The sequence below is a fragment of the Betta splendens genome, chromosome 19 (assembly GCF_900634795.4).
Source record: "Betta splendens chromosome 19, fBetSpl5.4, whole genome shotgun sequence".
NCBI lineage: Eukaryota > Metazoa > Chordata > Actinopteri > Anabantiformes > Osphronemidae > Betta > Betta splendens.
In genome coordinates this window covers 9316325-9431985 of record NC_040898.2, presented here as the reverse complement: position 1 = coordinate 9431985, position 115661 = coordinate 9316325, and the positions used below count along the sequence as shown (strand labels likewise).

Below are 115661 nucleotides of genomic sequence, written 5' to 3'. Positions count from 1 at the left end.
CCTAAGGGACTAAAATGGCTCCTGTCCTCCCCCGTGTCCACCAGGGGAAGGTCTGGACAACCGGGGCCTTGTGTTTGTCAGGGAAAGCAGGAATCAGGCTCTTGGTTCAACAACACAGGCACCTGTGAAAATACGGGCAGCGCACCACGTATCAAACCAAATAAACTCACCTTGGCTCAGCACGAGGTCACGCTCTGATGACAGATGCCACTCGGCACCACACCCACGGGCCAATAAAACACCTCGCTGGCGGTGATCGCGGCATCGGTAGTAGATTATAGCCTGAGGTTAGAATCTGGTCGAAGGAGGGACGGCTGCCAAAATAATACTTCTATGAAGTGTTCTGGACAGAAAATGGTAAAGAGGACGTTAAAACACGTCAGTGGCTGAGACTCCAGATATTTATTTTTAATAAAAGCACTTTTGTTTGCGTGTGTGTTCGGTGGCTGGACGAACCCAGAATCCTGACATGGGGCTGTAAAACCAGAGGAAACCACACTTCCTGTCCGCTTCTCCTGCTTCTCCTTCAGCAATGGCTGAAGCCAAGTTATGTCCAGGGGCAACACAACAAGTATCAGAACCCTGCCAAGAAATAAAAAGCCGTCAGATTTACTTTGGCGCCCTGGCCTCGCGAGGGCTGCACATGACGAGCCTACCAGGAATCCAGGAGCAGGCAATAACGTGCTGGCCGGCCCGCGCTTCCTTCACTCCTGACAGCCATATTAAAACGGTTATACCTGGCAAAATGTTAATGGGCTCTGGAGTGTGTGGCAAGTTGGTAAATTGGTGCAAAGTCAAGTGCCTGGAAAAACAATCCGCACCAGCGCCATAGGCCAAGTCCTGAACAAGCTGTAACTGTCGGCAACTTCACTTCCTGTTGGCATCTTTTGTTTTGAAAGGCTGTCTTCCTGTTCCTTGGCTGGTGACTAATCAGCCTCACCTTTGCTGCTAAGCTGCTGTTTTCTAGCGAGTGGGTTCAAGTATCGCTTCATTTTGGTGTTTTCATGCCAGGACTCCTGTGTGTGGGAGACTGACTGTTCTTTGCTCGAGCCCTGAACACGAAGCCGTGAGCTCCAGTAAGTAGTTTTTTCAATGTGCAGAAGCCATGTTTTTCCAATTGATTGCTATTGGTTTTGTTTTGGATTTTCAAACAGACGCTGAGCTCCTGGGTCTGGTTCCACCGCTTCCTGCAGCTGCCAGTGACCCCTTGGCTTCTCCAAGCTCTCACGTGACCAGCAGGTTCTATATAATTTGTTCTCATGCCTACGCTTTGAAAAGTCAACACTGACATATGAAGGCTCAGGTGTTTACATAGCCCACTCACACAAGCAGAGCATTTCGCAGCGAGATGAAGCAGCTTTGTGCTTAATCAAAAACACAACAGTCCTGATTGTAGCATCACAAAGAAGCACTTAACTGCCGAATCCAACTTTATCCTCGGTACTGAAGTGCAAAAAGGCTATAAATGACCATTATCTCCGGGGTCCCGAGCCTGTTGGCGGGGGGTTATGTACGCCAGCGTTCTATGACGTTATTCAATGAAGTTATGTTGTTTAAGGCTGAGGTGAGAGGGTTATTGGGGGGAAGAGGGAGTGAGGAGGCTGTGCCACACAAACAGCATAATAACAACCAGGTGAGAGAGCTTCCCGTGTAACAGGCTCCTCAAGGTCCAATTATGAAAAGGACTAAAAAGTCAGATTGTAAGTGAGGAAGAATTCAAAGTCATCATAAAACAAGCATTTGTTTTGATCAGTCCGATGGTTAAAGACAATATTTGCGTTTTTAAAAAGTCCCTGAAGGCCTGTTGGTTTGTGGTGTGAACACCGACATCAGATTGTTGGGCTGCAGCTACACCTGTACTGTAACAACAGTGAGCTTGACCTCTTGACCTTTGGACAGAGCTCCAAGCTAATTTGTAGCCATTAGTATATGTAATCTACAATACACAAAGCCGATCTAGCAAACAGTGGTAGAACATTTAAAGCGGTTGTGTGACGTGTCATTGAAAGATAAAGAAATTATGAATTATATAAGGAGTCATTATGAAATGACTCCATGAATACTTGCATATTCACATGCCGTCGTCCAGGTCGCTAACTTTACGCTGCATTTCCCAGCGTGATACGCGGGTCCTTTCATTTGCCTCACTCCTTTTTTAACTGCCGCCATCTGGTTTTAATTGAGGGGCCACCTGGATCCCCGCACCTCATACAGGTCCAACCCCCCCCCCACCCCCACCTCCAACAGGCCTAGCTGCACATGTGTACCGACCCATTGTACCTGAGAGGCGTACGCTAGCGGCTGATGAAGGCTGCAGAATGCTACGCTAAGCGCGGGGCTTGTTGTTGTACAGTCGTACGTTCCCAGCTGCTCCTCACGTCCACTCCTTCAGCCTCGCTCCCATTTTCGCCTTTCGGGCCTGTTTGTTTGAGCTCTTCCACCGCGGTGCTAGCTGCCGCGCTGGAGTTGGGCTGCAGATGGCACGGACCTCCACCCATTCTGAGTATTCCACCTCGCAGCCTCCTGCATACCTGTGGCCAAGCCCAGCTGCAGTAGTACAAACATGCAGAAAGCCCACATTCCTGCTGACCCTGTGTCTGCTTGTCTGCTCAATATCAGCCACTGGCTGCTGAGTTATTATTACAATATCGTGGCCATGTTAGCATAATACATGAGGCTGAATATGAAGAGGGCGCATGGGAAAGTGGCATCGCCAATAAATAAACCGACCCCTTATGCAAAATCCTAAAGGTTCATGTCACGGAGGGGGGAACTAGTAGTTCCACAGCAAATTAAACACAAATACTTTTGTTTACAACCTGCTGCAACATGTGTGTCACATGTGACCACAAGCACACTTGCCCATACGTTTTCTGGTCGTAACACAGCTAACGATGTGTTACAGCAAAGTCATATTACGTCAGCTCAGCGAGAAAGCGCGATGACATCATCCCAGCTCTTTTCTCATGATCAAACCAGAGCTGCTAATAAAGAGATCGTTGGCTTTTCAGGTTTTAGAAATGCATACTTTTATATCATCCCACTTATTTTGGGATCCAAAGCTTACAGTATTAAATAAATGCTGCATGTGTTAATAAATTTACATGCTGCTTATAGAAACCCATTATTTTCCTTCAGTAATTTGAGCCCAGTGCCGTATCTCTCACTAACTAAGCCCCTCAAACAGACTAGAACCCATTAACAAATACTGTGTTGGAAACATAAACTGCTTTGCAACTATGGTGACTATGAGTCAGAGTACAAGCATGTCCGGGAGCGTTTCTGGGAGATACTGCTCTGACTCAGCCTGTGATGTACATTCAATTAAGCTGCAACGTCACATTGGATCGATTTTTACAAACAAAACCCGCTGTACTGTAGCATTTAGCGCTTGCTTAAATTAAAAGCATTTAGGGATGGATCTGGTCCAGGTACAATAAAAAGGGCTTTTAGTGGCAACACTGCTAACTTCTGTAATCTCATCTTGTTATTAGGGGGATTTAAACCACCTTTAATACTTTTATGCTGATGAATTTGCTCCATTTGTGTGTGTGCGTGGCTGCGTGCGTGCGTGTAGGTGTGTGTGTGTGTGTGTGTGTGTGTGTGTGTGTGTGTGTGTGTGTGTGTGTGTGCGCGCGTGTGCGCGTGCGTGCGAGCGTGCGTGCGTGTGTATGCATGTGTGTGTGTGTGTGTGTGCGTGTGCGCGTGCGTGCGTGTGTATGCGTGTGTGTGTGTGTGAATGCATCCTTCAGAGGTGGCACACCTGAGCACGCTCGTAAAGCCTCAGCTGCCTTCGCCGCCTGGTACCCGCACCCTCACAGCTACAGTAACTTATCACCTCCTGCTTGTGTGGAATATTCCTCGGCGCAGCGTATTCGACCTCATCCCTGATTTTGCCCCTAGAACTTTAACGCGCCAGCTGCTCCCTGCTTTCGCTACCACACACCTGCACTCTCCTAAGTACCTCTTCCAAACCCATTCACTTTCCCTCTGTAGCTGCTCCTGGTAAATGCATGCTTGTGTACAGCCTGACATTGGGAGCAGCCTGTCCTCATACAAACACACGTCTCTCCTGGAGGTATGCGTCTGTATGGATGTGTAGCCCATCGCCAGGAGGGTGGAAGCTGAGCTTCCCCATTGGGAGCTCTGCCAGTTTTCTTTTAATTACTCTACCTGGAGGCTGAACCCACACTATCACAATAAGCTTTATTTTTACCAACAGGTCCAGATGGAAGCGACATTCCAGGGAATTAGGCTCAGTTTCATTTCAGTGTTTTTAGGGAATACGAGTCTCCCACGACCGGCCCCGTCTTCCACACAGTTACTTTGCATAACTGCTCTCTGAATATGGTGCCTCCGCTGATATTGCAAACTGTTATTTCAAAACACAGAAGGGTAATTGGATTTGTTGGCCTTTCTGAAGGGGGTCATTGCAGCGGTTATTGTGCTGTCAGCTGACACTCGCTCCACTCGTTTTCCCTCATCACGCTCGTTGTCATCAGAACTTGCCAAAGACGTCTTGATAAAAAGGCCCAAGTGCCGTTTGCACGCATTCCGTGTAGCGCTCATACCATCGAGCCCGTTGGTTTCACTGAGGAATGGTGGCAGATGTTTTTTTCGCAGACCCGCACCGCTGTCGCCTGTAAATCAGCTCGGACAGACAGAAAGAAAGCATTTGCTCCATCCATCACTTTGTCAGCGTTTGACACACGTTCAGAAAACTCTACACGCGCTGGAAAAGTGAATCTGAGTGTGACTATAAACAGTCCTGACCTGTGGTTTGCAGGTATATTTGTGGCGAGAGAACAGAATCAGGTGTTTCTGCAGTAAATGTGACGTAAATGTTTTGTTTTTAACCGAATACTTTCTAATTGTAGCCCTGACTGTGTAGCACGTCTGGTATGAGGGAGTCTAAGAGAAACACTGCCATTAGTGGAAGAGGTTAAACCACCGGCTGTGGAAAATATATCTGGGTCAAACCACATATATAAACTCAGCGTCCCGTTCAACGAAACCTTTTCATAACCCCAAATCCTGCAAAATAAATCAAATGTGTTTTGCTAATTCCAATAACATTTGGGCGCTGAAGCTTTACTGTTATCCGCCGTTAACAGCAGAAAACACAGGGTATCCACCTGTTGTGGCTCTGTTTCTAGCGCTGCGGTGAGGAAATAGACTGCTGGTAGTGGTGTGTTAGCCACAGCCTATTAGTGTTTTATCATCCATGCTTTGACGTAGGGGAGTGTGGCTGAGGAGGGGTTTGCCTTGTATATAGAGCCCCCCACCTGTAATTATCTGGGGATTACCCCTTTATATGAGCAAGCTTTATAGTGTCCAAAAGGACTTCCTGCCCACCCCGCCAAAAGAAAAGCTCCCGTAAAAATCCACCTATATAGCATCACAGCCGGACGTGAGTCAATCAGCGTCCCACGTTCCCTAACGAGGCCTCCAGTTCACGTGGATCCATTCGTGTGCTGAAATGACACCATGTCATACTGCAGAGACTCTTATTTTTACATTGCTCTCACGATATTGATTTTTTTTTATGAGCAGTTTCCCCGGAGCTGGAACATTTCTAATATTTCCTTTCTGTTTGGATTGTGTCGCTCGGTTGACACCTGCATTGAACAGGTTACATATATTTGCAAAATGGCCCCGGTGAAGTCACCGGGCACCTTTCGAACGCTTTCCAGCTCGATCCCCACAGTACTAATACACATTCTGTAGAAGGGGAAGCGAGGAAAAGGAAAGAACTGTAAAATCAAGCAGGAATTTTGTTTATGGGGCGCCAGAACACAGCTGGCTGTTGGAGCTGGCGTCCATGTCAAAGGCAAAGCTGCAGGCTGCTGGACCTATAGCAGCACTCACCAGATGGTTAAGCCTTTAAAGTACCAATGCAGGCGCACAGAACCCACTCCACTGAGCTACAGGTGCACCCACTGTCTCAGCAACCCACTCCGCGGGCTGCGTTGCACCAGTTATTGCTCCTGGACTGAACCCCGACGGCCTGCAGCACCGCCGTCGCACGCAATGTGCCGACTGAGAGCTCCCCGAGTCGCAGAGAGCGAGGGGAAGCCAACAGAGGGAGCGCACAAAGCGCTTGGACGTAAGGCGGAGCATGAAGAAAAAAGAGGGGGGGGGCTCCATTAAATGACTGGTCCGGCTCTGCCAAACACAGTCACACCCATCTCAAAGGATCCACTAAGTTCCACCATTTGACCACTGTCAGCTGTTAAAAGTAGATTCTGAACATTTTGTTACTGACAAAACAAAGATAGTGTAGTGACAGTAAGATGTCTCCATTTACAATATTCTGTTCACACACATGGCTGTAGCAGGTGCTGTCCTTCCTTCCTTCCATCCTCATTGTTCCACTTTTAATTGCAGATATAAAAATGGCCAAACTGGGGCCAAGTGCCCTTTGATGGGGAAGGACATTCCTGGCGTCTCTCAGATGTCTGTGCCGTGTTGCCGTAACCCAACTCCGGTTGAAAGCATTTTCTTGGGGAGTAAAAAAAAAAAAAAAGGAGGCAGCTCACAGTCAACAGGGCGCATGGACACCTGCGGCTCTGGCCCAGTTGTAGCTACACATCGGCGCTGGACGTGACCCAACGACTCCGACCCGGTGAGCGCCGTGCAGCTGCTCTCATAGAACCCATCGTCAATTTGTCCCCGTCATTAAAATTGGCTGTAATTGGCCTAATTGTGGTCAATCATGTTTGCCAACGGTGCAGAAAAGCGCAGGGTATCTGTTTACAAGACGGGTGGATGGTGGAGGTAGAGCAGACCGCTCTTAGCGCTAATTGCTAAGTATAGATGACCTATTTGATCAAAAGAGGAACAAATGATGGGCTAATGGGAGAGAGGCTGGAACATCGTGGGGCCGTCTCTCCGCGCTTGACAATGTCTTATTTTTACCCCATAAACCATTTCCATACCACCGGGCTGTTTAAAGTCAATATATCACAGGATCAGTCGCAGCGCCTCATGACAGGATTACATTCTTCGACCTACATGCTGAGGTCTGCTGAGACAAAACAGTTTCAGATACTGTGAAACTAGACTCCTCCAGCGGGGCCATCCACCGTCACTCTCGGCCGCCGGATGATTGACTCCCCGAGCACCTCCCTCTTCAAACACCGCATTTCTTATGCACACAAACACGGACACGTCGGGCGTGAGGAGAATGTGACGGGCGGCCGTGAGTGACAGTTGCGCATGCTGGGAGGTGTGGGTGTGGGAGGGGAGGGGGAGGGGCCGTGGGGGATCCCGGGGCAGCTCAGGTCGACCAGGACACATGACTGCCCCGGGAGGAATTAAATTCATCTCCCCCGAAAATTGCTTCCAGCCTGTGGCCACCGAAACGCAGTTGGATCACAAACGTCTTCGCTCCGTTTTGTTCCATTCGCCTACACACACACGCGCACACACACGCACACACACACCCTCCACTCTTTGCTTACACAAACAGTCAGAATAAGCAGGGGAGGGTGGAGCGGGCTGTCTGGCTGTCTGAGCTGTGGTATGTGTGCGAATAGGTTCGCTGCTGCGCATTGTGTGTGTGTGTGTGTGTGTGTGTGTGTGTGTGTGTGTGTGTGTGTGTGTGTGTGTGCGTACGCGCGTGTCGCTCTACAATGTTTTGGAATAATTTAGGTGCAATTGAAAATATGTCTTGTGATTTCATGCATGCTTGGCAGCAGCAATCAATCTCTTTGAAGTGGTGGTCTGTCTCATTTGGAAACCTAGTAAATGGCCAATTTCACTGAGTTGTTTGACATCACATTAACGTATTGTGGAAAACAGGCCCACAATTTGAACCTCTTGTGTCACTACAACAATTCTTAGTCTTCCACAATAACATCAAGTTCCTCTCCTCATCTTTCACGCAGGTTTTCCAATTGTCTTTGACACTAAGACCACACCCAGAACGTATTTCAGAAATACTTGGAGAAAAGGAAGCCTTTCAGTAAATCTCCAATGAAGGTTGACGTCGCACTGAAGGAAGCGAATCAGAGGAGCTCTCTGCTACGTTCTGGTCCCAGGTCATGACTCTGGGTCCCAGCTGTGAGTGGTTTGATGGTTGGTTGAGTTCAGACAGCAAAAACAAGCTCTCTCCTGCGTCTTAGGCCAAAGGTGTGTGTGTGTGTGAGTGTGTGTGTGTGTGTGTGTGTGTGTGTGTGTGTGTGTGTGTGTGTGTGTGTGTGTGTGTGTGTGTGTGTGTGTGTGTGTGTGTGTGTCTCTCACTCGCTCTCTCCCATTTACTACTGTGGGATGTGGAGATGCTTCGTGAGGTTCCTCTGGGCTGGACCAGGCCTGACTAGGGGCTCAGTTGAGCGGGTGGAGGTCAATTAGAAGCAAATGTCCCTCATCCTGACTGCTCCACTGCAGCGCGTCCTCTGCGGCGTTTCGTTGTGATCCCGCTCGCATCACTCCCAATAACCATCATCGATCTTGAACTCGAGAGAGCAGCCGTCACCTCATTGCTTTGACTAACTCACCATAGTCTCTGTAAAGCAATCCCCTTATTGACTCTGTGCAGAGAATGTCCAGCTCGGCTTCCAAATACCTACGAGCTGTCCCTCGTTGGTCCCTCGACTGGCTGCCAAACTGAAACCACTTTCGAAACCGAACAAACCCTGTTTTTTCTTTGTTTTGCTTCACAGTTGTGGAAACATCCAGCATTACTGTAAACAGGAGTTTAAGGCTTCGGGGGGATGGAATACCTCCGTGAGGTGGACGGGTCAATAAAGCCGTCTCCTTTTCAGTTGTGCGGCTTTTATCGCGCTAAAGCTCTCAACACCGAGCGGCTGTGTCTCTGTCACACTTGGACACAATTATGTTTATAACACACACACACACACACACACCTCAAAGAAAAGATTATCTGCTCCAGACTTGAGTCCCTGGACGGCTTTAAAAACATCCCGTTTGTTTCTCTGACTCCTTGTGGTTCGATGAAACGGCTCACATGCACGCGTGCACTCAGACACTCACAGTCACGCGTCTCCGGAGAAGAGGGATGTTTTTGGCATGACTCCCTCAAAGCGGAGGGGATGTAAGAGGTAAGTGCTACATCCTGCAGCGACACAGTGGAGATGCCCTTGCAGGAACGCATTTCAAAGCTTTCAGAGTGGAGTGGATGACAAGCTCTGAAACAAGTGATGTGTTCAGGTGAAATTAACTGGGGGGGGGGAGAAAGAGCAGCATCAAGATGCTGTAAAGGGATTACAATGTGGAAAAACTGCTGTCAAACAAGCAGAAATGAGTAGAAAGCCTGGAATGATGGGATAGATGAGGAGATGCAATGCAACAGAGGCTTTGGGCAGAGAGAGAGAGAGATGGAGGTGAAGAAGTGAAGTCGGTCTACATGATGGATTAAAACCACGTGTCTGCCCGAGCCGAGGACATGCGAGGACCCGATGCCGTCACCGGCACCCACCAGGCGCTATAATTTCCAGAACGTATTTCTCCTGCCAACGTTGCTGGCGAAAACATTCAACGTTGATCTGATTCAATAACAATAAATAAACATGCTCTTTTGTTTCAAGGTCATCCTCCCTCACCATACCAAACGTTGCCATGACCAGAAGCTCCCTGAAGAAACCAATGCTGACAGGGAAGTCATGGGAAGAGGGCAGTGGGGAAACTGGATGCCCAGGATACCCTGGAGGGCCTGGTAATATCAAAGTTGCTTGTTTATAAAATCTTTTTAAACATACAAATCTTCTTGAATTCAGGTTTATAATTGCCTTTGAATAATATAATCTAATAATAACTATTTCCTGATTAATTTTACATGTGCTGGCTTCCAGGTCCTAAAAGGGTTTTAAATCACTCAGATACAGTGAATTTGTATGTATCATCTTCACTACAATGTATTTAGGACAGTTGGAGGAGCGTGAGGGAGGGAGAGATCAGAGAAAAGGGGTAGCTTAGAGAAAGGGGGCGAGACGGCCATGCTATGGGAAAGCGTTTTGGGGAAACCAAATTAAGGGGAAGAAAGGCTGGGCACAAAGGCCTTTGAGAGCGTCAGACAGTTCCCTTGACATGTGCCTTAAAAGAGATGCTGCCGCCGATGCCAAGAAAGGGGGGAACGGATGGAGGAGAGGAAGAGAATGGAGAGAGGCTGAGGGAAAGGAGGAGAGATCAAGGCGAAGGCTGGTTAAAAACCTAGAAGGAAGAGGAAAGTAAAAACATGTAACAGACACTGTTCGGAAAGGGGAGAGAAGAGTGGAGGATGTAATGAATATACTGTAAATAACGGCATCGGTGCAGGTCTGTGAAGCAGTGGAGATCCCGGCTGGACCTCTCCATGTGTTTCAAATAAATAACAGGGTGCAGAGTTTGGGACTAGTGGAGTAGAAGTTGCCTCAGAGGCCTGACTGGTGATAGATTCTCTCAAATTTGACCATGTGTCTTTATTTTGGTTAAATGAACATTATTGAATTATTTAACTTTATTTTATTGTAGAATACAGATTTGATTTGAGTTTTGCTTTGTTCCGGGTGACTTTTGACCACGATAGTCCGGATGCAGCATGCGCTGAATGATAATAGCGCCTGATAAACGTACGGGATGTTTGGGTTTGAAAGAGTCGGGAAGCAACAAACGCCCACTTTTCGCTGTTGACATCGGCAACGTGCTTTTTTTTTCTCATGCAGATCCAGCGTCTCTGATGCAGGTCGGCCCCTCTCTTCTCCCACGTCTTCTTCTTCTTCTCTCCTTTCGCCATTGTGTGCCACTCAAAATTCACACAGTCCCTCGGGTGCTCGGCTCCTTACGGACACAAAGGCCGACACACATGCACATATTATTCCTTCCTCGGGGCTGTGTCTGACTCCGGCATGAAATCAATTTCGGAGCCTGCACCCTCCCACTACCCTTCTCCGGGCTCCCATTTTCTCCCACCGTGAAGCGAGACCGTTCCTGTGCCAGCCTGAGAAGAAACCCCACCAACCCCAACCTCATGCCCCGGTCCGGATCCCAGAATCCTTCAGTGCTGTGCCTGCTGTCGTCACCCAGTCCTGCTTTCTTCCTTCCAACCACCCACCTTTCACGTGTTTTTTGCCGCACAGGCCAAATATTGATTTTGTGCGTCCTGTAATATGATTGCATGTTTTAAATATGCAAATGGAGACCACACACTGTGAGTCAGTAAAGCGGTGTTTCATTTTCACCCCACGCCTGCTGTTTTACTACCAGCTGTACCGTGTAAGTGGAATACCTGCGATAATTAAATGTACTTTGTGAGAAACTCAGAAAAGACCCTTTTGGATGAACACCAATAAGCCCTCCTTTGATCATCACAATGTTCTAGCAAGGCTAAATGGGAGCCCATTAAATCTTCACGTAAAAAAATCAACTTTAACAACACTTTGGCAACATGACAACAACATGAAACGCTCCCCAGGAATCCCAAAATTGGTATAAAGTGACAAAGAGTGAGTAAGTTGAAAGAAGCACGGACCTGCGGAGGTGCAGCGGCACGGCTTTTATCACTGTTATTCCCTGCGCCGACGCACACTGCTCCTTCCTAATCCGCACTGACAGACTTTTCATCGTCCGAGGAGGTGGGGATGATGGAGACGTGGAGGGAGCTGGAGGAGGCGGGGGACTTTCCTCCGTCCTCTCCCCAGCGGCGGCGCGCGTCCACCGGGCCGCGGCCGCCGCCACCAAGGCCCCTTTTGTGCCAGTTATCACCAAGTGGTGAGTGACGGCGCCGCGGCCTCCCGCTCTCAGCACAGGGGAGGAGGGAGGGGGAGGAGATGAAGAGGAGGAGGAGCAGGAGAGGAGTCGATTGGAATGTTCCCAGAAGAGACAGAGGGTGCGAACGGGAGGAGAAGCGAAGGGGGGGGGGGGGCTGTTTGAATGTGCTCGTCACACAGGTGCACGGAGAGGAAGAATGTGCTGCGCTGCAGTGGCTCCACCGTCAATGGAACAGCAGAGGAAAAAAAAGTGGGTTTCACTCATTATCTTTCTAGTTCATCTCATAGCCCCGTTTTATACAACAGCCTCCAATTTAACAAGCTGATGCCGTGTGAGCTCCGGCGAGTCTCGCCGCGTGTTTCCTGCTATGATTCCGAGTCTTGACTCAATCGGACCTGCTGAGGCGTGTTCACGAGCCCTGGGTGACGGACAAGCGTCTAGACGGTGAGAAGAGAATCGGACCGGCTGCACACGTGTCCTGGGAACTCCCCAGACGGTATCGGGGGTCAAAGGTCAGACCCCTCCTCCCCCCCAGCCGCTGCTCCTCGCTTTGCCCTTTCCCAGCCCGCTCCCACGCTCCCTCCATCCCCAACACACCTGTGCTCAGCAGGCCCCACGTCCCTTTAGCTGCTATCTCTGACACACACACACACACACACACACACACACACACACACACACACACACACACACACACACAGATACCACTGTCACAGACCCCTCTCACACACTTGAATTCCTGGCCTTCCCAGCTGCCCGTGCACCTGTGCTGGCAGCTGTCATCGCCGCGGTAACTGGCACACAGCTGGCTGCATCACTATCACCTGGCTCATCTGCTTTGGGCAGAAACAAAAGTGGGCTATCGAAGATGAACACGGGCAGAAAAGGAGACTGAAGGGGAGCTGACACGTATGAAAAAAAGAAAGAGGGAGGAGAGCTGCTCCAGTCCTGCACCTTATTGTTATAAGAGATTCCACACCTGCCCACCAGGTGGCACTGCTGTGACCCCCATCACCTTTGATTTACCATCAGTCTTTGGAAAAGTCCAGTCACATTCTGCAAGCTTTGCTGTTTGTCCACATACTGTAAGCCATACCAACATCTGGGCAACTTGTGGTGAGTTTAATTATACTCATACTTATACTAATTATTATAACAACTTGCTGTTTTAGTTACTAATCCAATGTATTTGGAACATTCTGACCCAAAGTTTACCCATAAATGCAATTCAGCCTATATTATTGCAACCTATTCCAAAGTGTTGCAAAGAGAAAGCCTTTTAAAAGGTCACGATCGGGGGTGCAGCAGAACAAGGAACCCCCCACAAGGCCGGCTTTAATTAAAGCTGAGGAAGTGGCGAGGCTCAACGTGCGCCGCCGTGCTCGGCTGTTACGTCCCATGACTGAATGAAAGCAGGAACGCAGTTTAATATCTCCTCACGCGCCTGTGTGCGAGCGCGGGGCATGCTAGCGGTGTGTGGCAAAGGCATTACGGGGCATATGGGCAGGCTTCTTAAGCAGAGGACACATCAAAAGGCTGCTAACGCACACACACCTCCCTTCGCTATAAATCCCACCCCAAAAGGAGTCATTTATGGGACAATAAGAGCCGATTTATTGGGCCCCGGAAAATGAAGCAATTCGGAGGTGTGGGCTGAAAGGCAGGATGACAAGAGCTTTCTAGGGGTTCGCAGGCGTTAGATGGTAGCGCTGGGCTTCTCCTCTCTGGCCTGTGTGCTAAGGATCAGAGATGGAGAGAACAGATTGGGAAGTAAGCGTCCGGGGAATTTATAAAAACACCAGTCAGGCTCCGACTCTCTGCGGAGCTGTCAGTCTGTGAGCATTTCATGTTGCACCGTTGGCATCGTGTTCTCACTCAGGCTTTTAGGAGTCACCTTTTTATTTATTGCTGAGTTTGCAGCGGGCCTCTCCTCCTCCTCCTGGAGCTCGGGCGGCGCTTTTAGTTGCATACATACATAAAGACAATGGGATTAGCGGCGTTTTAGACACGAGAGAGGTCGTCTGGATCACATCTGCCTCAGAGTTACTCAGGTGTGGCGAAATCTGGGGAACACTGACACGAGGCGTTTGGGGAAAATCAGAAACGCCTGCGCCATCTCAGCCGTTCAGGCATGGACATGCGTGTGCGTGTGTGTACTGTAGCTGAGAGATGAACTGTAATACTGGGCATTTTGAGTATTTTATCCCTAGTTCACTCAAACCAAATTCCACAGCTTTGTCGCTGCCCAACAATGATTCAAACACCTAATTTATGTCTGGAAACAACTTCTGAACCAATCACTGCTCTCTCTCTCTCTCTCTCTCTCTTTCTCTCTCTCTCTCTCTCTCTCTCTCTCTCTCTCTCTCTCGTCCTACTTTGGTCGTTTAGTTTGATAGTGTGTAATAGTTACCAAGTATCATTAAGGACAACCTCTGCGGCTTGTAACAGCGCTGTAGCCGAGCCAAGCGTTTGTTGTCGGGGGTTTATTGGCTTCCAGGGAGGAGGATTGTTGTTGTTCGGTGTAATCTTGGCACGCCAATAACAGGTTTCAATAAAAGCAGCTGCTTTCTTTTGGTAGTTAAGCCGCTCCTCCCTCCCCTCTTCTGCAAGTGTGTTTAGCAGAATAAACGGAGGGCTACCTTTTGGAGAAGGCTTCGTCTTTACAACTCGCCCGGCTGTTTAGCTCAGTTTTATGTAAATGTTGCTTTTCTCTCCACTTTTCAAGCATCTTAATCTGTTTTACTGGTTTCCTCAGCAGGTTGCTGTGGTTTTTTTGTCTGGCTTGCTGTGACTTATACCAACGCCAGCGGTTTAGCTTGACCACACTGCCCCCTACAGGCCACGGCGGGTGATTGCAGGTCGACAAAGCTGTGAAATGTATGAGCAGAATCGTTTATGAAAAGATCCCATGGTGAATTTCATTAGGATCCATTAGATTCTTTATTCCATTCTCATGTATGAGGTCTCATAGAGCCTCACCTCACTTCAGTTGTGGACTGAAAGTTTGAATCTTGGAGAAACTCTGAATTGCTTTCTTCTATAGGATCTCTCCTTTATCTTGGCAGTAAAGTGTGATTTGCCACCACATTCCTCACTCAAACGGTAAAAGAAGAAATACGTTCCCGTCTCTCATGTCAAATTAAAACGCAGCCAGATAAACATTATTGAGCCTCTACCGGAGCGTGAACGCTCCATGATCTGCGTCTCAGCCTGACACAGGCTCCTTTTCCCTTATTCCCCATCAATCATTCCTGGTTTTCTAAGTGTCTAACAGTTTCTTCAGGGTGCAGATACTGTAGCAGGCTAATCGCACTTGGAACGAAAGGAAACCTGTCTGTCTTATGGAGTATTTTCATATCACGAGGCAACACTGTAACCGTTGTGTGTCCACATTTACACGTTCGCTCTACTCTCAGTCTCCCTTAGTTTGAACCCTCTATCGTCCCCCTGGGAGGTGAGTGACAGGTTTTATGTGCCATAACATGTAACTGATACGAATCAAGATGACTAATCCGGGCATGAAACATCATTTTCCACAAATACATTTCATGGACGTCCCTGTGAGTCAGAAACACTGTTTATTTTTCTTTATTCCAAACAGCTTTTTCGACAAAGTTCCTTTTTATCATCTTTGGACCGTCGTGCTTGTGAGACAAGAGTCACAGTTGACGGAGCCAAATGACTTCACTGGAGTCAGCTACAGTCATGGCCGCTCCATTTTGATTGTTATTTACTAGTCAATCACATTGTCCTGCAGCCGCAGCCCTGATCCTGGTCCTGGAGTCGTCTCAGCGAACAGCTGTGCCATGTAAACGCACCACCCCATCACTTAGGCTGCAGCTCGGCCAACGGGGCTCAGAATCTGTTTTCACAAGCTGTTTCCGCAGGCACTAATGATGGGATTTGCCTGTGACACGCTCAGAAATGCTTCTCATGCTGATGCGTTCGAGTGTGAAACGCCCCCAAATGAAGTTGCCTCTTTGGTTCATATCAAAGCTGGCGCTCGATGCCTTCGGGGGAGCTGTGTGTCTCGAGGCATTGAGGAAATAATATTGGGCAAAATGAGTCATCTGTTATGATCAAAATCCATTTCAGGTGCAATTTTTATTTAAAAAGCTGAAGAAAACATAATTAATCCACCCTTCAGTGCCTTTTTCCAGTTGAAATGTGACTAAATACGCGTATGAAAGATAAACAGTGCGTTTCTGCGGGTACTGGCGGGGGGCATGATTTAAACAGAGCTGTGGGGGTTTCCTAAGTCAAAGATGCTTCATAACCAGTGGTTTATATGACAGTATAATCATCGTCGGGCGGCCGTGACCTCCCAGAGGCACCCAGAGGTTATCCATGATTCACTCAGATAATGAGCCTCATCACTTAAGCTGTCACCCTTTCCCCTCTGAGGACGGGGCTAATATTCGCGGCCGGCCAGCAACGCACCGAGGGGTTACATGAGCAGTGATCCCACACCACGCCGTCCGACCGGGGTGACGTACGACAGCGAGCACGTCCCGCCAGCGATTAGACCTATTATTTATCATAACACTAAAAAATGGAGTGGGAGAGTATGGCCCAAACAATGGCAGTGGATTTAAAAGGCCTATGATCCGATGCGACTAGACGTTACTGTACCTGAGGCCTTGAAGTGTGAACACTGTCTGGTTTGGTGCCGATGCTGGTCCTGAGGCCTAGAGGCAGCCAGGGCACAGGGCCACCTGCCCAGGGAGGTGAGCTCTGCAGGGACACAGTCTGCGCAGCGAGGGAGCCGCGCCTGCGCAGCTGAACAGCAGGGGGTCCAGCTGCAGGCTGCAGCGCCGGCCCCACGGGCTGTAGGCGGGGGAGAGGTGGCTGGCCTCGCGCACCGCGCCGGAGCAGCCGAGCCCGAGCCTGGAAATGCAGGGTGGGTTTTTTTTTTTTAATGGCGGCGCCGCTCGCTCAGGGCGTTCTGGGACGGCGCCCGTCACCTGGTGAATGCGTCGGCGCCGTCGAGGCGGCGGAAGAGGGCGGGCTCGCAGACGAGCGAGGAGCGTCTGCAGGCGCTGGCGCACGATTGGCCCAGCGGGCCCAGGCGCAGGCGCAGGGCGCTCTCGGGCGGCCAGGCGGGGGCGGACGGGCTGCAGAAGTTCTGGCGTGACCCGGGACAAGACAAAGAGCTGGGGGTTAGAATAAAGGCAGGGACACGACCGGCCCGGAAGGGTTCCTCTCTGTACCTGGTGTGTGATGTAAGCGTGAAGTCGCTCCAGCATTCCCTCGCAGGTCAGTTCAAACGGAGTGAAGGGCTTCACCTGCAAAACCAAGCATGCTGGTTTTGCAGTGTTGCTGTAGCTGGTCCATTAAAACCTGTGCCTATGTTCAACAGACGCTACCTCTGTGCTCAGAATGGCTCGGAGCGCCTCCCGCACCTCGGTCCTGTTGCTCATCTCCACAGTCCACACGTGGGGTTTACCAATGAACTCTTCAGCATACGGATGCTGGGAGGAGATCTGTGATCCGAATGCATGAAGTCATTGTGATGGAAGACGTTTATGTTATTATATAGTGACTTTAATGGGTTGGATACTTGTCTTGTGGTGGGCTTTCCCTTGTAGAAGTCGTTGTTTTCTGATGAGTGCGGCGGGTCGAAGCGCGGCTGCAGGAGCACGCAGCCCAAAGCGATGGCCTCGATGGGCGCCGGCCCCTCGTAGGGGAAGCCAAGGCCCACAAACACCTGAGCAGGAAGCGTCGGAGGAGGGGTTACGGCGCCGGGCGGCAGTGAAGCTCATGAATCAGCCCGGCGTCTCGACTGACCTTGGCTCTGCGGAGGAGCTGCAGGAAGCGGTGCTGAGTCAGCAGGCCGTGGTTGGTGACGAAGCCGGGCAAGGTGGAGGCGCGTCCCGGAGGCTGGTAGACCGTGGCGTGAGTCTCCAGCTCCTCGCCTATCGCCGCCACGTACTCGGATTTACCCTGACGTGCACGCAGAGGGGACACGTCTGGACCCCGTGTGCTGTTGCTTTCACCGATTGCCGGGTCCGTGCTTACCTGCCACATGTAGTGCTGTTTGCCGTACACCACCGCCATCCTGTGCTTCCTGTGGGAGTCGGGCCCGGACTCCCCCTCCCTCGCCGCCTCTTCGCTCGCGAAACCCAGGAAGGAGTTATCAGGCGTGTGAGCTGGTGACGCCGGAGCGATTAAAGACAGAAAGAAAGTAAACACAGAGTTGCTGCAACGATTCCACTCAGAAGTGACTGGAAATGAGTAGAAGAAAAAGCTGTTGAATAGGCAGATGCTGAGCCAAGGTGTGAGAGATGAGTATTTACTTTACCAGGAGCGTGTGTGTGTGTGTGTGTGTGTGTGTGTGTGTGTGTGTGTGTGTGTGTGTGTGTGTCTGTGTCTGTGTCTGTGTCTGTGTGTGTGTGATTCCTGTTTAAACGACGTTTGCCAAACCCTCCTCCGTTCCCTGACACCAGCCCAGAATCCAGCCCGGCTCCGTTCCCAGCTCCATTCGTCCCCACTTATCTCTAACACTGGTTTAAGTTCACCATTACACACTCACAAATCAGATTAGCCGACATATTCAATAACACGCTGATATGATCATCCAGATCGCGGGGCCCTAAGGAAGCGCCGACACCCGCCCTCTGGTTTGTCACACATCTTTCTTCACCTCCTCCTCCTTCTTCTTCTTCTTCTTCTTTTTTTTCTGTCCGTTCTCTGCCTAACGACCATCTATCCTCCTCAGCAGGACAAATAAACAGTCCTCCGAGCTGGGGTCTGAGGAGCGGCTCGTCTCCATCTCCCGGCAGGGTGGGAAAAATGACAGGCAGAGGTGTTGGAATGTATGCTGTGTCCAGGCATCAGGTTTATTTAACCTTGGCTATTAATCGTTTCATTGTGAGGACACTTAACTGGGTGTGTGTGTGACGGATCAATGCTGCACTGGACAGATAGGAATATGTGTGTTTACTTTACAGAGTCTCCGTCATACAGAGTCACAGCTGCCTGATATTAAGTCACAGGTGAGAACGTGTCATGTGTGCATCATCTGCACCACACACTTACGGAACATGGTCATGTACTGCAGTGGTTGGAGGCCCCAGCTGCCCCACAGCGTCTGAAACCCGCGACTGTGCGCGTAGCTCCCCAAGTTGAAGGCGGGTTCGGTGCCGAAGGAGTCCAGGATTCTGAAGCGGCACCTGGAGAGTTATTATGAAATGGTGAGTAATGGCAGCAGGGTGGTGGTGGTTCTATTGCTCTGTGACCTGTGGTGACCTGTCCAGTGTGTACGCAGCCTTTCACCTTAGGACACCTCAGACTGGCTCAACAACTCGTCCATTACTCTGGATGCTTTTCCGCTGGGCGAGAGGCAGGGTACGCCCTGGAGAGGCCGCCAATTCATCACAGCTGACACGTAGAAACGGACAAATATGCACACAGAACAGGCACCGGGGGGGGGTTCTGACCCGAGGTCCTTCTAGCTGTGACATGTGTTTGTTATAATCGTTACATGCTCCTCTTAGTTCTATGTTGTGGCCATACTTGTAATACTGGAACGCTAATCCCATGGCTCCTTGAAGGTGGTTGAGGCCGTGGTAGTCAGTATAGATGAGGTCAAAGGTCAGGGGCCTCTGGATTGGACAGCTGCCTCGGCCAGGAGCAGCACCTGTCAACCTGGACCAACAACAACGAGGATAAAGCTGGTGTCGCTTCACAGTCCTTCACCCTCCACAGCTCCGGACGGGTTCATCAACCTGTCATCAAAGGCACTTGTAACCTGTGAAGCTGACGCTGGGAGGTGCTGAAGGTCAGGTCATGGCCCAGGATGGTCAGGCAGGCGCTGAGGTCGGCCCACTGGACCAGCTCCCCCAGAGGACCGCCTTCCTCCACCATGCCCTCAAAATGCTGGCCGACGCTTCCAGCCAGAGCACCGGGATACAGCAGCACCTGAAGGCAAGGGAGATTCAGGTCCGTAGGTTAGTCCAGCGCTGATACTCACTCACTCACACAAATACGACACATCTCACCCTCATCTGAGTCAACGGCGCCGTCCTGTTGCTTTGCCTCATTTTCAGACCAGCCTGAATCCACCTTTCAGACATTCGCTCCACTCTGGACCGGATGAATCTCATTGCAGGACCACTGGTGTTGCGGATGGACTCATACAAGTGACTCAGGCTTGTACGGATCTCAGCCTGTACACAATGTAAAACACATCTAGATCATGCACAATATCCATATCCAATTGTCAATAGAATTAAAATACTCATATCCACCTTCTCTCTGTGAGGCTGAGGCGTCTCGTGCCACGGGAGAGCGGAGTGGTTCCGTCTAGGATGTGGGGGACAGAAGCCTTCTACTTGACTGAGGTAGGTCAATATGGAGCAGGCGGTGCCGTCTACCCCATAAAAGGCATAACAGGGGTCTGAGTGCCAGCGGGTTTGCAGGAACTGCCAGAGAAACAGACGCTCAATCTTGATAAGGACAAACAAGTTGATCTCACCTCCCTGCAGGTTGGTGCAGTTGTGCATCATTTACTTGGCTTTTGCTGCTTTTCAGCTTCTCACCTGCACCTTCTCTGCACACGCCGGATACGCAGCATCCGCCGGCACGTCGCACTCCTCAGCGGGTCCTAGATTTGGAGGAGGAGGCGGCGGCTGTAACCGTGATATACAGGCTCCGAACGGAAGCAGACACAATGAAACGTGCACGTCGGAGGCCCTTTCCAGTTCCCGTAAAGCCCCCCCCCCCAACATCTCCAGCCAATGTCAATCAACTGCAGTGAACACACACGGAGGCTCGCGCACCTGACCCCCACCTGCCCACGAGCGAACGTTCCCTTTTACAATCCCAGCCCTCGCCAAAGCATACAGCATTTAACTGTGTAAAACAACCTCGTGAAAATGTGGAAAAAAAAAAAAAAGACAAGTCAACCTCTGCATAGCTGAGGTGTGAAAGGCAGAAAACAGCGGTGCTGTGTGCGACAGAAAGAGAAAGACGTGGCCCCTCTGCAAAAACAAAGAGTGAAAGGACTCCTGGGTAATTCGGTCATGTTTTATGGGTGTGAGGTCATAGAGGAAACGGGTAAGGGTCCGACACAGGCCGGTGATGGGGGACGTGTGCGTTTGTGTGCCTGCGGGTGGCATGTGTGTGCAGCTCGCACAGCACAGTTGTGTGTTAAGCTTCTATCAGGACTTCATTCCCCACAACCACGTGCACCACGTTTGGCCCGGAGCCTCGCGCCGCCACAGTAACATGCGCAACTGGCCCGTAATTGCAGCTGGCAGCATGCGGCGCGGGGGGATCGTGTTTATTTGGCGTAGGGCAAGATATTAAGGCATGTTTTCACTGGAACAAACCCGTCCAATGCAAGTACCTAATAAAATTAAACTTAGATTTGTTAGTATTTGTAGTCCGAGCAGTCTGAACTTTTCACATGTCTGCGGGATAATTTATTAGCTCTAATGTGACTCAGTCATGCAGGACCAAATGAGTCCCAGTGAGGTCACATCAACTGAAAGCCCCTCTAATGTAATCGCACGATACAAGTCAATAAAGACAAATGTGCATGAGGTAACGTGAGGCGTGAGCCTCACCTGCGTGTGTGTGTGGTCTGTATGTGGAGGGCGCGTGGGGCCGATGGTGATGGTGGTGATGACGGCTGAGCTGATCCAGCCTCTGGGACACTCTCCTCAGCTCTCTCTCCAGCAGCTGGACCAGGTTCTGCCGCTCCTGACTAAAGCTGCAGCGCAGGAAGAGAACCCGTATGAGACCAGTGAGACTGTCACGACAGGCTCAGGAAGCAACAGCTGTGGGACGCAGACGCTGAAACCTCTGCAGTAACACGGTGAGATGATCTGCGGGCCGGTCGGCCTCCCGCTCTCTGCTCAGCTTCTGCACCTGGGAACTCAAAGCCTCCAAGCGAAGCGCCAGCCCGCGAAAATCCACTCCTACGACGCACATATACAACGTTACCCCACACAACGGACTGGAGACTGTGTGTGTGTGTGTGTGTGTGTGTGTGTGTGTGTGTGTGTGTGTGTGTGTGTGTGTGTGTGTGTGTGTGTGTGTGTGTGTGTGTGTGTTAGGTACCCTGGCCTTCGGCTGACCTCCCAGCAGATTCATCGCTGGTCATCTCGAGTGGCATCCACAGGCTCTGAAGCAGCAGTGAGAACACTGACAGGCCCAGACAGAGCAGCAGGCAGCCACTAGAGGGCGCAATACACAGCGTCAAACCTCAGATTTGGTTTTTAGAGAAAAACTAATAATAAAAAGGGACGTTTGATACTTTTTAGAGGTATAGTGAGATAAAGGGAGGAGACCGTCATGTGTCACAAAGTGTTGCCTTGGTTTATGTGGGTTTCCAGTCACAGTTTAACTGGGGCACCAGTTACACCAGTCACCTCCCTCTCACTTCCCTGAAGCCAGAACAGCCAGCGGCCCTCATCCATCCATCGCTACAGTAAGTCACTTACTAATTTACATTTTATAAATTCTACCAAACGATTTGCCAAAGAAATGATGCTGAACTCACCTGCGTGGCCGCAGTGCAACACGCATGGCGATTACAGGCTGATAGGTTTCACTGTCAAAGCAAGGACAGTCCAAACACTAAGTACACCATGCTGAGTAATGAATGTAGGATTAGGTGTTGAGCAAATAGGGACATCATGCACTATTGTCACATATAATTGCACTTTATACTTCATACTAACGTCTGTGTGTGTTATGATCATTAGACTAATAGAAATGCTGAATCACACACACACACACACACACACACACACACACACACACACACACACACACACACACACACACACACACACACACACACACACACACACACACACACACACACACACACACAAGCATCCTCACCTTGTTGGGTCTTCGTCCCAACCCACTTGCAACCACTGGGCTTGTTTGGTAATCACATAAATTTAAAAAAAGGGAATAAAGTTGGGGCTGTGAAGTCTGTTGCCTCCTGCTTTGTCTCGTGTCACTCTCACTTTCCCTCCTTCTCTGACCGTGGCCTTTCTTCGCCTTACGGCCTGTGGGTAGGCATCCTGAGGTTGCCATGGTAACCTGACTCCGCTTTCAAGAAAACAATACCCGGAGTACTGCTCAGGCTTTTCACAGATACAATGGAGCCCACGCTATTGGGTGACACGGTTTCTTTCAGTTTCACTGGCGAGACTCAAGTCTTTAGCAGCGAACTGATACTCAAGCAGGGAGCTCATTTAAATAGTTCAAATGGTGCTATTTTAAGGACAAGGTATTAGTATCACCTCCTTGCCTAATCTAGTTTATTATCTGTTTATTTTAATGGCAAAGAGTTGCCAATCCAGCTCCTATGGTGTCCATTTGTTCTTGTGGGTCAGAATATTTGCTTCAATGCCTGTTTACAGGACAGCTGACAGAGACTGAAGTTGAGAGGGATGGAGTGAATGATTGTGGTTCCTCTGTTCTTCTCTTACATGAAATGAATTTGGTTTTAGAGATCGTGTTTCACCATAAACTCCAGGACTGACTGGAAAACAATGAGGATGTCTTAAAAAGATGTCTGCTGGCTGCAGGACCTCTTCTGCCTGTGCCTCTTTCGTCTGGAATAACCTCAAACATTTTAACTACCGATTACTTTCAGCGAGCGACTCTTGGAAGTACAACATAACTTGTGTCGTCTCAACTGCACTTTACTGAATCTTTCTATGTCCTTTTCTTCTAGGCATATGAGCATTCATACTATCTGCCTCTCTTTTATTCACCGTGTCCTGTTCATTCTTTCCTCTTTGTTTATCCCTTGTGTTGATGTCTACAGTTGATGTGAATAGTGAGCTTGAGTTGTGTCTCTTCTGTCCTCACGGTGAAGAGATCGTGTGCTGTCTGGAAGTTGCTTTACATCTTACATGCTCTTTTTTAAACGTATGCCTATGATGAATTAATGTATTTCTGAGTCCTCAGAGTGTATGTTTGGTCCAAACCAAAAACCTAACCATCGCTTTAGCCTCTGGCAAATCATGAAGTGACCTTTAAGAAGGCATGTATACAACGTCAGTACTGGGTAATGGCAGTTAGTGCTGGAAACTGAAGTACTGTATCTGCAAATAACCGTATAATCACTGCAAATAGTAATAATTTAGTAATAATAAATTGGTGGAGCGTGACCCTGGCATAAAGTAGAGTTAAGTAGTGTTAAACAACCAGCATTTAGGTGCCACTCAGTTTGCAAAACTTTGCTATTATGGCACAAAGAAGGTGACATTAATGGAAATGACAGGAAGGAAAATGAAGAGATAGCTGAACAACATTTTAACCTAAGTTGTTTTGGATATGGACTAGTGGCTCCACAATTTAATTATGGGTAATAACTATCATGCGTTTGGTGGTTGCATTTCGGAGGCTGCTTTAAGGGGGGGAACAAAGCCGGGGTTTGTTAGTTCCTGGTTGGGTCCTTCCTGCCCTAATCACTTATTTAATAGATCAAACCTACAAGTAAACAGGACAAATAAGAAACTGAGACTACAGCTATCTGCTGTCACTTGACTTACAGTAGTTCTTGCAAATGCTATGAAAGGAATATGTTGATTTTGGCATTACAGTAAGTCATTAAGATACTTTAAATTATTTTTTTTCACCGGTCCTTTCACTCTTATTAATTGTTAATCATATTAATTAACCAGAGTGTAACAGTGGCTGTTGAACCAGCCCAGATGAGCGCCTCTCTGCAGCGCTAGGGCTGGACGTACTGCGCATGCTCCAACTTAATACGAACGCTGCTGCTCGTCTCAAGACATCTCCCGTGCAGGTAGGCGTAGGGCAGTTCGTGCGTTAACAGGTGTCCGGCGTTTGCGTACCGGTGCTCGGCGTGGTGCAGTAGGTGCGGTTTGTGTTTTTAAAAAGCCGGTTCTGTGTTAAAGTCACCGCTTTTCCGCCATCGCGCGCTGAAATCTGTCCGCGTCTTACTCCAAGACGGACCGCGCTCCGGATCAATCTGCGGGTCGCTGACGTTAGCTGGTGCAGCGGCGTCTACCGCCGCTTGTTCTGTTGCGGTTCAGTATTCGCATAGCGCGCTATTTGTCCCGTCTGTTGCGTTATCGGGCAGCTAGCTATGCGTGTGTGTGCGCGCGCGCTTAAGACTTCGCTAGCTCCTGACAGGCAGTGAGGGAAGCAGCTTACGGCTAGCTACAGTAAGGTTAGCGCTAGCCATGCTAACTTGGCAAGCGCGCGTGGAAAAGGTCTCAGATTTACTTAAGCTATAGTGTCAAATACCCCGTGATCCTTGAATCCTCTAACCGATGGGCTAGTGTCACATCTGCCCGGCTAACTAGCACATGTTAGTAGATCTTTGTGTTGAATGTGGCCATATGAGCTGTCAGTCCAGTCTGACGGCACAGCTGTACTCGCAGATGTTGTAAGAGGAACTGTGGTGAACAGCAGATTGTGTTTGTAGGGCTCCTGTCTGTGTATACGGTGTAATATTTAACCCGTTGTGTTTTTTCATCTGATGACACAATGTTAAATATTACAGTGATATATAAATAATAAGTAGGATAAGATCTAAATGAGTATGTATGATGAAGTCTGGATTCGTTTGGTCAAGTGGGGCAGACTCATTATAAATGCATTCAATCTGTGTGTGTGTGTGTGTGTGTGTGTGTGTGTGTGTGTGTGTGTTGCCGTGCGTCTCCACGTGACTTTTAAACACTATGAAACGATCTCCTGATTTTATCGCTGCGACTTTCAGTGTAAAGCAAGTGATCTTTGTGACTTCTTAAATGAATGGATAACTGCAACAGTCTTTCTTGTAAATGATCTTTGGACATTCGTCTTTTTTTTGTATGTCTGTAAGCACTAATAGGAATGACATGATGTGACGGATGGACTTAGATTCTGTGCACTTTTACAATTGTAATTTTAAAAAAGTTAGAGATTCTGGTTTCATTTTTCAGTTTTATGACGGTCACATGGTTTCGCTAAAATCATGGCTTGTAAATTAAACAAATCAAATTTATTATATTAAGAATTAACTAAGGACTAGCTTCTACTGATCAGTATAAAAGATGCATAACTGTAGGAGATGGTGGGTTATAACTCACTGCAGACTGAACAAATTGCTAAACAATTGCTGTGATTTTTGTTTCTACCCAATGTTGTTCATGCTTTTTGTCTCTCTGTCCATTTGTTTTACAGTAACCATCATGGACAGTTTAAAAAAAGTGGCCTAGTTGTCCTGCCTGAGGTGGACGCACTGTAAGGTTTCTAAAACCCCGGAACATTTATCGTCTCTTCCCACACAGTCCTGTGAGTTTCCAGCACCATGGCTGAACTAAACTATGGCAGCTTTGTGGACTGGAACCAGATGGGGGACCAGGCCAAAAGCAGCGGGCCCACCAAGGTAGACTGTAAAGACCTGAAAGAGTTCAAACAGATGGCTCGACAGGGTTACTGGGCCAAAAACCACAGTCTACGCGCACAGGTCTACCAGCAGCTCATCAAAGCCATTCCCTGCCGCACAGTCACCCCAGATGCAGAAGTATATCGTGACATTATGGGAAATGCAACCACTAAGAAGCGCTCCTCTCAAATCCCACTGCCCGAGTTTGTTGATGGAAGTCCTGTGCCGCAGTATTGCCTGAAGACGGAGGCGGTAGCTTCAGCCCATCGCATCATCAACTGCCTGGCGGGACAGTTTCCAGACATCTCCTACTGCCCATCGCTTCCAGCACTCACTTCTTTGCTCCTACACTTCAGTGTAGATGAAGCGCAGTGTTTTGAGCACATCAGCCGCATATTGGCCTGCAATGAACCTGGCAAGAGACTGCTGGACCAGACTTTCCTGGCCTACGAGTCTAGCTGCATTACCTTTGGCGACCTGGCCAACAAATACTGCACAGCTGCCCACAAATTGATTGTAGCTACGTCCCAGGATGTGCTGGAAGTCTACGCCGACTGGCAGCGCTGGGTTCTTGGTGACCTGCCCTTCGGCCACGTGGTCCGGGTCCTGGACGTCTACCTGGTGGAGGGCTATAAAATTCTCTACCGCGTGGCTGTAGCGCTGCTGAAGTTCTACCGCAAGCATAAAGCAGCAGCTCAGGGGGGGCAGGACAGCCAGCAGCAGGATTCAGGCAAAGTCAAGGCGGACATTCAGGCTTTCATCAGGGGCATTGGTTCCACCGTCACACCTGACAAGCTGCTAGAGAAAGCCTTCTCCATCCGCTTGTTTAGCCGTAAGGAAATCAACCTGCTGCAGCTCACCAACGAGAAGTCCCTGCACCAGAAGGGAATCACTGTGAAACAGAAGCGGTATAGTTCATAATTGGATTTATATTGATTTGTTTTTTACTAAAATGATGCATGAGTTCTATCAGGGTTGTCACAGGTGTGTAATGTCATTAAGGACATTGAATGCATCACATGTACTTTCTCCTATAGATATACCTGCCTACAGTAAGGAATAGTATGATTTAAAAAGCAATTTGCTTTACCTACCGTACTCATCATTCCTCTATAAATGGACATTTGTGATTCAAGTTGAATGTGACACGGTGTCAGTGGGACGCACAGTAAGGCTAACACGGTACTAGACCTTTTCAGAAACAATTTATCACAAACGTACTCCACAGCTAAGTGATGGATGAACTGCTCAAACTCTTTCGTTTTCCTCACTGGCACAGTCATTTTTCTTAGGCTTTTTGCTCTGGCATGCTGTGGTGTAAGCTCTTCTTTCATCTTGGCCTCACATCATTTCTCTTGCTTTTTTTAAATTTTTTCTTTGTTGCTTAATGGCCGACCTTTCCATGCACCATCTCCTGTCATGTGTGCTCTCCACTGCATTGGTTCTCTTGCAGCTCTAGGTGGGTTCTTGTTCTATCACTATTATGTTATAATTGTTTTGCATCATCTTGCGAGATGATCCTCATCATCATAAGGATTTAATTGTGCTGCTGGTGAATTAAGATCTGCGTCTCACGTGCCTCATTGTCTGTGCACGTCTCCAGGCAGAACGTACAGCTGGCCCTTAACCCTGACACCTTCTCCTCTGAGATAGTTAGTGCCAAGGAGATGCGGGACATCTGGTCGTGGATTCCTGAGCGCTTCGCTCTGTGCCAACCCCAACTCCTCTTCACCACGTCCACCCACGGCTGCAGTCTGAATCGGTCGGTAACAGTTCGTTGCTCGCCTCAATGCACATTGAATGTTATGTCAGTGTGAAGGCTGCGTTTGTGTTTTGATATTAAAACGATCATTCAAAAGTGGAGAAAATTAGTTTTTGTTTGATTCAGTGTGTTTTTTACTTCCAGGTTTTATTCTCATTGTGAAGGCCACGAACCCACTCTACTCCTCATCCGAACCACGGACGGCGACGTATGTTGAAATATTTGGACACGCAGTTTACACAGCAGGCTGAAAACAAAAGAGCTGCAGTCTGTCTCAAACACTTCCCGTTTCAGATGCTTTGCAATATTAGTCAAATGAGGAAACTGGTAGTGAAAGAATTTTGCACAAATGGTCACTTTTTTGCTTTCACTTCAATGCTCCACGGCAGCTTTCTGTGCTTTTTCTTGTCATTTTTTTGTCAATTGGGTTTAAAGGTCATAATTACACAGGTGTATTATAATTGTATTATGGCCAATATATTTTGCCAGGTATGTGGAGCCTTCTTGTCCACAGACTGGGAGGAAAGAAAGAGAAACGGCAACAAACTAAGCTTCTTTGGAACAGGGGAGTGCTTTGTCTTCAGGGTGAGTGTCCTCTTAATAAACTGACTCTCTAGGTTCCTTCAATACAATAGATTTCCTGTCATCAAAGCTGAGGAACTAAAGAAGATTCATTGGGGAAATGTTTTTCAGCACACTTCCTTGCCGTACCCAGCAGAGGGCATCATCCACTCGTGTTTGTTTCATGATGTCCTCCATTAGTATCCCAGGTTCAGACACAAGCTCCTCCTTTGGTTTTGATAGTGCAGCATTGAATTTACATCAATGCACTATCTGCACTAAATGGTTATCGCAAAGGTATGGTGTGATTCACATGAATCCTCATTCAGCTCTGGCAGATTTCACTATGTATTGATAGTAATGTGCGTATAAATAGAAAATGGACTGTGTCTTGAATGCCTTCTGCATGAATTATTCACTTTACTCTGGACTGATGTCAAAGCACCACCATAAACACTGGCGCTTCAGCACACGCAGGTCGGAAATTCCTGTAATCTGATCGTGTAGCATCTAACCAGGCCTGCACCTGACACCACCTGACATGCAGAGGAGACAGTCAGCCGGGCCTGGTGTCTCTCAGATATGCAGTTCAGATTTAAACAGGAAATGGCTGATTTAATGACACTTTAAAATGAGGTCATCATGAATTGCAGTCTTTCCAATTACTGGAACAGTTTGTGTTTGTAAAAGTATAAAATTCATTTTATACTTTTTTAAGGACTCGGGAAGAGGTAAATCCTGGAAAAGTATATCATCAAGTAAAAGACTGAACTTGTGTCTTTTGTCTGATATCCACATTTTAATGCTGACCTTCTATCTTGTGCACAGAAGGGACACGTGTGCTTTCCTGTTACTCTGCTCTGCGTCTGTCTATATATAACCGTGCTTATTTAATGTTCTCTACTCTGATGTGTAATTGAAAATGACACCGGGTCCACCCGCTCGTGTGTTTCCTCGTTAGCTGAAGCCAGAGATGGAGCGCTATGAGTGGGTGGTGATCCGCCACCCTGAGCTCGCGTCCTCCATCAAGACCCAGGATCAGGAGGACAAAACCTCACCTGAGGACAAAGCCCCTGACAACAACAGCGTACTGCAGCTGGACAAAGGTGGCAGCAACCTGTCTCCATTCCTCTCCGCCCACCACTTCAAGCTTAACTCTAAGAATACATCAATGTTCATGGCTGGAAACTTTGATTCCATCATAGTGGGTAAGTGTTGCGACATCTTTATGTCATATATCTGTTCTCTTTTAGGCTCCAAATGTTTTTCTTATCTTCCCTGCTTGCACAATCAAGAATAATTTTTTAACCTGGGATTTGAGCGTTTGTCTATCTTGTGTCTGATCAGGGGGAGGTGATGGCAATGCTCTGTACATTGACTCAGACCTGAACCATGGCCGCACTGGCAGCTGCACCACCTTTGACAACCCACCCTTGTGTGCAGAGACCTTCCAGGTTGGACTGCTGGAAGTGTGGGGCTTCCAGGATATCATGACGTCGTAATAACGTATGCATAAACACATACGATAACACTACACATGTAAATACATAAACACACACACACGCTTCAGCATTACATTTCTTACCTTAAAATTTTAAGTGGACACCCATCATCAGTAAGTCCAGAGAAAAAATTGTAATATGCAAGTAAAAAAACATCCGTCCCACAAAGCGCTTTGTTTTGATTTTTTATTTATTTATGCACTTGTTCCAAATTTTAAGATGTTTTCTGTTTATTTTTATATTAACAATTTTAGGTAATTGCATATTGTTAATGTAGTTTGGTAACAGGAAGGATCTAATGTGTAAATTTAAATCCATATGAGATTCAACGAGAGGGTTTATGTCCACTGTTGCGTGTTAATGCTAAGCTAAAGCGTTTAGATTTCTGAATGTAAATTCAGCACTTTACATGGTTTAGCTCCTGCCAAATTGACTTTACAGCTAGATCTGTAGTCGCTGAACATGTTTAATTTATAATGCCAATGTTGATCAAGTGAAGTTTGTAAGGTGCGTGAAGTCGAGGTCTCCTTCTGTGATAAGTGTTTTTAAATGCTGTAAGTACAAAGTTAGGTTGTAGTGAGGTTCATCGGGTCATCCAGATGTTTGGTGAGGTACCTTTCCTTTGTGCTACATATGTGGAAGTCTGTATGTGATGTTTGTGTTGCCATTTTCACCATATAGGAAGCTTTTGTTTGAATGAGTAGCACTTCTTGTTTTATATAGTGTACAAGTATTAATGTGAATAACAGCACAAACCGTTTTCCAAGAAGAAAACTCAAGGTGTCTTGGTTTACAAGAAATGAGGATACATGTTTTTTCAGGTATTTCATCCATTTTGTGTCTCTGTGTCCATTTTGCCATTATTTGCCTCTTTCCAGTGATTGTAATGAAAAAAAAAGTCCAAAATCAGTCTCGTATTCCTAAAGTATGCTTAGCTTTGTGTGCAGGGTTGAACATGTGCTTCAGTAAAACATGAATAACTGCAAATGTATGTAACTACATGTCAAAATACAGCAATACACTTTGAGCAGCGTGTTTGGTGATTTTACTGCTTACTCGTTTTCTTCCAGATGCATCACATCCCTGTCCCCCCCAAGCAAAGGGTTGTGTCTCTCCAGTGTCACAGAAGTGTGCCACATGCCTTTTAAAGTCAGCTGACTGTTGATCTAACCCCCTATCCTCCTGTGTTCTCCTTCTCACTACTAGTACAGTAGTAGTAGTAGTAGTAGTAGTAGTAGTAGTAGTAGTAGTAGTAGTAGTACAGGTCTGCTTATTTCTTTAAATCACTTATGTAAATCAATAATTACAAAATTCTGAGTGTGAGAGATACATTGTAGTTGACACTTAACACTAGTTTGGTTACATTAAATAACAGTGTTGCAAATCACATATTTACAGTACACATAGGGATGTAAAACAGCTCATTATGAAGTTACTCATAAATCCTTAATGCACAGTGTTTGCTTCAGTGTCTTGTGGATGTCTGTGAGCGCTGACGATGAGCTGCATGACTGGAAAGTTTTTTTTTTACCAAAATGAGTCAGATGCATTCAAAAATATGCCTCTAAAAAGCCTTATACTGGAAATGGCAACAATCGGCACAATGATGTTTCAAGTAGAAATCCTTTAGGACTATACTTCTACAAAAACCAAGATCCTTTGCCTGACATTTTATAAAATATAGATAAAAAGCTTTTAATGTGTATTAGTGTCAATACATTAAAGTATTAGTGTAATGTAGTGTATTAGACGGTGGAGTGATGGAATAATTCCTCCCTTACAGTAAGTGGCATTGAGTGCGTCTTGTCAAGGCTGCTGTTCATTCAGGAATCACACTCCGCTGATCGCACATGCACGTATATATTTAGCTGCTCCTCTGGGTGTTGTTCTGGCACATCTCCTGAAAACTGCGCTCTCCCGTTCAAGAAGCAAGATGCTTGCTGTGTAAACGCGCTGTGTTTACACAACCAATGAGCAACAAGAGGACTGTTTAACCCTACACTGAGACAGGAGTCTCCTTGAGCAGCCCCCACCCCCCCAGATTACAAACGGCTGTGGATGGGATTAAGACACAGACTAAAGAGGTACCAATTTAGTTATTGGGATGTTCCATTTCTGCCTGGATTTATTATCTGTCCTTTAAAAATGAATAGTTTATTTTCATAATCCATTTCGGAAGAATTCATTAACGATTACACCTATTCATTTTCCACAATAAAAGCCCTTTTAGTCATGAAAAAGTAGATTAGTTCTTCACCCCAGTAAGAATGACAGACAGTTGTCTTTGGTCACATGCTGACACCAGCCCACACGGGAAAATAGAAAGAAGTGACTTCCTTTATTGAAAGTCTGGTCAAATCCTAAACAGCGTAAAGCTCTAATCAAATCCTACAATGTCACAACCACTAAAAGCACAGATAGCGGACTGAGGCTGATGACCATAAAAGCAATTTACTTTGATAGCAAATGATTTTTAGCTCAACCTGAACATTTATGTGGTACTTTGATGAAATAGTGTCCCGAGCTGAGAATTTCTCAGTTCCTGGTTCCCCTTCCCTAAACAGAACCACAGCTTGCAGTCATTGTTACAACTCATTGAATGACACTGAATAACGCTGGTCAAGGGCAGGAGCATTCACCCAGCCTGTGTTTTCTTCCGTTCCGTGTTTACGGTGGATGGATACGATGTGTACATAAGTTTCGTGTCGTATTACTGCATGCTGAAAAATGCCTGCTGAGTAAATATCCCAGAGAGGAACATAATAATCCAGCCGGAACAGGACGGCTACATGTCCATTTAGACGAGTCCTGGAAAACCAAGTCAAATCCATCTAATCTAATCTGATTTAGGCCTGACCTTTTTATTATAAATGCACTGCTGCACTGCCTCTAAATAAACTACTTCATTGGCCTATTGTGTCCTTGCATTTGCCAGCCAGCATAAGACGTGGAGCGTTTACTGTAGTGCAGACACAGTAGAAATTGCATCACAAATAAAGGGGCTTTACAGTGAAATGGGGGGAGGGGGGTTTCTCTGAAGCTGACTGGACGAGGCAATGCAGCGGGAGTAAGATAGAGCGATGGAAGGATGGAGGGGAGAGGAGGAGGAGGAGGAGGAGGAGGCACTGCACAGCTCTCTGACTCACACGCTCCATCTCCCCCCATGGTGTCACCGAGCCTGGATCTCTGAGTGGGGGGATTCTGGGCCGCCTCCCACCACCGTGCATGTACGCAACCATACGCGCTCACGGTCTCTGCTGAATATCACAAGGTGCAGTCCACCACCCTCTGAGCAGTCCTGCTGCAGAAATCCTGACACCGAGGGACGTCTGGAGCCGGGGGAGGTCACATGAGCATGACACTGGAACTGAATGAGCCCCTAATTACATCGCATTAACATTCATTTATTTACATCTTTAACATTTACAGAGTTGTCCACCTGGTCTCATCGTCCCATCTTATTGATTTCCCCATCATTTCATCCCTCTGCTTCTGAAGGGTGAATGCATAGATATCAAAGGGAAAGCCTGCAGCGGAGCATACCAAGCTGAGGTCTGATGGGGGAGGTTCAAAATAAAAAAACAAAAAATAAATAAAATATTTTGTTTATATATAGTTGAAAGTCCAGTATATGGTTTTATAAGCGGACTTTAAAACACAGTTTGATTTTCCCTTCGTGCCCCCCACCAGTCGGCGGAGGTTTGACCCACACGCCCAGTCAGGTGATTCTTTCCGCTTCGCCATTTTGTGCTGCTGCGCCGGGTATTTATCACAAGAGTCGTGACGGTGCCGTTTACACTGGTAGTCAGCCTTCGGTGATGCTTCCTGGTGTTCTCGCCTTTCGTTTTTAAAGACCGTGGCCTTTTGGGGTTCGCGAAGTAATACTTGTGGCTCGCCATTACCAATAATTTTGTATATTTAGGTTAATTTTATAAATCGCAAGGAAGAATGTCGACGACTACACCTCCCGAATACTCTTCGTTCTTCGCAGTGATGGGTGCTTCTTCGGCGATGGTTTTCAGCGGTAACTATCACACGATCCCCTGTTTGTTGGTGACAGACGGCCACGGTGCGGATCTGCCGCTAACACCTTTTTTGCATTTACATTGTTCCTGTCGGGGCGTTTTGAGTCGTCAGCCACGGTGCGTCTGTGAAACTCAGTATTTAAAGCCACCCGCTAGCCGTGCTAGCGTTGACGGGCGCATGCTAATTCCGAACGGTCACTTATAAAACTAAACCACTCAGTCAGGATTTTTTTTCATGACATGTAAATGTTTAGCTACTCGCCCGTGGGCTGCACAGTTAGCCACCACTGCTATCCGACGGCAAAGCGCAACGATCGGCATGGTTAACCGAGCCGAGGCAGGGAAGCTAGCTAGCTAGCAGCGAAGTTCTCTTTGATGCTAGCTTCGGCCGCTGGTGGTTTTAAGTTGGATCAGCTCGTAACAATTGAAAACACGAAGCTGATCTTTGCTAATAGAATTAGAAAATGGCTAATCGTCACCAGACGTTTAAACTGTCGTAATGCATTGGAACGTGAGGTATGGATGCTTGTCACCCTTTCGGCCCTTCGTTTCATTATTCTCAAATCAAAGGCGTATATGTAGCAGCTTTACAATAAAGTGTTTATGTGCTAACATGACAGTAGGTGCGTTTAATACGACGATCTGGTGTTGCACGAAAAAGCGAGGAGGGCGCATCTACCGATTTAACCGCCTATGCACGAACTACAATTTTTTTACAAAAACTAATATTTGTGTAATCGACCATGATCCACGAAGCCAATTCTGCTTAACTGAAAGCATTTTCCCTAAAACATAGAAGGCAAATAAAAGCCGTGATCAGCTGGTTAACTTCCTTACTGCTCAAACCAATGACCCAAGGTCACATGATCGTCACATGAGAGCTCTGACTTCTAGGTTGCCACCTGGTTCTTGATGTTCTAATAGTTAAGTGAACTTCCTCACAAAACGCAATAACGCGACTTTATGGTGTTTTGCATAATGTGTAGTGTCACTGGGAACTTTGACTTGTTTCATAATTCGGTTTTCTTCTCTATTGACTTATTTCCAGGGCACCACTGGCTCAGTATATATTTAAAATGATAGAACTGTGTCTTATTTAGTGTTAATATATTTATACATCTATATGTCTAGCTAATTTGAGTCAAAACAGTTTTTAAATGTGCACATTTTTGCAAAGTAACTCTCCTTTTTTTTTTTTTTTTTTAAACATGACTTCAAGTCTTTGCAGTTTGTGGCAGTAGAGGACAGACAGCTGGGACCTGGATCATTTATACACAGTAATGTTGGGGTGTGAGGATAGGTGAACCAATTATGTTTGACTCATTAATCGGAGACCCTACGTTTATGTATTTTACTCGTAATGGCCTGTTTTCTGGGATGGCGTGTAGGTTGCTGTGATCCTGTGCTGTCAGGTGATGCTGCATTGTTTTAGTACGGTGATGATTGTGAGGGCTGCCTTGCTCACACCAGGTGACACTCACAAGGTGTCCTTACTCAAGGGGCAAGAACCACCACTGCCATGATAGCAGTTGGGTTTCCTGCAAAGCTACAATAGGCAACCGCCTAATATTCACGCTCATCAATCATTATTCAGTGGTGCTTTCAGAAGTTTGACCTCCCATTATTATAAATATATTTTTCCATTAACCTTGTGATGACTGGTCTAATCATTTCTGAATATAACCTAATGTTGGTGCATGGTCCAAGATGCAGTTTTGAAAGACTGGAATTTTTTTTAACCATAGCTTTGCAGATTTTTGTCATTTGTTCCCTGTGGGGCCAGTGCTTCCCCATTTGCCCACTATTCACAGCTGACCAATCTGTCTATTGCGCAGGCATTTTCCGTGCCTGTAAGATCATCCCTTGCTGTAGGCGCCTCCTGCTCTGACGTCACAAGACGTCACAGGGTCCTCCCATAGCATCCAATATTCTGCAGAGAGGAAACGTGAAAGAGCTCTCTACTCAGATGAAGGGGATTAGGATTACAACCCAGGGGTTGTGCCTTCACACCACTGCAGAAGCCACACATCAAAGCTTTAATCATCAGCAGAATGCCAATTTCTGTAGATGTTTGTATCGGGTATCAACCCTGATCCTTTACACATCGTGTCATTCCAAACCAAAAAAGAGATGAAGGTGGTGGATAATGCTACTGGCGATTATGTATTGCACTGATTGTTAATTGATGTTGGACTAGCACCAAGAAATAGCTTTTCAGTTGAACACTTGGCCTTTTTCACAACATTCAGGAGCCTCGTCGTTGGATCTGCTCTCTTGATTAGTTTATATATTGAACGTCTCTGAAGTCTGATTTGATCTAATCAAATAGTCCCAAAAAGTACAGTTGGGCTGTTTACATAAGACTGCTGTCTCTGTAAACCAACCGCATGCCAGTCATATCAAGTCTGATATTTTCTAGCCACACCTGTTTCTCAGTGCAATCTTTAGAAACTGGACTAAAGTTGTTCTCCTGCGCTTGTTACATCCCACTAGGGACAAACAGGAACAATGTCACGGCCCCTTAAACAATTTTTGTTTTATACTTTTGATCTTCTTCCTCTGTTTTTTTTTTTGTTTTTTTGTTTTTTTATTTTTTTGGAGGGGGGGTGGGGGTTTGGGGTCTGAGAGTAACGTCATTTAAATGCTCTATGTCCTTAATATAAGGTAGAAATTACACTAGACACTACAGTTGACTTTGACCACAGGACAGTGGCTGTTCAGGGCCAGAGATGTGAGATACTGCTTCTCCACTCACTCCAACGGTTCAAGTTGTGTTTGGACATCTTTTATTCAAAAAGGGATTTTAACATTGTGTCATCCATCTGGCAGGATCAGTTAATGGTGACAAATTCACGGTTATATGGTCTCAGCATCAGTAGAAAAGTAAAAGTGAAATGTGTAATTAGTTCCGTTTTTTTTTTTTTTTTTTTTTTTTTTTTAAACAATGTAAATTCCTTAAAGTGCCATGGTGGAATTTTAAGGGGAAGAGAAATTAACATCTTGACGTTGCTTCATGTCTTATTTCACTTCTGTAAGCGAAATAAGACATGAAGCAACTTGCAGCGGAGAGTGTGTTTGTACGTTCTTAATTTTTTGTCCCCTCTCTCTACCACCAGCCTTAGGAGCAGCCTATGGCACAGCCAAGAGCGGTACAGGGATCGCTGCCATGTCTGTGATGAGGCCAGAGCTCATCATGAAGTCAATCATCCCTGTGGTTATGGCGGGTATCATAGCCATCTATGGCCTGGTAGTAGCAGTGTTGATTGCCAACAACATTTCAGACAGTGTCACACTCTACAAGTAAGTTCGTCCAACCGGTTTAATTGCTCATGCAAATAGAATAGCCTTACATCTATGTTGGTTACATTTCCCAAGATCTTGTTCTCTTCTACAGACTCTGTATGCTAAATCCAAAGTGAGTGTAGAATTTAGGTGGTTCTACACCAGCTGGTGTTGGTTTGTTCCATCAGCGTTTCCCCTCGATCTACTAACTCGGCCATTCTGAAACTTTCAAGAACAAGAGCCATATGTGCTTAAATAGATCATGTGTATCACTGCACCTTTTTAGGCCTTTGGTCCTGACACTGTCTACATTTCAGATGACCTAGTAGTTTCAGAACAGTCATAGATTTATATTTATGATTAGAAATTGAGGCCAGGTCTAAACATTTTAAAAAACTTGTTTAAGAATAGGTTCTGTTACTGACCAACTCTTGTCTGTGTGTTTAGGAGTTTCCTCCATCTGGGAGCTGGGCTGAGTGTGGGCCTGAGTGGGCTGGCAGCAGGCTTTGCTATTGGTATTGTGGGTGATGCAGGAGTGAGGGGCACAGCTCAACAGCCTCGGCTTTTTGTGGGCATGATCCTCATCCTGATTTTTGCTGAGGTCTTGGGTCTTTACGGGCTCATTGTTGCCCTCATTCTCTCCACGAAATAAACGCCCCAAGCATCTGTCCTCTCTGTTGCTGCTGGAGAAAGTGTAAAACAGGAAAAAAAATATTGTACATGTTTTGCCAGACAAGATGAAATAAGTAAAAGCGGGGAACAAATAATTAAATTGGCTTCGTAAATATGGTCTTATCTCAACAATGTGTACAGTCGTCCCAATTTGATAGTCAACCTGTAAATGCGCAATGTAGTGATTCGTCTGTCTCGTGTGTGTGCGTTTCAAAACAACTATGATGAAAATTCCTTTTCCTCACCACTTATTTCAGGCCTTGAGGCTGGCCGAGACAGCTTGGCCTCTGGTCATCGACCAAAGGGCCCCACTGCTTTTTCTCCTCCAATATCAACTTGGGGTTGACACAATTTCTGCATTTAATATTAAGAATCTATTTGTAAAGAGAAGTGTATGGACTTAAGATTCTTCCACTGATTTTATTTATAAAAAAAAAGCTCATTGAACTGTTCTATACAATAAATTCTTTAATATTCCAGGATATATTATACATATATACAGAAATATAAATATCTAAATAGATAGATTTAATGCATTCTGGGTTAATTGTGATAAGTGGTTGGAATTCCTCTGGATGTAGTTCCTGGTTTAAACATTGATTGCCTTTAGTATGTTGCTGGTGGAGTGGGAGTTTTGTGTGTAGCTGTATTCTAATCATAACGCAAACATTCTCAAACTTCAGTGTTTTTCCTGTTGTACTGTTGTTTGCATTAAAGATGTGTGTGTGTGCCCCACGTTGGGTCTCACAAGTGTAATTTTCAAATTTCATGTCCCCTTCATCTTATTCACTCACCTCATCTTTGTATGGCATCTACCCTGCATCGGGGCCATAACAATCCTGCATGGGTTTAAGCGTTTTATAACTGCTGGATAAGGAAATGCAAAGCAGACTAGTTTCAGAAGATTAAAGGTTATGTTTAATTCCTCTCATCTAAGCAACAAAACTGTGTGGCATAAAGCAGGAATGATGGGATTTCAATGTGACTGGCTTAATTCAAGAATTGGCCCGATGTGATCTGGAGTTTTCTTTTCTTTTGAAAATGAAACTGTGGCTGACCTAATTGATTAAAAGCACCAATCTATAGCTAGTGCTAGTACTAAACCTGTCCCTTTGTTAATGAAAAGGCTTTTACAATCAAATAACATTGGTACTTTAATTTGACCAGCTTCCTAGTACAAACGTGTTCTGTACTCTCACTGTAAAACAGTTCAAAAACTCTACAAGCAGTGTTGCCCTTGAACCTACCCCAATGTCACCAAAATTGCTAAAACAGACCAGCTGAATAACAGTTTTCACCACTTCCTTTTAACTGTAAGAACGAGTTATCTTCATGTTGTGGATAACGACTCGAAGTACAACAGAAGAATTTAAAGATAAAGACACCAAATGCCTGTACTGTACTGATAACAGACAGACTTTAAATAAAGAAAAAAGATAATCAGCAAATTGTTTCATGTATAATAATACGGTACAAAATGCACAAGGCAGATGTTTATATAATGTCTAGAAATTCTACATTGATATTTTTCCTGTGATCAAGCTGCTTGGAGGCTGCTGAGCAGAGTCTGTGAAATGCTAGTGAGGGCGCTGAAGGTGGCACTGTTGGGAAATGACTGCACAAAGTCTTTGCCTTCCTCTATACTAGCGCTGAGCAGGGGATCCAAGGGCACAGAACCTGAAATAGAGACGACAGTCTTGATTACTGATATCACCTGAACCTGTCGCAGCAAATTACAATTAGTAGCAGAAAATTCAAATGTGCATTCAGTCCCTCTTACTATATGACAGTCAGATACTAATGGCTTGTCACTTTGTGCATTCGGTGTATGATGACACCTTGTGGCTGTAACTTAACATTGCATGTACCTAATTTAAACCTGTTGATCTCACCTAGAAATTCAGATCCAGTGAGTTTGGCCAACTCTTCACCGCCACCCTTTGAAAATATATTGCTGCATTCCTGAAATAAGAATTTACTGAAATTAGTATTTTATTGTTCATCCTAAATTGTCCTACTCATTTTAATTTAGAAAGCGCACTCACAGAACAATGCGGACAAACAAAGCCACTCATGTTCTCTATAATGCCCAGGATTCGTACACCTGTCTTCTTGCAGAAGGTGATCTCTCTCCTTACATCCCCTGTGGATACGGCCTGTGGACAACAAGACCAGCTGTCACTGAATGTCATGTGTCTTGGAGTGTTGAGTCGAAGCTACAGTAACGGATGATCACTCTCTGAAAGGATTTCAGAAAATTCAAAAGGTACCTGCGGCGTGGTCACCAAAACGGCACCATCCACCCTGTGTTTCTTGAGGTTCTCCAGTACTGCCAAATGCTCATCAGATGTCCCTGGTGGTGTGTCCACCAGCAGCACGTCCAGCTCCCCCCATGCTACATCTGACACAAACTGGCCAATCAAAGCTATGGGACAAGACAGTCAAACACAGGCAGTCAAGCCATTTGCTGCTTTATGGACGACAGGTAGAACCGGAGGACGGCCCACCTGTTTTTTTGGGTCCCCGCCACACCACGGCTTCGTCTGGGTCCTCCATCAGGAAACCTATGGACATCAGGGCGAGGCTCTTCTTGGCATCGGTGTAGACAGGCACCCATCCTGAGTCACACTGGTGCACATCTGGCCGGCCAACACTCAGCATGCGGGGGATACTGGGCCCACACAGATCGACATCCAGGATACCAACCTGGTGAATGTAGTTCTATCAGTAAGTTGAGCTGCACATTTATGAACACATCTAATGCATCACCATTTAACGTGAGCATGGTTACTATACAATTGATACGCATCATGGGAACGGGAATCAATCGCTTGTCAGCAGGAACTCGGCGTTCTTTAAGCTCACCTTCTTTCCAGCATTCCTAAGAGCCAGCGCCAGTTCAGTAGTGATGGTGCTCTTGCCGACGCCTCCCTTTCCCGACAGGACCAACACAACATGCTGGACCTGAGCCAGGTTCCCATCTCACATGAAAAAAAAGTAGGAAACAAATGGCCACCGTGAGCACAACAGACAGAGAGAACGTTGCGTATGGCGAGTCACTGCAGAAGCTCATGAAAAAGTAGCTATTGAATCGCGATTGGCTGATTGTAACTGAGGTCACAAGTTCAACAGTGCTGAGCAGTTCTTCAATAAATGATACACAACGCTAGTAAGTATAAAACAAATGTATTATATTTTACATATAACCGTCTAATCCCCGGAGTCGTTCAGTCTACTGTCAACAATTTTACATTAGAACAAAAACTAAGCCTAAGTTCTACTTAGCCTCTGCTAACATATTAGCTAAGTTATAATTGTCTATGGCACACATCGAACATCGGCCTCTTTCCGCTAAACATGGATACAAAGATAAACTCTCAAGCTAAAGAATCTGAGCGTATAAACCCTCTGCTGGTAGTTAAATTCAATCTACCATTACTATGTTCCATGTTTGATTTCGAGTTACAGCCAACATCCACACGCCACAAGAATCACTTCCGTATGTCGTCATGAACATACCGTCCAGTCACTCAGCCGAGCATGGACGTAAGCCCCGCCTTCTGGGCAGTTCCACCAATAGACTGCCGAGACGCTCCGTGGTGCATTTATAGTCCATAGATATTCACCTGCTACGGTACTTACCGCTGCTTTTCATATTGTTACCTATTCAGAAATAATCTACTTAAAATAAACACATTTTTTAAACATTATTATTGTACCCTTCTTTTAGAAAGAAGAAAGTAAAAGTATTGTTTTCTATTTCGGTATTGAACTACTGGATCTTTGAGTTGGTAAATATTGCTTCTGAATGTCTACGTTCTCACTGCTTGGCACCAAAATAGGTTTAACATATGCCACGCACCACGCAAAATAATTCGTGTCACAAGTTTAAGTGGATTGTTAATATCAACAAATACACGTATAATATTCGTCTTTGAACGCACCATGCGTACCCGTTACCATGGTATCAAATGAGCAGCCCACATCATTGGCACTGTAACTGTAATCCCATTTATTGTCCACACTGTAAGTAAATGAACATAACCCCTCCTCCACAGAGGTCTTATCCAATAAGCACAGGATGAGGGCGTGGACAGACAATGTTTGCGTACATGTTGAGAAGTAGGACAGTAGAAGACTGTGTACACCGCACCTGTATACGCATTGGACATAGACGCACTGGCATTCAAATGAGTCACTGCAAGACGGTGTATAGGAAGACGTCTGTGAGGTAAGGGCTCAACTGCTGCAAGATTTAACAAACTCCTGCTTCACTCTATATGCTGTTATGGAAAAACGGCTCATTATACAGTACAGACTTTAGCTGATATTAAGGCCTGGGTTGGAAGTTATGACCAGAATGTGGTTGGAGTTTCAGTATTTGATATTTTAAGTATAATTCACATCACATCGCTAAGAACCTTGGCTGACAAAGTTACTGTAGTTCATGCTGAGCGGGTTGTCCAGATGATGTGTTTACAGTATGTAGGGCAAGGCCCAATTAAAGCGAGACTAGCTCCAGACTAAATCAATTAAATCGCTGGTAGTTATCTTCTGCACCTGCTTCCAAAGCGGTGACCAGCTGCTGTTCAGTGCTGGTATTAACCGAGACATGCTCTCAGTTCAGGTCATTGGAAATAAATATTCAGCGATTTATTTTCTTTACAACAACATAGAAGTCAGATCAGCTGCTCGTGATAACAATCCGATAGACAGGTCTCTGCAGGTCTATATAACAGTTCTGGTTCTGATCACTGAATCTGGAATATCCACTTTCACAGGGAAGGTGTTACCTGAATAAACAATACTCATTACATGTGTGCCTCAAGCTGCAACTGGGAAATAATGAATGACTTCTCTTTTCACAATGAAGCAGAGTGAAATTTCAGTGCAGTTCACTGTATGTTAACACAAAGTTACAAAAGGCTGTGATACTGCATGTTGTGGGTGTATATGTTGCAGCCATGTGGTCGGGTCTGTTGATAAGTCTAGTTAAAGTAATGCAGAAGGTTGGGTTTGAAGGTTAGGTGAGTTGATGGAAACATCACCTGCTGCCAACTGTGACATATGGAGCAGAGGGAAACGAGGCAACACACAGTGTGTCGGCGGCTACAGATGTCGCTTCACATTTATTTCACGGCTTTGTACCCACTTTAGTGTTTAATAACCTGACCAGACAAACAGTGGCTGCTTATGTTAACCAACATAAGCTTAGCTGTTCAACAGGTTTATGGGACAAGGAAACCCACACCTATTATTTACCTTGCACCGAGTAAAGGAATGCATACAATTTCCTCTCAGACAGGAGCCAAAGTGCTAAAGCACGTTGTCTGTAAACACAGCATGTAGGTGTGTTTTTAGGAGCTATATATGTATATATGAGGTGTTGGGCCTGTTCCTTCAGAGCTGCCATGTTGAGAAGAGGGAGGAACGGTCGGTCTCGACATTTAGCCTGGACCGAAACACGGCAAGAGACCGACACCAAGGCAGCGGTCCAGACTTCAGACAGAGAGGAGTGTGAAGGTCAGGCGATGACACAGGTGAGACACTGGTGCTTGTGGAGAAGGATAAAAGATCAAATGGGTGTTTCCAATAAATATATAAATTTATGTAAATATTAATGTAATTAGACTTTTTATTACCACATATGAAATATAATATTTACTTAAATGCCAGTGGTTTTCCACTGACTGTCTCGTGTTTGAAATGCCTATAGGACGTGGTCAGGTCTCCAAAGACGAGGAGGGGGCTCGACCTCGTTTTGGAAGGGGTCTAATTTTACATAGTGACGTGCGACTTTCCAACCAATACGACCAGTGGATTCAGGACTGACTGAAGACTGGTGCTGAGTCTTTGAAACGGGGCACATGCTTCTTTTTAACATGCCATGTGCGTCTATGTGACTAGAGTTGAGTGTGATTTAGCAGCTTGTTACTGTTTTCTGTTTTTGGAGGTCATTTGAATGTTGATTTACCAAAAGGGATCCCAGCTGACAGCAGAGTTGAGAAGCCATTAAATACAGTCCCGCTGGTGTCGCCACTGGATTTAATACCTTTCCCTGTGGCCGAGCCAACTGCCCTGGACCGCGGCCACGTCTCTGCACTTACAAGATGCTGTTTGTGCGGCTTGTGTGAACCAGATCACCAGCCTGGAGGCCGAGGTGGATCACATGGCCAGTTCCCAACCTGTGTCAGAGGTGGTGGCCTTGCCCAGCTCAGTGCCGGTCATAGGGGAGTCCTTCTGCCAGTGTGACCCACAGGAGGAGCTCAGCCCCATCTACAGCTTGACCAGTGATTGCGTCTGTGGGGAGGAGGATGAGGGTGAGCAGAAACCAGACGAACACTCCATACACTTGGCACATAGTGATGACATACAGTACACATGAAACTAATGTTTGGTGTCTCTTCAGGATTTGACTGGGTGTGGGATGAGCACTTCAGGTCCCCCGGAGCCCTCCTCAGCTGTGACAACAGGAAGGTGAACTTCCACACAGACTACAGCTGTGGCACAGCTGCCATTCGTGGCGTTAAGGAGCTGGCCGATGGCCAACACTTCTGGGAAGTCAAGATGACCTCGCCCGTCTACGGGACTGACATGGTCGGTGCCAAGCACTTGTATGTGTCGTCTCTGGAAAGGTGGCCCGTTGTCTCGCATTGAGTTTTCTGTTGTGCCACTGGTGCAGATGGTTGGAATAGGAACATCGGAGGTGAACATGGAGAAGTTCAAATACAGCTTTGGCAGCCTGCTGGGCCACGATGAGGACAGCTGGGGGCTCTCATACACAGGTTAGAGCAACGGGAAGATCACAGATGATGGAAATATGAATAAGTTCAAGAGGAAATAATCCCATCTTTTCATATGTCTGATTGAAGGGCTCCTCCAACACAAAGGCGACAAAGTGAAGTTTTCCTCTCGATTCGGCCAAGGCTCTATTATAGGTGTCCACCTGGACACTTGGCATGGCACGCTGACCTTTTACAAGAATCGGCAATACATAGGTACACGTCTGCCTTTTATTAACTGTCAAAATTATTATGGGAAAACTGATCCTGAAGTGTTTTTCCCCATCCCAGGTGTTGCTGCCACTAGACTCCAGAACAAGAAGTTCTACCCGATGGTGTGCTCCACAGCGGCCAAGAGCAGCATGAAGGTGATCCGGGCCTGCTACACACCCACCTCCCTGCAGTACCTCTGCTGCGTCCAGCTGCACCAGATGTTGCCCCGCTGCGCAGACATTTACAACACACTGGCGTTGCCCCCCGGCCTGCGCGTCTTCCTCAACGCCCGCCTGGGCTGGGTCTTCAGCCTCAGCAGCAGTCCGGCAGAGACCCCCACGGAGTTCCCGGATTTACCCGAGGAGATGAGCCTGCCTTCGAGTCCCAGCCCCAGCTCCACCCTCAGTGCCTGCACCTCCCCAAGCCCCTGCCCCAGTCCGCTTCTTGACACTGTCCCACTCCACTGTCCCTGTCAGACGTCGTGTCCAGCTCAGCCCTACACATGCCACTGTCCCCCAACTCCTCCCAGCAGTGACTACGACAGCTGCTGCTCAGAGCCAGAGGACTACCAATACAAACGGTTCCGCTGGGTATGACTCCATAGTCAAGGTGTATTTATATTTGTACATGTGGGTGGGACACAGGTAATCTACCACTGCCATCAGTGTCTCCTGTGGAAAATCGTCGCAAAGAGATTCATCTCAACCTTGAGTTGTTATGTCTTTGTAAACAGTATGGGGAAGAGGAAGCACATATATGGTGTGGGAGACACTGAATGCACTGAAGACATCTGGGTACCACTTTTTTTAGACTGTGTCTTTGATGGAGCTATTTGTACCACTCTACTTTTTTAACCATGTTGGTCACTGTCTGTCTAATATTTGTCAGATTAGACTCAGACCTGTGAAAACCATTAAAAAGGTAATTGTTTCTCTCAGGGATAGACTCCAGAGGGACACTTACATACTGTGGATATGACTTAATATGTATGTGCTTTGTAATCAGCATTTGGTTTGAATATAAACTTACTGAAGGATTTGTTACTCATCTGTGTTTTTCTATATACAGTTATGCTTTGTTTATGAACTTTCGTACTCAGGCAATTGTATAAAATAAAAGAATGAAACAAATGTGCTGGTAGAATTGTTTCCTGGAAGGTGAACATAATATCCAAGGTGCAGGTTTAGCTTTTAAACATATGAGGTATCTGAAACCTCAATTACATTCAATACCATACATACATACACTTCTATGTATAAATAAATAAATAAATAAATAATCCTAAACGTATTGTTAACTAAAGTACTTATTTACTCATTTAAACAGCTTTCTAGATACGTTGCGCATAAGTTTGACAATAAAGTTGAATAAAAAAAAAAACTCTGATGAGCCTGAGTAGATCTTGAAACCATCCGACTCCGTCCTGACGCAGCCGCAGATCGATCCACGTTGTTTAAAGATCAGCGGTCTGCGAGCAGCTGCCCAGTTGAACCAGTCGTCGGCTAGCGCGGCTATCGCAGCAGCCCGTTCACGTAAACAACACCACAGCATGCGATTGGGAAGTTGTATTTTCTAGTTTCGGTGGATTTCCTAACCATGGCGCAGCCGGCGGAGAAAGGTACGTGTGGGTAGAGCGTTATTTCTGCTAGCTAGCTACTTTAGCCATCCAGACCTGTGCTGCCTAAACTTCCATACACTTCTCTAAAATCTGGGCCACTGAATAAGCAAGTCAGCGTTTTTTCTGAGAGTAACTTATATAGTCATATAATAGTCATGCTTTAACCATGTTCTCGAATTTTTTTAAAGTCCTGATGATGTGATGGAATATGGTCATTGCTTTTGCTGAATCAACCATCCTAAACTGTCCCGTTCCTTTCCACAGCGTATTATCGCTTCGTGGTGCTGTTCTTCAACTGCCTGCTGACGTTCGGCTCCTACTTCTGCTTTGACATGCCCAGTGTTCTGCAGGATCAGTTCCAAGGGGTAAGTGGCACTCAAAAACACAGTCAGTGTCAGCTGATCACTCAACATTAACTCAACATGACCAAAAATCCAAAGTCTGTCCTGTGTTTGTGGCCGGTTTAGATAATAACCTTAGGTTTTTATCTGACAGAACCTAACGTGTCCCAATGTGACTGTGATCAATGGGACTGTGGACTGTGTGGAGGGACTGGGGATGAACCCTCAGCAGTACAATCTACTCTATGCCATCTATGCTTGGACGTGAGCACGCGCCCCTTATTCAGTATCAGAGTGGCAACGTGGTTAATGTGTGCGGATGCCAGTTAGAAAACGCGTGCTTTTCTCTCCTCTGGACAGGAATGCAGTAGTGGTGATCATGGCCGGGTTCCTGATAGACAAACTGGGAAACCGCTGTAAGTTTATATCTACCAGACGGTCACATGTCATTATGTATTCAAAAGACATCACACACGTTCTAAATTAAAGTCTGTCTGCTTTTCTTTACAGTTGGAGTGTTTCTGTTTTCTTTCCTGTGTGTTCTCGGCTCGTCCCTCTTTGCACTGGGTTCCCACTTTAAAGGTTCTCCGTACCTGCTGCCGCTAATGCTCACAGGCCGCCTGCTGTTCGGATCAGGCAATGGATCTCTGACAAGTAAGATTGCATTGCAGTGGAGCTGTTCCACATAGATCTAACTGCAGTCAGCCGCTATGTTGTTTGTAGCGTTTGCTTTAAATCAGCAGAACCTCTAAACTGTTCATTCTTGCTCTTCCATGCAGTTGTTCAGAACCGGATCACAGCTTTCTGGTTCAAAGGGAAGGAGCTGGCCTTGGCCTTCGGGTTAACTTTGGCGTTCTCTCGCCTCGGTTCAGTCTTAAATTTCTTTCTTACGCAGAAATTCGAAGAAAAATACGGCATGCAGTGGACGCTCTGGGGCGGTAAGCTTCCCTCAGGGTCCATGTGGTGATGTAAAAAGAACCATATGTTCTATTGGAAGGCTTTTATAATGATCACGGCTCATTATTTTCTAGGCGCACTCCTCTGTGTGTTGGGTTTTGTGTCCGCCATCATCGTCAGTGCTTTGGACAAAATCGGAATGAGGCAGCTGGGTCTTGATGGAACCATTCAAGAGGAGTCCCGCAAAGTGGTACCATTCATTTTCTGAGTGCGCGGAGTATTAGTAAGTGATGCTTTGTACTAAATCATTCCTTCCTGTGAACATACAGAGAGTTCAGGATGTGAAGCTCTTGTCGCTAAGATACTGGCTGCTGGTTCTTACCATTATGTTCTTTTACAATGGAATCTTCCCATTCATTGCAGATGCCAGGTAATTGGAACCTTTTGTGCCTTTCTTGAAATAATATTATCTTTTGGATCTGTTTACAGTACAAAGGTGGTGCCTTAATTTGATTGTAAATGATGATTTGTCTCATCTGTGCTCACCTAAAAGTGTAATCAAATTTGTAAATATTTGTTTTTCTCACCAGTAAGTTTATTCAGGATAAGTACAGCGATTATAGTCAGAAGGATGCAGCATATGTCGCCGGGGCAGTTTACGACAGCTCCTTGGTCCTGTCTGCCGTCGTGGGCATCCTCATAGTAAGCGTCTGCCCTTTTTAAAACCACTCCTTGTTTGCAAATATGTGGAAATATGAATGAGAGCTGGAGTGAGACGTTCGTCGTCTGTGTGTTCCAGGATTATGTGGGCCTGCGGGGGATATTCGCAGTGGCCTGTGCAGTCCTCACGCTGCCTGTGTTTGGACTCCTGGCCTTCACCTTCGTGCCTCCTCTGGTCTCCACCATATGGCTGGGAGTCACCTATTCATTCGCTGCTGTAGGTTTGAATCAAACTGTGATTTTATTCACTTCCATTATACAGTTTTTTGTTGTCCGTAGCCTTTTCCTCTACAGTATGACCTGTAAAGGGTCTGTGACCTTTTTCTTGCCCTCCCTGTATTCCAGGCCAGCATGTGGCCGTCTATCCCCCTTGTGGTTCCTCAGGCGACTCTGGGTACAGCCATGGGCCTGGCCACGTCCGTACAGATGATCGGAATAGGGATCTCCAATCTGATTGTTGGACAAATTTTAGGTACCAAATCTAGGTAAGCAAATCTTCAAATCCTCAGCATCATAGTGCAGTTTCATGCTGGACTTCAAATAATATTTCCATGCCTCTTACTATTTTTTTTTTCTTCATCCAGTGAAACTAAGATACCGTTGTGGCGCTGGCAGAGGATGATGATTTTCATGTTGGCCAACACAATCGGCTGCATCGTCACCTCGGTGCTGCTGAACATCGTGGACCACAGACAGGTCAGAGCCCTCACTGATCACCTCTGCGCACATGTTTCCTCAGCTGGTTTCATGCAATGAGACTCTCTCCCATTTCTTTCCTTACAGGGTGGGACTCTGAACAAGACAACCAAGAGGTCAGGACAGGCAGAGAGAGACTCGGACAGAGAGCCACTCAACCAGGAAGAGGAAGAGCAAAGCGAGGATGAGGATGATAGGGCTGTCCGAGCTCAGTGAGTTTTTCTTCTGTTATCGCAAGTGAACATTCTTATCTGTTTGGTTTGTTGTGCCCCTCATTTTAAATATTACAGAGGTTACAGAGTAACTAAACAATTGTTGTGCATCACAGTGAACAGTGCATCTGTGCTTAATAGTAAATATGCACTAGGTTTTTCAGGTTTTTAAATAATGTAGGTCAGTAATAAAAATGTTTTCATTCCAAAAGGGAAGATTCTGCATTTATATGGTTTTATTTTGGCTGTTTCTTTTTAAATACACGCCATTAATCTTACTGTGGTTGAGCTGTTGAGTAGACTGTGTGTGGACCTTTTTTATAAGCATTTGTTTTTGTGTTGTTTATGTTATGTACTTTAAAGATCATGTGTAGGCTATTTGATGTATTTTACACTGCCAAAGCAGCAAAAAATATATATGTACTGTGTATTTTTTATGTTTGCTGAGTAACATCCTGGACGGTAGTTATTTTATGTATAATTTTATCCTGCATCACAGTCTGATTTCTGCTTGTTTGGAAGGTGCACCTTTTGTTAACTGCACATACAGTAAAATAATGATTTCAGTTTTTAATCCAACAAAGTACAATCAGAATAACATTTTTCCGTTTTATGAATACCTGAAGTCATCTGTACCTGACACTAAGATTCTTACAGCTCCATACAAAACATTAAAGTTTATCAATTATAGCATGTAACAAATTTGATTAAAAAAATACATTGTCAAAGTTATTGAAAGTATTCGATAACATTTAAGGTCTGTCTTGTGATTTGTGCTCATTTACATGAATTCTTTCTTGAAAGGTGAGTGGTGATAACGGATCCCTGCTCTGTGGAGCAGGTTTGTTAGTGTTGCTCTGTACACCAGCGGTTCACATGATCAAATGAAATCCTTTCAACCTTCAACTCTTCAATCCTTTCAACGTTAAACCATAATGTCTGTGCTGTTTAACCCAGACACAACGTGGTCATGGCACCTTACAGCCAGTAGGTGGAGCTCCTTACATACTTTTATGCAATTGAGACAGTGTATCACATCATTTTGGAAATCTCCATCATTGTTTTTTTTTCCTGGGATTTGCCCAGAAGCATTTATTGACACTGAGCTGTTTCTTTAGTTAATAATAAATCTGATGGGTAACTGATGCAGTTAGTAATGTTGATAGGACTCGATGCACGTCTAACTGTAAGAGTAGAGATTCCATTTAAATAACTTTAGATAAAATGGTACATGTACACAGACGTTCGATGAAGCCAGTGTTCATGCTGCTGTTTTATTCTACAGATTTCTACAAACATCTATATAAACATCTATACTACATAATGTGATTCTAACTGAACAATGCGTTAGGTGCAGCTTATGATGTTCTTAGAAGAACAGTAAGATGCATCTAATGTGATGACATATGTGACACAAGTCAAAGTCACAGGAATAACGGGAAGGTTAGCTGTCAGAGACTTCCTAGAGCCCAGATCCTCTCTTTACTGTGAAGATAAACCCTAAAAATACACCTCGCTTAATCTTCTTAAAGGGTGGGAGGTAGGAGCTAGTCTTTGTCCTTCTAATGAACAACACACAAATGCACGCTGAGTCAGTCACAGAGTCTTAGAAAGCATCGCAATACCTGACGTCAACCTCTCGACATTCGCTTTATGGTTTCCCGCTCGGAGCCCACCGGCGGCCTGAGCCACTTGGCTGAAGTCCTCGACAGGACGAGCATGTCCGGCCTCCTGAACCTCAACAGCCTGGGCAGGATCTGCGGCTCCAGTCACGGCAGCGACATGGTGGTTCTGGACCGGGTCAAGAGGAAGAACTCTGTGAGGCGCATGTCAATTATTGAGAATGGGGAGCTGGCAGAAGTTCTCTACCTCATTCCTAAACAGTGCATGATGGAGCAGCTGCCTTTCATCAACCCCAATGACTACATCCTATGTGAGAAGCTGGCTGGAATACCTGCAGAGATGATGGGTAATGACTATTTCCTTTAAATTTTTAATATTGCCATCTATTGCTTCCTGACAGAGACAGGACAGTGTTGCACAGTAATGTGATTGACACAATGCTAAAAGATCGCACACTGTGTTGTCAAAGGCCAAATTAAAGGCTTTATACTTTACCTACACCAGTCAAGTCAAGAGGAGATTGTGTGGATGAGATCATGGTTCAGAAGAAGGGGAGCAGTTAATTCCCCTCCTGCTGTCCTGTATGACAACACTCTCCAACTCAGACACACACACACACACACACACACACACACATTCCTGCCCTCTGCGGTCGGTCCACCCCCTTTTCCTTTGGACCAGCAGTCCAGTTGGTTCCTCTCCCTCACTCTGATCCGCTGCAGCAAAGGCTACTGTACCACAGGGGCCCAGAGCTGTCATGAAAGCCAAAGGTAGACGTTTGTGTGTGTGTGTGTGTGTGTGTGTGTGTGTGTCTGTGTAGGTGATAATAAGGAAGGAAGTATGTACTCTTGTTTGGTCTTTACTTGTTCAACTTAATGGTGAAAGTTTAAATGAAGTAAAGTGTCAAGTTAAACAGGTTGCAAGTGATGTTATTAAGGTAATTTAACACAGAGTGACAGTCTATTTATCTGTGCTTGTTTCCAATGTTGCTGTTCTTAGATGGTTGATTTTTAAACGTTTGATAGTTAATCATTGAACAACTGTGCTGCAGAATGAGGGCAGTTAATCAGTGCTCATGGTTTCAGTGCTGGACACTGTGATCAGCTGCGTGTCTCAGCTTTCTCTCCGTTTGCTCTCCTTCTAAATCTGCTATTTGCTAATACCTGACACCATCTCAGCTTCTGGCAGAGATGCTGGAGAGATGAAAACCCTTCTGTCTTATGACGCTGCAGATCAGTGGCACCAGAAACACAGAGCAGATCATGTATAACATAAGACTGTAGGTGTTTGTCTGATGTTTTCAGTAATTCCCACTAATAGTCTAGTATTTAATGTTCTGTAAAATCTGTCTCTCTATTTTTTTAACCCATGGGAGGCAAGGCATTGTAATCTAGTTTATGCATGTTTGTTGCCATGGTAACAAATCTCTCTTGTAGCGGGGTCACATACCAGCGGTGCTTGACCCTCTCTTCTTAGTGCTCACATGATTCAGAACCACCCAGAACTCATTTAAGGCGTCTCTCTCTCACTGTGGTTCTCCAGCCTTCAGTTCGTATAAAGACAGAAGTGCTCATGTGTCTGTTTATCCGTGTGTCCTCCTAGCGTCCGCGCGCCGGCAGACAGACTGCCCTCAATGCGTCGCATTCTTTCGCCCTCTCCTTTCACTAATCACATTCAAGACCCTTCAATTGGGCTGCGATTAGATTGTACAGGCATCCGCTGCTTCTGCTGCCGCATCAACATGAGCGCGATAGGAGGAGAAGGAATGAGGCTGAGCTCTGATTCTAAAAATGCACTCATCATCGGAGCGTGTATTTATACTGTATCAACAGATTAGAGGAGTACTGTATTTGTTCACGTTGCAGCTGTCGAATCACAATTTCTAGAATTTTGGATTCACCACTTCAGGAGTGAGAAGTGATTCATTTCTATGTTCTGGTTGTCTAGTGCTGCACTCTCAGGACGAGCAGCCCAGTCCTCCGGCGGCGAAGCGGGTCATCAGGTGCATCAGATGCGGGGAAGCGTGCAAAGGAGAAGTGCTGCGGGTTCACAGCAGCCATTTCCACATGAGGTGTTTTACCTGCAAAGGTGAGTGTGCTGTAGAGTGCAGTCCTGTCTATAAACCTGAGACGAACCCACTCGCTAATATCAGCTGTTTGGTTTTGAAGTGAGCAGAATTTGGGAGGAAGTTATTCACTAAACATCCTGCGTCTGCAGAGAGTTGTCTTGTCTCATTGCGGCTCCTCTGCTCCATGGAAATCGTGTTTACTGGGCGGACCATTGTCTCTGCTAATTGAGACTGACAAGCTCCTCGTGGTCTTGCCCTTCCATTACGTAGAAATAGTGTCTGCAGCTCAGAGAGGACAAAGAGACGTTCAGAGCAGAGGTCCCTGCAGATCCACCGGTTAGAAACTGCTTACAACCTCAAATCTGGATTAAAAATTGGATCCTTCTAAATTTGGACTCAGAAGAATGTCTGTGCATGTTTGTTTGTGACCTGGTGAACGCTGTAGAACAGGAATAGATCATAGATGCGTCTTTGGCATCTGGAACAGGGCGAGAGTGACAATACTGGGTCGTATCAGGTGACTCTGACCAAGCTCAGTAACGTCACTCAACACGCTTAGACGCGTGCACGCTTGAATGCACAACAAACGCATAAACGCCCCAGAAGAACCTGGCGGAGCCTTAATGTCAACCAGCTCAAATAGCATGTACGTCAACTCGCCGACGGGCGACCTGTGTGCAGTGTGCGGCTGTGACCTGGCCCAGAGCGGCTTCTTCGCGAGGAACGGCGACCACCTGTGCCCGCTGGACTTCCAGCGGCTTCACGGCACGCTCTGCAGCGGCTGCGGGGAGTACGTGGAGGGGGAGGTGGTCACGGTGCTGGGGAAGACGTACCACGCGGCGTGCTTCGCGTGCACCGCCTGCAGGTAACGGCCCAACGCTCGGGGGCTCTGGGCGAAGCGGCTCCATGTGACCTCCGTCTGTGTGTCTGGGCCTCAGGCGGCCTTTTCCTGCCGGGGGTCGCGTCACATTCAGCGGGAGCGACCGCCTGTGCCAGCGCTGTAGCCGCCCCGCGTCGCCCACGCCCGGACGCTTCAGCCGTTCCAGTAGTGAGTGCGCCCCTGGATGATATAACAACATGCAGTGTTTATTACTGCAGAGTGAAACTAGATCCTAAATCCCATGTAGTCATTTTTTTTTAAATTTAACCCTTGTGTTTCCAGACTGCTCGGGTTGTGGGAGAGACATCAAGAACGGCCAGGCTCTGCTGGCGCTGGGCAGCCAGTGGCACCTCGGCTGCTTCAAGTGCAAAGCCTGCAGGAAAGTGCTGAGCGGCGAATACATCAGCAAGTAAATGCCGCCGTTGTCGTGTTGACTTCATGTAAACGCCAGGTCGGAGTGATAAACTCAGTGTTTTATTGCTCAGGGATGGCGTTGCCTACTGTGAGAGGGACTACCAGAGGCAGTTCGGGCTCCTGTGTGAAACCTGTCAGAGGTTTATAACCGGAAAGGTCCTAGAGGTCCGGTCAAAATCTCTATTTGACAGTAATAGAAGGATTCCCCAGTAGATGCTCATTTTTAATTTTCGCCACTATGTTAAAGGCGGGACACAAGCATTTTCACCCCAGCTGCGCCAGATGCAGCCGATGCGACAGGATGTTCAAGGAAGGAGAGGAAATGTATCTACAAGGTCAGACTCGCGCATGGATGGAGGTGATGCAATGAAACACGCTGGGTTCTGAGGCTTCTGTTGTGAACTGCTCTACTGCACCGTCACAGGATCCACAATTTGGCACCCCGACTGCAGAGACGGGAGCAGAGCGGAGGACGGCTTCAGGGTGAGTCCCAGCCGGTGCGGAGCCTCTTGCAGGTGAAGGCCGATCCGCCGGGCTCATGTCTTTACTGCACGTCTTCCTTCCAGGTGAACCGGCCAAAAACATCCTGTCTCGATTTCTTTTTCCCTCCACGTGAACTCAAGGTTAACGCCGGAGCGGGCCTGCGGTTTGCGCTGATTGTGCTGTAACCTCGAGCCTTGATACTGAGTGCACTCGCCTGCTGGATGATTGAATCCTGTGTGCGAGAGCAGGAAAATGAATCCAGTTCAGTTTATGGCACAGATACTAATAGCTTTTCATTTGTACACGCGTATATAATCAGTGCTGCATGTTTAGCTGTAGCATCTGCACGAGTGTGTTTTATAAAGTATCTGTCTGATTGGTTATATTTAAAGTGATTTTCTAACTCTTTTCGCCCCCAGCCCACTAGATCCTCATCTGAAAGCTCCTGCTCGCGTCCAGGCTCGTGCACTCCAGGAAGTCCTGGTCGAAGCATCTGCGTAAGTTCTGCTGACTGCATTCGTCCCCCGTCCTCCATGGTGCTAATAACTGTGGGCTGATTTGCATTCCATTTATCCCTTCGTCTGTGCAGGGGAATCGCGTGGACAAAGATATTTCATTTAAAAGTAAATAAAAAGCGTTTTATTTAGCTTTTCCAAACAAAGCGTCAGCTTGGAAGCGTTACCTTGACTGGTCGGAACTATTTCCAGAACTAGATGAATCTGTGTTTTCAATTGTGGTTGCGTCATAATGATTTGTGTTTTCTGAAGTTGTAGTAACTGAGCAAAAACTAGACAACAACAAAAAAGAAAATCAACCACATATTGAACAGGAATTTAGTTTCAATTTCTTCATCAATCTGAATGCAGTTGCAATTCAGATGAAATCTGAAGTGCTTTCAGTGTCTTTTTGTTTCTGCCATCATCACCCTGTTGGTTGAATGACTAGTAAAAACTTCACTCTCATTTAAACACCACAAAAATGCACAACTTCATAATAATAATGAAATAATAATTTTATATTTATATTATATTACATATCCATTGGTTGACCACTGTGGTGTTATGGGAGTAAAGTTTCATTCTTACCCGCTGTGACGTGAACCTTTGACCTTTACAATGTGTTCGTACTGTTTCCTGTTCTGTGTCCTCCTCATCTATTCCTTGTTCCATTTCCAGGCAAAAGTAGATAATGAGATCATTGATTACAGAGACTTAGCGGCAATTCCTAGAGTCAAGGCTATATATGACATAGAGCATCCTGATATGATATCCTATAAGAATGACAAGTCACCTGCTTTGGACAACAAAGGCTACAGACAGGACAGGCAGAGCCCTGCAGAGGTAACGACACTGAATGATGCCTATATGTTTCAGTCAAACCAAACACAGGCTTGTTTTCTTGCTGTTCTGATTTCTTTACTGTATTCACCTGTGGTATATTAGTGTATTAAAAGAATTTAGTTGAGATACATGAATCAGTTAATTAAGTTTTGCGTCTTCTATTGTAGACACAAGGAAACATATCTGAAGCCGCTGAGGTAAATACACTATTACTGTATTGTAATTGTCTGTTTTTAATGCTTTTACCTCACTGTATATTTGCCATTTGTCCCGTTCCTCTTTTAAGGAGAGCACTGAAATGAGGCTGCATATACCCAAAGCTTCTAGTCACGGCTCCGTGGGCGTTCACTCACTGTACAGTCGTCACAGTTACACGCCAACGCTGTCCAGGTCACCACAGCACTTTCATCGACCTGGTGAGAAAACAGAGTCGGAGCTCCAAGCATCTTAGTCGTCACATTACCTGCGATAATACAGTAATTTCCCACTTTGCGCACTTTTCTCTCTTTTCTGCCCCTCTTTTCCTTCCTCCTACTTCATAACAAGCAGGGCTGAAGCTTTCACCCTCTTTATTCTCTGACAACACCTTCCCAGCCTCCCCTTTATGTCTCCACTTTCCCCCTCACACCAAAGGTAAGACTCCTTGCCCCCGTGCAATGGCCGGCATGCAGACCATCTTTCCTCTTTCCTTAGACACCATCTAGTGTCTGGTCTCTTGACTTCTCTCTAGATATTTTATTTGTGCTCTCAGTTCCCTCCGTTTTGATGAATTAAATTAATAAATGTCATTGTGCCTGCTCCAAACTTCAATCACACATTATTCTGCAGCCTATTTATAACAATGCTGGAATTCTTTTAGGTGTGTGGATAAAATATGACAAGCTTTGAACAAGCCGACCTGCATTGGGAAATGCAGGCCACCCACAACAGACTGACAGCCCACAGGTCTTTGATCTGCCTACTAGAGAACACAATTTAATATTATTTAGTCTATATATAGAGTGTCTGCTAGTCACTTAGTTTCAAACACGCATCTCCAGGGCTTAACAATAATCTTGATCATTTCTAAAGTGTAAAAAATCATCAATTATTTCTCCTGCTGGGAAGTCTGGTCTATTTTAGTTGTTAAAACTATAGTAGAATGACATTTAAAGGTCCCCACAATGTTTAAATGATGATGACTGATTTGGTAAATAGCTGCAAGAAAGACACAACAGGAGCAGTAACGTTAACATGGTTCTGTCTAATGGTTATAATGAATTGTCTTTTCTATCCACAGATGAAGGTTTCAACATGTACAGAAAACCTCCCATTTATAAACAGCATGGTACAGTATTGTATTTTCTTCAGATGTTTCTGTTACTATGATTTATAGGTTTTAGCGTTCAGAGGCTTTCCTGAAAATTCTGATTCTGAGCCTAAGCCGTCTTATTATGAGCTGACCTTTGTTCTGTTACTTTCAGATCCTAATTCTTCATCATCCCAAACATGCTCTCTACCAGGATACGGCCTCAATGGCTCTAATCCGGTAAGAGCAGCATCACTGATGGTCCAATTCTTTGATTATGTCTGTTTACTGCATTGATTGAAGGACAATAACAGGAAATAAGGATTTCATTGCCTTTGCTTCTCATTAAGCTACTCTCAGCTGATTTCTCCCAGAGTGACAGATTCAGAGGTAAGCATATATTATTTATCATTGATTTTCTAAATCTCTAAAGCATTAAATTTGTAGATAACAATTGTGTGTTGCTTTTATTTTTCCCTTGCCTTTCAGATGTAAAGGTACGTGAAAGGACCCCTTTTAGAGTTTTTCCATTCCCTGTTTGGTTTATTGCATTTCATACTGTATGTCTGAGCTCTGCTCATTGTGTGCATCAGCATGTTTAGAGAAGTATGCAGCTTTAACTTAGTTTAACTTTAGCTTGCATAAAGCCTTATTAAGCCCTGTGTCCTATTTATGCTTTACATTAATTCTGCCTTGACCTCTCCCATATTTGCATGTGCTGGCCTCATCCCATAGTTTATCCATGACCAACATCCATTAGCACGAATGGACAGAGGAGCATCTTTGCCTAATTTGTTGGAACCACAAGCAAGTATTTTTTTATGGTCATTCAAAATTTCCAAATTCAAAAAACCTTTTTAATCCCAGAGGGAAATTGCTTTGCCCACTGATTGCTTGCACAGACAGTCATGTTTTTGTTTCTATTTGTTTCTCTGCAGAATGAATGAACAAATCATGTTTAGGTGTAGCTTTCTGTATGTAATAATTGACTTACAAAGCATTCTCATCCAGTCTTTGTTTGGTAAAGGTCTACCCTTATGAAATGCTCGCGGTTACCAACAGAGGACGAGTAAAGCTTCCTAAGGATGTTGATAGAACGAGACTTGAGGTAAAGCTTATACAGTATAATGCAAGTTGCACAAAAGAGAATAACTGTGCAGCTTTTTCTCATTCCTTCCTGCGTTTGGTTTATTTATGCATTGCAGCATCACCTCTCTCCAGATTCTTTCTTTGCAATTTTTGGAATGAAGATTCAGGAATTCGAAAAACTTCCACTCTGGAAACGTAATGACATGAAGAAAAAAGCCAATCTTTTTTAAATGTCTGTTAATGTTAACATCCAGTTATTGTCTTTATTTATTGGACACAAAAAGAATTTAAAAAAACAAATAATGGAGATGATACTCACAACCTTACATTTCCTTACTGTATTCTGCTTTCAGTTAGTTTCTAAAAGTTGGTGTAATTATAATGAAATAATAAAAGTTATGACCTCATTTGTCAATAACAGAAGTCCGCTTAGCCTTCATGTGACTTTTCCAAGTGTGTCTTTATCTGTGACCTACATTCATATGATTCAGCTGAACAGAGAATGGCGTTACTGAAGCAATGTGCACCTTGCTTCATGCTGACAGTTGATAGTTGTATAGACCTTTATTGGCATTTACCTGAGAACAACTTCCCTAAGCTTAACAATGCAAATATAGTTGTTTGACCTAAAAATGTACTATATAATATGTTTTTATTATTTTTTCAGTGAAGGAGCCAAATCACTAGAATAAACTGTAGCATCCTCAGTGTGTAATTTCAAACACGTTATTCTATCAAGCACTGGACTCCCTTCACTCATGTTGTTATGGTTGCTCCTATTTAATATTTCATGTTATATATTTTTTTACTCTATTCACTTATGTGTAATAAAATGATTTATCGTTTCAGTTGTATATCTGCTGTGTGAAACTGTATTACCTTGACACGTTGACTGTTTAAGCAGCCAGAGTCCTGAATAAAATCTTGCATTTTCAACAATATTTTCATTATTATTTTTTTTTTATTTCTAATATTATTATACATATTATAGAAATGCAGGTTGTGCTGAAATACCCCCATCCATCATCCATACATTCCAACAGTTTCGCCGCTGACAGATTTTAGCACATTTGCTTAAGAGAAATTTAACACCAACAGGTGGTGCTCTGCAGTCTGGAACCAAAATCCCTTTAGGACCACTTTCCATTTTTAAAATGAACACCTGCCATTCGTGGTTTAAGCATATACAGCATATGAGGTATTTGAGAAATAAAACCTTCACTTTTGTCAAAATGGCGTGCAGTAGTTCAGCAGTAGGAGTCTTTTACTCTGTTGTTTTAACCCAGACACAGGGCATCATAAACACTTAAAATCAGATAAATTGAGTAAATGTTCTTTTGTAGTGTCTACTCTCATGTGTCACTGCTATAAAGAACATGTGTGTCATGTTATGGTCGGTGACGGCTTTGGCCTTCGAAGTGCACAGACTCCAATCTTTACCAATTGAAGTCTTTTAACTAGTCTGTTTTCTATTGGGGTAACAGCTTTTGCTGACCACCATTGGCTCTATGTGGGAAAAAGGGAAAGAAGTGTTTTGATTTTTAAATACTTTTCTTTTTTCTTTGCTTTCTTTCTCTGCATTTGTGCATTTTGATGAAAAGCACACCGCAGTAAAAGCAAACATTATCTGCTTTACAAATACTCTGTACTAATAATGAGGGGAGCCTGAATAAATTCAGCCCCTGAGTTTGTTATTTCAGCACGAAATGAAAACATTTGCTCGACATAACTTTGAAAACACAGTTTTACATGAACTTTGTTTTGTTGTCATGGGTTCTTTAAAGCTCGCCTATCATCGCCGAAAGTAGTGGGGCTCTTAAATGACTCTCTATTGGACAGTGCCTGGATTGTGGGCGTGTCGATGCACATGATTGGTCGTCCTCACTGTCACTCATCGCGTCACACTCTCCTGAGCACCTCCCTCCCTCTTCGCAGAGTGGTTGTCCGGACCAGGCGAGGATTTTCACGAAAACATTCACCGCAGACTGCGTAGCAGAGCCAGCGACGAGGCTGCTGGGACGAACCGGACCCGACGCAATGGACCCCACGCCACGACAGCCGCGTCGACGGCGTTTTTAAAGTTAGATAAGCGGTGTTTTGGCTTAGATATTGCAAAGAAAATATATTACGAGCGTTAAACGCGAGTAACGGCAATGACTGTGGCAGCAGTGGTTGGATAGAAAGGCAGAGAGAGAGAGAGAGAGAGAGAGAGAGAGAGGGAGAGAGAGAGAGAGAGAGAGAGAGAGGCCGAAGTGGACTCCCTCCCCCGGTAGAACCGTTCCGTGCGATGGAGGCTGACGGGACCTTTGCTACAAGCCCTAGGCCCGTAATGTCACCCTGGTACCGTCGAAAACTCGCCGGAGCACGCAGTTAAAATCCGAGAGGACGGACGCAGCTCACCCTTTTCTTTGACAACTTCTCAGTTAGCTCGTATCCACAACAGAAGTTAGCGGGTCGACGTTAGCCGCGCGGAGGAGAGCGCTCGCGCACGATGACCATCATAGATGTCACTTAACGCGGGGTCATTCGCCGCCGCAGGTAACCCCGTGCAGGTGAACAACCCGCCGTAGCGCCGCCGTGGACTTCGGTTCAGGAAAGTTGCCTCGTAATAAACGCTCGGCAAGTTGACCTCAACTAATCTGCCTGCGACGACTAAGAGAAGTTCTGCGTGTAAAGAAAAGACTTTTTTTTTATTATTTTGTGTATTTTTTTTAAGTCAACCATGTCATTCAAGGAAAACCCATGTCGGAAATTTCAAGCCAACATTTTCAACAAAAGCAAATGCCAGAACTGCTTTAAACCAAGGGAATCACATTTGCTGAACGAGGAAGACTTAAATCAGGTGAATAAGTGTTTTTTTTTTGCCTATGATTGATTACTGTCCATATAACTTTGATGGATGTTTTTATCCAGACGCTTGTTGGGCACATTTAAACAGTTGTCATGTCAGTGTAGTCTCGTTAATTGCACATAATTAATTTCCAGCCCAAGGGCTCATATTGACCTTAATTCATGCTGATATAGGCCTTCGCCCAGCGCCATTGCTTGCAGCACAGTAGCCTACTGCCATCTGTTTTATTGAGTCAATTGGTTTAGTGAATTCTCTTAGAGCTTCTATGACTAGATGCTTATTAAGTTGACATTTTGCCACATTTGTTTTTTACTGCCCGATAAAGATGTGTGCTGAAGGATGGAGCGTATCAATCATACTGTTAATCACTGTAAAAATGACAAAGGAACAGATGACCTGCACTCCATGTTGTGTTGTGTGGTTGATTTAGCAAGCCATTTATTTTTATACTGCCGTTAAGTCCCACTCTTGGGCTAGATTGAGATCACTCCTCCTGGAAGGCAGTTTAACAGGCCGGGTCAAGAGTCACTTCTATCAAGTTGGACAGTCATTGTGAATGATGAATCTGTTACTCACTGACATTTCTGTGTTGTTGGGTGGGAACTGTTTGCACATTTTCCTGAAGTGGTTTCTGGTTTGGGATGAAACCGGATTTTTGTTTTCCCTACTGGAATTTTTGACCCACTGGTGATCCACTCATGTCAGCTCACGATTTAACGTAACACTGATGACCTGTGATGTGCACATCATATAGGCCATTGTTTAAAAGTCCTCCTGCAAGGAGATCCTCAAGGCCCGGGAGACTCTTTCTGTGCATATTTTCAGCCACTTGTGTAATTCCCTTTGACTCCCCACCATCTCAACAGCCCACACTATTGGTGCAGTATTACTGTGTAATTTATGATTGTAGGGAAAAAAATAAGTTGAGGGGCCATTGTGAAAGGCGCATACTCGAACAACTCAGTCTAGCCACCGAACCACTGAGGGGTAAAAAAATGACCCAGATTCATCTCAGCTTTTTCTCTCTCCCTAGAGACCAGGCCATTCGGGTTTCTGTCAAAGCATGTGAAGTGAGAATCATTGTTTTTTTTTTAAAGAGTTACACAGCTGTATCCCCATCCATAGAGCAAAAGAGGATTTTGTGGGTAATTATACTTTGCTTTACATGCAGTGAAGTCTTAATCATACCCCCTGATTTAGGGACATGGAAGTGCTGTGCAGCTGTAAATGTGAGAGCTCTGATTGGTAGGTTTTTGTTCAATAGACTTGCAGGTGTAGTTTAACCATATAATATCTCATAAGATACATAATCGCTTAAGCTGTTTAGGTGTAGCTCAGATCTGAGAGCAAACGCATTTAGTGAAATCTATGCTACTTTACACACAAGCGTGCAGTGGTTATTTTTCTTGACCTGAAGACAACTGCTGACTACTAGTGTGGCTGCAGTTCAAGTACGCACAAGAACTATTCAAGAAGGACTGCCAGGCCAGCTTGCATGTCTCAGTACAAGTTTGAATTGCAAATCTGCAGCCACAAAATATCCCAGGCTGTGCACCACGTCTCTATCTTGGTCCTCATCCACTGTTTTTCTTGGTAACCTCTGCCTCTTGCTGTTACCTCCACCCACTTAGAGGATCAGAGGGAAAATCATGTTTGTTGGCCTTTTCTATTTTTTCCAGGAAAGCGTGGTTCTCTGGAACCAAGCCATGTGTAGAATGTAGCTTCCAGTCAGCTCAGACAACTGGTGACTGATACCCACCTACTGTACTAGGAATTAAAGATACTGTATTTTCATATTAATATACAATTGTCTGATGTGGGGGATATATTTAAATCTACAATATAGCAACCTAATATGTGTGCTGATTGAGCTAGTAATCGATGTGTTAATGTCCGCTTTTGTGTGTTTGCTGTCACTGTAATAGTGTTTTCCCTTCACCAGGCTAAACCTATTTATGGAGGCTGGTTGCTTCTGGCACCAGAGGGAACCAATTTTGACAATCCTCTACACAGATCACGGGTAAGTGGTTTTGTCAGTGTACATTTTGCTGTATGAATTAATTCATGATCAGCATAATCTCTTTTAGGTTCACAAAAAAGTAAAACGGCATTATTTAAACTTTCACTATTTGTCTAAAGAGGTATCACATGTGGCTTAGCTGATCTGTTTGATCCTTTCTGGACTTTTTGACATTTGTTGAAGGAGGTCTGATTACTGTGGCTGCTGTGGAAGTTTCAGTTTCCTGTGGGAGTCTTGGCCCTTTATCTTAAGAAGACTAACTTTCAGGCAATAATGAGCCTAATATTGACTTTAGCTTTTATTCCTGCTCCCTTGGCATCATGTAATGAGAGGTTCTCTCTGTTGCACCGCTAACTGTTATCAGTTATTAGATTATAGTGTGACAGTGCATCCCAAAGAGGAGTAAAGGGAATGTGGGGGAGGTGAAGGAAAAGTCCCAGTTCTCACAGCCACACTGATAGCTTCCATATGTGTTTTGGGAAAAGCACCTCTGAATCCTTCGACTCAACTACTGTCAACAGTCTGCTGTCACTTTGACATCATAACTTGTGTGACCTGCACATTCTTAAAATCAGCTTTTTACTGTAGGGGTATAATTGGTGGCTTGTACACAGTGCTGAGGTCAGCGGTGAGTAAGCAACACACAAATGCATGAATCATGCTTTAAGAAAATCTTTTATGTCTGCCAGCTTGTGTGTCTGTCTCAATTCTAAGATAAAGAACTTGATAGAATGTAATTTATGTTTAATAGCCTTTAATGGCCCCTGGCATCTGTGGACGTAACTACAAAGTCAATTTAATGTGACCTTTGTGAGTAATCAGTTCCCCTACTGAGACCTTTTAAACCCTTTTCAGTTACAAACCCCTTCTCAATATTTCATGAACTGGGAATCTGAGCCAACGAAATTGAACACTTGGACAAAACTGATCTGAAAGCAGATCAATGCAAACCTTTACTGTATTCATTCACAGCGATATTGAGAAAAATACCACTGTGCCAAATTTTACCTTGTCGTTTTCAGTACTATACTGTAGACTTTATCTCTAGGAGGTTGGGGTCCATTGTTACCGTGCAGACTGATATGATATTTTATTTTAACATGTTCCTATTAAATGCCACTAACCTGCCTAAAAGTGTCAGTTGTTTGCAAAGGGTTTACTAGTTTGGTCTAACTATACCTGTGCTCAGCTTAAACACAATAAATAGGACATCAGTTTTGTGTGTGAACCTGATAGCTACAATTCATACTAAATATGTCAGTTATTCAGAAATTGTCTTTTTCCTTTGCAGAAGTGGCAGCGGAGGTTCTTTGTCCTTTATGAGCATGGCTTGCTTCGCTATGCTCTGGACGAAATGGTGAGTAAAAGTTATTTTTTTTGCTGCTGCTGATTCTTGTTTGTTCTGAGGGGAACTATTCTAAATAATATATGTCCTAAAGTAGACGATTTAGCTAACAATAATAGCAAACAGAAAGTATTCAGACAAATGAGGAACAAAAAATGTTGATTGTTCGAAAATAAAAGACTGCCTCTGTTTTCAGTGAAGTCCCTTTTTTCACGGCTAATATATCACATGACAGTTAGGGTTTTTACTTCAATGTTTGTTTCTGTGTATAAAATGAGCAGGCATCAGCAAAAGGAAGTAGAATTCATTTACTGGCATTTCTATCTGAGATGTACCTGGAGAGTCCAGGTAGTCACCACACTTACCAACATTGCTTTTAGTGAATGTTCTAAACACTAATCTACCCAGCACAGCAGTGTGAAAAAGAATGAGGTGACACCACATGGTGTTGATACTAGTCATTTGCTAAGCTGTGTTTGTTTAAGTGGCGAACACGTTGTGCAAGAGCTTCGTGGCAACTTCCTGTTCTGAAAGGAAAAACTGGAATAGCCACTCAAAGAAAGGATCTTTATCATTGCTGCTTATCAAACACCTTTATAATACACAGTAGCAGAGCTCATGGTGTGCTTCAAGATCCAATGCAGCGACCAACATTTATTCCTAAAAATGGTGGGATTTGCTCTAAACTATTTGAAAGTGCAAGCACTTGCTTTATGCTTTCTGTTTTGTGCTATGTGTGGCACTTACTGGCATAGCATAGTGTTGCCAGGAAGTTTGACATCTATTTATGGTAAGGCTTCATGAATTATTTTAACTTTATGCAAGGAAATCTTTTCATGTTTTCGTACATAAACTATCACGAAAACTTCATGAACTGATGGTACAACCAATCCTTATGACCTTTGACTTAATAATGATGTTGACGTCATCTCCGTAGTTACAGTGCCGCACAAGTTGTGTTGCATTCGAAGAAGTGTAACCATCATGGAACTTATTATTACTTCGTCATGTTTATGGCCCTCTTAAAAAGTGGTGACATGCTCGTTCTTTTGGAAGGCAATCCCAGTTGTACGTAAAGTTATAATAAGTGCTGCACGTTATGTCCTGAGGTAATGTTCATTTAACTGCCTTGTTTTTATTTGTCAGTAAAGCAAATACTGCATTAAAAATCATCTACATTGGAGTTGTGTAAAACCTAACATATGTATCCAGTCATAGAAGGCGAGGCTATTTTACCAGGAGGTTTGTATGTATGTAGTGATACCGTAGTAGTGTAGCAGTCGTTGTATTTAGCAGAAACAGGCAGAGATGCAGGACGTTGTGTATATTGTGTCTTTTCTGTGTCTGGCATTGCACCTGCCTGAAATTTTGTCACTTGTTGAACTGCCAGCTTTTGATTTACATAATGCATTTATGCACAGGAGAAGAGCTTTTTTTAGTCACCTTTACTATTGAGCTAATTATGGCAAGGCATATTGTACTGTTTTTAATGTCTTATTCAAGCTGTATGCTTAATGAGTGAGGTTCTGATGGAGGATGGTTACTTCAGAAGGAGCATGAATGAAGTGTTTACAGAAAAAGACAAAGGAAAGACACAGATGCCCTGCCTCGCGTCACTCTTGTCTCTGGTTGTCACTCTTCAGCCTTTCATCTCTTTTCTGAATGGAGGCTCAAAAGAAGGGAGGGGGGAGTATCTGGAGGTGGAGTATCAAGTGGCACTAAATTTAGAACCTTCCTTGTCACAATGAGTATTATATTAATTAACAATAACAGGAAGTATTTACAAGCATTTACAACAAAATATTTTCGATGGCCACAATTAATATAAAATTTACAGAGTGAAACCAATCGGTAAAGAAACGAATCTAAAAGCAACCTGCTGTTATCGACTCGCAGTAACATTGTTTCGGACCACATCAGATCCCCCCCGTAGAGAGCATTGGTTGGGGTTGTAGATAAGGAGGTGCTATTCTGTTTTTCCTCTTAGCCTAGTTTCATAGGATGTGTGTCTTGAATTTAAGCAAACCCAGATGGGTTGCAGTACCCAAACGTGCAGGATGTGGCACGACTCTTGGGGAAAGTAAAGGGTTAGCAAAAGCCTGGGAGAGATCAGAGATCTTAGAGCAACAGATTAGGGGTGACCCATCTACTGTCATTATTTTATACTGTAAGAGCAGTGGAACAGCTATTATGGAAAATAAACAAATGATAAAAAATAAGCTATAGTAAGAAATTGTATTCTGCCACTGTTTGTGCAAATGAGGGTAGAAAATCTGTGAATAGCTACTGTAAATACGTTGACCTACAGCTTACTAGACTTGTTTTGACGTAGACCTGTACATAATTAGGTGTACAGTAAATACAGTATGTTAGCTAATTCACAGAATTTTACCACTGTATATTGCAATGTAGCATCCAGTGTCAGATCAGTTTCCAGTATGTGCTAAAGGCACAGGCCAGCTTTACCCGCACCAATGCAACGTAGTTATTTTAGTGGACCGTTGCCAAGGCAACATGTTTTGTCCCATTGTCTAGCCCCAGTTAGCCATGGCTTGTGTAAAAGGGGACAAGGTATCTTTTATTTTGCTCAGAGTTCTGGCAGCCTCTGTCGTTACTGTAGGGATACGAGACAGAACATCCTGGAAGCAATGAACAAGTGCGTGGGCTGAGGTTGTCTCTAGGCTTTGTCATATGGTGAGCAAGCCTTTCTACAGTAGCTGTGGAAAAATAAGCATTAGATGCACCACTGAAGCAAAGGTGCAAGGGTGGATTGGAGCCGAGTTGTGCTTTATGCTGAGCTGCTGATTTTTTTTTCTCCGTCCATGTAGCCGTATACACACATGCCATTTACACACAAAATTCATTATCACTTTGTGGTGAGGGCAGGTACTGTATGTACCCCAAAGCCACTTTAATGACATCAGTGCAAGTTCAAGTGATCAACACCCACACTCTAATAACTGCTTTGCAATGTGCTCCTAAATACCTAGCGTAACAACTAACTCCCATTGACCATGTGACGGTCTAATTTTTACCTATCCTTGCTGACACACACATGTAGACACACACTTCATCATATGATAAGCTGATTTTGTTTTTATCTTTCTGTGTCTCAATCTGTGCTGTTGCCTATGAGCTTCCTCTGAATCATAGCCTCAAGTTTTACCATCCATGCTGGTCAGATTTTAGCATTGAAAAACTGAAACTGTACTGAAAAAGCACAGTATACAGTACCTTCAAATAAAATGAGGCTCCCTATTGAGATGCAGAACACAAAAGGCCCATTCAGAGACACTTGAATTGCTCTTTCCTTTAGACTGTATTGACTGCAGTTGCCTGTCTGTACCCTTGTTAGTGCTACAAGAACATGATGTTCTCATGATGTTTCAGCTGTTGAAGTCATTTCATGTAAGCTTCATAATTTCCTGTGTTTACTGGAATTCAAATAGTGGACCTCTGCCCCATAGCACTTTCCAAGAACAGAGAGAGTTTTGACAAACCTCCTTTCATTTCCCACACATTTGTGCATTCTTTTAACTAGAGGCACATTTAGCAACAAATCTCTCCGACACGAGCATGCCTGCAGTCCTTTGAGACCTGACAGGCTAAAACATGCATAAACTCAATCCCTTTTCTACCCTAGTGAAATATTAAATGTAATATTTTTAACCCACTGTAAAAAGCTTTTGGGAAGAGCTTTGTATGTGATGGTGGATGGGCTGGGGCCCTAAGATGTGTTGTTGCCTCTAGGCTTAGAGTGATAGCTCCCCCACCACATCAAATTAGGGTTACTTTTAGAAGAGCACCAGTCGTCCCCTCCCATCGCATCAAACCACAGGAAAACAGATTGGAGACAGAAGTAAAAGTCTTCATTGTACACATAACCTCATATTGGAGCCAGGACGGCAGCTTTAAGATGTAGCTTTAAAAGGTGATTTTTAGCAGGTCGCAGCTCATGGTGATAAGTGTGTGAGCATCCCATATCCTTCCTTTTGTGTAGTTCCAGTAGGAACTGATCTGCTGGAATGTAAACACCCATGGATTACAGTGGGGTCACTCTTCTCTTTACACAAAGCCACAAAACCATGGGAACAGCCATTCATACGGCTTGTAATCACCAGAGTCTGTAACTACTACTCACCTTTAAAGCGGCCTTAGCATTTATACAGAGCATTCACTTCTACTTGCAGCAGAATGTTCCCTATGTTAAAGATTGGCAGGACTTTTTAGAAACCTTTTTTAGTTCATTTTAAGTTAAAATAAAAATCTTATCTCCTCCACTTGCTACTATATATTTTTTTCATTAGAACTGGAGTATCACTGTTTGGCTCAGGACCAAATTTGCTCTCAAACATTAAAGTCCTGCTCTTGGCCTGGGCATGAACCACAACTGTACATGGCACCACTTGTCACCGTTGGCCTTTTATTATTAGTGTGTGGACTTGCATGGAAAACTGCCAAGAAACATAACCCAAACTAATTAGAAACCAGATTTAATTGTGGCTTTGTTCTCATTCTTAACTCAGACCACAGATTCTACCAGTTCTGACGTACACGGAGGCATTTTGTTTTTTTTCACAGATCACTCCCCTCTTAGCTCAGCTCCATTCCTTCTTTATTGTACTTGTATGTGTCACAACATGAAAGTTTATTAAGTCTGAAAATAATGTTTTGTAAATTGCATTGATTAAATGGATGTCATCTTTGTAGGTTATTCAAGACAATAAATTACAGACAGCACATATTAAAATGGGACGGAACTGATCTGGAAGAATTATCATAACAAAATCACTAATACACTTAGGAGCACGCCCCAATAGATAGACTTGTCTTTAATTATATTAAAATAGTTTGTGCCTTTCACAACAATTCTGGTTGTGACGTTTTACTCAGTATAAGTTAAACTTTGTGTTTCAGCCCGAGGTTGTAAACAAATAAAGGAAGTTCCTCTATTCAACCTTCTGTACTGTTCTAACATTGATGTTCACTGCTGCTTGAGCCTGTTGACAGGATCATTTAACACAGGGACCAAGGCCTATTAGCACATTTTAAGCAAAATGGCTCAATATAAGGTGTAATGTTTTCTTAAATGATATGTCAGACTTGTCTTGACACGTGACCCCAGTTGATGGTGACCTCCCTTTCATGTTGCTCTTGCGGAGACTGCTTGGCAGGTGGGGTAAAACTGAATTCTGGGGCCACAGTGAAAAGTTCCTAAAAGGCTGTTTTTTTCAGGACATCTTTTTACCATAGTTTCTTTGTGCCCTCATCTTTTTTCTCGTTCTTTTTTAAATTATTTCCAGCTATTCATTACCCAAAGAAAGGCCAGCTCCAGGAGGCTTTGGCTAAATCAGTGTCCACTCTCCCTTGCATGGCCCTCACTTTTGCTTTCCCATTACTCAGTCCGATTCACTTTTCCTTCTTTTTATCTGCTCACTTTGTCTTATTCTGCCACTCTCCTATACCTCTCTCATTTGTTCCACTTCTCTCTGGCCAATAAATCATTTGTGAGGAGAGAGCATAGCCAGCACTATTGTGTAACGCCCCCCCTCCCCAAAAAAACCCCCCTCTTGTCTATAAATCCAAACATGGCCTGACGAACTACTTGCTCAGTTTGTTAGAAACAGTGGATCAGCACTCTTACAAAAGGCGTCAGAGTGACGGGTTGAGTAGACCTGAAAAAGGCAATAATAACCCAGTTGTCTGCATGGGATGGAACTCTGACACAGTTTTTGATTTCCCTAGACTGAGATTACAGCTAGAGTTTCAACAGGAGCAGGTGTAGTGGTTGACCTTAACCCTAAGTTAAGTCACCTGCTAGTCCAGCCACCTGTTAATGCCAGGGCTCTGCAGCTACGACATTTTTAGAAATAACGAGCAGACTGTGGGTTAAGTTCTGCATTAATAAAATAACAAAACAAAGATACCTTCAGATACAGATGTACAGTATTTATTTACACAAAACTTTTTTTGAAGCTAATTACTACATCTACACTTCACCTGCAAGTTAGCTAGGTTAGTTGTTGCTAATTGTTTTTGGGTGTTCCACCTGCTTCAGAATTCACTCCAGCTTTGTTAGGACGTGGCCCAAAACGCCCATCCCTGCAGCCGTGGACTGGCCTATCTCCAACCTCAGAACCTAATCAGCTTAGTGCTCATTCTACTTTGCTTTTTTTGGCTTTAAAGAGAACAAGAAAAAATTTTCCCCACTGCTTAAATAAACTACAAGGCTTTGTAATATTCAATATTGAATGGGGACAAAAGAAATAAAAACAATGATATTTTGTTTGATATTTTTATAGGAATATTAACAAAATGAACACCGCTTATATTAAAAAGTATTTATTTAGGAGTTATTGATGCAAGATATCTGACAAGATTAAAAACAACAAAACAAAAATATTCTTGTTGCCTTGGTATTGTGTACAGCTAGACACATTTTGAGTTGATTATTAATACTTTTTAGAACATGTTAGTAATGTTGTTGTATATAGAACGTGTAGTCCACATACCACAACTTGGTCAAAGACCTACTTAATGTTTCATTTGTAAATTTGTAAGGTTCAAGCAGATTTGCAGCCACAGAGTTCTTGAAGCCAGGTGTTATATGGCTTTTAACATACAGTTTTAAACCAGCCACAACATGTTCACGTTGACTTGCTTTCTAAACTGCAATCCAGACACTGCTGCTTTGGGTGACCTTCTGAACCTTTAACATTTCCCACTGGATGGTTTGTTTTGCTTAGATTTTGTCTTATTATAGAATTATTTAAAAAAACAATCAGTAGAATCATCAGCTGTGAGTAAGGCCATACCCTAAAATATTTTTTTAAATGAAATTATAACGTTTCATTAAATCTGCTTGCGTTTGTGCAATACAGTAACTGTCAAGGGATTGAGATAAGACATAAATTTGTGCCTCCTTGGGCAACTACCCATTCTCAGACTTGTGATTAAACTGTCTTCATGTTTGGTTTGCCTCAGTTTCATCAGCTCTCGCTGTTATCTTAGGTGTCTACGATGGTTCTCATACCACCTTGTTGAGTTACATGGCTACATAGCAGATACCAATAAATAGACCCACATTGCATATGCAGTACTTGTGGTTCACTCAAGAAGCCATTGTATGAACAAATATAATGACCAGAATTAGTCAATATAACAAATGTTTTACTCAGATGTTCAGATAGAAATATAGAAATAGGCGGTGAATTGGAATTTTACAAGTTTAGACCCTTGTACATGCATAAATTGACACAAGTCTGTTTTACTATACCTTGACAGGTTTGCAGATATTGATAGGAAAGATGTAACTCACAGTTACTCAGTTTAGACAGTGTCTGAACAGCCAACACAACATGACACCACTCGAACGTAGCACCTGTTTTCAAAGCCAGCCGTTCTTTTCTGTCAACACCCAGACAAGCTGACCGATTTCTCACACTTTGCATGTGATTTCCCATTATTTATTAGCCAGATATTATATTTATAGAAATAACATTATTTTTTTCAAATCATGAATTATAATGTTGCATGTTGTGGAAAAAAATTTAATATAATGGTTCATGAAATCTAGCGTGGTTGCTAGTACCATACTAGCCTCAGATTTAAAAGCCATACTACAGGAGAAATGGTCTTCATCCTCTAGCTCTCCCTCCTCTTCATCCTCCTCTGCATTTGTCGACTGTTGGCTCTGAACGCAGCATTAAACCACCCACATCTTCACACCCTTCTGCATAAGAAGACCAGTACACCACCCACAGTCCTCTCTAAAATACCAGGTACAAGTGTTCGTAGTTTTATGATGTGTTTCTCTCAGAATGTTCTGTTTAAACAATGCTTTTGCAGTTAATCATTGTAGCACTGTTCATGTGTAGCTACTCGTTGAGCAGAACCTATACATTAGTATTCATCCAAATGTATTTAATGCATACCAGTGGGGTGAGGTGGTTTTCAAAATGCCTATAGTTCTTAGCCCTGTAGCAGAGATATTAGCTATTCAACATATAATTTAAATTGTGGTTGTTCTAGTGTTTTATTGGATGGTGTTTTTCATGGATGAAGGTGCCAAAGCATTTGAACCATCTCCTAATGTAATGCTATAATGTAATGCTATATAATTTTGTATATTTGTACACATGCGCTATATATATGATATGAGGATGATAAATTAATTTCTAAACCTGATTGACTTCACAGTCTCTGCCATTTTAGGGGTTTAGTTACAAAAGGAATGTTGAAAAAAGACCATTAAAACAAAAGTGACTGAATGAAAGCTCACAAGGGGCGAAAAGTGTTTCACAAGTGCCTCCGCTGTTGTTTGACCCTATATATAGGGCATGCAATACTAAGGTGTAATATTACTTGCTTTAAATTGTTCATACTGGGGTAGAATCACAAGTCTACAAGGATTCTGGAGTGGTGGTGATTGTAATCTTGCTTAGGAACAATCAGTCTTATCCAGTTTTTGTCCTGATTGACTTGTTTGTGTGAGGTTATCTGATTATTTTCAACTTGAAAGAAGTGGGAGAGACATATTGTTGATGTCACATTCCTCTGTAGACTAGAGGTGACTGTATTTGTCTGGCACCTGTGGACCTTTCCCCACAGCTAGTTGTTGGCATGGGTACTGGTATCAAAAATGTTTACCTCTGTTGTCTTAAGTTGCTATGGAAAAATTTATTGCATAATTGCTGTTATCGGTGCTGAGCAGGCGATCTTGGACCCCGAAGAGAGCTGATTCTATGGTTCAATTCCATGATCATGAGTCAGGATGAAGCGGTGCCAGTTCATCAGCTCCTCTGTCTTTAACGATCAAAGTGAAAGGGCTTTGGATGCATGGTGAACAACTTGGAAACAGTGACTGAGGATCCTGCTGTTACATGCCTGAAGGAGAGTAATGTAACTTAATGAGTGAAGTCCTGGCATTTGAATTTGTCACAATACAAGCTGGCAGACAAACGGGCACCTAGTCCCATAAAACAGATGTTTTAAATCAACTTACAGGTGTTCATTGTTGCCTAATAATGAATGAAAAATAAGACCAGTATAATAAAAAAGTGTTGCAATAAGTCAGTTAAACATGTAGCTGATTGACATTCATGCTGCTCTTAAATGATCAAGTTTAGCTGCACTCTTTCCATGACTAGAAAAAACCCAGAATGTTGATGGCAGGGGAAGAGAATTTGCTTCACCACCAAAATTGAAAGTAGACCATCAGGGATCTGCCAAAAGAAGCAAATTCTTCTCCCTCTGTGTCATAAGGGAGAATGAGATGTTTTGCTAAGCTGCAGAAAGGCCAAGAGTGAAGGAAGCCAAGGGCTCAAAGACATGCAACGAGTGCACTAATTAGCATTCTGTAACAGAGCGTTGATTACTAATGAACACTTTTTGGACAGCAATGTTACAAAACATCTGGACAGAGATCACAGGACTTGCGATAAAGACAGCAGATAAACTATCTGTGGGCTGTGTATTGTCATGTAATGCTGAATATCTCGGCCATGATACTGTGGCTTGTGTTTAACTCCGCTCTTTAGAAGGAAAGTACTCCCAACAGTAGTTTAATGTTTTAGGGTTGACACTGCGAGATTCATTAACAACACATAATAAATATTTTATCACATTTACAGTGATCTTTATTCATATGCACTAATATTCAACCAGTAAAACATTCAAAACAACTGATTCTTTATTTGTTACTCAACCACGATATTAGCATAATAATTTTCACAAGCTGAATAGTTAAATGGCTCATAAAGATGGATATAGCCAAATGAAAAGCATGCTGTTCTGTCTCCAGTCAACATAAAGCAGCGTAGAGAAACTAGACCGTTTTCTGTTTTGGTGCCATCTCCTGAGACTTTGCCTAATGATTCCCATCCAGACAGCATTCATTCTATTGTCCGAACAGCTTCAGAGACAAAAATAAGTTTATGCTGGCTTCATAATTTCTGTGCTCCGATTACAAAGGGGACGCTTGTTTGGGCCTCTTGTCTCTCAGTCATTTCCTTGTTTAGGGTTAAGGGGAGGAGTGGCTCTGTGGACTGTGGCGACTGACAATCCTACATTGTGTGGAGTGGTGCTGCTTCACAAAGGGCCTATTGTGAGAAGCAGTGGCCTGGAGAGAGGGGACAGGGTTTAGGCTAGGTGGCACCGAGGTGTGGGTTCGAGAGGCCTCAGTCTGGCAGCTAGTGCTGCAGAGGCTGGCCCAAAGGCGTGCCGGTGCTCAGCTGATGCAAAGCTGGAGCAGCAAGACTGCAGGTGAGTTCTGTTCTGTTAGTCACACAGTTCCAGGGCCAAAGTCTGAGGTGAGCAGCTTTATAGGAATAGGGTCCAGTCAATCTGACTTATTTTCTGTGTTCTAGAGAATCTGACGCTGTGATTATGAAACTGGTTGCTTAAGCTGCTTGTACAACTGTTCCAGAATCTGAAATATTCTGCTCTTTATCCTCTTCTGAGTCCAGCTCAAGGACGAGCGCACGTGTGGCGCGCTGTGAATTTGTTTACACAGACAGATGGCTAAGCAGTGCAAAGTCATACTCCATAAACCCCACCCCCCTTCTTTTTGCTGTTGCACTGCTGTTTCGCTAGACTGCCAACTTGGGGCTCTCATGTCCCACTGTCTGCTGCTCCCTCTCCGTCCCCAAACCTCCTTCCTCCCCTTATTTCTGAGTGACAGGGCTCTAAGGCCATGCTGACGCCAGAATCTCTGTCCTCTCTGAAGCAGTCCACGGCCCCTGCCCAGCTGTCCCAAGGTCTGTTTGTCCGTCTGCCAAGCCCAGTTTTTGCTCTCACCTGTCACCTTAGTGTCAGGACCCTTAAATAAACTAAAACCACAGACATATGAAGTTGAATAGCACTAATGCCACTTAAAAGCCTGCAGTCTTCAGCTTGCTGTGTCACATGCAATAATATATAGTGGATAATGAAAGAGACATGTAACAGTGAGGAAGTAAACATGGCCTCTTATCTGCCATCTGGTTGAGATTACCCCAATCTATTGACCTCACCGCACAAGATGCTAGCCCTAGCTTCAGATTGCTCTGTTACTGACAGCCATGATCCCTGGTCTGCGCTGCCTCGCAGCTCTGCCTCATTGCCTTTTTGACTCCAGCCACGCCTCTTACCTCTGGCCACTCCCACTCCTTGGTATTTTCCCCTTGTCCCTCAATAAATCACAGAGCCACACTCACCTGCGCCTTCAGTAAAGTCCACCTCATTAACACTTTCCCAGCCAGGCCATTGCTCTCATTACTCCTGACCCTCACCTGACCTTAGTTTCTGTTCATGCATTCTGACACTCTGTAAGATGCTGATTTTATTCTCAAGTCTCAGAAGTTATCTTCTAAGTCTGTTTGTTCTGTGTCTTGCTCAAGTCTTTCTCAACTCTGATGGTGATTAAATTGTTTTGTTCCGGTCGTACTGAAGAATTGTTGGACCAAGTGCTTTTGTTCACATTGGAAGGAAAGACCGACTGACTGAAGTTTGTTCTGAGTCTGGGTCTGAGTCTTTAAGTAGTCTTTTTTACTTTTCTTGTTTTGCTTGAGATGCTTTATGTTTCCCATTAAAGATTATTCAAATTAGTCAAATGCTGCTCAACAGGAGAATTACTGTACTACACTCTGTTTTCCTTCTTGATGTTACAGTGTTATTCCACCCTACACTCTGTACTGCACAGATTGGGTCTCTGAGTCCATTTATGTGGTGTCTAGCTAACTTGAACGTGATGCCTTTTAATTTGGTCTCCTATTACACCGTACTCTATATAAGTGTTACTGAGGACTGTAGTTTATTGTCTGTGGCTGCCTTGTGTCTAAAGCTTCAAACCACTGTGATATTTTGGTGTCTGTAATTCTGGTAGTAAATAGAATCAAAAAGCTGTTTAAACAGCTTCCCATTACCCATCCAAATGCTTAGTTGTACAGCACTCGCTTACTTCATTGAACGAATATAAATCCCTCAGTAAACATGAGCTTATCAAGGCTTCTTGTAGTGCCCGAGTAAGGAATTTGGAGGTCGGACCAAGCAACAAATCAGTTTTCTGAACCACTGAGAGATAAATGTATATCATTTTTTTGTAATGTATATGCCAACTTAGCTTTTTTCTAAGAACTCTGTCATTACTTGCTAGTTCATTTGGAAAAGCGTGTGTTTGTGTATTGTAAATGGGCCATGCCTGACAAAACCACTGTGTACTTTCTTAAGCCTGCATGTAAAACCTCACGTCACTGTACACAAAGTAGTTATTATTCTAGGTTCTATGGTTTTGTTATTTATGGCTAACAGAAAGCAGCCAGGTCAGTGTGCATAGTTAAGTTTGCACTCACAGCTAGGCATCAGACAGATTAAAGCCAAAACCGCTCGGTGAACCCATGAACTTGGACTGTTTATAAAAGGAACGGTCTTTCTTTCAGACTCTTTCTAGTGGTAAAGTTTACAACATTGCTGTATAGCTTGGGGCTTGCCATAGCCATTACTGTACATGCACTGGAACAAATGCAATGTGATTTAATGACTTGCATGATTAGAAATATTTTTCTATGAATGGGTGCTGCCCTTTAAAACTTGTTTTAAATTCACCTTTAACAGCCAAATAATCCAGATTGAGTGGCAACCATTAACTAATATAACACAATATGATGCTGAGAGCAGTTTCATAACGTCCTCCTTTGAAATCAGACGTAGTTACTGCTAGAGAGATGCTTGCTTTCACAAAAATAACGCTGAATAAAAATTTGCATAGATGACTGATTTATGTAATTACTGTCTATCTTAAGTGCAGCAATACATAAAAATCACGACAGCATCACAGCAAGCCCTGACAAGAACATTCGCCTGCTCACAGACTGTTACATCAGTACTTCCTGCCAAAGGATTCTGGGCTGTGTGAAGACAGACCGACCACGTCAAACACTACTGTTTGTGTGTCCATGTGTGTATGTCCTTTCAGTCCAGCACTCTACCCCAGGGTACAATCAATATGAACCAATGCTCCGACGTCATCGATGGAGAGTCCAGGACAGGTCAGAAGAACTCCCTGTGTATCCTGACACCTGAGAATGAGCACTTCATACGGGCTGAATGCAAAGAAATCATCAACGGGTGAGATACAGTAAACAGGTGTAGTCTGTTAATGTAATTATATCAAATCTTAAGTATTTAAAATGTATGTACTTTCAGGTGTGTTGCTTTGTTCTTTTAGGCTCAGTGAATACAGTATACATACAGTATGGTAGAAAATTGGTCAAATATAGTTGTGCAAGTGCTGTGGCAGCCAAAACCGCTCTGCCCCCTGCTGCCCATTTTAGTTAGTGTCTTAGCCCACACTGGGGTGACACTGCACATTTTAATTGTTACCGCTTCCTGACCATAAAGCTACTGCAAACCCATCGCTCAGCGCGTAATCATTAGGCTTCATTTTATAGTTTTTCTCCTCTGCCTTTATGCTCTACATCCATGTGTTCTGTGCAGCTCTCCCTCTGAAAGCTGTAGCACACGTTTCATGGCTATTCTTGGAGGACTGTGACTCACAACACCCACTCCTCATTATGCTACCTGCACTATCACTGTACACCTCCCACTCACATCATCTGGCTCCCTGTGTGTCATTTCTGGCCATTACGCAATCATAATGGCTCTTGCACTGTTGTCTTCAACTGACTCTGGTGTAATAACTTATTAAATAGATTTTATTTTTGAAGGTTTTTTTTTGTTTGTGGGCTGCTCATAAAAACCTTTTAAGCCATTTGAATTACAGTACATCAAAAGTGCTGTGTGGTCATTCATTCATTTGTAAGTATCGAGGCAGCTTATAGTGTTATATTTACAAAGTGGGTGGAATAGAGAGAATGCATGAATAAATCTAGGTACACACTTTATGAATCTAATCATTCACCCAGAGCTAATAATATGCAATATTTTTTTCAAAGTCTTTGAGTTAAAGTCCAGCTATTAGAGTTTTTGTTGACAAAATCAAAGTGGGTGTCAAAATGATGCGCCCAAGGCTGCTGTCCTGCTGCTTTTCCAAGTCTCTCTGCCCCAGCTACTGTACTACTAATTACCTTGACCAGGTGTGTTCAGTCAGCGAACAGCTGGAAGAGCCAACTGAGAGCTGGAAAATCAGCAGGGGCAGTGGCGCTCAATGAATGGAGCTTGACACCTGTGATCCAGACAGTAATGATCATGGGTGTAGGGTTTGTGTACTCTGCATTCAGCGCTCCAACAACACTTTTTGTGTTCATAGGTGGCAGGAAGCTCTGACAGTGTATCCAAGGACAAACAAACAGAACCAGAAGAAGAAACGCAAGGTTGATCCTCCCACTCACCAGGTAACGCACCTCTTCACACTCTGGTGCTTACAGGCTTTTTACCTAGCTCCTCCAATAGAGGTAAGTATACTTAATATATGCACCAGATGGAGGTTACAAGTGGTGTTTTGATATGTTTTCTATTTGTTAGGTTGAAACCTTGAATGCTGTGAGAAACTTAAACTGGGGAACTCTTGTGCAACTATTTTGTTTTTTAGTTTAGGACAGACCTAGAGTAATTCTAGCTCCTGTGTCCTTTTATTACGACTGTGTGACTCGAGGGGAAACACTCGAAATCAGCCACGGTACACTAATTACTACATATGTTTAAGGATGACGTATGCCATAGAAGTATTCAGTATGGAGGTTTGTCATTCCAAACAAGAACAAAGCACTGTTTTACTTTAATAGGCAGAGAAACAACTCATCAGTTTACGCAATATTTTTTTGCATTCTTTAGTCACATGAATTGGCAATGAAACACATGCCATATGTTTGCTGGTCTACATAAGTGAAGAGGCTCTGTAAAATGTCAGTGTCATTTAATGAATTGTACGTAGTACACTCTGTTTAATGAAGCATATAGCCAAGTCCACATCAGTAAAACTTGGTGCCATCTACTGTATGGCGACTAATGTCATGAAGACCACCCACTGTGGGATGCAGTTTTCCCCTTTCCCTCCTCTATTTTGATGCAGGGCCAAATTTGTAATGAGTGGTTGCAAAATTATCTAAAACGGTCATTGTCTGCTTCCTCTAATGATGGCACCCTGAATTGGACTGTGACCTTGTCGAGCTAACACAAATGACTCATTTGAAGGGAGACAGTGGTGGTGCAGGCATGACCTTTAGTGTGTCCCACGACTCTCCACCATTTGGCTATTATTTTGGTCACTGTTTTCATAAACTAATCTTTTCCTGTGTTAAGTGTACGTTCTGTCCTTACCATTATTTTTGGTATAGTCCATATACTGTACTGTACTATATTATAATATACTGTACTATACTATACTATTTTTTAATATGATAATGATTTCGTTCATTATGCAGGCTTGGTTCTCTCACTGGTTTGTTGTTTTGTGCTTTTGTTTTGGAAAGGAACATAATACAGAGCATTTTTGTTTAATGAACAAGTCTTGAGGCTCACATTGTTTACACCTTAGGCTGCTTCCTTCTAACACAGAGATGTGCTGGGAAATGGTTTGCTTTGTGGGTAGCGCCAGTTTACTGCAGCACCTGACCTTGAGTGCAAAGCGGATGTCACATGAAACACTGATACAGTAAATGTGTGTCTTGCGCAACATACTGTAACTTAAATCTGGAAGGACTTCATACTTTCATGTTCTTGTTGGCCCCTCCCTGTGTGACAAGCTATTAACATTATGCACTTGTACTTTATGTCTTATCTTGTCAGGAATTTTGACATAGATGGGAGTACACGTCAAAAATTACAAACTACTTGTGAAATATAATGTAAAAAGCTTTTTGTTATTGGCAGGGTGGAGTAACTCAAAGCCTGTGTTTTTCTACTGGAGACATGAATGGACACCGAGTGAGTTCAGCTCAGCCAAACCTTTTATCCTGCTTAAGCTTTAATCCCAGGCTTTGAAATCCAATCTTTTATATTATAATCTCAATCAACCTATGTGGAGGGTGCATTCTCTGAACTGAAAGAGTGATTCCGAGCAGCATGTTTGTGGTGATTGCAGTCAGCCGCATTGAAAGTTGACATTTCAGGGTTGCTTTGCTTTTAAGAATATCGCTTTCTGGATTATTGTTTTTCTTACATGAGTTTGTGGGTTTGCTGAGCAACACACGATTTACCAAGATGAACAGGAAACTGAAACTTTGGACTCAAGTGTTTATTCATTTTGCAATGCATTCAGGATTTGTATGACAAAACCTGTATAATTTCACCTACTTGATGTCATGCTTTGTGTTTTTATGAAGTTTTTGATGTCAAGTCAAGCCGTCCGTCACTTTTCTTTATCACCTACATCACACTTCAGATAGAAAATACATTCTCTGGGGTATAGTTACAGTTTAAGGTCTAATTTTCTTTAATGTCTGTCCTTCTATATTCCTTTTATGTAGTCTCTCTGTGACCTTACCTCCCATTATATCCTTTCCTCTGTCAATCGTCTCCTTGCAACCAAAACCCTTTCCCAGGAGCCTGGTCCTGCCAAGGTGACTGTGACCAGCAGCAGTGGAGGCAGCATCCCGTGCCTGTCTAGCAGTATTGCCAGTGCTGAGCGCGTCCCAATGAGCCGTGCAACTCTATGGCAGGAGGAGAGCCGCTGGAGCAGGGCCACCATACCCTACAGCCGCAGTGCCTCCTGTATCAGCCAGCTGGGTCAGAGCCAGCCAGACTCCAGTATTACTACTCAAGATGGTAAAAGCTACGAGGAGAGACTGCTATTCTTGATGCTTTAGCCTTTGTTTCACAATGTTTCAAATGTACTGTAGTAGTAGTAAAACAAAGGACATAATGTTTTGGATGTCTCATATAGAGGAACCTTGTCTTTATTTCAGACTGTGGCACCGTGACCATTGGACGCAAGGTACGAGTGGAAAGTGGTTACTTTTCCCTGGAGAAGACAAAGTCAGAACCTTCTCCACAGTCTGCACACCAATCCCAGCCCCTCCAACCACCCCAGCATCTGCCCCTGTCCTCTTCAGTGTCTTCTTCCTCATTAGGAGCTCCTAATTCCAGGTACAACTCTGAGTCAGAACCCCAAACTTCCCCTTGTCAACCCTCCCAAGATCCTCTCCGTTCTCCAGGTGCACTTGTTTCCCCCAGCTACTCCACCATCAGCTCTTCACAGAGCTCACTGGAGTCTGAACCTAGCAGCACTACGCCAACCTGGGAAGGACACAGTGGTAGTGGAGGCAGTATTAGTGGAGGAGGCAGAGTGGGCCGTTCTGGCCGGGAATATGCGGCACTGTCGGATGTGCCCCGGGCTCGCAGACTGAATTACCGAGAAGCATTCCGCTCAGAGAAAAAGCGGCAAGAGTTGAGGGCACGGACACGGAGTCCTGGCAGAGAAGAGGTGGCTCGGCTGTTTGGGGAGGAGCGCAGGTGAGGTGAAATAATGAATAAGTGTGGGGGGGAAGGAAGTAATGGTGTTTCACTTTTTGAAATTACCACTGAGCAGATGTTGGTTAATGCAGATTTAATTTACTTGATTGCAAATAATGATGGCAACTTGGTGAATTATTGATAAGCCACTCGTGGCATAGCCTTAAGCTGCCTAGGTAGCATGATGTCTTACTGTATGTTTCATGATTCTCATGCATTGCTCTTGCTACCTTACCAGTGGCTTGCCAATAATAAAATGAGATTTAAAAGCATGCATCACTTTCTCAGTACTTGTTTCTGTCTTTTGCTCTTGCTACTTGCTAGTTTGTTTTGTTGTTTTGATCTTTTCCAGGGGCTTCTGAACAGAGCTTCTCAGAGTTAATGCTCAGCCAACCCTTCCACCCTTGTCCCCATGCTGTTCCCTGCTGGTCACCGCTGATTCCTGCTTTCTATCATTTCATCTCTGCACTGCCTGGAAACCCACACTTACACTGTTCCATATAAAATCCTGATTCCTGTGTTTACTGTACATACTCAAAAGTACTGATGGTTGGTTATGCATTCACTTTCCCTAATTCTCACACACACAGTTACACACATTAACAAGCCCAGTGCCTTAAGGTAACGCAGAATATGTGTTTCCTTTGCTGCTACTTCAGTAGCTTGTTTAATTGACCATGCCAGTCTTTTCTCATCTGAAGTTGAATCTCTCATCATATAACACTACTTTTTCTTCTTGGTAGATTTCTTGATTGTTCTTATGACCTTTACCCTATGTTGCACATTGTTGTGTATGAAAGGGTCTTTGAGTCTAGAATGATGTCCAGATTCAAACTACATAGACTTATTGTATGTAAATGATGTGTGTCAAAGATAACTTAAAACGGAACAACCTGAAACCACTTGTATCTGTTATGGGCATTAATTTAGACTCAGACTTACTTTCATATCATGCTTTGGTCTCATATTAATACTGATATTGATTCTGCTACCACTTGAGGATAATGTGCTGCATCTTTTTTTTTTTCTTATTTAATATTTGCATAATACATAATCTCATACACTTATTTAGGTAAAATACCTTGTCCTGGGTGACACTAAATTATCTTTTTGTGTCTCCTAGGCGTTCTCAAATCATCAGTCGATTCGAGGATGGTCAACCCGTAGATCGTATGGACACGAACAACACCAGTGAGCCCTCCGCTACCACATTGCTAATCCAAAGACAGGGCCGCAGCGAAAGACGCTATCTAGCCAACAAACATGTATGTCATTCTTTGTTAATTTAACTTTAAAAAACAATTTATTGAATACTTTATGCTTTGTTTTATAATAATTAGAAAATGATCTTTTTACTTGAATAAGATGAAATTCTAATTCATAGTACCCATTTTATACTTGTAGGAGATGTCACTGGATGCAGGGAAGGACCGTTCAGCGCCTGATGTATCCAGTTCCACTTTTGCCAACTTAAGAAGAGCCAAGTCACTGGATCGGAGAGTCACAGAATCCTCAATGACTGTGAGCATTGCTACAGCATACATAGCTGGGCGTTTGCGTTGGAAAACGATATTATATACTGATCAGTAATAAAATATGCACCTTCTCTAGTGCCATTGTCACACACAACATACAAAACCGTACTGAACTTGTTTTATTTAGTCAGTGTGAGCGTAATGTGGTCAAAGCTGCCCTGGTATTCTCCTATATCCTGACTCCTTTCAGTCTGACACACTGCTACTGATCTGAGGTCTGTTTACACTGACTGGGTGATCCACTCTGTGTGGTTGCGCTGCAGCTGCCAGAACCCCCACCCACGCAAGCACACACATTCATGTACACACCACTGCCGCCATGTCTGCTAGTTATTATAAATAGCCAGCGGAGAAGCAGCCACTGTCATGTATATGTCCACCGGACAGACTGAAAGAAACAGATTGTCAACATATGAACTGAAAGAAGTTAGCTGTGAGAATGACTCTTTGCCAAACAGTGACACCACACCTGATGAAGCTCAACAAAAATAAGGTATTGTTGATTGAGCAGAAGCCCGGATTTAGACAAAGTAACTACTTTAGAGTCTATAAACAGACTTCAGCTTGGTTTCAGTGTGCAGCAGTTTGTGTTTCACAGGGAAAGTCTAGCTCCTACAAGTCGGTCTTTTTAGCTTTGAACCATGTATAAGAACTTATATTTTGTGCTGGTGACTTAATTGTAAACAAATGCAGACAAATGCATGGTTGATCAAGAAGATGTATCTATTGTTATGAATGCTTGATTCATTATGAATTATAACAAATGGACTAATTTGTACATTTAAACAATACAAAGTTTTGAATTTGTCCATGTGCTTAGTGTTTTGTTGAAAGTGTAACACTGTACTGATTGGTGCTTTCCCATCACTGATGAGTATTATTCTAGATGCTGTACAAAATCTTTTATCAATTTTTTTCCATTGCAGCCAGATCTGCTGAACTTTAAAAAGGGATGGATGACCAAGCTGTATGAAGATGGAGTGGTAATTTATAATAATCATCATTAGGATTAAATACCCAGATGTCTTCTTCTCTTACTGAATGAGTTTCTTTCTTGTCTTAGTGGAAGAAACACTGGTTTGTTTTGACTGACCAGAGTCTGAAGTACTATAAGGACTCAATAGCTGAGGAGGTAGGCCCTGCCTTGCCTTGGACACCGTATATATGCTTTTGTTAGATGTGTATATTTAATTTATTTATTTTTTAGGCTTCAGAACTGGATGGTGAGATTGACCTTTCCACATGTTATGATGTCAAAGAGTTTCCAGTCCAGAGAAATTATGGCTTTCAGATTCTGGTGAGTGAAATGGTTCTTTGTCATTGATTATCCTACATCATTATTAGCCAGTAAAACAACACTGTTTGGTTTGCTCTTATAACAGCCATTGTAACATGTGCTGCAACTTCAGGTGTCAACTTTTCCCCATTCCTTCATTATTGAAGCAATCCTTTGTCTGTCGTGGAGGATGTCACTTGACTTGTCATGTCTCTGTGAACAGATGACATCATAGTGGTCTAAATCTGCTACAGCTGCTGGCAGACCTGCGTGTCTCTGAGACCTGACCTCATCCTTCACAAAATGCAAACCTCTCCTTATGCAATCAGAAGCTAAAGCCCTGTCCTTGTTTACACATTCTAAATAACATTCATGTTTTAGTAAACTTAAAATAGAAGTTTAATGCAGTTGCATGGATCCTGCTTTGAACCGATCAAGACTTGTTTACACTGCCATATAAACATTTTTAGCACCCGCTGCCAGAGTACAAAGATACTTATTTAATGTACTGTATGTAGTGGCTTGCAATGCAGTAAATATCAATCAGGTGCCTTTGGAGGTTTTGTTACTGCAACATTTAAACTTGCTAAACTATTACAGTGTCAGGAATTATAATGTAATTTCTAGTGTTTACATTTGCTTGATATTTTCCCAATCTATTTTCTGGAGTAAGTCAGAAATAGAGTTGCCGAGGGGATCGTTGTCCCACAACATGGGTTTAGTGTCAAGAAATTAATAACTCTAGTATTTATATCTACGGTCAAACTGGAAGAGCTGTTGTTCTGCCGTCAGCTTAGCTGCGATGCTGACCTAAACACAAGGTTAAGTCCTGGTGTCTGGGATGAAATACCTGACATCTAAAGCCCTGTGATAGCTCCAAAACTGCATTAGTCCATAAATGTGTTATAGAATACTGTTGAAGGTGTAATGTTGATGCTAATATAGAGTTGTACTGCCACTAGAGGTCACTGTAAATCTATTGTAAATTATACAGGATAACTAAATAGGAAAAATTGTGAATACCCATACAGTATAAGGCATTCCTAATTGAAACTGTATCTTTATTTTGACTGCAGTTAAACATAGTTTTGAGTGGCACACAACCCGCTGAGAAGAATAACTATCCTTGCATTATCAATGCAAGTTCAATGCTGCATGCCAGAAATTTATTTGAGGCGTGTAAGAAAGCATGTACATAGGTTACATGTGTCAAAAAGTTATTTTAACTGACACATTGTGTCATCTGTCAGTTATTTTAATGTCATGCCTGTCTGCTTTCAGTGTAAAGAGGGAGCATGCACTTTGTCAGCCATGACCTCTGGAATCCGTCGCAACTGGATTCAGGCCATTATGAAGAATGTGCGACCAACCATTGCCCCAGATGTCACCCGGTAATACCCCCATGGGATTTTTTTAACCACTGAAGGATAAATCAGTTGCTCTTCGCTTTTATTTTTCTTAATCCTGCTCTCCTCACCTTCTCTCTGCTTCTTCCTTTTCAATCTCAACCGATATGTTCACCTGCTTCCAGGAAAAACATCTCTCTGAAACTATCCGTTCTCAAGCCCAGGTTGGAGTGCTTGTGTGTTGAATATCTCCCCCTCTCTAACAGTGATGTAATTGCTCAACAATGTCAGGTTCAGCGTGTTTGTCGTCCTACCCTATGTCAAGTGACTGCAAACAATGTCTCCTTGTTGGTCGTGCCACTACAGACACACGCTGCAAACACACAAACATACTAGAACAAGTATTTTTGGGAACTGGTGCAGAACAGTAGGTTACCTTAGGAATTTGAACTCTTAACTGTGTCTGCATTGTCTTTCAGATGGTTCATTGTAGTGTATGAGACACAAATTACTGGGTTGTACTCTTGAGCTTTGTTTCCTCTCATTTCTCTTTTTCTGACAGTTCCTTAAAATATATAATTCATTGATGGACAATTGCTCTGCCCTTATATGAAAACATTGTGAGTGACAGTATATCGGCCATATCAAAGCAGCTGAAGGCTTAATTCATGAATTTGAACACAAAGGCTACTTTTAACCCAGTGCAAAGTGTGTCTAAATGTTTTAATGTTACTGCTTTGTATGCGTTCCAATGGTTGTGACAATGATTGTGATAAATCAGGGTCTCTGCAGGTCTTAAAGGAATAACAAATATTAATTCTAGCCTCCTGAACTACAAACTATAATTAGGATTATTGTGACAGTCCCATATGTCACCACAGGAAATGCAGTTACAGTAACAGCATTAGACCTGTTACAGCAACTGGCATGCTAATCGTGTGACCAGTATCTGTATGAGCACAGATTACATAAAATACTAATAGTTATATATTGCTTTATACTAAGTGATTCTAAACCGCAAAATATTGTTTCTACGATTTCAGTCATGCTTTAGCTGGTACAGTATGACAATGGGAACAACTGCAAGGCTAACTCCATATATGTAGGACAATGCAACTTTGATTCTGTGAATCCTGCAGAAATCCTTTGAATGCAATGTAACACTATAAAGAAAATGTCTGCTCTAGTGTTTTGTCCAGCTTTTTATAAGTATAGTAGTTTAAAATAGATTTTTAAGTTCATTATAAGAGTTTTTTTCTTCTTTGTGTGTCCTTATGTAGATCCCTCCCTGATGAGAATCTGAAAGCCCAGGTAATGTTGGAACAATGTAGACAGGCCATACCCGAGCCAAGTATTGGCAATGAGCTCCCCAAGCCTGATGTCCACAGCCAGCCAGCTGGCACCAATGCCTCTACCCCTCCGTCTGAGCCCCGTAAAAGCAGAGTGCGCGAGCGCAGAAGGGAGGGGCGCTCAAAGACTTATGACTGGTCTGAGTTCAAAATGGAACAGTCGGGAAAGCCTGTAAAGGAACGAGCAGACACTGTTGACCTTAGCTCGTCCTTCTCCACAACCTCCTCGTATTGCTCACCCTCCTCCTCACCTTCATCGTTAGCCTCCTCTCCTGTCTCCAGCTCCTCTCTACAAACATCCTCGGTGTCATGTGCCAATCCATCTACGGAAGTAGAAAAGGAAAATGTTAGGAGAGCTGTCCCTCTCCAGAGAGCATCAGCTGTATCCCACATGCCAAATGCTGTTACCATAACTTCAGGACTTAATGCTACACCTCTGGTACAGCCGTCATTCCCTGATAGTCAAGAACAAGGCAAGATGGAAGTAGACCACCCTGCATCCATGCACACTGATGGTGAAGACAAGGACAACAGAACCTCAGAGGTCCAGGAGGAAATCGAGCAGCGATGGCATCAGGTGGAAACAATACCACTAAGAGAGGAGAAGCAAGTGCCCATTACTACAGCCTTAGGAAACTCTGACAGATTGCCTTCTGGTGAACTCGCTGCACTACTAGACAAAGAGGTTTGTTTGTGGAACGTGGACATAAATAAATGTCCAAAGAGCTTTGTCTGTAATATCTTCATATTTTCCCTTGTCTTTATTCAGTTGGGACAGAAGCAGAAGGAGCTTGACCAACTACAGAAGGAGAACAACATTTTGAAAGAGAAGCTGGAAGACGCTCTAGGGAGAGAACACAGTGCCAGAGAGGGCTATATACTGCAGGTACTGCACTCAACCTGAACCATTTGGATCTGTTTTAAAATTTACCTTGTATACAAATTGAATCACAACAAAAAAGTTAATCGTAATTAAATGTTAAGAACACTAGCAGTGTTTGTAAGGTAGAATATTTGAACTGGTGAGTTTGGTGCCGCAATGTTACAGTATCTAGTAGATGGTGTTTGTTTTTTAATTCAGAAACTGAATTGAAATAGATTGATGTGGAGCTATTGTAAATTTCTACTAACAGGCGTGGGTTCTTGTTATCTAAAATAGTTTTGCATGGTTTTGGTGTTCTTGGCATGAATTTTCACTAACTGTTTATGGAGTTTCACATCTTCTGGGAAAATAATCAATTTGATCTGAAAGTGTGCTTAAGGTAAGAAACGTGATCAATGCGCTACGGCCTGTGTTTTCATTTCTCCATTCTTCTGTGCCTTTGTCCTTTAAGCTTGATTGCAGCATGTAACTTCATTAACTAATTGTAAGCGTTACACATACAGTAGAACACCCTAGTTATACTGTACTGTGAGATTCTCAGAGTCAAATTAGCTGTTTGTTATTTTACATTTACTTAGTTACATAAAAGTTTCTTGTTTTTTTTTCTCTAATTAGTTTTTCACTTAATAAGTTCACTTATTACCTCCTCAATTCCAAGTCATCTTCTGAAATATACAAAGGTAGAGCTTGTTGGGAAAAACTATCAAAAAAAGGAGAAATTGCTTTTCCCTAGTAATCATGGAGATGTGTTTCTCCATAAATGTATTATGTATGTGAACCCTTTGGAATTGTCCAGATATGCTGTTTATGAATTTGTCTTAAAATTTGCTTGGATCATGTCAGAAACATTTTGAATCAGGTATATGCAAATTTGCAATCAAACCAATGTATAACACGAGTAAAGGTGTGGGTTAAACCTCTGAGAATGACTTAGAAACTAGTAGTGGGAGCTCAGGTAATTTGACTTCAAACATTTTTGTAGCAGTCAGTTTCTCAAAGAGTAGGAAATACTTCACATTTCTATAAATGAAATGTAATTCTTTAGATTTTGCCCAAACCTTATTTTTCACTCAAGAGTGAATGAAGAGATTCAAATTAATATGACTTATATTTTTAGGATAACACCAAAGGGTTTTTATATTTTTACCACAGTGATTTGATGTAATTAATTGAGCTGTTTCATCAATCTTTTTCAAGAGTGCAACATCCCCTTCCTCCTCACCGCACAAAGTGCCATTGCCACGCTTGCACAAGCTTAATCAAGATTTGCAGGGTGAATTGGAATCCCAAAAACGCAAGCAGGACCTTGCTCAGCAACAGATTCGGTCACTTAAGAGAAGCTACACTGAAGCACAGGATGTCGTAGACCGGCATGAGGCTGACATTCAGGCTCTGCAGGCTAAACTAACATCTGCAATGGCTGAAATCTTAGCTAGTGAGCAGGCTGTGGCGCGAATGCGCAATGAGCTCAAGCTAGAGCAGGAGCGTTCAAGGGAGCAAGATGATGAACATGGACATAAGGAGGCCACTCTTCGAGCCCAGCTGAAAGACAGTGAAGGGAGACTCCGTGAAGTTGAGGCAAGCCTTTTAGAGAGGAACCAAGCCCTCAGACACCTAGAGCACCAGCAGGCCTTGCAACGAGACAATGTGAGAGAGATCCAGCGATTGCAGGAGAGGCTGCAAGAGGTGACCGCTCGACTTGATGCTACTGAAGAGGGCCAGGCTCTGAAGGAGGAACGCTTGAGAAGGGAGCAGCATAGCATGCAAGAGAGTCACGAAAGGGAAAGGCAGAATCTGTGTAGAAGATTGGCAGAGGCTGAAGCTGTACGGAAAGAGATGGACGACAGACTGCTGGAAGCTGAGCAGCAGATAGAGGCCCTGTTAAGAGGGAGGCAGACCTTGGGAGGAAAAGAATGTAAGGAGGAAATGCTGAAGTTACAAGAGGAGTTGGCCCAAAAAACTGATTTAGTTGATTCACTGAGGGAGAGTGTGCGTAGACTAGAGGAAGAGAAAGACCATCTCACTTGCCGCTGTCAGGAGCTTCTTAACCAGATTGCAGAAGCAGATCGTGAGGTGAATAAGCTCCGCAGTCGTCTAGAAACTGAAGAGACTGATTACTACAAACTGGAGCAGTCATATGAGAGAGCTACCCAAGAATTTCAAAAAATGAGCCAGTTCCTTAGAGAAAAGGAGGAGGAGATTAGGCAGACTAAGGAGATGTATGAGAGGTTGGTGGAACACAAGGAAAAAGACCTAAAAGAGGCACTTATTAAAATGACAGCACTTGGGAACAGCTTGGAGGAAACTGAACAGAAATTGCAAGCTAAGGAGGAACTCCTGTGCCAAATGAGCCAGAGCCTCTTGGATAAGGTTGAGTCTTGTACGGCTGAAAAGGATTTACAGGCTAAGCTTGTGGTTGCAGAGGTCCGTATTGCAGAGTTAGAGCAGCATCTTAGTGCCTTGCAGCTGGGTTATGCAGACCTAGGTATGGACAAGCCACAATCCCCAGTGCAAGACATCGAGGATAAAACATCACAGTCCTTAGCCTGTGACTTGGCAACCAAGACAGAGAACTCCCAAGATGATAAGGAATCTCATGCTAAAAGACCAAGGATACGTTTTTCCAGTATTCAGTGCCAAAAATACAGCTTAGAGGGTCTGGACAGTGCCAACGCAAACAACACTTTTGTTGTAACAGGAGAAAAGGGTGACCAAGAAAAAAAGGAATTCATTCACCTAACTGAAGGAAATCACTCTTCTGAAGTCACATTTTCCCAAACTAGTGACCCAGAGAAGTTCATCTCCATTATACATGCCCTAGAGACTAAACTGTTTGCCACAGAAGAAAAACTAAAAAACCTTACTCAAAATCTAGAAGATCAGCGATTCCCACAAACAGAAGACGTGTCCAAGATTGAGCTAAAGTTGTCGATAAAGAAACCTCACACAGACAAAGATGCTAGTTGTGAAAGTTCTGCCAGTAAGTATTATACCAAGGCCCTGGTGTTTGTGGAAAATAGTCGTGAGAAAGTCAGGGCTATTCTCAGTGGCTCTCAAGACACTACTGGTGCACAGCTTCATTCACTGTCGGAGATAGAGAGCGATTTGTTCAATGCGTCACTACACATCCAACAGGGACAGAAGTCACTGGAGCTGCGTTCAGCAGCTACTCATCAGGAAGAAACACCGGACAATCTGGACCAAGAAGCTTTGTACCTCTTTGCTAAAACCTTGTCTTTAGAGGCCGTAGTTCTGAATAAGATGGCTTTGCTTATACAGACCTCAAAGCCTGATCTCCTACAAGCTCTTGGGGAGATATGGGATGACATAGAAAATATTAAAAGGAGTGACAAGGATTGTTTGGCTATTGTCTACGCTGATGTCTTGACCAGAAAATTGATGTTGGAGTGTGCTTTTTGGAAAGACCTGGAGACAGCGGAGACAAATGTTGCAAATACCAAAGATGGCGGCTTGTCTGCTGATGTAGATGTAGCTGCCTCAGACATCTTCAATACCTTCATTAAAGCAGAGCTGGTGTACTCTGTTGAAAACCTCAAACAAAGCTATGAAGAAAAATTCAAAATGCTGAAGAAGGAGTTAGACGAAGCTCACGGTAACTTGTTTCAAAGGGAAATGGCCCTGAAAGCAATTATTGAGGCTTCTAAAAGGCCAGACTTGAAAAATGTAATAAAAGAAGTCAAAAAGAACTTTGGGTATAGTAAACAAAAATTAGCTGACATTCGTCCCCCTGAGCTTGCTCCCTACATGGAGCAGATTGAGTTGGAAGCAGCTCGAGACTTGGCTGAGGAAATTGTAGACAGACACTTGACTGAAGAAATTCCCTTCTGTGGTGTCGGCTCTATTCAGTCGCTACAAAATGCTCATGACAACTTGGCTAATGAGCTGCAAAGACAAGCAGACATCCTCCATAAGTATGCTCAAGAGATAGAAAGTGGCGTGAGTCACCCTGGACTGGCTAAAATGATCCATGCTGTTCTGGGCCAACAAACTTCACGTAATTTCACAAGTGCCTCGATCTGCATGCGTGAAGCCCTTATCCAGGCTCAAGTGGCCTATGTGGCATGCAGATTCCGTGCCATGCATGAACAAGACCTGGTCTGGTGTAAACAAACTGGTCAAAACATGGATGCCCTCGTGCAGCAGCATTCGTACAATGTCAGTGCAATCCAAGAGAAATTCGAAGCGTCCATACGGGAAGAGCGCCTGAACTTTACACGAACAGTTGCCAGTCTCCAGACAGAAAATGAGACGCTGAAGACGGAAATCAGCAAACGTGTGTCTCAGCTCTCGCGGCAGCAGGAGCACCTCTCCCTGCTGGAGGAACGGTACCAGAAAACCACAGAGGAGATGAAGCAGAAGCACATGGAGGAGCTGAGCCAGGCCGAGCAAAGTCGTGCCTCAACAGAGCTCGTTCTCATGGAGACCACGGCTGACAGTCAACGTAAGTTAGAGGTGCTGCTGGTGGACATGGATACTATGGAGGAGCGACACGAGAGTCACGTAAGGAAACTGGAGGAGCAGTTCGAACACCGAATCCGTGAGCTCCAACAAATCCACAAAGAGGAGCTTGAAAAGTTGCATTCTCAGTACATGGAAAACATTCAGCACGTCAAGGAGAGCAGACGGGCAAAAGAAGCCCCAGAGGTTTCTCACATACCAACCAGTGAAGAGACCGTGTTACCAATGGAAGAGGAAGAGCAGGGAAAGTGGGAGGAAGCACAAAATATGTCCGAGTTGGATTCCATGGTAGTTCTGAAAGACCGCATCCAGGAGCTGGAAACCCAGATGAACACCATGAGAGACGAACTGGAGAACAAGCACCTGGAGGGAGATGTGGTCAGCCTGAGAGAGAAATACCAGAGAGACTTTGAAAGTCTTAAGGTTTTTGTTCTTTCAGTATTACTATAGTCAAAGTGACGACGTAGTACATCAGTAGTGAGACACATAGTGAATAACAGCTAAATAATGTTAGTTCAGTTTATTAATCTAGTTGTACTGACTGATTATTTGGAATTGGGAAATGGTGTGATCAGTCTATGCAAATTCTGTTGTGTTTGTAATTACATTTTTGAGGGATGTCCCAAACATTTGTTTGTTTTTGTTTCCCGTTTGTGTTTGTGTTTTGATTTTCTTTTGTTTTTCATGTTTTGCCTGAGTTGCTTTTTGGAAATCATTCATGATTCAGCTTGTAGCTGGACCACCACCACTTCTTTTCTATACCAGCAGTACTAAGCTGTGTGATTAGTGATCAGTTGAATCCGCAGTCACTAGATCAACTCCTGCAGCCTCAATATTTGCAAAATATATATTCCAGCCTCATTTGCATTGCATTCATTCCCTAATTATATCGTGTACTGTATGTACACCTGCATGATGATTTTGTTAGTATTTTGTTGCTTATGTGTAGTAATGTGGTTTGTAAATGCATCAATGAAATTCAGTCCAGTGGGAGGAGTGTTCGGTTCTTTGGACCAGCTTGGGACATCCCTGCTAGTTATAAAGTACAGCTGGCTGTAGTAGGTTGGCACCCACGCATTCTGACAATTAAAAGTGTCAAATGTCTCACTTGCCTCTAAGATTGCTTTTTCATTTGGATACTAGTAGACATACCATTTCCCACATTCAATTGTAGAGGTAGGCACAGCCTATAGTGGTAATGACAATAATGCAGGATCATTGTAGTAGACTTTCACTGCTTCAACTGACTCTCGCTAACGTAGCTGGGCTTGGAATAATCACCAGCTTGCATGCTTTCTCTCACTGATTATGCATGACGAATGTTAAACAATATTATGTGGAAACTGCAAAATAATTGTGATGACAAATGTTTGACCTTTCTTTTTCTTCAGGCCACGTGTGAACGTGGCTTTGCCGCTATGGAAGAAACGCACCAGAAGGTGATCGAGGACCTCCATAGGCAGCATCAGAGAGAGATTTCTAAACTTATGGAGGAGCGAGAGAGGCTCTTGGCTGAGGAGACCGCTGCCACAATCGCTGGTGAGGAAAAAAAATGTTCCCCCCACAGTATCAGCTGCAGTACAAACACAAATGCCATGTCATTAAATGTGTGTGTAAATGTCTTAATGTAGCTATAGAAGCTATGAAGAATGCGCACAAGGAGGAACTGGAGAAGACTCAACGCTCACAACTGAGCGGACTGAACTCTGACATTGACGAGCTTCGTTTACAATATGAGTATGGGTTTTTGATTCTTAAAGCCAATATTAATGACTGAAGTAAACATGTACAGCTTTGCCACTTACTATTTATGGGTTAACTGGCTTTTTGGTAATACAATGAAATGTGATGTATGCGCTCTCGTAACGACGTCAGTTGATGGCATCATGCTCTGACCGTACAGGGAGGAGCTGCAGTCCATCCAGAGAGAACTGGAGGTGCTGTCAGAGCAGTACTCTCAGAAATGCTTGGAGAATGCTCACCTGGCTCAGGCACTGGAGGCTGAGAGGCAGGCCCTCAGGCAGTGTCAGCGAGAGAACCAGGAGTTAAATGCTCACAACCAGGTCTGAATGAGCACGTAACACAAACGTGTTCAACCATATCATGTATCAACGTACTAAACCGTAACTTCACTCTGTCCAACAGGAACTAAATAACCGACTGAGTGCAGAGATTACTCGAATGCGCTCCTGTTTTAGCGGAGAAACAGCGATGTCACCACTTACCCAGGGAAAAGATGTGTATGAGCTGGAGGTGTGTGTGTTAATGTGTGGTGTACGTACGCAAACATGATTGATTTCCTCATCACCTAATGAGTGTTTGTCTTCAACTTGTAGGTGTTGCTTCGAATCAAAGAGTCAGAGATCCAGTACCTTAAACAGGAAATCCACTCTTTGAAAGATGAACTGCAGTCGGCTTTAAGGGTAAAACAACACAGCCATAATGCACTTTAAACTATTTACTGGAAACTGATACCTGAATAAATAAAATTATTGTGCATTTTATTCAACTAACCAGGACAAGAAATATGCCACAGACAAGTATAAGGACATTTATACAGAGCTCAGCATAGTGAAAGCAAAGGCTGACTGTGACATCAGCAAGCTGAGGGAGAAGCTGCTCATAGCCACAGAAGCTTTAGGTGAGAGGACTGTTGATGGATCAGCCTCATCTGGATACGGTAAGGAAAGTAGCTTTCACATTTTAAACCTACTGTTTTTTATCTCAGTTCCACTTTTAGCACATTACCATGGATGTTCAGGGCTTCTCATGTTTGCTGACGATAATGACACTTGTGTTTCAGATATCATGAAGTCGAAAAGTAACCCAGACTTCATGAAAAAAGAGCAGTTCACAACTTCCAAGCAGTTGAGAGGCATACGGTCAAAGGTTGGTGTTAAATTTAACTGTGTGGTTTAAAGCCCTGCACGCTAAACCCAGTCTCAGTTTGCTGTCTTATTACTGTTATCAGGCTGTTAGGACATTTTCAGTCAAAGTTTTGTCCTGTAAGTTTGTCCTTTTTTGTTTTTTATTGTCCATCAGTCGGTCACTGAACAGGTCTCATGGGACAGCTGACACTCCCATTGTGGGGTGATTCCCCCTTCAACCCCCGCCCCAAGATGTTGTGTAGGTATAGCTTGATGTAGAGCAAAGCATGTCCTTCCCACCCTTGCATGACCTTCCCTGTCCCTTCAATCATTCCTTCCCCAACATGCATCAGCAAAGCTGGTTGTAGCCCCTCACAGGTGCATAAAGGACTTCAGACTAGCTTAGTTGCTGGTTGTCACATCTCAGCACTAATAAATCATATTATATATAATTTGAGCTCCGTTTTGTGACACTGTCTGTCTTTTTTGTTCTAACAATGCTGTGCAGTGTTCATATTGAAACCTTTGTTGTTATTTGTGGGGACAGGTGCTGTGTGGCATGATCACGTCGAACATAACATCTTTCCATTAAACACGACTGTCCTTTTGTCCCAATAAACACTTACTGTGAGCTTTGTTTGTCATGCAACCATGTGTCATTATCACATTCCTCCTGGTGGATCCTCTTACACTCTGTCAGGTTGGATGGGAAGCATCTGTGAATATTTTCCTCGATGCCTAGGTTCATGCAGTCCCTATATATGTGTGTTATAGGTCATACTAAAACTTTTAAAAGTGTCATTTTTAAATGTTTGCTCTATCACTTTATATTAATTATTGACTAATGTGCAGAAGCTTTTTTAATAAGTAATACTCTGTAAAGCTGATATGTGTGTGGCCTCATAAAGACTTGTCCAACATGGTCCTTGGAATAAAACAAACCGGAGCTGTTTGTTGTGTGTCTGTAAACTGTACTGTGCGTTTGTTTTTCTACTGCACTCCCACGTTCCTCTTCACCTCCTGAGCCTAACAATAACCCTCTACCTGTTTTCCACAGAGCCTCAAGGAAGGACTAACCGTGCAAGAGCGCATGAAGCTTTTTGAGGCAAAAGATTCCAAAAAGATTTAAACATCAAGATTTTTTTTGTTTCTTTTCATCTTTGGGTTTCGGGCTGATTTGCCCTGACTGTGCCAGGATCAGCTGATGACTTACTTTTTAAATGGAGGGATAATATTGATGGATTGACCTGCTGGTACTAAGCCTCTGTTAGGTTTAAGCCCATTTGATTATCTTTTGTATTTAATAGGAAAAGCTTGTATTGAATCAGTCTTGTGTAAGGTTTCTTTAATCATAAATATTATAGCTGTGTAACCTGTGTTGGAGACGTGTCCAATAAGCTGTGAGAGTGATTTTTATTGATGCAGAATGCCAAACCAGACAGCAATATACAGTATGGATAATATATATTTCCCAGTATGAATTACACATCTGCTGTATGTTATTATTGTTACAGGTTCTATAACAAATAATTTTGATGTGCTTTTTGTTGCACCAGTTCTGTTGTACATAACTACTGGATGTATGTAAGACTATGGTTTGCTATTGATTAGTGGGGCATCTGCTGTACTATAATTATGGTTGGTAGTGGAAAAATGTGATGCTTAAATTTACTCATGTATGAGAGTTTTATAAAAGCTGAGAGTCTGTGTGTGGGAGGGAGCAAGCTTGGTGTGACTGCACTGCACTTATTACTTGACTACTTGAGGAAGTGTTTTTAATTTGTCTCTAATTGGTGACGTGACTTAAAGTCAACTATTGCAGTGCAACCAAACTTCCTGACTAACAGTCGTGACTGGAGTTATTTTTCAAGAATTGTTTGCCCAGTTTTAGCGTTGCTGTGAGAAAAGTGTCTCATAAAAACTCAGACTATTTGGGATTTTGCATGACTGTACATTACAATTTCAATTATCCTGTTGCCTCATTTTCCTACTTTATGCTTTGGTGTTGAACCCCTAACACTAATAAGCTTTGCTTTGCAAGTCCTACTGTTAAAGGTGTTGACATTGAAATGTTTTACTGTAAGCAGCAGTTCTGAAGCACTTGGCCCAGTTCATGACCCCCTCATTGAAATCTAGTTGTGCCTCAACTGTTGTTTAGTCTATAAACATCTATGAAACCTGTGCAGCTAAGGATACACACTGTATAGTATTCAGATCACGCCTTGTGTATATATATACATATATAAAAATATATGCCACATGGAATACTTCTGTGTTTTGTTCTGAACTTGTACTTTGCTCACTAGCTCTATATGAAATATACATGAATATTTTTTATTTTCGTTTGAATGTATAACATCAAATAAATGAAGTGTTTGGAAATAGTATAAGATTGTGGCTTTCTTATAAACAGTTGCCATATGTGGCTATTTACTGATACCAGTATCAGAAGGTTTTGTTGTTTTTTTTGTGACGACATATTTACATGAGTATGAGCTTTTAAATCAGTGTAACTGCAGAGGTTGCCCACAAATAAACTGACGTGTATTGCTAGTGAGAGCTGATATAACTCTTGTAAGTATTCTTTCCATTGTATGATAAACAATATATCATTTTTTAATCCTATTTGAGCCAACTTACCCGTTTCCTCTTCATTGTCTTTCAAAGCATCTCTAAGTCTGGGCCAGAAAGCTTCCTCCTCGTGTGGTGGCACTGGCCACAGTGGGTTGACGTCCTGCTCACAGTCCTGTGTTTTCAGGTACGAGCAAATGAGCTGAGGAGAAAGAGAAAAACTCAGAAAATAATGATTACCTGAGTCTGAGGTCTGAGTAGGAACCTTCTGCAGTGAAACAAGTGAGGCCGAGTGTTCCAGGTGTTCCAGGTGTGATTAGCCTGATGTTGATTGTAGACAGGCAGGCAGTTGAGCTTCTCTTCTTTATTGTCTCGCTAATCTGGGTTTTTCGTGTCTCTTTGAGGAAGGACGTTGTGTGACGGAGACTGTATTTACACGCCAGCAAATGGATCCATGGCAAATATGTGACAGTGGAACGATGCCTTTTATTTTCTCCTGGCTGAGTGACTAGTTTTTCCAGAAGGGGGCGCTGTCGGCTTGGTTCTTCGTTCTCCTGCAACTACGCGACCAGACAGAGAAGTATTGACACATGTAACTGCTTTACAAATGTTAAGATATTACACTTTCAGCAATTTATTCGTGGGTCTAACATAGGAGCAAAGCAGTAGATTAAAACTGTCAACGTTTATGTTGCAGTAGTGAAAAGAAACATATCTTTTTATAATGACATATATTTTTCAAAGGTTGCTCCTTCGGACCTCTTCGGGCTGAACGTCCACCGGTGGCTCCTTTGGTCCCGGCAGCTGACCTTTGCAGCTGAGGGTGATGAAGGGGCAGCTCGGCGCTTCTTGTCGTGGGGGCAGACGTTGAGCCACTGTGGTGCTAGGCCTCGGGGAGCTGACCTTTGGGGGGGGGGCTCCAGGACCCAGGGGCAGACGCACAGGTGACCCTCACCTTGTTAATTTGACCCAAGGTTCCGTTTCACCTTTAGCGACTCCACCTCAGCTTTGTCAGAGTAGATAGAAGAGAGTTGTGACGCTTTCGCCAGTTGAAGCCACGTGGTGAAATGACCTTAATCATAAAATCGCCTTTTTATTGCTGCAGTTATTCTATGAACTGATTTTTAACCGTTTGCATTTTGCCCATTTCTGTAAAAGTATCACACAGTTAACTTGGTCCATCAGTGTATAATACATTTTATTCTCATCAAGTGAGCTGATGCAGAACAGCATGACATCATCCATATAAAAGAAATTCATCTTTAATCCATTTACATTTATTATAGCTACAGTATTTACACATCCATTCACAGGATTGTCTCAGCATTATTTTATACACTTCATTGTTTATCTTAAAACGAAAATTTAGCGCTGATGCTGCTTTTATTATTATTTTAAAGAGGACTGTGTCCTCTCGCGTCCTTATTGCATTAGAAATCCTTTCACTTCTGTAAGGTGCAAAATGAAACCGAGAACAGAGAGTCTTCTTCCAGCCGGTGAAAGTCAAAGCCATGCAGCAGTAGTGACACCGTGTAGAATCATTATGTTACAGTCAGACGCGGGGGTTTAGCTGTCGGCGGCTGTCAAAGGGCTCAGCGGACACTGAGCCTCCCGCCGCTGCACGGGCGCCGGTCTCTTCGGGGTCTTCGAGGTGGAGATGTCGGTGAACACCACCGATCGGCCGTCGGGGCAGAGCAGGACGCTGGAGTCGGCCTCGCACTTGGTGGTCCTGCTGGGCCACAGCGCCTCGGACGGGCTGGGCCTCAGGCCGAGGGCGGCGGGCGACAGCGCCTCGGCGTTGACCACGGACGCCTGGCTCATCTTGATCAGCAGGTCCAGCGACTGCTTGCGACTCTCCAGCGACGTCCTCATCGCCTTGCTCTCGTCCTCCTCGTCCTCCCTTTTCTCCGCCAGCTCCTCGTCCTCCTCCTCCGTCTCCGTGGTGTTGCCTCTCGGGCTGCCGTCCTCTCGCGCGCTCTGCTCGCCGATGGCCTCTGCCGGGTCTCTCTTGACGGACAGGTCCAGAGGCCCGTCGCTGGGGCGGGTGCTGCGCTCCAGCGCCTGGTGGATGTGGGAGAGCTCGCTGCGGATCTTGCTCAGGTGCTCCCAGAGGTGGCGCTGGGCGGGAAGGTCCTCCTTCTCCAGGTGGGAGATCTTGCGTTCGGCCTCCTGGTACTCCTGCAGGGCCTTGGAGAGGTCGCCGAGGAGCGCAGCTACCGACTCTGAAGCCTCCTCCCCCACTGTCCGGGCGGCGGCAGACTCTTGGCTGTTTGGCCGACCGCATGTTGAGACAGAGGTTGTTTCGGTGCTGGGACTGGTGAGAGGATCATTGTACCACAGCTCAGTGGGACGGTGCTGAAGCTGAGCGTCCTGTAAACTGAGGATAAGTCACATTTAACACCTATGGTCGATAACAAAACGATAATGGTGTTCATGAAGTTTATAAAGCGCCGTACCTGTTTTGGTAAAGTTTATCCGCTACCGTATTGAGAGTGGAAGCCGTCTGGAAGTTCTTCATGAGGTCCAGAGTGAAGCCCATGGCTGGTTTCTTCTCCGCAGGAGCCTCGTGGTTCCCCGGTGGAGCCGCGGTCCGCTTCAAGCCCCACGCCGCCTTGCCGTCCTTGCCGGGCGTCGGTGCTTTGTCCCCTGAGCGGTAGCCCTGGTCCGGAGAGTCCCTCTGCGGGGACCCCCAGCCGCTGGGCTGCACCGGCCCGCTGCCCGGCCGCAGCGCCGGCACCTTCCACAGACTGACCTTAGGCTGGAAGCCGGGCAGCGCGCCGGCCTCCGGACCGCCCGCCGGCGCCTTGAGCGCTTTGCCGGCGTCGCTTTGACCGGAGGCCGCGCCGAACGCGTGCTCGCACAGGAACGGGTAGTAGAGGCGGGGGGCGAGGAGGGCCCGGTCCCCGTGGGGGCCCGGGCCCGGGTGCATCAGCTGAGCGGCCGACGCCAGGAAGGGGAGCTGGGCGAGCTGGGCGTGGGTCTGGGCCGCCGCCCCTGCGGGAATGGCGGAGTTCATGTAGGAGAAGAGGCCGGGGCTGAGGGGGTAGCCCACGCCCAGCACGGACAGGTTGAGCCCCGTGGGGTCCTGGTAATCCACCAGGTTGGGCGGCGGCGGGTAGCAGGGGATGGAGTTGCTCACCCGCGGCTGCGCCGCCTCCGCTTTGGCCTTAGCGTGGCCGGACGCCAGCAGCCGCCACTGCTCCGACAGCAGCCCAGGCGCCGTCAGACACGTCTTGGACAGTTTGTACTGCTTCAGCTGGGCCTCCACCTCTACCGAGCGCGCTCGTAGCAGCTGGTCCTCCAGCGACAGCATGTCGGCCATGAGGTCTGAGTCCGGCTGCTTGGCTTTCTTGGCCTCGTCCGCCCCGTCTTTCAGCTCGGCCGCCTCCATGCCGTCCTCCCGCCCGCCGTCGTCCTCGTCCTCCGGCCCGCCCCCCCCTCGCTCCTCGCCCTCCTCGTCCGCAGGCTTCCGCGGCCTCTGCCGCTCCTCGGCCCGCGACATTTGCTCCAGCTCGTCCTTCCCGGGAGCGTGGAGGCCGTGCGCCTGCTGGAACGGCCGCAGCTGATCCGGGTGGAGGATGTTGCCCTTCTTATAGGGCCAGTCTGACTCTATGAGCAGGGACAGGGAGTTTTTGCACAGGCTGTACTTCATGTGGTTGTAGAGGTGGGACTTCTCCATGCAGGTGAAGGGGCACTGGAAGCACTTGTAGTTGTAGGGCTTGCCCCATGGCCGGGGGATGTAGTGAGGCTTCTTGGGCTTGCGCTCCTTGTGCTTGCTTGCAGATGTGACCTTGCACGCGTCGTCCTTCGACATGTCTGAGCTTGGATATTTGACCGCCGGTCTGTCTGATCGTGTTCAAGCAATGATAAACGATGGATTTCTCGTTCATGCCAAGCTACGTGTCATTCGATGGCCGGGGTTTTCGCTTGAGTTCTGCAGGCGACGGAAGAATCTAAGAAAAGACAAAACATCGCGTTAATCGGGATCCACAGCCGAACCCGTTTGCTCGGCGCTGCTCGTTAGTCCAGGTGCTACCGGGCCCAACGCGGGGGACCCTCACCTGTGCAGCGTTTAGGGCCGGCGTCCTCCGAGGACGGCTACAGGCTGAGGGATGAGGCGCGCGTGGAGGCGAGAGGAGTTGGGGGTTTGAGGCCTGATTCCTAATGAGAGCCTGGCTTCATGCCTATAGGGCATCATTAGCGCCAGACTGGGATCTGGGTCAGGACACGGTGCAGAAGTTGAACTGTTCTCCCGTACTCATCAACTACCTCTACAGTACTTTCCATGCTGCGCTAATCAATAATAATAGGATGCGGAAAAGAATTTACAAGTTAAATAAAATCCACACACACAGGTTTTAGTTAATTTAATTCCTATAGCTTCATAAATATATACTGTTTTTCATGCATTCATAAAATGTGAAACACTTTCTCTTTTTTTGTGCGGTAATTATCACCCTCCTAAAAAGATTATTTAAATAGCCCATTATTATTATTTTTATACTTTGTGATGTTTTTACACTTGAAGCCAAGCCCATGGGTGAACGCTGCAGGGAGAGATGTGCGCTCTGCTCCAAGGATTTCATTTTGCCTTCAAATATCAGAGTCTGCGCTGCTGTTCAGGGTCCACACACACACACAAACACACACCCCCTTATTTCAGATTTCTGCAGGTGATGGACCGAGGACACACACTGAGCCTAACACAGGATGGCAGGCTGTTGGCAGCGCGCTCACGCTACTGGACCCTCACCAGCGGCCCGTCACTCGTCTGCCCGCGGGGCTCTGACCTGGGCTTTGAGCTCATAATGGGGCCTAACAGCTGCTGCTACGAGCCGATCAATAAAAATCATTTTTACAGTAGTCACTTTTCCCCTCTCCTGGCCACTGCTACCCTCTGACTGGGCACTCTGGCTCCCGCTGTCCCATATCCAGACCCTGTGGTCCTGTTTTAAGCCTTTAGGGCCGATGATCAAACGAGTCCGACCGCTTGAACATCTATTGCTGCAGTTAAGGAAGATCACGCAGTGACAGCTTTGACATGCGGCTGACCGTTAAATACATGTGCACATGAACTATTTTATATTAGATACATAAGTGAAATAAAATACTTTACCTAAAAGCAGGATCGTACGTTGGTGGTCGTCTTCTGAGGAATGTTTTCTGAAAAAGGAGAAAAAAAAGGATGAAAAATATTTAGAAGCAAATTTTCATCATCATTGTTATTTTATTTACATCAACTTTAAACATAACAGACCTTAATTTTTATTGATGTATTTTTTTGTATGTAGCTTCAGATTAAAGCTGTAAATTAAATTACATTTTATTGCAAAACACCAGATTAGTGCTGCTGAATAATTAAAGCCGACTGTACTTCTGCTTAAAGTAAATGTGATATGCATAAAAGATGTTTTAAAACAATATGCGAATATATAAAATGTGTTTGCTAATTCAATACAATTTTTTTCAACTTAAATAAGTTCAACCGTATTTAAATTAAAAAGCTCGCGTGCCAACTTCGCGCGTTTAGCTTTCAAAAACTATCAAATTAGAGACGTGCCGTTGAAAATTCAAACCTTCAGCCACTTCGTTTACCTGCTGCTTTTCTCCAGGTACTTTTCTGCTCGGATGCGGAGAGAAGAGAGGCTTCGTCCCGTCGCTCCTCTGATGCGGCACCGAGAGGCCAGCGCGCGCTCAAATGGGAGCGCGGCAGCGAGCGTGGAGATATATATTGACTGGGAGCGCTGCCCGCAGGCGCTACAATACAGCGGCTCCCCCTCCCTCCCTCCCTCTCCTCCCCCCTCACTGTCAAACGTGGTCCCCACCTCACGGCCAGGATGAAATACAACAACTTCCACAGCACTGGCAAAGGTTAAGCTGGCGATTTAGCGGCGGTTTGTCGTTAAAACGGAGCGAGCGCGTGACATTTGTCTGCGTTCATTTTGAAGGCGGCACTTATTTGATTTCATTCTTTTCAATGTGATGATTGTTTGGCCGAGGTAAGAAGAGAAAAGCTAAACTTTTTTTGATCCCGCAGTGGAGAATGTTACGGCTGCAAAAACAAAAAAGGTGCAAAAAAATGAGAGAGGAAAATGTGCAAAGTGTGGAAAAGTGTGTGATGGGGAACTTTACCACTGCACCTGCCAGAGAACAGTTCTGTGTTTGTGGGCATAAAACACTGGACATATTATTATAATGCAAATTTAAAAAATGTAATAATTTAAAAATGCAGTATTTAAATAGACATATGTTTGTAATCTGACTTGTAAAATCATATATTAATACAAATGACAAAAATGAAAGAATATGACAAGTAATGATTTCTATTATTATTATTATTATCTGTGCTTGACGAACCCTGTGTGCAGGAGCCGCGTTCCCTTTGCCGACCTCAGCGACCCCAGGCATTCGGAGCAGCATCTCCTCAGATGCAGGCGAACGGTGCCGGTGGGTGAGAACCTGAATGGGTCGCTGCACATGAACAGGTAGTGATTAACATACTTGCATCATCTCTTTACAGCATCCTGTTGTCTCCCGCTCCCTCCTCAGCTTCCTCCTCCTTTCCTTTTATACCACCTTCTACCCTCAGCCTCTCAGTTCCTTCATTCCCCTCCTCACGCGGGGTGGGGAGCGCACACGCGAGCCCCCTTTGAGAAATGTCAGCGTCCGTGTGCTGGGGAAGTCGGGGGCCCTTCACGAGCCATCAGGCCCGCTGTCACGCGGCGGCGGCCAAATGGAGACTGACAGGCCGCTCCGCAGAGCCTAACCATCTGTACCAAATGTGACAGCGGGGGAACGAGGATGTCTGGGAAATCAGGAGGAACGACAGGCGTGCAGTGTGACAAGGAGGAAGTGGAGAAGGAAGAGATCCTTCACTCCTTAAAGGACGGGCACGTGGAGGTGGGTTCAAAGAAGTTCTGGTTCTGGCCTGTATAAACAAACAAATCCATATGTCTCTATATCATAATCCTCAATTTTGGAATAATTTGCTTATGCATTGATTTGGGTGGAAGGTTATGAATGACTGTAATCATTAAATCAATATATGGTGACAAATGATTAATGTTCCCAGTAGCTCTGAATGATATAAGATCATTTGCATTGTGCCGATCCCACTTTCATTATCTGTTTTTTTGAAACTGATTAAGGTCCAGCAGCTGAACCTCATTCATGAGTCGCTCTCCCAAGTTTCCAAACTGCAGCGTTTTTTCCCGGAGCGGCAGCTCGGAGAAGCTCGGGAGCTCCTTATGGAGCGGCATGTGGGGCGGCTGACAGGAGCACTCTATTACCACTCAGAGGAAGGAACCTGGGGGAGGCGGCGACGCCGCTGCCGGCCGCATCCAGCTGTGCTGATGCTGATGCTGATGCTGATGCTGATGCCTCGCGACTCCACCCATGCAAACGACGGGAACGTGCGGGAAGACGGACGACCACGCGCTGACCTCCGACCCCAGACGAGCCTCCGCTCCGTCTCCGCTGCATGAGTTCGGGGCCCGCGGTGGAATATCTCACAGGTCCCCTCTCAGCCTGCGCTGCCGGGTGCATTAACTAAACTCATATCGCTCTCAGCCACTATCAATTATTCACCGCCCCCTCCCCGTTTCCCCTCTTCCCCCCTAGTTTTCAAAGGAGAAGAACGCCCGACAGCCGTTACCGCTTTATTGGGCCCAGCCTTCGGTGACTGTCGCTACCGTCGCTACAGTTCTTTAACTTACGTCACTGAGCTGGAGCTTATAGCTAAATGTACTGGTTTGCCATATTTCCAGTATGTGAATGAGTGGGTGAGCATCCTATCACTGCTCACTTTCTGTATGTTTGCATTAATTATTATTGAAGTACAGTCTGCTCATAGTTACCTCACGTTACATATGTGACCCAGTAAACAGTCCCTCGCGTGTTCTCTTAGTAGTAGAAGAAGAAGTCAAGATAGACCGGTGTCCTTTTCGGAGGTGACTTGCCCCCGCAGTATGTCAGGCATCAGTGCTGGGAGCACACAATGAGACATTTTGACTTCACACTTAAATGAACACTCACAATTATCCTGGCGAGGGATGGATGGGAGCTGGCCGCTGTCCAAGGTGGAAACGCCGCCGTCACAGTGAGCTGGGTCGCTGTCTGAAAAAGGCAGAGGTCAAGGTTCAGCCGCGGCGCCGCACACGAGTCGCCGGGTTCCTCTCGGCGGACGTCCCCGCCCGTCGGCTTCAGATGGGAGAGCAACTTTGTGTGTCTGGGTGTGTGTGTGGGTGTGTGGTGGTGGTGGTGGGGGGGGGGGGGGTCTGCAGCTGACGCCCGGCGCTCACCGTTCGTGTGACGAGAGGTGGAGTTCACACCATCGTCTGCGCTGTGGGGTCACTGACAGCAAGCAGCTGGTGCCTCGCTCCGCCGCTACTTCGCTGAGTGTCTCAATCAGCTGCACCCCCCCCCACACCCTGACACACACGCACACACCCGCGGGAGGTGGGGTCTCTCTCGCCAAGGCACCTGTGGGTGTCACCTGATGGGGGAAATGCAAGTGGAAATGAAAGGCAGCAGACGATTCTGTCAGAGCACATCAGGACCGCTGTCCATCACAGCGCTGACCTTCAGGGTGTGTGTGTGTGTGTGTGTGTGTGTGTGTGTGTGTGTAACTCTATCAACAACTGACCTAGTGTGTAAGTATGTGCATATTAAGTCACTGACCCACAGGGAGTGTATATGAGTGTGTGCATATGTTTGTTCATCAATGCAGGGTGTGTTAGAGCATGTGTGTGCATCAACGCCTTGATCCCAGCGAGTGAGTGTGACCATAAACACACAGACCTCCGGGGTGTGCGCATGAGTGTGTGTATGTCAGTGCAGTGATCTGTAGGAGATAGTTGCAGTGGCTGGTAGTCACTGACAACCATCAGTTCCAAAAAAGAAACCAAAAAAAAAAAACAAAAATCAAGTCGTCGTCACGGCAACATGAAGAAGACGAGCTGCCGAACAAATGCATCCGGAGACTGAGCATCATAGAGTAAATGTTACGCGTGTGACCACCCCCTCCACAGAGGGTTCCCCCTCTGCACCCCACAGCCTCGGCTTCTTTTTTCACTTCCACCATCTCTAGCAGGGAGCGAGGGAGGAAGGAAGGGAAGGATGGAGGGACGGCGAGAGGCAGCGCTGCGCCGCTAACTCCTGGAGGACAGCTGTTCAGCTCTGGCTGTCCAAGCGGGAGGAATCGAGGGAGACAGGGACCAAAGCCCGTCAGCTCCATCCCTTAGGGTGCCTCGGCCTCCCAACTACAAGTCCATGTTTTAGCAAACCATATGTTCGCCCTCACCCCGGTCCAACCAGCCCCCCCTCGCACCCCCACCCCCCGCCCAGTTAGCAAATAAACAAGTCAGGAAGCCATAGCTAGAGGGAGGTCTTGTTTCCCTTTCACTGGCTGTCGGTCTCGCGTATTCTCACTGGCACTTGCAGAAAGTCTCCTCTCACATGGACCCATTAGACACATTACATGATCGAGAAGTCAACACATTTACTATGATATATGTTGATAAAAATCCATAGGTGGATTTTTGACATTTATAAAGGCCTGTTTTTATTAAAATACAATACTAAGATATGTTGTTGACCATATTATAGTATGGCGAACTTTGGACAACATACTGTTTTTTTTCAACAACATATGCTACAATATACTACGATGTTTTTTATGACATACTAAACTATGGTAATTTTTTTCTACGATATAATATACTCTGGCATTTCTTAGATGACATACTATCATATGGCATTTGTTGGAGGTCGAAGTACTATAGTATGTATGTAGTTTCTTGAATGAATGAATGAATGTATAATACTATACTATAACAAATTTTTGGAGCCATACTACAATAAGGCCTATTTTTGATGATATACTAAACTAGGCCACTTTTCTCTTGTTTTTTTAATGACTGCAGTTCTGCACTTGATTTTCAGGATTAGACAAAAAAGTTCAAGACTAAGATCGATTTTTGTGCCAGTGCAGACTCAACTTAAAATACCTGTCACTTTAGCTGACATGCAAGACGGCCCCCTACCCACACAAGACCCACCTACATAGAACTGTAAACTCTGTTTATGCTGATTAGTGCAGTGGCTGAGTGAGATGAGAACCTGCTGTCAAACAGAACCAACAACCTGTCAAAATGGCAGGTTGTTGGTTCAAGGCCTGACAAGCACTACACTTTTAAGGGCCTAGATGTAAACTCTAAATAACAGCTCCAAGAGTTGAGATGCAGCTCAAGTGGTGTCAAGTTGTTAGTTTAAAAAGCTAGAGAATTGTAATAGGTCTCGTTGTTTAGCAAACCATAAATACAGCCTTGAACATATCAAACTTTAACAAGAGTAGTAGCTCAGTGGGTTAGCAGGCTGGATGGGAATGTTTGGTTGTCGGTTCAAGTACATCTATAGTGTTAGATAAGGTCTCGTTGTCAGGGAAACTGTAAATACAACCTCGAACACAACATTTACTTACTAGAACAGTGGCTCAGAGAGTTAAGAGGCTGCTGTAGGAACGTCAGGTAGTGGGTTCAAATCAGAGGATTGAGAGGCTGTTCTTGGGATGTGAGGTTTTTGGATCAAATCCTAAAAAATCAAATGTGAATGCATATTTTTAAGGTCTTCTTGTCAAAAAAAGAGTCAAAAAGAAAGTAAGAAATACAACCTCAAACATCTGGAAACTTGGCCAGTGCAGTAGCTCAGAGAGTAAAGAGCCTGCTGTGGAAATGTCAGGTTGTGGGTTCAAATCTTGCATGATTATATCAACTTTTAAACGCAGCTCTCAAAGTGTAGCTTTAAAAGCGCGCTGAACGTTGCTCCAGGTGTGAAGGGTTCCTCAGTGGTGTAGTGGGTAAGACGATGAGCGTAAGTCGCAAGGTGTGCAGACCTCATGATCAAATCCTGGGCACTGCCGGTTCCTGAACCACACAAAAGTCCTGAAGGGACTCCAGGGGGGGCCGTGTCCTCCCTGCGTTTCCAGAGAGGTGGAAAGAAGGCCTTATGAAACTGAGAAGGAAGAGCTGCTAAGCTTTTAACGGAATGAAAGTTTTAAACAGTTCTAGAAATGAATAGACCTATTTGTTAATAAAGCTTGATGAATACTTGTTTATTAGAAAAAACATATGCAGAACAAAGTCAGCAACCACACCTGATTATTGACCTTGATGAGATTCTAGTTTGCAGTGTCACCGTTACTCTTGCTAGAACTACAGGAGATTAGCACATTTTAAAGTCCTGGGTTCTACTCCTGCTTCTAGCGTGGAGTTAAAATCCCTCCTTCCATCCGACGCCAGCCCGTCGCGTCTATCTGCAGCCAGGTACCCTTGGAGAGTCTGTCCAGAGATGGACAGCTGTGCCCAGTAGCAAGTATTTATGGCTCCCTGAGGGTCTGGCCACTCACTGACCTGGGCATCCTGCAGCAGACAGGCAGAGGTTTTTCACAAGGTCAACAACAGCGATCCTTTGAGCATTGTTCCACACAGGTAACAATGCAATACACTGTGAGATGTTTTTTTAAATGCAAGGCAATATATTGTGATTTCTATATATCAAATTGGGAACATTTGTCACCTGCATCCATAGCATTACATCTGTAGATCACCTATTGATACAACAACTCAGGTGTTTGTGAATGACAGCAGGCCTGTGGGATCCCCTGTGACGACTGGCATTCTGATCATATCTTTATAGATCCTGTTCTCATTGATTTTGTCAGGCCCTAGTTGGTTCCCATACACACAAACATGGACACAGTCACTGGGACATGACAATCTGCCACACTGACTGGTCCACTGAGTCGTCAGTGACCTTACGTGGGATTGGACTTGCCAGGCCAATTGACCAAATCACTGATCTTTAAAAGCAGCTCAGGGGGGCGGGGGTGGGTGGGGGGCTTGAATAGCACTAAACACTCACACAGATACACGTACGCACACAAACACACTCCATCCACCTCCATCTCTAATCAAGGAGGAGGCAGGCAGGACTCTGGGTCGCCACAGCAACACTAACAAGAGGCGACAGCTCCTCAGCGCTCGGGGCAACGACCAGCTCGGCTGTCGAGACTGCGGAGAGAGTCCGCCAGGCACGCACTCAGGCAAGGTTTGCTGTGCTGTGAGGGAGGGGAGGGGGGGGCGGATGGAGGTGGGGGAGGACGGGGGCCGAGCTGGTGGTGTAGATGCGTTAATGAGGAAGCGTGGAGCCGAGAAACGCAGGCACGCAGCGGCTTCCTCGTTTGATCCAGTCAGTCACACGGCGTTTCTAAGCGCACGTTAATACATTAATACAGAGACTTTTGTTTCGAAAAAGACACACGAGGCGAAATGCACGAAGCGCACAATCCGAAGTGACGCACACCCTCACCCAAGCAGTGCAGCCCTGGGGCCTACTTGCAGAGTGCTGTTGCCCCCCACCTTCGCTCCCAACCTCCCCCCCTTTTCCCTTCACTTCTCCCACCCCTCGCCCTCCCGTCTCCTCTGGAACACAGTTTAACTTCTGTCATCTGGATGAAGCAGGAGAGTCAGTCTAGCAGCGGCGAGAGGATGTGACAGGCTGGTAATGGACAGGACAAAGAGGGGATTTATGAAGTATTAGTAAACCTTAATAATTCACTACGCCAAAGACCCCGGGAGTCCCCCCGTCGACCCCCTGTCTCCGGCTCTCATCCCTGACGTGCTCTGGCTCCGTCCCCCTATCACAGCGCCCGTTCATAGTCAAAGCTGAAGACGAGCTGACGGAACAACGAGCGCAGCCGTCTGACGATATGCTTCAGCTCGCACTTTTAAAAGCACTCCTTCAAATCCTCACTCCGAAGATTCTGCCATCGAACGCAAGCCTAAAATAATAAGTAGTCCTCAAAAGTCATGTCATAACTCTATCGGTCACATCCTTCCTACATATAAAATTACTGGGTTCTGAAGATTAAAACACATTCCGATGCCATTTCTAGTGTGAAGTGCTCAAATGAGTGAATCGCTGATCTTGAGCAGAGAAGGTGACAGATGCTCTGTGAGTGCATTTTTATCATCTCTGAAGGGATCATTTTTTTTACATCTGTTGATTAAACAGACTTAGTTTATCATCTTTGCTTGCTTATTCTTAATACTCACTATAAATACAACATGTTTGACAAGGTGGAGATGGCAGAAATGGCTTTGCATCTCTTATCTGGGGACCATACGTTTCTGCAGTATAGTTAATAGTATCTGTCCAATAAATGTTGAAAAAAAAACATAAAATAAAAACATAAAATATCAAAATCATGGTGGAACTAAAGGATAAAATAGGGGGATAATTAAAACTAAGAAGGTTTCCTCTGATATTTAAATATCATATAAATATGGCATCATGTCAGATCAACACTAAAGCAGAACTGTCAGCACAAACAGTACAAGTCTCATCAAACTTCATTTCTGACTGTAAATGAACAAATGAGGTCATAACCTATTGTCCAAGTTACGTTTTGATCTGCTCTTTCACCTGTACGCGAACCCGGCAAACAGCAGAACAACATCTCAAACTCCGGGTCCCTGCTCCTACCACCACTGGCCACCAATTAACCCTGATCAGAGTCCAACATGCCACAATCAGTCAGACAGGCGGCCCAAAGGGGAACACACACACACACACACACACACACACACACACACACACACACACACACACACACACACACACACACACACACATCCCCACCACAGCTGCTCCACTGGGTGCGCCACCAAACAACCAGCGTGGAGTTAATCCCCTCTCTCCGCAGCCGCCTCTGTGACGACTGCGGCCTCGGCTTTGACTGGCAGGCGCGCTCATTAGATCCCCAGATACCCCCACTGGCTGCGCTTTTATCCTCCTTTGTGCGAGTACATGCTGAGCGGTGGCGGCGGCCGCGGCTTACAGAGGAGCAGTGACAGGTGTCAGTACTGAGGCTCGGTCCGGTCTGCTGCCGTGGTGTGACAGCGCGACTGCCTGACCGCCGTACCCCCTGACCCCCTCTCTGCTGCCTTCATCGCCCCGAGAGACGTGGAGAGTGATGGGGACTGGCACCGCAGGGGCCTCCCTGGCTGGTGCCTTTACTGGTGGTCTCTGTGGCCTATTAGTGTCTTGCTATGGGCCTGTCAGACTGACAAAACAGGGGCCTGTCAAATTAAGCAGGGGCTGAATATCAGGAGATATGTATTCAAACGCACCAAGGGGAGATGGGAGGAGGAAGGGAGGGGGGGGGGGGGGGTGAGAGGGAACCAGGATGAGGAAACCACCGGTGCTAATGTCGACGCTAAGTGAGAGTGACAGGTCGAGAGCCGATCGGAGGGAGCGAACGAGGAGGGAGAGAGAGAGAGGGAAGCGGTGGCGGTGGCGGTGGTTGATAATGGTGGTGTGGTTGTCCTGAGGAGGCTTGTTAAGGGCCGGTCCAGACAGCGTGTGACAGCCACCGCTCCTCGGGACCTGAACGCAGGTAAACCGCTCCAAGTTTGGCCCAAACAGCTTAGAGTTACAGCACTTCTGCTTAATGAGATCAGACTGATAAGCTGTGCGTGCACGTGTGTGTGTGTGTGTGTGTGTGTGTGTGTGTGTGTGTGTGTGTGTGTGTGTGTGTGTGTGTGTGTGTGTGAAACAATCAAGCGTCACAAACCACTCAAGTATTTACTGCAACAATAACCTTTTGCTCTGCTGGCTCATATGTTGACGTAACACACGCACGTAAAAACGACACGCACTTCAGGACACTGAAGGCATCTGAACTCAAACTTTTAGTCTCTTCGCTGTTTGTGTTACTTCACCTCTGGAGACGCTTTTCCTCCCCGCTCCGGGCCACGCCATTACGAGGCCAAACACACACACTGGGCCTCAGCAACGCTGTCAAAGAGGTGGCGACAACAGACAAACAGCTCAACAAAGTCGCAAAAAAATTATTTACCTACGCCTGCGCGCGGCTGGTCGCGTGCGCGGCGCAGAGGACGCCGGGACACAGCGTCGGAGGAAAGCCCCCCTTCCTCTTTCGCGCGTACCCGTAGGAGCGCGGCGCGCGCGGGGACGGGGGGCGTGGCTACGCCTGTGTGTTCCGGGGAGGGCTGTGACTCTGCCCCCTCACGTCGCTGCGCGTTGCTGAGACTGAGAGGCTGATGCGCGGTGGCAGCTCCCCCCTCGCAGCCACGGGCCTGCCCAGAGCCACTGCAGATGATAGTTTTAATTGCTTTCAATCTTTCAGGCTAGTCCCTGCCCAGTGGCGCAAAGTGCCTGTGTGTGCGCGCGCGCGTGCGCCATAGTGTTCCTCTGCGCGCGCGCGCGTGTGTGCGTGCGTGTGCGTGCGTGCGTGTGTGTGTGTGTGTGTGTGTGTGTGTGTGTGTGTGTGTGTGTGTGTGTGTGTGTGTGTGTGTGTGTGTGTGCTGAGCAGCTATTGTGTGTGGGAGCTGTGCGCATATGTGGTGTGCGCTTGATGGATGTGTTTGTCCTTTATGGGAGGGAGAATTAGCAGAGAATTAAGGCCTCGCAGTGATACATCTGACGCTCACTTGTGCAGGAGGCGAGCGAGAAAAACAAACAGCAACAAGGAAAACGACGCGAAGCCGTTGGAATTACTTGTATTTATAAATTATTTGCTCACGAAATGTGTCGCAAACTTCCTCTAAGTTTTGCTCAAACCCGTTTGGCAGCAGTCATTTGAATTGTTGCTGAAAACACAACATGCTCAACATGCATGTGGAATTTTGGACTGAATCGTCGTCATTACGTCATTCAACACACTGATTTGTGCCTTAAACTGTCACACTCCGAAACATTTCAATCAATCCTATTTTCCATAGAGCTTTCCGTGTGTTTATAAATAATAAAATCCAAGGTTTTCATGCAAAGACCTCAAAACATGCACTTACATCCTTAAAAGCATTTCAATGTGGTGAACTACAAAACCAGCTGATCAATAATTCAGAGCGAAAGTCAGCGTGGCGTAACGTAACACAACGAAAACAGCCTACAATTAAAAAGTTGTCTGTTTCACACGTGTAGAGAAACTAATGTCTTAACTAACACTAACGCCTTCAGTTGAACAGATTGCTCATCTGTCCGTTCAGTCAGATTGGAGGATGATTAAAAAGAAGCAGCCAGAAATGTCTAATTCTCCAATAATCAAACTGTGAATCTTTTTGTGTATATAACATATCACTTAATGTATAAACAAATAACATAAATGCTGCATGTCACTTGTGGTCCATCTATTGATGTAACTACTGCATTTGCTAATTAAAAAAACAAAACAAGTGTGAGCATTGTATTCCTGTTAGAAATATTTTTTAACGTTACATGAGTAATAATTGTCAAAATATAAAAAAATAGTAATAATAAAAAAGTAATTTACAATTATAAATACATTTATTAAAAGAATGATAAATTAAATGCTTTGAAAGCCAATTGTCAGTTTTGTCTTTACATTTCATATTTTTATCGTAATTTTTGTCTGACATTCATATATCATAAAAACATTTTTTGTGTGTCTGGAATGGACCGATGTTCCTCACACCCACTGCTGCAGAACAAGTGCCTGATGAAACCACAGTACATCTTCCGACCTGCTGCAATCAATTCACACTGGGGAACATGTACAACAACCGCTTCCTTCCCTGCTTTGGTTTGCTCTCAAACACACACACACACACACACACACACACACACACACACACACACACACACACACACACACACACACACACACACACACACACACACACACACACACACACACACACACACACACACACACACGGCCGGGGGGTAAATTAAGCCTAACATTCCCACAGAGGCTAATCTCCATCCATTTAGAGCGCTGTAATATTTAATCAGGAGGCCCTGGACCGTCTCCCAGCGCCACGCGCTGTGGCATGGCTCATATGTTCATAGGAGAGGCCAGCCCACAGGCAACGGAGGGGAATTCAACGCTAAAAGCCACAGTGCAGTCAACCACAGAGCCTCCCGCTCGCTTTTACTCTGATGCTGCGCTCCTCGGGGACGGAGGAGACAGGAAAGCAGCAGGATGAGGTAGCGGGAATATTGAGTGCATATTTGTTTGTATTTGTCAACACGTTGGGTTGATCCCATTGGAATCTAGTATTGAGTATTTAAAAGCATATGATTAAAGCCAGTCAGATACAGTTGTATGAGTTAAGGCCTTTGACCAAAGCCTTGGAACTATTCTGTCCAGTGTGTCCCCTGA

General features: G+C 44.8%; 9 protein-coding genes and 4 long non-coding RNA genes across 30 annotated transcripts; 9 read left to right on the top strand and 4 right to left on the bottom strand.

Moving 5' to 3' along the window:
• The first annotated feature begins 935 nt into the window (after nt 1-935).
• On the top strand, nt 936-11176 carry LOC114846019 (uncharacterized). Its single transcript, XR_003783964.3, has 4 exons — nt 936-1076; nt 1155-1239; nt 9549-9676; nt 10662-11176. It is a non-coding gene; the product is annotated as an uncharacterized LOC114846019 (long non-coding RNA).
• A 4081-nt stretch (nt 11177-15257) lies between these two features.
• Nucleotides 15258-22674, bottom strand: LOC114846269 (alpha-1,6-mannosylglycoprotein 6-beta-N-acetylglucosaminyltransferase B-like). The gene is made up of 18 exons (XM_029135093.3): nt 22561-22674; nt 22214-22264; nt 21772-21887; nt 21512-21629; nt 21276-21421; nt 20247-20311; nt 19956-20129; nt 19707-19874; nt 19457-19626; nt 19222-19353; nt 18745-18878; nt 17725-17855; nt 17494-17649; nt 17267-17413; nt 17073-17189; nt 16917-16991; nt 16671-16831; nt 15258-16593 (listed from the first exon to the last, which is right to left on the bottom strand). The coding sequence occupies exons 2-18, from the start codon at nt 22237-22239 to the stop codon at nt 16395-16397; spliced, it is 2235 nt and encodes a 744-aa protein (XP_028990926.1). The 5' UTR covers nt 22240-22264; nt 22561-22674; the 3' UTR covers nt 15258-16394.
• LOC129603447 (uncharacterized) lies at nt 19532-20374 on the top strand. Its single transcript, XR_008693303.1, has 4 exons — nt 19532-19655; nt 19755-19885; nt 19970-20048; nt 20239-20374. It is a non-coding gene; the product is annotated as an uncharacterized LOC129603447 (long non-coding RNA).
• Nucleotides 22675-24346: 1672 nt separating the features above from the next.
• On the top strand, nt 24347-30929 carry tbc1d24 (TBC1 domain family, member 24). 3 transcript variants are annotated; one of them, XM_029135068.3, is made up of 7 exons: nt 24347-24487; nt 25873-26985; nt 27681-27839; nt 27984-28047; nt 28329-28424; nt 29362-29608; nt 29748-30929. In XM_029135068.3, exons 2-7 carry the CDS (start codon nt 26000-26002, stop codon nt 29900-29902), a joined length of 1707 nt encoding a protein of 568 aa, XP_028990901.1. In that variant the 5' UTR covers nt 24347-24487; nt 25873-25999; the 3' UTR covers nt 29903-30929. The 3 variants fall into 3 exon arrangements, with proteins under 3 accessions (XP_028990901.1, XP_055360644.1, XP_055360645.1); XM_055504669.1 differs by having other exon boundaries at nt 24434-24559; XM_055504670.1 differs by lacking the exon at nt 24347-24487 and adding an exon at nt 24503-24555.
• A 2726-nt stretch (nt 30930-33655) lies between these two features.
• atp6v0cb (ATPase H+ transporting V0 subunit cb) lies at nt 33656-38645 on the top strand. Its single transcript, XM_029133515.3, has 3 exons — nt 33656-33926; nt 37044-37227; nt 37657-38645. Exons 1-3 carry the CDS (start codon nt 33851-33853, stop codon nt 37859-37861), a joined length of 465 nt encoding a protein of 154 aa, XP_028989348.1. The 5' UTR covers nt 33656-33850; the 3' UTR covers nt 37862-38645.
• A 377-nt stretch (nt 38646-39022) lies between these two features.
• nubp2 (nucleotide binding protein 2 (MinD homolog, E. coli)) lies at nt 39023-41445 on the bottom strand. The gene is made up of 7 exons (XM_029133514.3): nt 41315-41445; nt 40747-40862; nt 40389-40587; nt 40152-40306; nt 39927-40037; nt 39774-39843; nt 39023-39558 (listed from the first exon to the last, which is right to left on the bottom strand). Exons 1-7 carry the CDS (start codon nt 41328-41330, stop codon nt 39419-39421), a joined length of 807 nt encoding a protein of 268 aa, XP_028989347.1. The 5' UTR covers nt 41331-41445; the 3' UTR covers nt 39023-39418.
• On the top strand, nt 40472-46006 carry spsb3b (splA/ryanodine receptor domain and SOCS box containing 3b). 3 transcript variants are annotated; one of them, XM_029133510.3, is made up of 8 exons: nt 40862-41050; nt 41940-42112; nt 43286-43421; nt 44021-44201; nt 44291-44478; nt 44564-44666; nt 44754-44879; nt 44955-46006. In XM_029133510.3, the coding sequence occupies exons 2-8, from the start codon at nt 41982-41984 to the stop codon at nt 45470-45472; spliced, it is 1383 nt and encodes a 460-aa protein (XP_028989343.1). In that variant the 5' UTR covers nt 40862-41050; nt 41940-41981; the 3' UTR covers nt 45473-46006. The 3 variants fall into 3 exon arrangements, with proteins under 3 accessions (XP_028989346.1, XP_028989343.1, XP_028989345.1); XM_029133513.3 differs by lacking the exons at nt 40862-41050; nt 41940-42112 and adding an exon at nt 40472-40608; XM_029133512.3 differs by lacking the exon at nt 41940-42112.
• A 296-nt stretch (nt 46007-46302) lies between these two features.
• mfsd1l (major facilitator superfamily domain containing 1-like) lies at nt 46303-50120 on the top strand. Its single transcript, XM_029133509.3, has 13 exons — nt 46303-46494; nt 46759-46859; nt 46990-47099; nt 47196-47251; nt 47346-47489; nt 47615-47773; nt 47867-47982; nt 48062-48162; nt 48323-48434; nt 48532-48669; nt 48798-48937; nt 49037-49148; nt 49236-50120. Exons 1-13 carry the CDS (start codon nt 46473-46475, stop codon nt 49362-49364), a joined length of 1440 nt encoding a protein of 479 aa, XP_028989342.1. The 5' UTR covers nt 46303-46472; the 3' UTR covers nt 49365-50120.
• A 494-nt stretch (nt 50121-50614) lies between these two features.
• LOC129603446 (uncharacterized) lies at nt 50615-51747 on the bottom strand. Its single transcript, XR_008693302.1, has 3 exons — nt 51479-51747; nt 51230-51314; nt 50615-51151 (listed from the first exon to the last, which is right to left on the bottom strand). It is a non-coding gene; the product is annotated as an uncharacterized LOC129603446 (long non-coding RNA).
• LOC114845466 (actin-binding LIM protein 1-like) lies at nt 50967-58729 on the top strand. Of its 2 annotated transcripts, XM_055504667.1 has the most exons (19): nt 50967-51329; nt 52931-53071; nt 53733-53916; nt 53990-54099; nt 54214-54340; nt 54417-54510; nt 54593-54680; nt 54770-54828; nt 54912-54968; nt 55248-55325; nt 56004-56168; nt 56336-56365; nt 56455-56584; nt 56718-56801; nt 57448-57495; nt 57632-57696; nt 57807-57846; nt 57946-58564; nt 58662-58729. In XM_055504667.1, exons 1-18 carry the CDS (start codon nt 51014-51016, stop codon nt 58056-58058), a joined length of 1929 nt encoding a protein of 642 aa, XP_055360642.1. In that variant the 5' UTR covers nt 50967-51013; the 3' UTR covers nt 58059-58564; nt 58662-58729. The 2 variants fall into 2 exon arrangements, with proteins under 2 accessions (XP_055360642.1, XP_055360643.1); XM_055504668.1 differs by lacking the exon at nt 54912-54968.
• Nucleotides 58730-60487: 1758 nt separating this feature from the next.
• si:ch73-103b11.2 (protein outspread) lies at nt 60488-98274 on the top strand. Of its 9 annotated transcripts, none has more exons than XR_005897002.2 (27): nt 60488-61387; nt 63339-63416; nt 64708-64773; nt 77714-77865; nt 79007-79091; nt 80569-80622; nt 81165-81462; nt 81603-82149; nt 83273-83414; nt 83554-83670; nt 84611-84667; nt 84748-84816; nt 84892-84981; nt 86242-86351; nt 86492-86530; nt 87587-88340; nt 88425-88541; nt 89736-93440; nt 94409-94556; nt 94649-94754; nt 94921-95080; nt 95163-95270; nt 95354-95440; nt 95535-95697; nt 95821-95906; nt 96060-96143; nt 96942-98274. XR_005897002.2 is itself a non-coding variant. In XM_055504666.1 (27 exons), the coding sequence occupies exons 2-27, from the start codon at nt 63352-63354 to the stop codon at nt 97011-97013; spliced, it is 7437 nt and encodes a 2478-aa protein (XP_055360641.1). In that variant the 5' UTR covers nt 60488-61387; nt 63339-63351; the 3' UTR covers nt 97014-98274. The 9 variants fall into 9 exon arrangements, 7 of the variants coding, with proteins under 7 accessions (XP_055360641.1, XP_028989972.1, XP_040924438.1 ...); XR_008693300.1 differs by having other exon boundaries at nt 96060-96147; XM_055504666.1 differs by lacking the exon at nt 96060-96143 and adding an exon at nt 64005-64044.
• Nucleotides 98275-99609: 1335 nt separating this feature from the next.
• On the bottom strand, nt 99610-113593 carry prr35 (proline rich 35). Of its 5 annotated transcripts, XM_055504578.1 has the most exons (11): nt 113236-113593; nt 109608-109872; nt 109125-109427; nt 108936-109045; nt 106756-106949; nt 106490-106570; nt 104813-104926; nt 104051-104595; nt 103572-103618; nt 100912-102408; nt 99610-100832 (listed from the first exon to the last, which is right to left on the bottom strand). In XM_055504578.1, the coding sequence occupies exons 10-11, from the start codon at nt 102267-102269 to the stop codon at nt 100022-100024; spliced, it is 2169 nt and encodes a 722-aa protein (XP_055360553.1). In that variant the 5' UTR covers nt 102270-102408; nt 103572-103618; nt 104051-104595; nt 104813-104926; nt 106490-106570; nt 106756-106949; nt 108936-109045; nt 109125-109427; nt 109608-109872; nt 113236-113593; the 3' UTR covers nt 99610-100021. The 5 variants fall into 5 exon arrangements, with proteins under 5 accessions (XP_055360553.1, XP_040924472.1, XP_055360556.1 ...); XM_041068538.2 differs by having other exon boundaries at nt 104051-104926; nt 106312-106570; XM_055504581.1 differs by having other exon boundaries at nt 104051-104926; nt 113373-113593.
• On the top strand, nt 104845-106313 carry LOC129603422 (uncharacterized). The gene is made up of 3 exons (XR_008693272.1): nt 104845-104940; nt 105045-105355; nt 105604-106313. It is a non-coding gene; the product is annotated as an uncharacterized LOC129603422 (long non-coding RNA).
• Nucleotides 113594-115661: the final 2068 nt, after the last annotated feature.

Bases quoted from the DNA above. Each gene is read 5' to 3' on its own strand.
- prr35 (XM_041068538.2), bottom strand. From the start codon at position 102,269: ATGTCGAAGGACGACGCGTGCAAGGTCACATCTGCAAGCAAGCACAAG. The intron at 100,833-100,911 runs GTACGGCGCTTT...ACTTATCCTCAG, and splicing joins GATAAACTTTACCAAAACAG to TTTACAGGACGCTCAGCTTC.
- atp6v0cb (XM_029133515.3), top strand. From the start codon at position 33,851: ATGTCGACGACTACACCTCCCGAATACTCTTCGTTCTTCGCAGTGATG. The intron at 33,927-37,043 runs GTAACTATCACA...CTCTACCACCAG, and splicing joins TTCGGCGATGGTTTTCAGCG to CCTTAGGAGCAGCCTATGGC. The intron at 37,228-37,656 runs GTAAGTTCGTCC...CTGTGTGTTTAG, and splicing joins GACAGTGTCACACTCTACAA to GAGTTTCCTCCATCTGGGAG.
- nubp2 (XM_029133514.3), bottom strand. The intron at 40,588-40,746 runs GTGAGCTTAAAG...TACATTCACCAG, and splicing joins TTAGGAATGCTGGAAAGAAG to GTTGGTATCCTGGATGTCGA. The intron at 40,307-40,388 runs GTGGGCCGTCCT...CTTGTCCCATAG, and splicing joins GCGGGGACCCAAAAAAACAG to CTTTGATTGGCCAGTTTGTG.
- LOC114845466 (XM_055504667.1), top strand. From the start codon at position 51,014: ATGGTTTCCCGCTCGGAGCCCACCGGCGGCCTGAGCCACTTGGCTGAA. The intron at 54,341-54,416 runs GTAAATGCCGCC...TTTATTGCTCAG, and splicing joins AGCGGCGAATACATCAGCAA to GGATGGCGTTGCCTACTGTG. The intron at 57,697-57,806 runs GTAAGAGCAGCA...CTTCTCATTAAG, and splicing joins GCCTCAATGGCTCTAATCCG to CTACTCTCAGCTGATTTCTC.
- tbc1d24 (XM_029135068.3), top strand. From the start codon at position 26,000: ATGGCTGAACTAAACTATGGCAGCTTTGTGGACTGGAACCAGATGGGG. The intron at 27,840-27,983 runs GTCGGTAACAGT...TTTTACTTCCAG, and splicing joins CACGGCTGCAGTCTGAATCG to GTTTTATTCTCATTGTGAAG. The intron at 29,609-29,747 runs GTAAGTGTTGCG...GTGTCTGATCAG, and splicing joins CTTTGATTCCATCATAGTGG to GGGGAGGTGATGGCAATGCT.
- spsb3b (XM_029133510.3), top strand. From the start codon at position 41,982: ATGTTTGCGTACATGTTGAGAAGTAGGACAGTAGAAGACTGTGTACAC. The intron at 44,202-44,290 runs GTGAGCAGAAAC...GTGTCTCTTCAG, and splicing joins CTGTGGGGAGGAGGATGAGG to GATTTGACTGGGTGTGGGAT. The intron at 44,479-44,563 runs GTCGGTGCCAAG...CCACTGGTGCAG, and splicing joins CCGTCTACGGGACTGACATG to ATGGTTGGAATAGGAACATC.
- mfsd1l (XM_029133509.3), top strand. From the start codon at position 46,473: ATGGCGCAGCCGGCGGAGAAAG. The intron at 47,774-47,866 runs GTAAGCTTCCCT...ATTATTTTCTAG, and splicing joins GCAGTGGACGCTCTGGGGCG to GCGCACTCCTCTGTGTGTTG. The intron at 48,670-48,797 runs GTAGGTTTGAAT...CCTGTATTCCAG, and splicing joins TCACCTATTCATTCGCTGCT to GCCAGCATGTGGCCGTCTAT.
- LOC114846269 (XM_029135093.3), bottom strand. From the start codon at position 22,239: ATGCGTGTTGCACTGCGGCCACGCAG. The intron at 18,879-19,221 runs GTATGGCCACAA...ATAACTCTCCAG, and splicing joins TTAGCGTTCCAGTATTACAA to GTGCCGCTTCAGAATCCTGG. The intron at 16,594-16,670 runs GTGACGGGCGCC...CTGCATTTCCAG, and splicing joins GGCGCCGACGCATTCACCAG to GCTCGGGCTCGGCTGCTCCG.
- si:ch73-103b11.2 (XM_041068504.2), top strand. From the start codon at position 61,268: ATGTCATTCAAGGAAAACCCATGTCGGAAATTTCAAGCCAACATTTTC. The intron at 79,092-80,568 runs GTAACGCACCTC...TGTTATTGGCAG, and splicing joins TTGATCCTCCCACTCACCAG to GGTGGAGTAACTCAAAGCCT. The intron at 95,698-95,820 runs GTAAGGAAAGTA...CTTGTGTTTCAG, and splicing joins ATCAGCCTCATCTGGATACG to ATATCATGAAGTCGAAAAGT.